Raw genomic sequence first — 144179 nt, 5'->3', positions numbered from 1 at the left:
CCCGCATCGGGTCTCGGCTGTCACTCATTTGTTGCTTTGTATTTCATGGCCCATTACACGCTGCGATCGTTCAGGGTCTAAGCTGTTGGGCTTGCTAAACCAACTCGTTTGTTTACCTGCTGCTCAGCAGTCCCTGTCCATGTTTCTGTCCACTTTCTCGTTTACAGATTTCGCCAGGGCTTTAGCACAAACTTTGTCCGGCAGGGCACTGATTTTGTTTTTCTTCTAAAATATGAGCTCGAATTGTGCACACACAGGCACACAAAGCCAATCAGTTTGCCAAGCACACATACACGCTCGGGGCAGTGAGGGAGCTATGGGAGGCCCGAGTAGCTGAAGGTCTGATGTGTGTGTGTGTGTGTGTGTGTGTGCACAAATTTGTGCAAAGTTTTATATTTTCTTGCTGGCAAATTTTTGGACAGCGTAAGAAGCAAGAGAAAAAAAAGCATGTAAATTGTAAAACCCACAAGCAGCACAATGTGTGTACGTGTGCGTATGTGTTTAGGATAAAAGAGTGTGTGTGCCACCCACACACGCCCACACACATGCACACACAGTTACAGTAGCATCGCACATATGTCTCGGGACTTGCTCTTTCGGGCGTGACACTGAAGGTGTATTTGTCAAATGTGCACTCATTTTGTTGAAAAATTGAAGTCTATGCATGACTGCTCCACTGCTCTGTCTATGTGTGAGTAAGTGCGTGTGTATGTGTGTGAGTGTAGGCGTTTGGCTAAGCTATGCCAAAGCGAGAATCCTTTTAGTGTCTGTGCAGATTTTCCAAGATTTCCGGTCACTTCACTAATAAGTTTTACAATGTTTAGCATAGAAAAATGTGTTGACACAACGCCTGCAATCCGAGTATGTATGTGCGTGTGTGTATGTGTGTGTGTGTATGTGTTTGTGTGTGTGTACAAGCATGCTTAATTTAATTTCCATTGTCATATGTACACAACAAATTGCCATAGAGCCCAGCTCATGTTTGTCTTTAGCTTTGTGCCCCAGTTCCAGTTCCAGTTAAAGTTCCCATTCCCGTTCCCGTTCCCGTTCCGTGCTCCCTTTATCATTCGTGCGTCTCTTTTTTGCCGTAAAGCCATTATTCTCAACGCCATCAGGCTTAGCAGCTCACAAATTGTCATAAATGTTTGTATGCGTTAGCTAAAGAGCGTTTCCGTTTTACCATGAACTAAGGCTGAGCTACTGACAACATTGCATCATTTTGGCCAAGTTATTAAATGAAACTTTTGAATTATTGCAATGCCTTGAAATTCCCAACAAGTTTAAGCAAGGATTGGAAATATGTAAATTCTAAATCTGAATTAAGTCTGAATCTGAATTTCATTGAGTATTGAGATACTTATATTTATAGAAATATATATAGAATTATATTTACAGAAATATAGATTAGAAATTTATAATAGTATAATCCATATGTATATAGATTTAACCCATTTCATTTCTGTGAAATTCCAATCTATTGCTATGTCGCCTGATATATCATAGTATATAATCTTACTACCTTTATGAATATAGACTTAAAATATATCATATCTGCAAAATTCTCGCCTGATAATGTATAATCTTATACATATATACCCCATCTATCTATATGTATGTAGACTTCACCCTTTTCATTTCCGCTGTACTCCTCCAGCTATCCATTGCTGTTTTGCCTCTCGTTTCTTTGTCCTCTGCAGCCTGGGCGTGACAATTACATCAAGTGCGAGAAGTGCACAACTTGGTTAATTGACTAACACCTGGCAGGTGTGTGATCAAAGGTGAGCACTGGAAATGTGCACTGCCAATGTCAGCCCGAAATTGCAACTTGTGCAGAGAAGCTGTGCTGAAAAAAGTGAATGGCAGGACGGCAGGACGGCAGGACGACAGGATGGCAGTGTGTGGTAGATGTAGAAGCTATGCAATTTAAATTCCATCACATATCCTCAATATCTGTCTACAACATATTTGCATAAAAAAATTGAAGGGAAACCTAACAATTATCACAAATAATTTTAAATAGATTCAAATTTATTGCATGACTCTTAGTGGAAGGCTTTTAATATTCGTTCACCTCTCGCTGTTCTGCATTTGTTTTGCTTTTCTGCCAGCCGACATTGTTAGCTTAGGTTGCAGCCAGTGCATAAATTTCAGCATCCCAAATACTAAATAAAAAAAAAAAGGCGTTGCATAAATCTTTGCTGCAGCAGCCACATTTAATTACAAAAGTTTTTCACAATTTCGGACGATACTCCTCTCTCTCTCTCTCTCTCTCTCTCTCTCTCTCTTTGCTCTCTCCTTATAGTTTGGCAACAGCCTTAAATCAGCGGTATTTTGTGCCCAAAAATTATGACCCACACACATGCACACACACACACACACATACACACACCACACCCTCACACCCGCTGGAAACGCTTTGGGCGCATTCACAGTTTACAGCGTCCTGGACTTTTATTGGCTGCCAAATGGGCGACACTTGGCTACTTGTCCACTTGGCCAGTTGCTCAAGCCTCGTCCCGTCTGTCGTGCTGTCCGGTGGGGCCAGCTTGGCCGGTTTGGCCTGACAGTTCCTGGCGCAGCCATAAAGGGTACTTTTGTGCTTTTTTTCTTGCTTTTTTTTTTTTTTTTTTTTTTTTTTGTTGTTAACCGCTTGAAGCGTTGCCCCGAAATCAGTTAACAGGCAATTTCAACTATTTTACAGGCTGTGTTCGGCATGCCAAATGACCGAAGCCAAATGTCAATACCATCAACATGCTGAACGGACCGAGAGTCATGAAATAACCAACAGCCATGTGCCATGCCATGGCATACCATGGGCGGGTCAGCCATCGAACAGCATCGATAACAGCAAATTCACTTTAAGTTGACTCTTTTCCTGCACAGTTTTTCTTGTTCTTTTCTTTTACCAATTTAAGCGTTTGGGTTTGCCAAATGATTTGGTATTTTTTAAATACCAGCAAAGCAAACGGTATATTATAATGCATAGGCTAAATATCTGTATATTTTTTGAATATTTTCATTCAAGTATAATATAAGCAGCATTAAAAGTAATATTAGGTTTACGCCTAATTTCTTTAGCCTGTGCAATATTTCAAACGCAATGGCTTTCATCCATTAGTTCAATTCTCCCATAATATCTCGACCTGACGACTACTGAGACTACTTCTACATGTTGTTTTCTTTTAAATGGATCGTCACATATTTTCTTGGAAAGCAAACAAATAGTGATTACCCGGAACTATAATGCAAATTATTGAATTATTTGAAGTGTTGACTATTTGTCTTTCTGTTTAACATTGTTTTCATATTTTCTGAAGCTCCCACAGCTCGACAAACAAATTTACTTAATTTGCTGCTGCAAGAAATGTGGCCCACTCACTGATAAGAACGTCGACGCTTGGCTATAAAAAGAGCTCGACCGATCGAGCTCTACATTCACTTTAAAATCTAAACACATTACACTGAAATGCATACAATGAGAGTTTGTGAGTTGGCAGTCGTCTCCTCTCTGCCAGCCCGGCATTTCCTTAACAAGCGATCCTTTCCTTATCCTTGCAGATAACATGAAATTGTTCATGGTTGTGATTGCATTGTTTGCGCTGGCTGGTTCCAGTGAGGGACAAGCACCGCCGTGCGATGGGTCGGAGACAACACAGCCACCTTGTACTACAACTGATACACCCTGTACGACAACACAGCCACCCTGTACGACAACAGAGCTACCCTGTACAATAACAGAGCCACCCTGTACAACAACGCCCCCTTGTACAACACCACCCTGTACTACAACACCACTCTGTACAACAACGCCACCCTGTACTACAACGCCACCCTGTACAACAATGTCAACCTGTACAACACCACCTTGTACAACCACTGAGCCGCCCTGTACAACAAAGCCTCCTTGTACAACAACGCCACCCTGTACTACAACACCACCCTGTACAACAACGCCCCCTTGTACAACGTCAGCCTGTACTACAACGCCACCCTGTACAACACCACCTTGTACAACCACTGAGCCGCCCTGTACAACAAAGCCTCCTTGTACAACAACGCCACCCTGTACTACAACACCACCCTGTACAACAACGCCACCTTGTACTACAACCCCACCCTGTACAACAACGCCACCCTGTACAACAACGCCACTCTGTACGACAACAGAGCTACCCTGTATAATAACAGAGCCACCCTGTACAACAACGCCCCCTTGTACAACAACGCCACCCCTGTACAACAACGCCACCCTGTACAACAACGCCACCCTGTACAACAACGCCACTCTGTACAACAACGCCACCCTGTACTACAACGCCACCCTGTACTACAACGCCACCCTGTACAACAACGCCACCCTGTACTACAACGCCCCCTTGTACAACGTCAGCCTGTACAACAACGCCACCCTGTACAACAACGCCACCCTGTACAACAACGCCTCCATGTACAACAACTCCACCCTGTACAACAACGCCCCCTTGTACAACAACGCCACCCTGTACAACAACGTCCCCTTGTACAACGTCAGCCTGTACTACAACGCCACCCTGTACAACAACGTCACCCTGTACAGCTACGCCACCCTGTACAACAACGTCACCCTGTACAACAACACCTTGTACAACCACTGAGCCGCCCTGTACAACAACAGAGTGCACAGATACAATTGTAACAATTAGTCTTGCCAAGCCCCGCTGTAAATGCCCCTCTGGCCTAGGCGATTGCGACTGCGCCGCGTTAGAAGACGCCGCAACCCTGGTATCGGCATTCGACTGCCGTGGAATGAGGGATGGCACGATCCTAACGGATCCCAGGCACTGCCGCAGATATTACGTGTGTCGCAATAACCGGGCCAGACGCCAGACCTGTGCCGCTGGCCAGTGGTTCGACCGCAGGGCCAAGATCTGCCTCAATCGCGCGCTGGTGACAAACTGTTTGCTGAGCCGCAACTGAGAGCTGGACACACCTTGTGCTCGTATACATTAATACAAACATTTTTTTTCCCTTTATTGAATAAAGTATATAAATGCAGCAATAATTCGCTTCTTTAAAAAAAATAGCAACTTCGAGCTGAGCTTCGTAGCTAGACGCTGATAAATAGTTTCTCGTTCCGTCGTCTATTAATGTCGTTTTGTTAATAGAAATCCTGGTCTAAGCTGACGATTAAGCTGTCTCGACTGCCAGAAGCGTCTTCGCCAAGGCCCAACGGACGGTTTTTCACGCTCGGCCCGTCACGAGCTGCCATCAATTTTCGGCCCTTAACTGAGCAAAAAACGTTGAAGCTGTGAAGAACTTTCAATCAGGCAACAACAACAAATGGCTAAGGCAACGGCAAAGGCAAAACAAGGCAATAAATTTGTCAACACTTTAGGCCAATAACCGCGAGCACAATCTGAATGTAACTATAACTTTGTCTGTCACCCCTGACCCTCTGGGGGCAAAAGGGGCATGGGTAGTGCGAAGTGGGTAGTGGGTAGTGGGAATCGAAATTTGAGTCGAAGCTGGAGCTGGAGCTGGAATCGGAATAAGAATCACTTGGGATTCGTGTAACATGCGCTGCAAAGTTTGCACCAGCTCTGTGGGATTTGGTATTTATAGAGAAAAAAGCATCAGCTTTTGGGGCGCCACAGAGCGGCATTTGTGAATTGTTGCATCTGGCGTTATAATATTGTGCTTTTCTTTACCATACCCTGTAATCATAGAATTGAGAAAGGGTATATATACAGGCAAAGGGTGTTTGTTTCATGAACTTATTATTATTATTATTCATTAAAGCCTTTTCACTTTTTGCCTCATGTTTAGACGAAATATCATATATTTATATTTATATCCTTATATACTTAAGCCCGATTTCATATAGAAGACCTTTAACAGTTCATATAAGGGGTCTCATTAATTAACTGCTCTAGTTTACTAGCAAGAACTGAAATGTTTACTATGTCCTTATCTCTCTCTCCCTGTCGATCGCTCGTCTGTCTCTCTCTCTCTCTCTCTCTCTCTCTCTCTCTCTCCTCTCTCGCTGTCTCTGTCTCTCTCCCTCCGACTCTTTTTCTGTCACAATCGGTCTGTCTATTTTTATCGCTTTATCTCTCTCTCTCTCACTTAACATTTCGTTCTTATAATAATATTGTCTCGACCTCTTCCTCCCTCTCTCTCTCCCTTCTTCTCTCTCCCTCCCTCTCTCTCTCTCCCTCTCTCTCTCTCGTTATCCCCCATGCACACTGGGTATATCCTAGTCGGGCATTCTCTTTCTATTTAACATGCACAGACACGCACACTTGCACACATTTACTCGAGAGAATAAGAGCTTTAGTGAGACATCTAGCGTGATTTGTGCATTTTGGTATCAATTTGGAAATACGGTAAGTTCCCTAACTCCCTCTCACTCTGTCTCCATTTACTCTGTCTCTCTCTCTCTATCACTCTCTCTCCCTTGCTCACACACATGCTGTAAAACGACTTCAAAATGCAGCAGGCATTATCGTATTTCCGCTTGTGCATTATTATTTTTGCGTCTGCCTGTCGATTTTTGCTTTTGTTACGCTTTCGCTTCGCTTGTTTGCGGCATTTTGCATTTTTGTGGGTCACAAACACAAATCAAAAGCACTGCACCACCCTGCACCACACGCCGCGCACTTCACACACCGTGCCGAGTTGTATCATATTTCACAAGGGCATTCGACGCTCCTACTTTTGCCGCCTCTACTGCTGCTGCTGCTGCTACTGTTGCTGTTGCTCTGGCATTGCCCATGTTTCCTTCCAGTCCCGGCCATTGGCAGCGCAGTCTTTTTCCTGTCCTTTTCCATTACCGAAAAAAAAGCAACAACAACCGCAGCTTCAGCCAGAGACGATGCAGCCCAGCCACACGGCTCTCCGGCTCCACTCGATTCTGGTTGAGGACATTGCAAAAAAAAAAAAATGGAAAAAATGGAATAAAAATGCATAAAATTCCGCGAATACTAGCTTTAAATACAACAACAACTACAACAATTTTAACTGGTATTAAGCTTGTTTGCCACATAAAATATTCGACGTCCTACTTCCAAGCGTCAAGGCTGGCTACATAAAACCCTAAATAGACATAAACGGATTCAGTGAGCAAACAAAGTTAAGTCCTTGCAAATGTAAATGTCGCTAGCGCGTATCAGCTCTGATATATGAGAAGAAACACTTGCTCTCAAATTATGGCTAATTGAATTTAGCAACTCAAATTGAAATACATAATACAAACAATCTGAATAATATCTACGATTTCTATGTAATATCAGTAATTCTTTGTATTGATAAACAATACAAAATGTTCCAGGGGTAATAAAATTCGCAATCGATAGCTTTTGAATTAAGTAATTAATTATTAATTTATTAAATAATAATAAGTTAACAAAAAAAAAAATAATAATAATAATAACTCTAGGAATCAATTTATTTTGAATTACATTTTATTCACATATTAAAACATAATAATATATATCAATGAAAACTGGGTTTATAACATTTAAACATATTTTTAAACATATAATTTGCAATCGATAGCTGTTGAATTTACTTATTAATTATTAAGTTATTAACTAAAAATACGATTTAATTTGAATTACAATTTATTCACATATTCAAAAAATAATAATAATAATAGAAATAATGATATATTAAAAAAAATAAAATAAAAAAAAAAATAAAAAAAATAAACATAAGAAGGTTTTATAATATTTACACATATCATTTATTTCAATTGTATTTCTACTGTGATTCAATAAATGCCAGAAATAGAAAAAAATTACTATGATATCGATATTTATTGATATAAATTTAATCTTCATTCACTAAAATTAAGCTCTTTGAATTTCTTTGTGCTTATTATAAATTTTATTTATTTTGTTGTTTGTTGATATTTTGTTTTGTTCGGTATGTGTTTATATTGTTATTAATAGTATTCTGTTACATGATGTGGGCATGATATTAATCTTGCTGATAATTACAAATGTTGTTTCTAATAAATTCGTTTTTTTTTTCTCTCTCTCTTTTTTGTGTTTATTGTTGCTTTACAACTTGTGTCGATTTTTAACACGCCCGCAAGCGAATCCCTGGGGCTGATACCGTTGTTTTTCTGTTTGACTAATATTCGATTAAATACTCTGTATTTGGCTACTCGAAAGTGAAATGAGTCTATTGTTTTTTTGCAAAGCTCGTCTGGATTTACGTCCTTCTGTCCGTATATATACATACCGAATATATATGTATATATATATATACTATATCAACTTGACTTGAAATTTGAAACACTTGTATGCCCTAGAATTATAAAGAGACAAGAATTTCTCAAACCGACCACTAGGGGCTTGGTCAATTGGAAAATGCATATTCCGATATGTCAGAGAGTTGAAATTTGAAATGAATATACGCCCATTTTTAGTGTGGCAAATCGGCAACAACTGTATTTTCAAATCAAAAATTGACTAAACAAAAAATTGATCTTTCAACCTTTGGTGCCGCGACAGAGCATCCTGCAGTCGATAACACCCGACTAGACTAAAGGGTATCTGCCAGACTGTTAGCCTAGACGAACATAATTTTTTTTTTTTTTTTTTTTTTTGTAGTTGACAATAAATGTTTATTTCGATTGTGGTTAAGTTGAAAAAAAATTATTTGCTTTGTTTTTTTTTTTATACATTGGACGCCTCGTTAGTGTTGGAAAATGTCGAACGAGCAGACAGAACAACAAATAGGCTGCGTGTTGGCGGCAGGCAACAAATGCAGTCGCAGTCGCCCGCAGCCACAGAACAACAATTAAATATAATTGGTACGTGAATTATGACACTTACCTTTAATCAGTGCACTTAACAAGTGGCGTTAATCATACGCCATGTTGCCCCGAAGGCTGTCGCCTGTATTTGGCTCGCTTTTTCAGTTGTGTCTTTTGTATCAATTATATATACACACACACATATAAATATATTATTATTATTTTTTTAAAATTTATTTATTATATTTGCATTTAATTTAATTTCTGCAGCTGTTTGTGATTACTTCAACTCACTTTCAATCAATTGTTGATCTCTGTATTCATTTATCTGCATATATAAATATGTGTATATGTTTTTTAATGTGTCCACAGCAACAACAGCAGAAGAAGCGAATGTTTCGCATTTTTAATTAACCACTTTAATGTAATTACACCAGCAGAAAAAAAATAAAAATTATATTAAAAAAAATATTTAAAAAATGAAAATTAAAAATAAATCAAGAGAATATGCAAGATATTCAACGTGTGAATTTGAAGCATTCGCGGCTAATTGTGTTCAATTAATTTATGCGCATTAAAATGTCTTTATCAGCAGCATATCGTGAGTGAACGGGCTCATAAATCCATGTTTACAAACAGATGTCAGTATAAATATCATATAGACATATACACATACTTCATATTTTGATTGAGTGCACGATTGTGTTATGGTAACATTAAAATGCTCATGAAATTTATATGAACAATTTTATTGAAATGTTTTTCGTAAGCTTTTTTGTGCCTTGAAATTGGATTTATTATTGTTAATATACAATTTTATTAATAAATATTGTTTGTGAATACATATGAAATATCTATATATGTAAAGAAACAGTATGTCTACACTAGATATACCCCATATATATATATATATATATATATATATATATATATATATATATATATATATATATATATATATATATATACATATATGTTTATTTATTTTAATATAACCCATTGTGAATGCGTTCACGAACAGCGTGAGCGAGCATGGCAGAGAAACCTAATAAGCGAACAAATGCCAGCCGAGTTTATAATGGTTCCCCGCGGTTCAAATATTTTTGGCAGATTGTGCGCTGAATTTTTAATTACAAATGAAAATTTCTAGACTGTAACTAACTTGAAATGAAGCACTTGCATTTACACACAGCCCACACCACCCAACCACCCAACCAACCACCCACCCACACTCACATACACACAGCAAAGGGTTGTAAAGGACATGGCGCGCTTTAATGGGTTTCCAGTGCACTCTAACGATCTGGCAACTCTGCCAATGTCAGGCAGCCAGGCAGGCAAACAGCGGCACAGTTATTTTCCATTATTAATTAATGCGACGCACTGCTCAGCCAGATAGCAGACAACATTTTCACATACGCTCTCACACACACACACACACACACATTCACAGTCGGCGAGTAAAAGTTTTGCGCCATTTGCAAGTGAAAGTTGCACGTAAGTAAAATAGTTTTGTGTAGCAATTGAAAAACGCTCAGCGAACTTTCCACAGCAACAGTTCATTTTCGATCCACAGCGGTGTCGCCGCCGCCTCAAAAAAAAAAAAAAAAAAAAAAAAAAAAGAGGGCAACTTCTGCCATTTCGCTCGATTTGTAAATAGTTTTTTAATTTCATTTTTCTTTTCACGCTTTTCCCCTACTTTTTTTATAGTAGTTCCAAAATATGCTTGGTCTCGCAAACAGCTGAATTCAATTAGAAAAAACTAGCTGCGCACTGGTGAACTAGTTCCGAATAGTGAAATTTCGGTGAACTATGACAGCTCGCAGTGCTAAAATATATATATATGTCTTTATATGTATGTATCTATATTATGATGTTAATATGCCATTCAATATTATCTATATTTATACACATTTAATTCTTTAAAATAAATTTCAAATTATTGTATTAAATTCAAATTCTTAGAAGCCAAAATATAATTTATGCTGTTTTTAATTTCTTAAATTTAATTCTATAATATTTTGTTGATCAGCTTTAATAATAATTAAAGTACTTCTATAAATATTTTTTAGAATTAGTGTGATTTAAATTTTTAAGTACTTTAAAACAATTTGCTTTCGGATTTTCAGATTTTTCATTTTATTTTATTTTAATTTATTATTATTTTTTTTTTTTTTTTAATTTTAAGAATATATTACTCATTGTTTTTTTATGTGCAGATATTTTTCATTCTTAAATTAATTTAATACCCTAGATTAAAAGAGCTTGTGATTAGAGATATATAATGATTGGAAAATCAGCTCTACCTAAACCTACGGATATCTCATAGTCGCGCAGTCCCGACTGCATAAAAATATTTGTATTTTTGTTTAGAGCAGCTCAGCTTATTATATCTTCTAATCAATCTCTAACCAGACCTGGATTAAGGTTAAATCAGAATGTATTTTGAACGCTACATACATATTGCCTATTATCTCGTAATATGCTATATCTATATATGTATGTCCTTAGTTTTGGAATTACATTCATTACTAATTAAGTTCTCATTTAGATGTCGACTTAAGTCTGGGCTTGAAGCTACTTTTGTGATTTATCATGTTTCTAGTTTGTGTCTTTATGCCCAAAGATCTTGAGCTACTACTTCAACTCAATGGATTTCTTTTTAAGTCTTTATGTATGCTTAGAACTAAAGCTACTTCTCCAACTTTTAAGATCTGAGCACAATGGCAAAAAATTTACATTTCAGCTGATGATTCAGCTTCTCAAGTTTCTAGATCCTTGAAGTTGTGTCAAGTATATAAACACTTGTCGCATAAATTAGCACGCACTGTGTGTCTAACCTTGAAATGTTATGCGTGTGTATGTGTGTGTGTGTGTGTGAGTGTATAGAAGTTTGCCTTTAGTCTTCTCGCTTAGGAAATCGCCAGTTCCATTTTGATGATGTTAAAGCTGATGCTAAGCATTCGGCGAACGATGTCATCGTTGAAATTGAAAGGCGCTGAGATCTTAAGTGGTTTATTCAAGAGGCGGCCAAGAATAGAGGCGTGGCCGGGGGGCTGGCGGGACAGACTGTCAGCACAAGCAGCTGACATAAAGGGCAAACGAAAAGTGAAAGTGAACAAAAACGAAAAAAGAAAAAAAAAAATGAATAAAATAAATAAAAATAAGAAGCAGTAGAAGAAGAACGAAAATGTTGCTTTACACCTTCGCACGAGCCAAGCGGCAAAACTAAGCAACAGAAACTAAGCACAACGTCGAGAAGAAGCGTAATAAATACAAATCATATAAAAGCAGCAACAACAAGCGAGCATAAACAACAAATTACAGCCGCTGTTGTTGTTGTTGCCAAACATACAAGTACATATAAATTCTTTGGCAATTTATTATTAGACAGAAGAAAAAAAAAAAAAAAAAAAACAGGCGCCGAGGCCGTGCGACAGCATGAGACAGAGACAGAGCGAGAGATAGAGAGCGAGAGAATGAGAGAGGGCAACATACAGGTTAACATGCCTGGCTGAATACCCTAGGCAAGCAGAATTTTATAAACATGTCACAAATTTTTCTGAATATGGCCATAGCTTCTTAGCCATGACTTTATATACATATTGAAATATATATATTTATATTTATATTATATATATTTCCATTAAAGAGCATCCAAAGAGGCTGCAATTGCTGCTGGCAAGGGTATTTGATCTTCGATAGAGACACGAGACACATAAATTGCTCTTGTCAACCCATCTGCAAGGCGCACGGCACACACGGCGAACAGCTTACTGAGAGAGAGAGAGTGAGTGACAGAGAGAGGGAGAGAGAGAGAGAATGATATAGAGTGAGAGGAAAAGTAAAATATTTGCCATGTTATTATTATTATTATTATTTTAGAGAAACAATATGATATAGTATACGTTTATATAGTGAACAGAATGGCGCTTGTATCAAACAGACACACACACACATACACACAACGTCGCACACACACACACAAACACTCGCTGCAGACACGCGCGCCATATGCTGAAAGTTCGAGCGTCGCAGCGTCTCTTGCGGCGATTGGCGTTTGCCTAGTCAATATTTCATTTGGCACTTGAACCAAATACTTTTAGTTCGCTGTCGCAGCGCAGACGAAGGTTGCTGCAGATGTTGTCGCTGAAGCTGACGCCGAAGCCAACGTCGACGTCGACGTCGACGCCGATGCTGTCGCTAATGTCGACGTCAAGACGCGAGCAGAGGACAGGCGACAGCGCAAAACTTTTAGTCATGAGCAACTACAAGATTCATATCTGCTTATGTATATCACAAATACACACACACACACACACACACACACACACAGTAATTGATTTGTGTTTATATTTGGCTAATTTAGCCGCTGACTCGCCTGCAGCAGCTAATTTTGAGGTCGCAACACAGCATGGCGTATGCGTAATTTTTTTTTTTTTTTTTTTTTTCCTATTCCGGAACTTGAGCGCAAAAGTCAAGCGGAAAATTGTTGAAAACAATGTTTGTTTACATAGGCCTATGAGGACTACATTCAAGCAGTTTCTTTAGCAAGCAAAAAATTGTCATTGGGATGCAAAAGCAAAGTTAAATATTTTGAACAGTTTCTAATGATTATAATTAATTGAGATTGTCGAGTAATCAAAAATATTTTACAATTTATCGATATCATAAAATGCCGTATAAGGAAAGTAAAATATATGGAGAATAAAATAAATTCATATATTAATAAAAATAATTTCTAACAGCACAGCAAGCTAGATTTATTACATAACGCTCTTCTATGCAATTCTCATATTGATAATTTATCTTTAAAGTATTTCATTAGTAGTACTTTATTTCGAAAGAAGAGTGGAGGAGTGAATTATTAAAAAATAAATAAATAAAATAAAATATTACTAAATATAGCTCTTCCATGCGATTCTCATAGTAACAAACTATTATGGCATTAGCATAATTCTAGCTACATAGCATTTAATTTATTGACAGTTTTAATAAAGATCAACTTCCTACGCGATTTTCTTTCTAAAGAATTATTTTTAAAGCATTTTGGCGTGTTTCCATTCGAAAACTGGCAGATAAATAATAATAGGAATAGGCCATCGATAATTTCTTAGCTATACAGCAAGCAGTTTGAAATATCGCTCTTCAATGCGATTTTCACAGAAATTTAAAAGTACTTTTATGTATTCCATTCCGAGAAGTGGCACATAAATTGTATATTTGCTAAGCCCTAGCATACGAAAGCTTGGCTGACACATTTTAGCCAAAAAGCAAACGAACTGAATTAAATTCCGTTCCATGAAAACCTAGAGTGTTTGATTTATTTATAATATGCAAAAAGGGAATCAAGACTACAAAGCTCTATATGAACTACAATGAATGTGCCATATACATATGTATATAAGAAATCTAAAATATAAATTTAAATGTTTTATCTCTCAAAGACTTTCACCAATTTCATGTATTAGCAAATGGCATAGAATAACCCAATTGTTGCATGCTTATTTGATTAAGGCACGCAGAACATCGACAGAGAGAGAGAGAGAGAGAGAGAGAGAGAGAGAGAGAGAGAGAGAGAGAGAGAGGAGAGAGGAGAGAGAGAGAGAAATGCTATAGAAAAATATTTGATAACGAACATGCGCTTGTATACGCATAATTGAGTTAACAACACATTTGGCCCGCTTAACACATTTGCTTCATTTCGTTCTTTATTTTCTCATTCAATGCCTGAATGAGAATATAAAAAGGAAAATATACAACAAAAACGACAACAACAACAACACGCAGTGGGAAGGAAAAGAGAGATGGCAATAGCAATTGGGCATCGCTCTGGCCAACACAAATGGAATCCTCATTGCGAATGGATATGATAAATTGGGTATAAAATATAATATATGCACACTTCTGTTTCTGCCCTCCATATTGATTGCTTTTATTTGCCCTTTTTGTTGGTTTCTGCCTTTTTTTTTTGTCTTTTTTTCTTTGTATGTCTGTAAAATACAATTGCTCTGTTAAATACACAAATTTAAGCTTGCGTAAACTCTATTTAAATGTTACACGTGTCGCAATATTTTCTACTTTGTTTCATTGCATTTCGATTTTTGAACATTTCACATTTTTCACGTTTTATTAAATTTACACCAAATTCGAGTGATTCCAATTCACATTATGAAAGCAAATTTATATTTTAATTGAATTAAAATGAATTTTCTAATTATATATGTTTATTTGTTTTCTTTGTGTTGTTGTGTATATTTTTTTTTTTCTGGGAATATGTGGGCAAGCTTTTCATGCATTGCAGAGCTCTTCGTAAGAATTACTTGCCAGGAACTTTCAAAGAAACTCAATTTAATTAGCTTAAACAAAGACTTAAAGTGCTCCAATGTGGGGTATGCTCGACGAGCAGATATTTTAGATGAAACTCTCAAGTTTCATATTGACTTATATCGATTTTAAAATATATTCATATCGACCTATATCTAATCAAGCTCAAGCACACTCAGTTTTCTGTCTGTTACATACATTATGATAAATCCAATATATCCTGTACAGCTTTTTTAGTAAGCCGCAAAACTTATAGAAATTTATATGTACATATAATTGAATGAAGTAATTTCAATTTATTTGCAGTAAATGTCAAATAAATAAACATATTCAATTAAAATTAATTGTACAATGAAATTCCTTTATTGCACGTAATGGAAAATACAAATAAAAATAAATAAAAATTATATTTATTAAGGATAAGCTTTCATTGAAATTGTTAATGCTTGTATTACCGCTAATTCATTTGAATATTTTATAAAATGGCCAAATGCATTCCCAATAAGTTTCTATGAAATGCCTATGAAATTCTCTTAGCTAATGGCAAAATGGAAATTGCATTTTGGCTTTTATACTGAAATATTCAACAGGTTTTTTTTATTTTTTTATTTATTCATTTTTCTTTTTTTTTTTTTTTGCCGAGAAATTTTCAACTAATTGCGGTTAGGCCAGACAATTGCGAGGGTGGTGTTTGGCGGGGCGAGGGAGAGTGAAGCGGAGCTAGTGCAGCGTTAAATGCGAACACAAAAAGGATTTCAATAAATGTCATAAATTTGCCAGACGACTTAACAAACTGCGAGCTGAATGTGAATGAAGAGAGTCTCTCGCCGTGTAGAATGGGAATGGGAATGGGAATCGAAATGGGAGTGGAAATGGAAATGGAAATGGAGCAGCCAAAATAGCAACTCAACGGCTGAGATGGGGAAATGGTAATGGAGCTGCTTAGTTGCGGTTCACAATGAAATGATTTCCTTTGTGGCCAAGACAACAGAAGCCGCCGCCGCACCTTGCCTTCCTCTCACTCTCCCTCTCTCTCTCTCACACTCTCTCTCTATCGCTCACGCCGTCTGGACTTTCAATGATTATCATTTGAGCTCTTGTAAACGATGCCATAACAAAAACAGAGAAAGCCACAAAATGTGCGATAGCAAAACTTAACAGAAATTAAAATTTTTCGCAAGTTTCGCTGCTGCGATGCATGAAAATGGGAAACCAAAATTAAATTTCCATAAGTAAAACAGGGAAAATAATACAAAAACATACAGACAAACATATATATATATATGTATGTGTATATATGTACCGAGAGATGAGCGCAGACGAGATGAGCTGAGTGGCCAAGAGGTACGTCTGGTTATGGGTGAGAGGGTGATGGGCAGCAGCGGCAGCCGGGGGTGGGTGGGTAGAGGGTGCGGGTCGAGCTGCGGCTGGGCAGAAATTCAAAAGCTTTCACTTTTTTAGCCAACGAGCATTTTTTTGTTCTGCGTCTTCTGGTTTTTCTTTAGGTTCTATTCATATTATTTTTTATCTTTTGCGTAATAATGAAATTAAATTGCCGCCTTACACACTAACACACACACACACACACACACACACACACAAACACAAACACAGAGACAGATATTCCTACATATATATTTATGTATGTATGTATATCTGTTGGTGTGCAGTGTGTTTCTATATCTGCTAGATACGAAATGTATGTGCGTATTTTTATCTTTGCAGTGTTCTTCTTCTTGCTACTTGCTCATGTCTGTGGCAACTGCAGAATTGGGGCATAACCAGCTAAAGAAGCGCCCGACGACAGAGTTATTTGGGAAATAGATTAAAAGACGATAACGTTATGCAATCGATAAATCGATTTAGTAGCAAGTGGCATAAGATATTTAAAATATTTGTATATATTAATAAAAATATATATTCCTAATCAGATTATACTTGCTAAAATGTGATCTGAGTTGCAAAATATGTACAAATTTAAAAATAAATATTTTACTCTATTTATTTTAGGAGCAATATATAATATAATACTGATATATTTTTAAAGTTTTATTTATTTATTTATTTATTTTTTTTTTTTTTTTTTTTTTTTTTTGTATTTATTAATAATTGATAGTTAGTGAGTTCATCAATGTTTTTTTTTTTTTTCATATTTTTACTAATTTAATCGATCAACAGTTAACTTTAATTTATAAAATACTAACCAAATTTGTTGTATTTAAATTAAAATAAATTAAAATTTAATCAAAGGCAATGCAAAGCAAATGGATTAAAAACAACCATAATCGATAAAAATCGATCAAATGAAACGAAATACAAATTCGCCGTGATTTCAGTCTAAAAGACCAAAAACTTTTGTTAGTGACGAAAAAAAAAAAAGCAAAACATTTTATAGTTTTCCCCCATTGTGATTTGCTTGATAAACTTGTTGCCAAGTTAAAATTTATTAGTTGAAGTTTTGTTGGTTTTGTTGAGACATTTGCATTGTATTACAAGTATCTGCATGTCATCCCAGTTTTATTATCTTATATTATTACACTTGGTCACTTTGCTCGTGTAGTTGAGGGCAATGTAGGTCAAGAATTTACATAAATAGCTGCAAATGTTTTCTGGCCAATTTTCGGGCCAACTTGCTTGGCGTTGAGCGAAATTACCAACGTAATCCGCAGAAAACGAAAAAAATAAAATAAAATAACATAAAATGAAATAAAAAATGAAAACAATTTTGTGAACCGTGAAAAGTTCCGGTTGGTATGAAAATACAAAATGGCGATTGCAAACCACAGACAAATATATACAAGTATCTATCTACATACAACGTTTCGGATAGTTCAGTCCACTCTTAACAAGCATAAGCTACAGCGAACCCATTATTCACGCCTTGGATATTTATCTTTCATGTTATTTATTTTGCATTTAAATTGCTTCTTTTCTGTCACCGATCGCAAGTGGTTTTTATTTTTTTATATTTTTCAAATTTATTTTTAGATCAAATGTATTTGAAATCTATAAAAATGTCTGGATTTCGGGCTGTGACACAGTTCCAATTGGAAAACAGAAAGCTGATTGGAAATGTTTGGGAAGTTATTCATGCAGAAATTTCCCTATTGCAACGATCGCTGAGCAGAAAATAATGGTATATTTAATGTTGTGCTAGTTGGGCATACCATATGCTATCCTCTTTGGTAGCTGTTGCGAACTACTGGGAGGGGGACAATGGGCAAAACGACATGAGACACAACAACAAATACGACGACGACGGAACACAGTGCGTGTTAGCCTTGAGCTACATTCGGCAGACAAGACAACAGCACGCAAAATTCTACACGTTCATAATGCAAACTTTGCGGCAAAAATAAAATGCGGCAGACAATGCCAGCAAATATGGGGAACAGAAAGTAGAAGAAGAAGAATGGGTTATGGGACCTTCGTCAATGTTGCCTTTATCAATATGTTCTTGCGCCTCTTGTTGTTGCTGTTGCTGTTGCTGTTGCTAGTTGGTATTGGCTTGAGCAGCATGCGAACATTATAACACATATGCACATACACACACCAGCACACATACATCATACATACATATGTAAAAATTGTGTGAGAGCAGCTGTGCTGCGCTCTTGTTGTTGTTTAATGCAGAGGGAAGTCAACAGGAAAAGCAAAAGAAGAATCAAGAATGTGTGTCTATGTGTGTGTGTGTATGTGTGTGCGTATATAGTTAAGCATGTACATGTGTATGTAAGGGGAGCGATGGACCGCACTCGAAGAGTGAGCGAGCGAGAGAGAGAGAGAGCTGATGGCATCTGTTTAATTTTTGCTGTTGTTTTTATTAATGAATTTTTATGCTCAGTGGGCAGTGTTGCCAGGTTTTGAGACATAAAAATAGCAAAATCGTCTCTAAAAAATAGCTGAAAATAGCTAAACAAATTTTAAAATAGCTTACAAAATAGCTGAAACCTTTATGCATTATGCATTTACTTTAAATTTTATTTTTAAATGTTATTTAATAATGTTACAATTTGGTCCACATCCAAATCATCATCAGAATTATATTTTTGATTAACTGGAATCATTTTTAAATATTTGGAAGGCACGGTATAATCATGGCAGCATTTGCCATTGCTGCGCAAGAAGAATTAGCGATGGTATAAATTCACAACTAGTGATGGTATAAGTACAACAAAGTCGTGGTGGTAGTATCGCGCAGATCATTACGTACAATTTGGGACTTAATCGAAAAATGTTTTTTTTTTTTTTTTTGCTTTAAATACTAAAATCAAATTCAAAATATTCGTTTGTAAAATAGCTAAATTTATAGCTAATAGCATTTTCAAAATTTTCATAGCATTTAGGGTTCAAAAATAGCTAAAAATGCTATTAAATAGCTAATCTGGCAACACTGTCAGTGGGCGGCAGCGCTGCGTCTGCTGCTTCCATTTCTTCATATTCTCTGTCCTCTATGCCCAGCTGTTTGTGTTGTTCTTGTTGTTGTTTCTGTTGTTGTGGTCGCCTTTTGGCTGCGTTTGCTTTTTACTTTTGGGCTATGGCTAAAAATATGTCTGTCTGCCAATTCGCTAAGTGGCTCAACTTATTCACATACACACGTACATTTATGAGCATCTATGTGTGAGTGTATGAGTGTGTGTGCATTGGTGTATGCAGGCATATACAGTGGAGCTTTCTTATGGTGTTGATTCATGTGTGAATGTGTGTGAGTGTGTATGAGTCGTGTGCATGTGTGCAGTGTGTGTGCATGCATGTGTGTGGTTTACAGCTGAGTGCAATGACAATGCAGCAAAGAACTTCAAACATATTTTCATATATAAATAATGAATGATAAATAACAGCAAACAAATTTATATGAATACAAAACTTCACTAGATTTAAAAAAAAAACAATATATATATATATATATATATATATATATATATATATATATATATATATATATATATATATATATATATACTTTCATTATTATTACTATTTATTTTTAGCATCTTTAATTCATAAAAAATATATGAATTCATTAAATAGATTTGCGACCTACATTTACTTGAATATATGCACGCATGCACTTGCACTACTTAGCGACGTTTCACTGTTGTCAAATCGCTGTTGTCTCTGCTGTTTGTCCTCTTTGGCCGATTTCTAACTGTAATTGCAATTGCCCTGCTGCTGCTGCTTGTGTTGTTGCTGTAATTAGCCGTTGCTGTTGTTGTTTCTCTTCGTTTTGTTTTTCTCTTTCTTATCGAAATGCGATTTGCACTTTTTTCTTTTCTTTTTTGGCGCGCAATACCGTTGCATTCAGTTGCCGGCTAACGGCATTGGGCCGCCGACAATGACCCACAATTGCGTATTTCGCTCACACAAACGCGCACAAACGAAAAAAAATATATTTAAAAAAATAAAATAATACATGTATTTGTAATTAATAATATTTAGTTGCTTGGCTGTATTTATTTGTTGGTATTTGTGTATTTATTTGCATTCAATTGCCGCACTTTTGTTTTCGTACTGCACTCGCGATATTCTCGAAAGGAAACACACACAAATATCCGACACGCTGCGCTATGGGCGCTTCAACATGTCCGTGCACGTGGCGAACTCGACGCTGACTGTGGCTGTGCTCGCAGCTACTCCACGACGGAGCGAAATGTGCCGCATGTGGCGTCCGCATCGGTTGCCTGCGTTGACACAATGACTCAGTGGCGGACATAGCCCAGAGCCCCGTCGTCGCCTGGCAAGTCACGAGCGCAGCATCGTCGAGCCGAGCCACGAGCACGACGCACGAACTCAATAGCCGAACACTGCACGCGATGCCTTTTGAGCTATATTCATGCTGTTATATTTTTGGCTAAGCGTCGCGCTGTTGCTCACGCTCTCACTCACACAAAGCATAATTTCCCCATATTTCCCACTACCGAGTCAGAGCCAGCGGCCAAGAGAGCAGCCACCGCATTTGAGTGAGCGAGCGAGCAAGTGCAGTTGAGAGTGCGAGTGGATTAGTTTTTTTGAGTGCATTCAATTCATTTGGCGCTCATGTTTGCCAGACTTTTGGCTCATTTCCGGTTGTCGTGCGTACGACTTCCGCTGTCGTATGGCCAAGCAACTTGTGCGAACCACCACGAACTTGATTACGAGCCGGAGCCCGAATATGTATGTCGGCTACGGCCTTTGTGAGCTGCCCATTCAAACAGTCGTTCAGGATCGCACAGCATTTAACTCAATGGCGAACTGCGTATATGAAGAGTCTCAATTGAATGCTTGCCGGCCAAGCCAAGTCTCAAATGAAGCCTTTTTGGGAAGTCTATGATGAGAGAATTATTCAACTCCAGATACCCTATAAAAAATACATAATTATTAAAACGTTATTTATCCTTTGACTCCCCAAGCATGAACGATATTAAGCCTTATATTTTTAATTTCGTTAACACTTTTAATTGATGGACTAAAAGGGAAAAGTTTACGATAAAAAAAAAATAAAATAAAAATAAATTAAATAATAAAAAAAAATTATAATAAAAAAAAAGTCTTTAATCGGACACGGATCGACTTAGCTCGTTCTCCTTCTCAAGAATTTACAGTGTATGTATAAATTAAATGGGGCTAGCCATAACTCCTTTTTTCGGGTTTTTGTTCTTCTCTACCAAGCCAATATACCCTATATCACAACAGTACAGCGTATAAGGAGCATTACACCAATTGAACTTAGAAAGCAGTGCAGTTGCTCTGCCAGCAGCGCCTGCTGCCTTTCCGGCTCGACCCATTGCCGGGACGGCTGGCCCACGACTCGCCGAGTCGCCAAGCAGCGAAACTGCTGCTGCAGCAGCTTTGAATGCGGCCAAAAGCCAGCATTGTGCAGTAGAACAAGATACAAAAAAAAAAAAAAAAATAATGAACGAAAGAAAGATAGAAGAAGAACGGCAAAAACAAATAGAGATTGGCAAAGGGAAAATGGAATTCTTTTTGGCAGCAGCAGCCGCTGCGGTGGCTCAATTGTATTTTCGACAAGAGCCAAAGCAGCAGCAACTCAAAGGTTGTCAGAAGCAACAGCAACAGCAGCAGCAACAGAAACCGCAGCAGCAACAAATGCAACAACAGCAATAGCAACTACAGCAGCAGCAGCAACAGCAGCAGTAGCAACAACAGCAGCAGCAGCAACAACAGTAGCAGCAGCAGCAGCAGCAACTGTTGCAGCAGCAGCATCAACAGCTGCAACATCAGCAGTAGCAGCAACAGCAGCAACAGCAGCAACAGCAATAACAACAGTAGCAGCAATCGAAATAGTACTAGGAGAAACAACAGCCACAGCCACATCAACAAAGACAAGAACAGCAGCAACAGCAATAGCAGCAGCAGCAACAGCAGCAGCAGAAACAGCAGCAACAGCAACAGCAGCAGCAACAGCAGCAGTAGCAACAGCAGCAGTAGCAACAACAGCAGCAGCAGCAACAGCAGCAACAACAGTAGCAGCAGCAGCAACAGCAGCAATAGCAACAGTAGCAGCAATCGAAATAGTAATAGGAGAAACAGCAGCCACAGCCACATCAACAAAGACAAGAACAGCAGCAACAGCAATAGCAGCAGCAGCAACAGCAGCAGCAGAAACAGCAGCAACAGCAACAGCAGCAGCAACAGCAGCAGCACCAGCAGCAGCATCAACAGCTGCAACATCAGCAGTTGCAACAACAGCAGCAACAGCAGCAGCAACAGCAGCAGAAGCAACAACAGCAGCAGCAGCAACAACAGTAGCAGCAGCAGCAACATCAGCAATAGCAACAGTAGCAGCAATCGAAATAGTAATAGGAGAAACAGCAGCCACAGCATCAACAAAGACAAGAACAGCTGCAACAGCAACAGCAGCAACTGCAGCAGCAGCAGCAACTGCAGCAACTATAACAACAGCAGCAGCAGCAACAACAGTAGCAGCAACAACACCAGCAGCAGCAGCAGCAACTGTTGCTGCAACAGCTACAACATCAGCAGCAACAGTAACAACAGCAGCAACTGTTGCTCAATTAATTGAAATGGAGAATTCTCATTGTTGACTTTCAAGACAAATTGTCGCCAGTTGCAGTTGCATTAAGTATTTGTGTGTGTTTTCCCATCTAATATGTATGTGTACAATGCCTTTGAGTGTGATTAACAACACAATAGGAGCAACAGCAACAACGCCAACAACAACAGCAGCAACAACAGCAACAACAACAGCAGCAATAATAATGACCAGCGGCCAAAAGCAACGATGCATATTAAGTAGCAGCTTCATTAAACAGTAGTTAGGCAGCTAAGAGTACACACTCACACACACACACACACTCACACAGACACACATACACTCTCCTCTGCTTGGATGTAACTTAATAAACGCCTGTGTGCCAAACTATTCTCTAAAATTATTAATTAATCCACAAGATACTTTGATAACGTACATTGCAGCCAAGCCGGAGACAGTGGCTCCACTGCACACACACACACACACGGACACACACACACACATAGACATGAGGCACACTTAGCCATACAAACAATTCGATTGAATTTGAGTCCAAGTACTCTTGCATACCTTTGTGCTGCTTATGAGTCGAGCAAGCAATTATCCTTAGATACCCTGTGTCTGCCTTGAGATGGGGAAGCCCGACTGTCAGCCCAGACCGCAGTCACTCTAAAGCTCTACCCGCAATGCAGAATATCAGCTAGTTGGGCACCAAAGCACATCACTGAACAGTGCTTAGATTACAGCTACTAAAGAAAACTAGAGCTAGAACTAAGGGAATCGCCTTTCAGCTAACAGCCTCCAGCTGGGCTCTTAAATTAGGGAAACTTTTGGCAGCCCCTTTGAGCTTTCAATTTGAAGCTCTCATTACTACTATTTGATTTCATTTAAATCATGCACAGTGCACGACTAGCGAGGATGTTCTATGTCCATGGTGAATATACGGATAGTTACAAGGCTAGCCGGACAGATAGCTAGACGGATAGACCACCGGACGGGCAGACGGATGGATAGACGGGTAGACAAACGGATAGACTGATGGATAAACAGACGGATAGACTGCCGGATAGGTAGATGGATAAGCAGACGGATATATAGACGGATAGACAAACGAATAGGCAGACGGATGGATAGGCAGATAGACTACCGGATAGGCAGACGGAAAAGCAGCCGGATAGATAGACGGATAGACTACCGGATAGACAGACGGATGGATAGACGGATAGGTAGCCGGAGAAGCAGACGGATAGGCAGATGCAGAAGACTAACGCATAGACAGCCGGAGAAGCAGACGGAAGACAAACGAATAGATAGACGGGTAGACAAACGGATAGGCAGACAGATAGACTAATGGATAACATAATGGATCTTGGATAACGGATAAACATAGAGGCGAACGAGCGTTCAGAGGAACAGACAAGCGTACGGTCGGGAGAACTAACGCACGGGCAGACAGGCGAACTAGCAGAAGGACTGACGGAAGAATGACTTACGATATGGATAAACAATCGATAATCTAGAAAAAACAAAACGCATACACAAATGGATAAACGGACGGAGAAGCGAGCGGAGAGATACACGGACGGACGAATGAACAAATGAAAAGACAGACGGGCGAACAGACGCGCAAATAGGCGGATAGAAGACGAACAGATAGAAGGAGGGACAGACAGTCGAGCGAATGGACGAACGGGCGAATAGTCTATGAATGGATGGAGGAATGGACGAGAGGGAATAAAAAGTAAATAATAAAATAAATAATGGAAAATAAATAGACAAATAAATGTATGAACAAATAGATGAAAACTGGGCGTAATTATAAATCTATATCTGAAACGCCCCATCTTATACTTATTCACCAAGTATTCTACCCAATTTCCTATAATATACCCCTCAATGGAACCATTCTGCCCCATGAGTAGAGCTATGCCGTAAAGTGCCGCGATCGCAATTAGTTAATGCCCCAACTATGACAATAACACTTTCGCACTGATTTGAGCACATAACTCAAATCAGATTTGCAAATCAAAAGCCGCGGACAGTAATGCGATGCCGGCGGGGTAGAGGCGTGGTAGAGGCAGGGGCTCTCAATTTAGCCGTAAAATATAATTCGATTGTTGTGCACTTTCGATGCTATCCAAATTGAATGGATATTACGGAATTTTGATAATTTTCCAATTGAGTTGGCGAACAAAAAGCATTTGAAACGAAATGGGTAAATATTTGGCATTCATGATTAACTCGGCACAGGTGGCGGTGCAGCGGGCCGGTGTTGTGGTAGAGCTCTGTGGCTTACGGCTATTAAAACAACAACTGTGACAGCGGTGCGCAGCTAAAATAATCAAAAACGCATTGCGGCTGCTTGCGCTGTGCGCTGTGTGTTGTTTATTCAACAGCCACGCCCACTGCCCCTGCACGGCCCCGGCCCCTGCTGCTGTGCTGCGGCGTGTTTGAAACTATTAAACGATGCACATCGAATTTCTGTGGATGTGTTATGGCATGCACTTGAAATATTTAACAGGAAGCTGCAAATGAAGCGCAGCCAGCGAATGGCCTCATGCAACCAGTTGCACGAGTCGGGGAATCCGAGTCGGGCTAATGCGAAAAAGAGGCCAACAGCCACAGCAACAATGCGGGCAACACAGCCCTGAAATACCTCTGGCCGCATCATCTGGTGTCCCAGCTGACAAAAGGCTCACTGAACGCCAAACGGGCTTTGTCAGGCGGCAGCACTTGCACATGCACGAGGCCCGAGCAGGAGGCGGCAAATGGCAAAAAACTGTAATGCCTAAAGTTGCGAGGGGGGCGTGGCATTTGTGGCCTTGTACACGTCGGTATATGTATATGAATTTGTATTCATTAGCAGCAAAGGTGTTCTGCCCTTCTCGGGGCAAGCCTTTGGACCTGAGCCTCCCCGGGCGGTCCCCGAAACCAGAGCTCAGTGAAAACGAAGTTTTTCATTGTTAGGCGTCAAGGTATGACAACATTTCAGTAATGAAACACAAAAAAAAAAAAAAAAAAAAAAAAGAAGCCCATTCAGCAAAAAGATTTCTCACTTAAGCTAATGAGAATTGCAGAGAACGGCACGAGAATCAAATCTCATCAGCTGCAATTGAAAGTTATTTTAAATTTGACTTACGCTTGTGGGCAGAGCAATGATTTAAGTTGATGAGAATCGCAGAGAAGAGCGATTGAACTGCTGGAAATATAATTTAATTTTAATTAACATGATTAATCGTGTTAGCGTAAGCTTATGAGAAGCGCAAGGAAAAGCGCGTGCGCTATTTAAAATAATTTTTGATACAAAATCAAAATATATATAAAAATCCCAAGAGCAATGGAACTAGCTTACATCAAATTAATCACAGAGAGAGCAATGGAACTAGTTTACATCAAATCATTCACAGATTCCCTTACTTTATGAATTAAAATACAATTGCATAGAAATGCGTTTAGACTTATGCAAAAAAAAAAAAATAGAAATGTCATTTCAAAAGGTAATGCAAAATTGAAGCTTATGAGAAGCGCAAAGAAGAGCAGTTGAACTAAATTGAAACAGATAAACTTATAATTCACACGATTCTTGAGAATTTCAGAGAAGAGCGATTAAACTAATGCGAACACTTATGAGAATCGCCAATAAAACCAATTGAACCAGTTCTTCGTCTTTTGATCTCAACTAAATCTAACTCAGTTTAAAAATGTCTCAAATTTCAGAAAATTGCAAAGAATTGCCTTAAAGCTAATGGAAATTGAATTCAATGTTTGCATTTGCGCAATGCCTCAAGCCAACACTCGATGAGAGCAATTGAACTAGTTCAACATGAAATCAAATTTGAGCTGCAAGTGGAGCGATTGAACTAAAGCGCATAATATTGAATTAGCGCGCGCACACACACACTCACACACAGGCACACGTACAGAGCACATCTCTTACGCTTATGAGAATCGCACAGAACAGCGCGTGGGCTATTTGAAAGCAACTTAACAATTAGAGCTCCCAGCTTGGGTAAATAAACATACAGCGGGCACTGTGTAGCTCGGTTATGTTATGTAACTGTGGCTGCAACGGCCAACCACACATGGAATCTAAAATATGTTCTACTAACAGGCCGAGCGCAACCGAGGCAATCGAGACAGACAACCGACGGCAGCAGCAACAACAACAACAGCAACAGCAACAACAATTGTTATAACAACAGCAACATTAGGAACAATCACAACATCAGCGACAACAGTGAACAAACACGAGGCACAAACTGTTTGTCAACACTGTGCCTGACGAACTGTCGCAAACCACAAATTGTTGTTGTCTCTTGTCATCGGTTGTTGTTGTTGTCGGTTGTCTGTTGCTGTTGCACAATCATTGTCGGACGACAATGCCTGGAGTGAACTAGCCAGCAACCTGAAAACTGTTCACAGCCTGAACCTATACAACAACAGCAACAAAGAGAGGAAAAATACCACAAAAAAAAGAATGTAAGAAATAAATATAAAAAACATGTAAGAAGACTCTAGTCGAGACTGCTCGACTAGGAGATACCCTGAACCCTCCAATCTGATATTCTAATCACTGTGCACTTCTTTTCGGCACACATACATACACAAGCACGTATTAGAACGCGCTCTGCTAACTGTGCAATAAGCAACGACTGCGTTTGGCCTGCGCTACAGTGTGGGCAACATTATAAGAATTTATTTGTTGAATAATTTAATTTCTAGACGTACAATCTTAATGAAACTCTCAGAACATAATCAAAATGTTCAAATGTATGTACATTCCAAAGCACAAGTCTCTAGTATTTGAAATACGCTTTTTACAAAGGTGAGGGTGAGGGGGTGGAAATAGGAGTGGGGAGTAAATTTTAACGAAAATCGAAATTGTATAAAATATATATAAGTCTACATTTAGAGTTCTAGCTCTAAAGGTGTAGGAGATATAATTAAACAACTAGCTTTCGATAAGGTTTTTAATCGATAATAAAATATCGAGAGTATTTATCGATATTTAGAGAAAAACTTGATATGCGCGTGATATACACGGACCTAGGAAAAAAATTTCAAGTCTACAGCTCTTATATCTTCTGAGATCGACGCGTTCATACATACGGACGGACGGACGGACAGACAGACAGGGCCAAATCAACTCAACTGATCAAGAATATATATACTTTGTGGGGTCTGCCACGCCTCCTTCTACCTGTTACATACATTTCAACAAAACCATTATACCCTGATTTCCCATTCAAAATGGGTTCAGGGTATAAAAAACGAAAGGAACCAAAGCAGAGTCCTGGTGTCGACAATTTGTGAGAGTTTTGCAAAAATACGCACGTACATTTTATTGTTATTATTTATGCAACAAAACTGTGGCCATGGCCATAAGAAAAGGACACAAATGAGGGAATAGGCAAGAGAGGGAGATAGAGAGAGAGAGAGAAAATAGAGACTGACCAAGCAAAGGCAAGAAAGAGACGAAGGCAAGCGGGATAAAAGGCCACGGCTCGGCCATATTAAAGGCAACAACAAGAATTTTGCCACAATTTACCAACTCTTTTTAGCCCGGTTAAACAAATCAAGCCTTTTGGCCGTCTTTCATCTGCTTATGAAATTCATTTTCATTCAGATAGCATTATTGAATCGAAGATGCTTACCTTGCTTCCGGGAATCGTGGAGTTTCCGAATTCCAATACACATTGTTTGATATATACCCCATTTTTGTTGTTCCCTCATATTAATATGAATATGAAAATGGGAAAAGGAATCCCTCAATAAATATTTATGTCGTAGATTGTTTTGAAATTCAGAACTGCTCTGCATGAGTGAGGCCACTCGGCTGAAACAGTTACTATGCCAGCAATGCTGAGGCTCAGCGAGAATTTTCGGAGTATCACCAGAGGAATCAATTAAAAATTTTTGATACACTTCGGAGTAAAGTTATGGGTGCTAATTGACGACATAATTCGGAAACTTATTCAATACAATGTAAAGTCTGTGGAAAGTAGTGTATATTTTTATTCGGAGTTAAGTTCGTTTAGATATATCATTCTTTGGGAATATATTAGTGGTATAATGCGGAGTCGAGTATGTACACATATGTCTATGACAGCATTCGGAGGTAGGTCTATGGCCACTAATCTCCGACACAATTTCTTGAAAATCTCTAAATAACATAATTCGGAGTCAAGTCTGTCCATGAAATAATTCGGAATAAATTCTTTGGCAAATAATCGCCAACATAATTCGGAGTAATGACACAAGTGAGTCAACACATTTCACAGTGTAGTCCGAAAACTAGCCGACGTCTTCATTCGGAGTAAAGTTCATATAATAGATATGATAAAACGACAAATTCTGAGCACATTGATATACATAGATCGAACTAAAGTCCGAGAAATAATAACTAGTCAAATATGTTTGTTTAATAATACTTAAATAAAGATTAAAGCAACTTTCGGAGCAAAGTTAGCGAAGCTATGTCAACGATATAAATAGCAATTGCGATGCAGACTTCATACCTTCTTTAGATATATAATTTGGCGTATACAAAAAAAAAAAAAAAAATCAATAACAGATCTAAAATATATTTTTCTTGGATATTCGAGATGATGAGAGTCCGAAAGATCCACTTTAAGCAACTTCTCACAACTTGATTCGGATAACTTGCTGCCAAAAGGAAAACCTTTTCCAGCACACAGCAACAATTTGTTGCTCCAATATGAATATATATATATACATATGACTTACTTTTCCCGAATAACTGTCAGTTGACTCTTGGATTCTCGGAAAGAGAAAAATAATAAAAATAATTCGGAAATAGCTGGCGGCGTGCTGCGCTATAGCTATAAATAAAATAAATGAAAGAAGACAAAAAACAAAAAGTTGATGTGCCAATCGTTTACAAGGTTTGCAATAACTCTTAACATGCAGATACATGTGTGTGTCTGTCTCTGTGAGTGTGTGTTGGTGTGGGTGTGTGAGGAGAGATGCATTCATATTGAATCGTCACTTAATCATGCCACATCATGCACACGAACGCCTGCGGTTTGCTGACACACACATACATATACATTTATACATATGTACATATATACACACATATACATATATACACATTACAAATTTACAATACCCTTCACCTATCACAGCCCATATCGTGCAAGGGCCTTTGGGCGGGGCTTTCAATTTGCGGCTGCTCGAGTGGCTTTTGGCAGGCCGTGAAATTGTATGCAAAAATATTTTAATTGAATTGTCACCACGATTTTTACGCTGCCAGCTACCCATTAAAATGCAACTAACTGGCCAATGGGCATAGTCGAACAATGGGTGGCTATGTAACCAAGCGACTATGAATAATCCGGAAAGGGGCTGAGGGAAGCTTTTAGTAGCTAGAGCTACAGAGATTTGAATATTTATATATTAAATATATTGAAGTAGAATCAATCCTTTAAATTAAAAATAAAATTTAAATTTAATCAAATTAACAAGTAAGAGCATTGCAGTCGGGCAGTTCTGACTGCAGAATACTCACTCGCAGCTGAGACATAAATTTTTGAAAATAAATTGAATTTTTTTTTTTTTTAACAAAATGATTTTAGATGGATATAAAATCATTTTGCCGTTAAACTTAATTTATAAATTAAATTTAATAAAATTAACAAGTAAGAGCATTGCAATCGGGCAGTTCTGACTGCATAATACTCACTCGCAGCTGAGGAATAAAATTAATTTACAATTTAATAAATTAATTTATAAATTAATTAATTTATGAATTAAATTTAATAAAATTAACAAGTAAGAGCGTTGCAGTCGAGCAGTCCTGTCTTTAGAATACTCATTTGCAGCCGATGAAAGCATTTTTGAAAGGAAATTTTAAATATGTTTTACTTAAACTGAATGATTTTAGATAGATAAAAAACCTTTTGTAGTTGGGCAGTTCGGACTGCAGAATTATCATTCGCAGCCGATGAAAAAATGTTTAAATACAAATTTAAAATATTTCGATATTTTATTGTTTATGATTTTAGATATATAGAAAAACTTTTTGCCTTTAAACTCAATTTTTATTCAATAATTATTGTAAATATCATAATCATAAAAAGAATTTTTAATGCTAAATTAATTGAAATATTCAGCTGTGTCACAGGTGATGAAGAGGTGAGCTGAGACACCCTCGACTGCTTCAGTTGCTTAAATGATTTTCACTTTTTTTTCTGTGCTTTGTTTTTTACCATGGCCAAACAAATTTTTGCTCATTTCATTATTTGTTGAGCTTTTAACTTTAATTTAATTTTTAAATACCTCTTTGTTTTATTTGATGTTTAACGCTGGCATTGTTGTTGGCCATATTATGGCCGCGCTGCCATCATCATCATCATCATCATCATCATCATCATGAATTGTAACTGCTGAGAGCCTCTCCTTGTTGTTGTTGTCACCATGAGAGTTGATGAAATATGCACGAGATGGGGCTGCGCTATCAGGTAACGACGGCAAGTGGGCAGCGAACAAAGGCTTGCCGGCTACAATACAATGCCGGTCATGATAATGACAATGACACCGACAATGGCCAATTATGTTGGCCAGAATGCTGCCATACAGCAGATACCTCGTTCTGGATCACTAATTAGAATAACCGCTCAAACGTTACCAGGCAGAAGCCACAATGGCAACAGCAACAGCAACAGAAAGAAAAGTCGCAGAAAACATAACACAAGCCAAAGGCAGCTTCAGCTGTTTGCAAACGTTGCTCATACGCCTCGTGGTGCGATTCAATTAAATGCCACAGCAGGCAGCATATTAGATTTTCTATGAAAATTCCACTCGATACGCTTGACGGCTACACATTTCCAAAGATCAGGTTACATCAAACGATTCAATTATATAATTTATGCCTTGACAATCAATTGGCTAAAAAGATGGAACATAGAGCTTAACCCCATGATGTCCTTTCATTTTAGACTATAAATACTTTTTTCTTTAAATTCAATTTTGCTTAAGCACTTCAGCTTTCATTACGATATCCAAGGCGATAGAAGGAGATCGTGAGAGGGAGAGAGAGAGATACAAGAAGATAGAGAGAGGTACTAAAAGAGAGAAAGAGAGAGGGAGATAAGGCGAGATAGAGAGGATAGATAAAGAGGGAGAGATAGATAAAAAATAGAGAGGATAGACAAAGAGGCAGAGAGAGAGAGAGAGAGAGAGAGAGAGAGAGAGCAAGAGAGAGAGAGTGAGGAAAAGAGAGAGAGAGAGTGAGAGAGAGAAAGAAAGAGCCATGGATAGAGAGGGAGGTAGCACTAGATATATTGAGAGAGAGAGAGAGAGAAGGAGAGAGAGTTATAGGGAGACAAATAGATATATATGGATAGAATCACGAGGGAGAACGAAAAAAAAAAGAGGGGGCTGGGGGCCGAAGCACGAGAGGTAGAGTATTATATAGATACATATATTGAGAGAGAGAGAGAGAAAGAGAGAGAGAGAGAGAGAGAGAGAGAGAGAGAGAGAGAGAACAGAGAAGTGAGAGAGCTATAGGGAGATAAATAGATACATGTATTGTATATATATAGCCATAGAGACAAGGGAGCACGAAGAAAAGAGAAAGCTAGGAAGAGAGAGATAGATAGTAAATTTTTGCCATTTCCTAGTCGTCCTTAACAAGATATAGTATAAGGATGCTTGGCTTATAACAGACAAATACTTTAATCTAAATGCCTCAGAAATGGGAAGAGGTAATGAGAGAAAGAGAAAGTGACAGAGAATGAGTAACGCAGAGATAATTTAGTTAGTATTCATTATCGTCATTTCAATTGCAACAATTGTCATTTAATCGCTACAAGCCGAGACTCTCTATTTTTACTTTATTTTTGGCATGGCGACAAAATTTAATTACTTGGCCTGGCAGCCGCCGCAAATAGACGTAAGTCTGAGGTCCCTAAACCCCGATATATACAGCCAGGACAGGCCCCACTCGGCGCCCCTGTCCTGCTCTGAGCTCTGAGCTGGGGCTTAACACGCCACTCCGAGGCATGACAATGCGTGTTACTATTGTTGTTGTTGTTGTTGTTGCTGCTGTTGCTGTTTGCCGGTGTGATTACGTAATTACGCATGTAGTGAGTGCGCACACTTGTTGTTGCTCTAAATGTTGCTTTTATTTGCACGCCATGATGCTGCAGATGCCTCTCGTTGTCATTGCTCATCCTCAACCACATCGCACACGCAGGCCCCAACCCCCAACCCCCAACCCTCAGCCACCAGCCACCAACCCACCAGCCTCCAACCCCATTGCCTACAGCACAAATTAAAGAAATGCCAAACGGGCTTAACATCTTAAGGCACCCACTCTCTGAGTGTGTGTGTGTGCGTGCGTGTGCGTGTGTGCGTGTGTGTGTGCGTTAAGCCTGAGAAAATTATGACAATGGCTGAAACTGCGGCTTTTTGGGCTCTTGCCACCTGCGTCTGACTGTTGATTGTCTGCAGCTGAACGTTGTTGCCTTTGTAATTGTTTATTTGCATATTTGGCTGTGGCTGCTACAGATTAGCGAAAAGATTTCATTAAATAACATTTCAAGAGACAAAAAGGAGACAAAAAAAAAATAAAAATAAAATAAATAAATAAATAAATGTTGCGAAACCGAAAAAAAATATATATATAAATTTGTATATCTAAATGCATATGCATGCACGACTAGAAGATACCCGGAACAAGTTTATGCGAAGCCTGGAAGTTAACATTCATTATATCTGCTATACAATGATGATTACAATTAAAGTAATTTAGTTAGTTCATGTGGCAAATCAAGCCTCTTAAATCTCGTTAACTCCTGCTCTCTATACATGCAATTTATTGGAGCTCTTTATGCTCCTCTACACTTGCTTCCCAATCAATATACCCTTTGGTGCACTGTCAATTGAGCGCAGGGTATATACAGAATATATGAAACTTTCGAAACTCTGTGCAATTACGTGTATGAGCAAAGCGCTTTACAGTGTTTGCTAAAAGTTTAAATACTCGCTCAAACTTCAGTAACTTATTCAGATAAGAAAAATATTATGTGTATGCATGAGCATATATATCTTGATTTGACTATATATATACCCTATGCAGCTATAGCTAACGGGTGTATTTTATATACCTCTTAGCCACTGTGCAGAAAGGGTATGCACATGCCATAAACACTGAGGCTACGACTGCCTCTCGGCGAGCGCTGCGATATCCAATTCGGTAATCGAAATACGCCGCATGACAACTGGGGAACCAGAAAGACGCACACATATGCAGCTCGAAATGTAAATGGCCAGTGCCCGGGCCAGAGCCCGGTTAAGGCCAGACGAGCAGACGAGGCCAAGCGACATTCATTTGCATGGCAAAGCGGCGGTTTTGATTTAGCTTTTCTATTTCATTTTGTGCTTGGTTTCGTGCCAAATTATGCAACAACTTAAGACTGGTGCCCAGATCTAAATTCATAAATATGCCACAGCTGTGTCTGCATACTAAGCCGACAGACTGTACAAAGTGCGGAGTGTGAAGCAAAGTTCGATAGAAAACCCCATTTTTAAAGGCGCAATGGATGTGCTGCGATACCCATTGAATGGGAAACTGCTCGAATATGATATGCTATACATATTTAAATTTACCTAAACTCACGTTTGCTCACCCTCTAACGCCCACTCTCGTGCTCAGACTTAATTAGTTTCCCTCCTGCTCACCTTGCACATGTATAGTTCGGCCCGAGAGCTTCTATATAACAGAACAAAGGTTAGGAATGGAAATTCATTAGAGTGATTATTCAACCTTGCCCACCCGGAGAGCATCCCGGAACAGTCCAAAGTGCAGAGCCAAAAACAAAAGGAAAATAATTTTGCTGCGCTTGGTAGCCTTTGTCAAAAGCTCCTCTGCATCCACTGATGGAACGGGCAAAACAAATTATTTGTATACCCTGAATCCATTGAAAGTGGGCCACGAGGGTATATAGGTGCTTCCTGAAGCATATAGCAAAAGGAGGCGTGGCTGACAGCATTATGTATATGTATATATATATTCGTATATACATATATAAATTTGTACCAAACGAGAGTGGTCTATGTCTGCAGTTCCGTTCGTCTGCATTGAATTTTTTATATTTACAACTCTAAAATTAAAAAAAAAAAAAAAAATTATATAGTAATATTTCCATTTAGTTAATATTCCTAAATCAGCTACTGCTTCAGGCGTAAGAACTGGAATTTTTTTGCAAGAAAGTTTCAAATTTTACAAACAAGCTGAAGTTCATTTGCAAATATAGCCCATATCGGACAGAGTTTTTATTGTTTTCTAAATGGAAATATATTTCATTGCATATTTAGATTATATGCTGAAAATTGCATTGCAATCTGTTAAGTGGAGTAGATGTTATTAAAAGAGAGCAATGAGTTTGAATTCAGATTTAGTAGAAAATTCTTAAAGCTATTTACTTTTGTCTTTACTAATCGAAACACTACAAAGTCAGGGTAGCTCCAAGTCGTTCAGTCTACTTGGGGTTTGCTTCCTTCCTTTATTTTTTGCAACGTTTTGCTGATTCTTCTTTGTAAGAAATTGCTAGGAAGTGCTGCGAATACTCTACTCATTTGATTAAATGAAGCCCCATTGAAATTTCTTCCAAATTTTTCAGAATTTACATTCAGGATTTTATTTTTTGTTCCTAGACAACAAAGTTTGCACGCATTAAGGGGAGAGGGCTGGCAGTACTTGTCATATGTCTGTCATATCAGTCTGATGTAGACATTGAATCACAACTCGGGCATGTTTGTCGCCAATGTTACTTAGAAATCATCAAAATTTAAATATTGATTCGTGAGTGAATTGAATTTGTGTTGCTGTTGCTATTTGCTGCTTGCTGCTTGCTGCTTGCTGTTGCTTGTTATGGCCTTCACGCGGCGATGCGCAGTCAATGGCTGGATAACATGGCCAACACGTGTAATCTATGGTATATCTCAACCTGAGCATAACTCTCTGTCTCGCTGTTGTCTCTCAATCTGCCTGTGTGTGTGTGTGTGCGTGTGTGTGTGTGCTGCAGTGCGTGAGTCTGAAGTATGTGCAAACAGCTGTCGCGTGTCACCGGCTGGTTACTCGTTCGCATGAAGCGGAAACGGAAATTACGTGCACGATGGCTGCGTCGCTGCGACGCCAGCGTCGACAATTCATCGATGACTGTTGCTTGCTCTGAATGTTGAAAAATCCGTTGAGCAACATTCGCCAGGCACTGGCACTGGCACTGGCAATGGCAATGGCAATCAGACGCGCTGCCCCTACACACGCCCCCTCGCCCGCCTCTGGCTACGCTCTAGCTGCGCTTTAATTAAATCGCAAAAGACGCGCCGCACATAATGAAACTCATTTATTATATATATGTCAGTGAGAGAGTGCGTGCGTGTGTGTGTGTGAGTGTGTCCCACTCCATCACACTCTCGCTGTCGCTTTCCCTCTCCCTCTCTCTCCCTCTCTCTCCCACTCTATTAGCTTGAATACACTCTCAGCGGGCTGGCCAGTATTCTGCTGTATGCTTAACACCTACAAATCGCCAAGGGTTCGGCTCGGTTCGACTCAAAAGATTTTCAACATCCCCCAAAAAATTTATGCAGCATACTTTTTGGGGCCGCGTCCTGCTCTACGTGGCTTATTAAAATTATAGCTGGCTGTTGTTGTTGTTGCTGTTGCTGTAGTCGTTGTGGCAAATGTAAAAAGTATCAAAGTGACTCAAGCAGTGGACAAACTTTCACATTTTCTCGCCTGCATTTTAAAAACCAACCCGAAAATTGTAAATTTTTAATATATGCCATCAAGATTTTTCCCTTTTGCCCCAAATATAATTATATATATATATATACTTTATATATTTATGTGTATATATATTAACGTGTTGAAATTGTAAGGAAAGCGTTTTCTGAAGCGTTGGCATATGTAAATCGCGCCGCAGTGAAGAGCTCCACTGCGGCGCCGTTAAAGAGTAAATATTGTAATTTCCATTATTCGAGTAATTTACGAGTGCGCGCTTCCGCTGTGCGCTGGCCAGGTAGCCCACCCGCTCACCTGCCCACCTGCCCACCCGTCACACCTTCCCATCCGTTCCGCAACTGCAAATGACACAAATGGCGGGCATAAAGCATTCTTACGATTAAGCGACGGCTAAACCCTTTCGCAACGAATTCATTTCATATTCGAGCGCCAGCGACCCCCAAGCGCTACGCCCCAAACTATAACCAGCAGCTGGGAGCTGGTAGCTGGTAGCTGGTAGCCCCGGCCAACGGGACGTATGAGTAATTTGACAGTGCGCGCAATTAATTTGGCGCTTCGTTTCGTTATGCCCTACCCCCCACCCCACCCATTATGTTCCATTCCTTGGCCTTTCGCTCGCCGGCCATTTAATTGTATTATAAAGCACCGAATGCCATGCCAAGCCAGAGCAGCGTGAGAGCAAAGCAGCGCATCAATGCGGATTAGCAATCAGCAAAACAAACACGAGACGCAAACAAACAAGAAAACGTGCTGCGCAAGGACATAACTGACAAGCCGATACCCTAAGCAGAGAGTGGGGATCAAGTTCAGATATGATGTGAGAGATTGTGAAAATCTATGGGCTGAATAAGCCTACACATATAATGAAAGAACTCTCTATCAAGGTTGATATGCAAGAAATCATTATATCAGGAGTGTTTAATTGATTTTCGATATGCTTAGAAAATAAACTAAGCAGAGACTGGGGATAAAGCTTAGATATGATGTGAGAGAATGTACAAATCTATGGGCTAAATATGCCTACACATATAATGAAAGAACTCTCTATCAAGATATATATGCATATCGATTAATGATCTATATAAGAAATCAATATATGTGCAGAGTTTAATTAAATTTTGATATGCTGTCAATATCGATAAATATCGATTGGTGATCTATACAAGAAATCAATATATATGGAATGATCAATTGAATTTTTACGTGCTTGAAAAATAATCTAGGCAGAGAGTGGGAAACAAGTTTAGATATGATGCGAGACAATCTGAAAATATACGAGTTATACAAGCTGTAAATATATACATTGAAAGAGCTTTCTGTCAAGAGCGATATATATCGATTAGTTATCTATTTTAAAAGAATATATGTATATATATAGTTAGGGGGTACTCAGAAGTACATGGGCCATGAGCATAAAATACTTATTTGATCAAATTATGGTGACTTGTTTTAAATGACTTATGGAAACAAATAGAAAACTATTTCTAGATCGATAGGCATATCGATTAGTTATAAATAAAATCGATAGCAATATAAATTGATATGCATTTGATCTATTCCGCTTTTAAAAGGTCATTGATGTTATGTTCTACGCATATTTATTGTGTTATTAAGTTCTCTCACTTTGTTAAATAACTATAAATTTCCAAATACTTCTGTTCAGCTCAAGAATGAGAATCTGTCATGCAGATAATTATAGAAAAAAAGTATTATTATCAGTGCAATATTTTGCTTTCTTATAGCTATCTCTCTCAACTCTCGTAACAAATATGAAGCTGCATCTCGTTACTTCTTCCAGCATGCAGAAATAGGAGGACTTTTGTCTACCACTGTTCATATGTAGGGTACGCAAACTTTATTTGCCGACTGTATGCCACTTAACTTGCCATAATAATTTATAGACTCTGTCAAGCTGAGGAGAATAAGAACTTCTCGTTTGACTCAGCTTGTGTATTCAGGTGTTCAGCTTAATAAGTTCTCAAATCCGTAAACAACGCCCGCAGATTATGTACACTCGACCACATTCTAGACGCTCAAATGCAAATGAAACAACAATTGAGTGCTATTGCAATCGACTGTAAGCGACTTGAGAATGCTCGTTCACGGTTGGACAAATAATTGAATTGAAGGGCTTAAAATTTTAATTGATTCCACTGGTCTGATCTGGATTTAACAGAGAGAACAACAAGTTAGCTCTAGGTGGCTCTGTTGAAGATACGATTATCATCGATTTATCAGAGCTCAAAAGGTTCCCATTTTCAAGTTCCTTGGCTCTCAGCTCAAATAGCAAAATTATAGTACAGTCGAGTCTCGATAATTCAAAATGGCAAGGGGATCAGACATTTTGCGATTTACACAGAAATTCAAACTATCGAAAATGATCGAGAACGATTTTTTTTTTCGATTTATCGCGGTTTTCGATTTAGCGAGGTGCGAATTATCGAGACTCTACTGTAATTACATATCTATATAGACTCTTCCGCTGCTGCCTGCTCCTGTATTAATATCGAATACAATTAATTTCACAATTTATGTCGCTCGTTTGAATTGACAATTGGCATCGATGTGGCTGTATCAGCTAAATATGCGCACATCAGCAACAATGCAACAACATTGATGCACACACACACACGCACACATACACTCGCACACAATTGATTTGATAGCATTCATAAGTAATTTGAAAACTCACTTCGATTCAATATGCAGTCCAATTGCATTAAAATGCAAATTTCATTTAAATTATTGTCAACTTGCATTAAATATTAATGAATGCGCTCAAATCGAATAGAATCGAGTTGACTTTTAAGCAAATTGCAAAATCAACCAAAAAAAAAAAAACAAGTTCATTTGAATTATGAAATTATTATCAATAGGTGAGAGTAAAAGACAGCATGATAAAGAATGGGAGAGAAAGAGAGATATCTAGTTGGCAGTCGCACTCTAGAAAATACTCTGAAGCCTGTGATCTGCTGCTGTTAGATAAATTTGGGTAGATTTATCTTATGTAAGGCCAATATAAAAAATAAAAAAAAAAAAATATATGAAAAAAAAACACGAAAAAATATATCAGCTTAAATATTAAATTTATATATGTATTATCTAACTAATTCTCCAAATTTTATATATAAGCTGGCATTCAAAAAAAATAAAATTAAATAAAAAATAAAATAAAATAAAAGAATTAATAAAATTACATAAATATTAAATATTAAATGAAGACAGTTCGAGTAAAAATAAACATAAATCAATTATCATTATTTATTAAGAATTTCTGTATCTATGCAAACAAAAAGTATCAAAGATAAATAATAATAATAAAAAAATAAATTTTAAATCAAATATTTTATGGCATCGCATACAAAGCTTTTCATAAAAGCAACATTCCCCAAATGCACATGGAGCTAGAGTATAAACTCATTGAGCTTACTGTAATTTAAATTTAAACTTGAAAACTTAATCATAATAATTGTAATGCAAGCTTTTATTAAAAAAAAAAAAATATATATATATATATAGATGAAAATATAAAATGATGTAATATCGAATAACGCATCGAACTGTAAAATCCTCAATTCAAGCTTTAATTCTCAGTTTACCACTTAGTAAATTGTTTACTAATCTTCGCCTCGCCTCAGTGGATATGTAAAGAAAATGCCGTATTATAATAAATAATTAATTGCAATAAATAAATGAATTTGATTGCAAACCCAATTATTTGATTGAACAAACATATTGAGCCCAAGGCCCTGACAACCAGACTTGACCTGCCTGACCCGTTCGCTGGTGAAGCACGAAAAAGGCTCGCGCTCGGCACCGAGAGCCTTGAGACATTTATGGGAAAAAGTACGGCGTGGGCGTGGTCAAGTTGAAGGATCGAACTTTGTTGCCCATTGCAATGGCAACGAAACGAGCCTATTCTACTGCCATGTTCTATTGCTTGTAATTTATGTTAAACTTTGTGGTTGCCCTCGACAACAGAAGGCCAAACAGAGGCTGTGACTGGACCCTGACCAGCTGTCTGTCTGTCTAGCTGGCTGGCCGTCTGTCCGTCTATCCGTCTGGCTGTTTGTTTGTCAGCTTAACTGCTCTGTTGTTGTTGTTGTTGTTTATATGTATCGTAGTTTTCTCTGGCTAGCCATGACTGCAACATTGAGTTTGCTGCTGCGCGCACTAATTAACTGACTTGAAAAGTAATTAAGTCATTTGTCTGATTCCCAGACGGATTTGCCTTCGACTCAGCCTCGACTGCGAAAGTGTTTCGACTTGTTTTTGTTTCGTTCTCTTCTCTGCTGCTCTCTCTGTGTGCGTTGCGGTTGCTGCTGCTGCTGCTGTCGCCTTGGCTCGTTTGGTAATTGCTGACCTGAAGCCGTAGATAATCAAAAGTGGAAATCCTTGTCTCCACGCGCCAAACTTGTTGTCCTATCCCCATACGACTGTGTATCTCTGACCCCTTGCCTGACACTCTACTAGTTATAACTTTTGCCAGACTTACAGCCAGCCCAAGTCCCAGTCCCATTCCTGTCTCAGTTCTCCATGCGTATTTTTGGTAGAGTTTGTTCTCACTTTGACATCAAACTTTTCCGTTCAGGCTATCAATTTACTTGCGTTGCTAATCCGACCGTTGAGATCAATTAGTGTGCAGACACACACACACACACACACACACACACACACACACACACGCAGCCTAGAGTTAACTTCACCTACAATTCATTCATAGCCCTCCAATTGCATGCAGCTTGCCACCTCCCTCCCCCCTTCCAGCCTCACCTGACACGTGACACTTGTCTTTGAAGTTTCGTACAGGTAAGAACGCCCTCATGCCCCTCCCCCCACACCCATATCAGCTCAGGTAAGCTGGCGCGGTAATCATTGCCATTGACATGCTGTCAAAGTTGATAAGTTTTGTCAACAGCCAAACCCAGGCCAAAACAACGCACAGCGAGGCAACGCATTATAAGCCCACACCTAGCCCCGCAGCCAGATCCAATTACCGTCCCCCCAACCCCCCTCCCCCTCACGAAAACCAAAGAGAGACAGAGCCCAGCAGCTGACTTTATCCACAGTCAGCCGGCTCTTAACCTGAAGCTACTGTAAATAGATAGACTAACTATGTGTAGCTTAAAAACGAGAACATGATAATTCCCATGAATATGAAGCAAAGTTCAACACAAAAAGCCGCCTAATCCGTCTAAGCTGAGCAAGTAGTTAGCATGAGCTCAATAAGAGCCGCAATTAACTGACTGAGTGGGTAAAAATTTACCAAAATTTGTTGCTCTTTTTATCTATGCTAAACTAGAGCGGATATGAAATGTAGATATTCGAGAGAATTTCCATAACCTGGCGTAGTGAACTATGTATAAGTCGGGTCTGAGTAAGAAATGGTGATACCACTAAATATTCGACTAGAGAATATAATTTATAATAAATTTGTTATTGTTTTTTTTTTTTTTTTTTTTTTTTTTTTTAATATTATTATATTGTTTTTTTTTTTTTTTGTCTTTTTTTTTTTTGTATTACAATTATTGTTATGAATTAAATTTTTATGTGTAATTAGAGAGTAAGCAATATTGCTAATTCTAATAGATATTCGATTAGAGAATATTATTGTTAATAATATTATTATTAATATTATTATTATTATTTTTTTTTTAATTGTTTTTTTTTTTATTTATTTATTATTATTCTTAAGTGAATAAATTTTCAAAAATTATTTTTACTACGAAATCTTGTCTTGCCTTGTCTTGTTTTTCTTTTTTTTTTTTTTTTCACATATAAATATTTAAAAATAAAAAAGAAAAGAAAACATATTTATGAACTGTTATATAAGCCAGATCGCATACAAAAATACTAGCAATAATAATAATAATAATAGCAAATATGTATAATAGTTAGATTGGCCCTCCCATATCCTATATGAACGCCTACCGGGGGCGTGGCATGGGCATCTTCAGCAGCTTAATAGTTGTAGTTCACTCTAAACCTCTGTCTATCCCAAAAATATTTCAATATTTCAAATAAAAAAGCGAAAACAAAAACTGACAAACAAAAGCTAAACTCAAAGTATGCAAGTGTTGTATAAGGGCTTAAAGGTTTAAATTTCGCAATTGGCTTAGTGAATATTGACAATGGCAAAGCGCTTTTGGCCAGTTGAGCGGGGCAACGCTTTCGGTTGGTGGTGGAGGGGGGCACGGCTTCGCTTGGAGCGCATCGTATTTAATTTTTAGCATGGCAAATGGCAATTAATATTTACCAAAATTATGCGGCATGAAAATTGGCATGTGCCTACCAAGTGGCATGTGGCAAATGGCAAGTGGCATGTGGCATGTGGCATGTGGCATGTGGCATGTGGCAAGTGGCATGAGCTCTCCCGTTACAATGCAAAGCGCATTAAAATGGCCACAGCATGGCAGACAAAGTGCTCAGCTTTAGCAGGAGCTGCAGCCGGAGTAGGAGCTAGCAGCTGCCCCATGGGCCAGCAGCTGGAGGATTCGTTTAGTTGCGCCATTGTTCGCAGCGGCTTGGCTGGCTGGGCAAACAGAGAGTTGCAAAGTGCCAACGCCGAGCGATCATCATGACAATGCTGATGATGATAATGATGATGATGATGATGAGAATGTAGCAGAGGCAGCTGCATGAGCGCTTGTTGACTTTGGTCTCCATAGGCGCAAATTAACCGCAAAAGGACCAGGCGAGCCATGCAACGGTCTCGAGTGTGGAGCTGACCACCAACACGCACACACACACATTATGTGCAGCGCGTGTTTGTGTGTGTGTGTGTATGCCACAAATGTTGTTCATTACTTGAACTTAAACAATCGAATTAGCTCCAAAAACAAACAGCAACAGGAGCCGAGGCGTCAGCATCAAAGCCAATGCAGCTTGACTTTGCTGTTCGATAGGTGAAACGCATGTTATTGCAATGGCCACGCCCCCACGTCCCACGCCGACACGCACCACTGGTGCGGCACCCAGGCTGTGACCTCAGCTGACCCCAAAACTGACAATCGACAATTGACCAACTGATTGCTGCTCTTTGGCTCCCAGCCTAAGTATCTGGCCGGCCTTTGACCAGCGAAATATGCGATGTGCATCAACTTGATTAGCATTACTTTAGCCAGGCTACGCCACGCCATGACCAGGCCAGGCCAGAGCCAGCCCAGACGCAGCCTAGACCCAGCCTAGACCCAGACTCGACTTTTAAGCGATTCACTTTGTTCATTAAACTGAGCACACACAGACACACGCACAGCCAGTCAGCCGATGCTTAGAACAATAGTTTTTCATCTCTCTCTCTCTCTCTCTCTCTCTCTTTCTCTTTTGCTCTCTCCTTCTCTAGTCAGAGCAGCCGCAGGCCACTCAAGCTCTGGGAAAGCAACAATAGTTTGTTTCATTCGATGGGGATTCACTCAATTAAGTCATTCGAGTCAATTATTATAGAGTTTTTATAATCCATTCATGCATCAGCATGGCAGCGAAGCTTGATGTTTATGCGAGCGAGGATAGAGAAAGGACGAATAGAGTAGAATACAAAGAGGAGGATAGATCTGAGGGAGGGGAGTAGGCCAAGAGCTGAAGTGAGAATGAACAAAGGAGAAAAGATTATGAAGGAGGTAGCAGAGAAGAAATAAAATAGAGGGGGAAGTGAGACGAATGAAAAGAGAAGGGGGGAGAAACAAGAAACGGGAGAGCAGTAAGAAAGGAAAAGCAAACGGGAGAAAAAATAATGGAGAATGGAGAATGAAGAATTGTCAATGGTGAATGGGGAATATAGAATGGAAAAAAGTACGGAAGGAGTATAGTAAGGAGAGTGAGAAATGAGAAGAGGAAGTGATGAGGCAAACAAGAGAAGTAAAAATTTGGACGAGAGAAGAGAAACATAAAAGGAAAAACGAGAGAAGAGTGAAATAAACGAAGGGAAAAGAGAAAAGGGAAGTAAGAAGAGGGACAATAGTAAGAAATGAGAATAAGAGATAGAAGAAAGCTAGGAGACGAGAGAAGTGGGAAAACAGAACGGAGTAGAGATAAGAGCGAATAGAGAAGTGCTAGAAGAGAGAACTAGAGAGAAGAGAAGAGAAATAGATAGACAGGTTAGAAAGAAAGGAGAAATGAGAAGAGACTAGAGAGAATGCAGAAGTGAGAAGACACAGCGGAATAGAGAAGTGATAAGCGACAAGGGAGCAGAGAGCAATGGGAATGGTGAAAAGAGAGTAGAGAAGTGAAGAGGCTCAAGGCAAAACACAGTAGACAGAAAGAGGATTAGAAAAATGAATAGTAAGAGAGAAGAGCATCGAATAAATTTGCAATTCCAAATAATCAAACAAAGTAAATTTATAGTTTTTATCGACAGATTAAATATACAGCTGGAGCTGACTATCGAGTGGCAGTTGAAATGTCGCAATATGCTAAGCAGCTCATTTAGAGGGCGCTTGGTGAGCAGCTGGACGAGAGGAGTGATGGGCGGAGGGCGTATCAGGTACGTGACCTGTCGAGCAGCTGACATATTGACTCATCAACTTGAGACTAAGAACGGCGACAAGTCAAAATGGTAATGATAATGACAATTGCCGAGAGCCACCCAAACCATCAACGACTATTTCCATTTGCCGCCCTCAGTGGGACAATGGCTGCTATCGCTGTCTCTGTCTCTGTCGCTGTCACCGGCCCAGCCACAACCACAGGCACTGCCTCAGCCAGTGCCTCACTGCCAATGTCAATAGCCTGTCGGGCCGTGGCAAACAGCGCAAAAGCGCAATTTTTATGTTAATGAACATCATTTTTCTCTGTTTGCTTTCACTTGCGTTAAGTGTCGCAAATAAATTCATTAAAGTGGCATTTTTCAATTTTAATGATGACGACTCCCGCTTCACCCTAACCCACCCACACACCCAACCCAACCTCCCCATCCACGAGCTCGACTGCGACCCATCTCAACCCCGTCGATCTCATCGTGTATTAATGAATACTTTTCGTGGCCTGGGTAAACAAATACAAATAGTTAATGCCATGCCAACTCACCGCATCGCCGCACCGCCGCACCACCGCACCACCCACGAGCAGCTTAAGTGCAGCATTTACAAATGAATTTCGCATTATTTATCGCTTACTACTTATGGCCATTATTATCATTATTATTGGCAGCACGGCGCAAACTTTATGCTTTATGGTAATAAACATTCATATCAGCCCGTCAACTGCAAATTGTTTGTGTGTAATGCGAGCCGAGATTTAATCACTTGGCCATTCATTTAATGAGGCCATGACGAGTGCATGAAACCATTGCGAATGCCAAATAAACATATTCGATTATGGCTTTTAAACCCTTTTCGAAGGAAATTCCGGAATATTAGTGAGTAAATTATTCGTTTAGTTGTAAAATATTTATAAATACAATATGAATATGATAGTTGGCTGCTATCAACTCATACTCGTTTGGAGATAAATTTACTTAAATATGCATGAATTTACAGTAGAGTCTGGTTATAACGATGCTTAAGAGCTCGACGACTTATACCCGTCGTTATACCCGAAAGACTCTATAACCAAGTCAAGGCCCTCTCATATAACTTTATGGGAACCATTGAAATTTGGTCGCAATAACGAACGTTAAAGGCGGTGTCGCTATAACCGGATGCTACTGTATATGTATTGATATGTGCATCGGTATATGATATAATCTAAAATTAATAACAAAGACCGTTAGCTGTGTTATTCCTCCTTTATGCCTTATGTTTATATATATTACTAATTTTGATTAATTAAAAGTGATTATTATACTCTTGCAATAATATTGGAGCTCTCTCCAGTCTCTACTGATGGCTTGTATTATCCGAGTGACTCTCGCAGAGTTTCTTGTTTTAGTCATACGCCGCGCTATTCTGTATTCCGCAATTCTCAAGGCGTGAGTGAAAGCGAGTGGAATATTTATGCCCCTGGCATAGAGTCGCTATGAATTCGATAAAAAATGGGAATGCAACCAGAAATAGGGGGTCTGAAAAACGACTTCTCTGACGGTTAGTGAGCATAGAGGATGCCAAAGAAGTTTCTGCAAGAGAGATCAATTTTCAGAGGAATTCGCGATTGGAAACAGTTGAAAGAAAATAAATTAAAAAGAAAAGTGATCAATGATCTAACACTACATACATTTAAAGATGCAATCAAATATGATCAGATGTGATCAGATATGATCAGATGTGGTCAGATATGATCAGATGTGATCAAATGTTCTCTAGAGTACAGATTATAATGAGCCAGAGCGATCTACACAAAGCAGTGCTGTATGAGTAACTACAGCTTATGGGGAACTGCTTCACATTCCTCAGAGCGACATCTTATAAAATTCGTATACACTGCCAAAAAAGGGCGCTAATATACTCATTTCACTGCTTTAACAAGCAAACAAATAAATTGCACATTCTACTGCTTGCGGCTAGGACTGAGATCGTATAAAATAAATATCTCTCATTAATGTACAGTTAAAAAATTTCCATTTAACTCTCAATCGTAAAATAGGTCGAGTCATCTTTGCTGAGTTCTCTTGAGCCATTTGAGCATACATTAAAAAATATGCAGACAGCTGTGCACTTATTTCATTTATGCTGGGCTAAGTGAAAGAGTTGGTTTTTAATGTTCAATGCTTAAAATAGCAGAGAATCCTTCAGACTCGCCTTCGCTCTTCTGTGAATGAGCTCTTATATACAAATGCCTGACAACGTCGTTTGTAATTTTATTTATAGTTAATTTCGCAAGAAAAAGTCGACAACTTAGAGTCCTTGCCATCATCGTCTAAGATGCAAAGATTGTGGCCAATGACGACTGCTTTCAAGCAAGCCCACGAAAAATAAAACCTTGAGTCCGGGCGATGCTTCAATGCTCAAACGAAAACTTTTTCGACTCGTCGAAAGAAATTAACTGAGAAAAAGAGGGTATGACGGTTTTGATGCAAATTTATGTGACAGGTAGAAGAAGGCGTGACACTCATGCCAAATATACTTGATGAGGGCGTCATAATGGGTCCATCTGGTTTTGCATAACCCTCCGTATGACCACGTTGATTACATAAACTACAAAAAATAATTCAAGAATTTGACATATTACCATTATCATTTATTTTGCGATATCATCTGAGCTCCTTTAATATCGATAAATATCGATATGCCGATATGCGTTTTGAACACCATTAAAGCAAGCGATTCAAGATATTTCCAGATAGTTGTATGCAATATGAGTAGATATTTTGTTTAATATATCATCTGACTTATTTGAAAATCGATAAATATCGATAAAGCATTGAACTATAGAAGATATTAGGAAAATTCATTTCGGACGCCTTTCCCCAAAGTGAAATTTTACCTTTGGCATATATAATCACCCAAATGTCATATTAAGATGCTAATAGAAATAGATGTAATAGAAAAAAACCGAAGATATTGAATTAATTTTCTAGGCACAACCCTATTAGAACCCATGGAAATGAAAAGCGCAGTCGCTACATTAACGAATCAAGCTGACTTCCAGGTATTTGCTAGCTAGCTAATCCACTTTTGATATCATTCTGATTGAATAGGGTAATTAGGAGTCAAATAAGATGTGGTTTCTTTAAAGACAGTAATCTCGAACAGAAGGTATTTAGGAAGAAGCGAACTCTTCGTCTATGTGATCATCATCATCCGCATCCAGGCATTGCCTAGCTGAGTTCTGATTTTATAGGGTATTTGCTAGTCAAACCATATTGTGAACTCAACTTACTGGTTTCTATTAAGTCGGTACGCTCAATAAAGCTGTTATAAAACATTAAGGAAATAAATTTATAAATTCATGAATTGCAAACAGAGCTCGACAGAAGCGAAACGTAATGGATGTGATCTGTTAAGGACTTATAAATTATACTCAAACAACTGAATGAAATTGTGTACAACAAGCAAGTGATAATTACAAAATGATGAGTTGAATTTGTTGTAGTTGTTGTTGTTGTTGTTGCTGGTGCTGTTGCTGGCAACTTTGTTGGCTTATCTTGGTGTGCAGTCAGAGGGAAATGTGACGCTGAGACAACTTCAGAGGCATCCGCTGAGCTGAGTAGAAGTATCCCGTAAGCCGTAAGAACTGCGAACTGTGAACTGCGAACTGTGAACTGTGAACTGTGAACGGTAACCTCAGAGGCCATATAGCCCCGGCCGAGCTGCGTAGGACTCTTATCGAGCCACCTAGCTGTGCCCCATTCTAGTGAGCTTACCCAATTATGAAACATTAAAAATACGCGCATATAAATCGCTTCATTTTTATGCGCAATTATAGCACGGCTCCGACTACGGCCGTAGACGCGTTGCCTGGCTGCCTCGCCTTGCCGTCTCTCAATTAACTTAATTCCCTTTTGCATAAACTGGATGGATGACTGGCTGTTGAATGCGGGGCTGCTGGGGGGGGAGGCAGGGCTGCTCGGCTGCTGTTCTGTTCTGCTCATTTGGCCCAACGCATTGCTCATGTATTTTATCTGTATATAATTTTTTCTTATATATGTGTGTGTGTGTGTGTTTGTTTGCTCTACGGACTTTACAGCTCAGTCGCGAAAACTACTCAACCGTGTGCACTTTGGCCAAAGTGTCAAATGTAAAGTGGAAGCGGAAAAGTGCGCAGCAAGCAGACCTACAAAAAAAATTATTAGCTGCCGGAAATACAAGCCGCATAAATAAAGAAAGAAAAAAAGAAAAAATAAAAACGAATGCAAAACAAAAACAAAACAAAAATCAGAAAACAGAAAACAGCTAGAAAATTGTAAGAAATATTATATTAAACGCTGTCACTATGGAAAATGCGTTCGTTTGGCTAATGCGATTTTAGACAACGGCCGACATTTAAGCAGGCTCGACTCCAACTTCCAGTTAACGAGCCGTTGGCTGTGCCGCCGTGTAGCGCTCTAATGGGATTACGATGCTGTCAGCGACAACACCAAGCAAAGAGAACAAGTAGAAGTCGAGCGAAAAGAATAAGTAGAAGAAGAAGCACCAGCAGCAACAACAACAGCAACAGCAACAGCAACACCAACCAGCAACACCAACCAGCAACAGCAGCAGGAACAGCAAAAGTCCGAGCCAAGTCTCGACTTTGTAGCTGATTATCTGGCCACGTTGACAGCTAAAATTCAAGAACAACAACGGCAACAACAACAACAACACCAACAACAGCAACAACAAGTGTAAGAAGCAGAAGAAGAAGAGCATCGGTAACGGAAAACACGAACAATACCAAGAATATCTGACGGCGAACGGAATGTGTTCGAGCAGCGAGCGCTCTGGCCCAGTCCCCGGACAACAAGACGTTAATATTATTATACGCTTTGTAAACAAATTATGAATTATGTTGGATAAATAGAAAAACTTAATAATAACTTGATTGCGGCATTTGCTTGGCGGGGCTCCTGCTCATCTTCTGCTTAGCTTCTGTTCAGCTCCTGCGCAGCTCCTGCTCAGCTCCTACTCAGATTCTGCTGCCACTACCAGTTGGCCTTAACATTCAGTCAAAAAAAAAAAAAAAAATTTTTTTAAATTAAAATAAAAATAAAAAATAGGCAACCGCAGCTTAAATACACTGCAATAAATCATATAGATTATATACGTAGTAAATACATATAGTCGTAAATGTGAGAATAAATTAAATGTATTCTATGTGAATACAATAATAATAAATAATATATAAAATATTTAAAAAGCTACAATTGAGAAAAAAATATTTTTATTAAATAAATAAAAATAATTTTTTTTAACAACAACAAAAAATGTAAGAATAAAGAAAAATATTGAAAAAAAAAACTGAATAAAAAAATTATGTAAATAATAATTAAAGCGAACAAATAAAACTTTAAAAAAATCCCAAAGGTATTTACAAAGTTTAATTATATAATAAAAATATTATATCATACAATAAATTAAATACAAATATATTTAAATAAAAAATCAAAATACAAATAAATTAAATTATTAAAATAATAAATTCCATTGAAAGCTAAAAATAAAAACTAAAAATAAATAAAAATAAAATAATGAAAACATTTTAAAGAAATTTCAAATATTAAAAACTATAATTTGAGTAGATTTTTTATTTGAATTATATTTTGTCGATTATTTTATACTTTATTTTAATTTTATATTTTGTAGATATGATTTAAATATTAATAAACGATAGCTTAATTTTGGCCTCAGATGCTTTGACTCTCTTTACCTAATCTGCAATATTAAATTCTCCAACTGCTTATAGCAGAGAAGAAATAAAATCGGCTGATGATAGTTTTTATTTTTTAAATACAGAAACATTTGCGTTTGAATCTTGTCAGCCTGTTTAAAATAAATCTATTAAAATTTTCTATAAAACAGTTTATATATTTTAACAAAAAATATTTACAGAAATTTTCTTTTTTTTTTATAAAATAAGAAACTGCTATTATTAGAAAAAATTTTTAATCAATTGATTGATGCTGCACCTTAGGCACTCAAGATTTGTGTTTTATGATGGATAGCTTTAGAGTTTTGTATCTATCTTGATGCATATTTTTGGCACAGTGCCATCGCTGCCATCTTTATAGATTACTTTTGGATAGATAGTGTAGTCGAGAGAATAGGAGTGTCCTTGGACCCGGCTGCTCTCTCTTTCTCTCTCTGTCTCTCTCTCTTTATAAGGATATGATGGCATCTGTGGCGGCCGTGGGCCACGGGCTTCGGCGGCACGTTAATTATGGCACAAAAATGGCCCAAATTGTGTGCTGGCAAAATACAAAATGCTTAGCGGGCGACGCAGCGGTATCTGGCATCGGATGGAGGCGTGGCCCGGACGCGCTCATTGCAGGTTGTTGCCGGCGACGACGACGATGACGACGAATGAAAGAAAATGTAAAAACAAATTGAAAACTTTTCCACGATATAAATTTGCATTTATTTTGAGCGCTCTATGCTACGCTGCTCCCTTTTGTTCAACCGTCCTTTCTTGTTGTTGTTGTTGTTGTTTTTCATACCCATTCACGAGAATTAAATGGGCATATTGGTTCACAATGTAGACGATGTCCATCTGGCTGTCTGTCCGTCCGTAGGGGACTTGGTATAAACCGTCAGATTATAGAGGGTAAATATTTCGCCCTGTAGGGGCCTGGCCAATCGGAAAATGCATTTTCCAATAACTCAGAAGCCGTGCTCGTTGGGCCGTGAATGAGTATTCTGCAGTCGGCAATGCCCAGCAGCAGCTGAACTTGGACTGAGCCGCTTTCAGAGAATAGCTCCCGCTCTCCCTCTCTCTCTCTCTCTCTCCCTCTCTCTCACTCTCACTTGACTCTAGTATTGGTGGACAGTGTTAGCATACCGGCACTCTATATACCTAAAATATATACAAATTGCTTAAATCGAAAAAGTTTTACTTCTTGTATATATAGATATATATAAATATATATAAACATGTGTGTGAGTGTTTGTGCGAAATCAATAACTGAACGAAACTGTGCTAAGCTAAACTGTCCACCGAATGGAGAAATTTTGAGCCTCGCAAGCGAAGCTACTCCACAATGCTCTGAATAGCAGCAACTGCCAAATATGGAAGGAGCTTCTGCAACATCAGCAGCAGCCGCAGCAGCAGCTGTTGTTGTCGCATTGTTGTTGTTGTTGTTGCTGCCAGTGTTAGCTACCTTTTTGAATATTTATGAAAAATTGAAACGTTTTAGCGCGCGGCCTGGTGGCCCTTTGCCGGATTTGTTTCCCTTTTATATGTACTCTATGCCCAAGCGAATGCAGCGAGTATGCTAAGCGATAAGGTTCGAACAGACTTCTTAAGCCTAACGATGAAAATATAAAAATTAATTAGTGTTGAAAATACTTTAAAATTGATAAAAAATTATAATAATATAATATTATATATGACTTTTTTTTTAACATTATTAACTTAATATTAAACATTATAAATTAGTAAAATAAAAAAATTTTAATTAAAAAAAATAATAATTTGTAAATATTAAAAAAGTGTTAATTTTAATTTCGTAAAAAAATAGTTAAAATGAATTAAAATGAAATTTTCTATATTTTTTCATAATTTGTATTCCTCACTTTCTTCATTATATTCTGTAAAATATTTTAAAGTTTTATGAAAAAAATTAAATAAATCATAAATAAATAAAAATAAAAATATAATAATAATGAAAATGAAATAAAATAGTTTAAATTAAATTAAATAAAACATTAGATAGTTTAAGTAAAACTTGATATTTGTTTAAAAAATATATTTAAATTTGAATATATTCAGTTAAGGAACTTGATTTTATTTTGAAAATTTTGATTTCAATTTAAATGAGTTTTTTAGTTCTTGATATATTTTTAATTATTTTTAATTTTTTCTTTATTTTTTTCCATTTTTGTATTTAAATGCATATCTATTTGTTTGTTTATATTGTGTCCCATTTGTTTGTTTATATACATAGTCCCATAATACACGCATGGCATTCGTTTACAGGGTATTCAGCTGTATGTATGATGCAAGGCATTCGCTGGCTGATCATTTAACAATTCAGACCTCTGTCCTTGTGTGAATTTTTTTGTGCTTTGCTTTTATGTGATGTCTGTTGGTTCCATTCCCACTTGTTAGTTAACTAATTGTATTTTTTTAAGTCCCTTTTTGCTGTTGTTGTTGCTATTGTTGTTGTGGATGCTTTTGTCGCGTTTCGTGTTAGTGGAAACCGCCCACGCACAAAAATGATTTAAGTGCGCCTTCATTAATTACGTTTTGCCACCGCAGTTACAGCAGCAGGAGCAGCAGCAGTAGCAGGAGCAGTAACAACAGCAGCAGCAGGAGCAGTCGCAATCGCAGTAGGTGATTGCGGTGGTACGAGGCGGTTCGCAGGGACTCCAGCGGCATAAGTGGCTGAGGATGCCAACCAGCCGCGACTGTTGAAACTTTAATAGACCGTATTTCAGCATAATTAACACGGCGAGCGTATGAATGATGCATGACAAATCGCTGCGGGTAAACGTGCCAGTCTCTGTATAAACCGACAATCAGCGTCATTTTCCCCACTCACACACACACACACACACACACACACACACACACACACACACACACACACACACACACACACACACACACACACACACACACACACACCTACACAGATGTAGAGACTCACTCTAATAATTGCAAACGGTTAAATGTAAATTGAGATAAAGTTAAGCCACGCCCACCACACACTACCAAATTACGTATACGTCGTCAAACCGCATCATTCTCTTTTTTATGGGTCAGCAATGGCAAATGGGAAATGCGAAAGTAGAAAATGCTCTCTGGACAAATGGGCAGCTCTTTCCATTTGCCAACTTGGTTTGTGACTCAGGGCCAAAGACAAATGCAATTAGGCAAGTGAAAGGCAGCATAATAAATGATAATAAAACAAACAAACAAAATTTTAAAAAGAAATATGAGAATATATTATAAATTTTAAAAATTTAAAAAAAATTAAATTAATTAATAAATAAATATGTACATAAATTAAATATGCTTAAAAATATATAAATAAAATAAATAAAGAATAAAAATATAAATATAAATAATATTTATATAAGAATAAAAATAATATTTTTATGATTATAAAATAATAATATTTATATAAAAAAAAATATATATATATATTTATATATTATATATAAAAAACACATTCCTAGACTGTTCAGATAGACACACCATATACATATATGTATAGAACTCAACAGCTGGGACATCATCTCCAGCAGTTGAATCCGAATGCCAAAGTTCAATCAGAGAATGAGCTAAGCACTCCACTACGGTCTTTGGCAGAAACTCTCAGTGTCTAAAACTATGCAACATAATTCGAGCAGCGACTGTGCAGCAGTGCCGCAAAGTAGACTTAATTAGCTGATTGAGTGCCACACCTGAACAGGTGGGCGGTAGGGCGGGGTGGGTGTGTATGTGAATGAAGAACCGGTCGGTTAGCTGACCTAATTAGTCAACGCTCAATGCTCGACGCCTGAGAATGTTTATCGCAGGCAAATACAATGCGCAGCCTCTGCCTGCAGCAAAAACCCGTCGCATAATTTCTCAGCGCTTCAATTTGCCAAACTTTGCGGCTGAGATATGTCAACTCAGCCGCAGACGTCATCGATGTGTGAGCTTGTGTGTGTGACTCGAGCAAAGCTGATTTCAATGCGAATGTTAATTAAACTCACATCACACATGTCACCTGGCAACGGACCAATAGAAATTTATGCATTCCCCGAGCTGATTTGTTGCAGCTTGCAAAGCTCCAGCTCCAGCTCGCTGATGGTTTCATATAAAAGTGTTGCAACTGATTGTTGGCTAGCGCATTTAACGCTGACCGCAGCACTGGACTAGCGCCCTCACTCCACTCTTCTTACCGCTCTCCCGCCCACATCCTAATCCCAGCATGATGATGACCGGGCAGCCGCAGTTGCTGCTGCTGCTGTGCATCAGCTTTGGCTGCATTGCAGTCACATTTGGTCAGGGTTTGGCTGTGCCCACGCGCCAGCTGCTGGCGCCCAGCCTGCGCTTTGCCGAGAGCTTCGAGATCTTTGACGGCAACGAGGCGGACGAGGACGAGGTGGTGGGCACAGGCGAGCAACTGCGGCAGCTGCTGGGGCAGGAGCTGACCAGCGCTGTGGCACCACTGACAGCTGCACCACTCGCCGTGCTGAGCCGCCGCCGGCCGGGCATTATGGCGCCCAGATCAGCCACGGCGGCTCTACAGCTCTTCGCTGACTCTGCCGAGTCCGATGAATCTGACGACGGCGAGGACAGCGATGAGGCAGACAACGATGGGGATACGAATACCAATACGGATGCAGATACGGATACGGATACGGATACGGACACGGATACGGATACGGATACGGGCCCCGCCCAGCAGCCAGTGCCCCAGCCCGAACAGGTGCCTCAAGAGGTGCCTCAGCAGCTGCCGCAGGAGCCGCCGCAGCAGGAATACAATCCATATCGCGACAACTTCAACGACCGCAACGAGGATGGCAGCTACGTTTTCGGGTGAGTCAGCAGCCGACGCACCACCGTCACCGCAACCACTATAAACCACTGCTCAACCCACATCCAACAGCTATTCGCTGCCGAACGGCGTGCGCCGCTGGGAGCGTGGCTTCTTCTCCGAGCACCAGCACCACGGTCTAGTGGTCGAGGGCTTCTACGCCCAGCCACGGCACTACGGGCACAGCATCCAATACGAGCTGCGCTGCTATCGCGCCGATGCCCATGGCTATCAGCCGCTGGCAGGTATACCAGAAATATATACTATGTATATCTTTGAGATATATATAATTACCTGTCTTTATTATTTATAATCTGAATAATAAATATTCTTTCTTGCAGTCGAGTATCTGCAGCAGCCGCCTCGAGTGCGCCGCTTTGAGTTGCCCAATGTGAGCTGTTTGAGCTTTAATCGATAGCTAGACTATCGATCACTATCATATCGAACAGAATAACCTTAGGCTATGAATATCTCGTACCTAATTTTTTTTTTTTGTGCACGTAATAAAATGAAATACCTGTAATGGTTATCTATTGGGCAGTTTTTTATTATCTTTGTTTATACCCTGAAATCTTTAATTATGGAAAGGTAGGGTATACTGATTTTTTTTAAATATTTTAATTGTACAATGTACATTTATATAATGATTTTTCGGATGAACGCAGTGATCGCTCGAGAGACTCATACCAGAGATTATCGGTTATCGATTCAAATCGATCATTTCATCAAATCAGCTGGCTGTAAATTCATTAATTTAGAGATGATATATGTATAATGTAGATTTCATTAACAAGCTGTAAAATGATCATCGTCTTAATGAAGTTTTCTTTCATGAAGTTTCTTTTAGTGCTATCGATTATAATCGATCATTTAATCAAATCAGCTGGCTGTAAATTGACTAATTTAGAGATGATAAACATGCAATGTAGATTTCATTATCAAACTGTGCAAATGATAATCATCTTAATGAAGTTTCTTTTAATAAAAAGAATATTCATAATTTTCAACGAATTTCCCCTATGGGTATGTGTGAGTGTGTGTACATGTATTGTCTACTATGCATACATATCATGATAGTAAGCTTAGTTCTTTGCAGACGACAGGCTAGTCTCTAGTCAAGAGTTCAGTCTTCTCCGATTCATTTAAAATTTTAGCTAATCCATTAAAATTTCCAGTTCCTGATTATTCCTAATGCTTCCGCTAGGACTAACTGTCTAACAATTAGATAACATGCGAAAGTTCGCCGACTGAGCGAGAGAGCTTATATATACGCCGTTTAGCTTGAAAGCATATTTATCAGGCAGTCAAATTAGGAAATTACATTTATTTATCATATTTATTTGGATAAGCCTTCGTTTTACTCATGCAGGGAAATGCAATTTGAAAACTCTAGACTTTGCTTGCTAGATCCATCGAGCTGCTGCCAGTTTAATTCAAATGGCATTTGAGAATACTTTTTATTTGTTTTTATTGTCTTCTGGTGACTGTAGATTGTATGTTCTTTAATTTTATTTTTTTGGGCTTGTTTCTTATTTTTTGTTTTTTTTATTTTATTTTATTTTATTTTATTTTATTTTTTTTTTTGGTTTCTTTTTTTTTTTTTTTTTTTTTTTTATTGTGTTTTGTTTTGAGAGCCCGAGATTGCTATCTGACTTTGTGTGGGTGCGCCGCCGTGTTTGCTGTCTCACTCACTCTCACTCTCGCTCTCACTCTCGCTCTCGCTCTCTCTTTCTCCGTGTTGGACCGGCGTTTGGCGTCGTGTGTATTCCCACAGTTTTCAATTTTTGGCGATTTGTTGCGGCACTTAACGGTTTGTTAGCTGTCATTGTTGCTGGTTGCGTTGATGAGGCGCCTTTTGTTGGGCCCGCAACGGAATCCGCTGTCGACTCCAAAAATTTTAAGCAATTGTCTTTCGGCGCAAGGGGGTAGTCACATCCGCTATTCTTTTGTCAATATTGTTGTTGCTCTTGTTGTTGCTGTTGCTGTTCTTGGTTGTTATTGTTGTTGTTTAAATATAAATTTGCCTAAATCAACAGACGAGCGTCAAGTTTTGTGGCGAGTATCGCCGCAAGTTTTGTTTATTTCACAAGTAACATCAGCCCATTGTCGTCTGTTTGCATATATCGCGCGTGGGGCTGTCCCACAGATAAACAGCCACAAACACACACAAAACAATAAAAGAAAACTGGTTCACTTGGCGCACGTTTTCCGGGTGTATATACATACATACATATATATAGAGCGAGAGAGATATACTTATATACAGAGATATCCTCCAACCACATAACGGTTACAAAGTGTATGTGGAGCAAGTTGGTTAACAAATACTTAGGTGGCTAAGAGGACGGTCAAGAAGATCTCATCAAAATGTCTAGAGAGTAAATAACAAACGAAAAGAAAAACAGCTAGAGATAAAGTCAGAGAGAGAGAGTGAAAGAGGGAGAGAGAGATATACAAATAGATGAGAGAAGTAAAATGAGTGTGAATGAAAATGAGAAAGATCAGGATGGAAAGAGAAAATGAAAAAGAAATTGAAAGTGAAGAAGAAGGTGAGGCAGAGATAGACAGGCATACACATATATAAACAGGTAAAATGAAATAGTGAAATACCATGATTGAAGGAAGCGAGGATAAGGAAAAAGATACCGAAAATAGTAGACAGATGGAAAGGGCAGAAGAAAGAAAGAGAATTTGAAATAGAAAAAGAGAGAAAAAGAAAGAAAGTTCGAGGTGAGATGGAACGAGAAGCGGAGAGAAGGAAAGAGAAAGGGCGGCAGAAATGGGGGACAGAGAGAGAGAGAGGGAGATGGTGAGTAAGAGAAGGAGAAAGCGCGAGAGATAGGGGTCGAGAGAGGGGGAAGAAAAAAGCGACTTAGAGGTACAAATAGGAAGAGAGACAGAAATAGAGTGAGGGGGGAATTTAGAGAGAGAGAGAGAGAGGGACAAAAGGAGAGAGAGAAAGAGAATGAAAGGGGACGATCAAAGATATATATGCAGGGAAAGTCAATGCAAATGGCAATACGAAACATAGAAATAAAAAAAAAAAAAAAAAAAAAAAGAATAAGGCAGAAAGAAACAGAAATAAGGATGGAAGGAAAGAAAAGAGTGAGTGGCGAATAGTGAGATCAAAAGGAAGAGTAGAAAGGAGAAGGAGCTCGAAATCAACCCAGAAATAAAGCAACAACTAGAGAGAGAGGTAGAGAGAGAAAGAGAGAGAGAGAGAGACATTTATAAAAGTCTACACATAATTAGCACTTTATCATGTTTCCCCATATAAAGTTCAACTGCATGACATATGATTGACTTTTCCATTAGTGAGCTGCATAAGGATAAATGTTTTCGCTCTAGTGCCCCAATTCTAGTGTACACTGGCCAACAAATATCAATGTTAGCTGAGGCCAGCATCATGCTCATGTCTCTCGTATAACATGCACTTACACAATTGAGAAATGGAGACTCCGTGCAGAGCCAATCCGTGTGAAGGGAGTAGACAACTGTATTGATGCCCGCCTGATACATCCTGAATGGCAAAAGGAACGAAGCTGCTAAGCGATGCAACGTGTTGATTTCAGTTGTTTCCAATGGCCCAAATTGAAATGCATTGACTGAAGTTGAGCAAGTGCAATCTCTCTATATCGCCTTGTCTCTCTTTTGCGCTCTCATTCTCCACCTTTCTCCAGTTGCAGCTGTCCGGTCCTAAAACATGCCCATGTCCTTCCCGGTCCCTGGCTTCGTCTACAGCGACTAACTAAGCGCCAACATGCGAAACATTTATACTCGCCCGACTGCAAATAGAGTGGAACGTATCAAATGTCATTGTCTTTTCTATTTGTTTGGTTCTATTTTTATTTTGTTTTTTTTTTTTTTTTTTTTTACTTAAAAGTGTTTGACGGATGCGCAAATTTTTACGCAAACAAGTAAATAACTCAAGTTGTCAGGGAACTTTGCAGTGGAAATCATGCAGTAATCAAGTTGATGCGAATTTTGCAACAAACTTTGAGGCATACAAACAGACAAGCAGACAGACAAACAGACAGCTAGACAGATGGACAGACAGTTGGACAGACAGTTAGACAGAGTGAAGCAAACGCGCGAATGCGTCGTTTTGGCCTATAATTGAGCAATTTACACCAAGACATGGCCGCACGAGGCAGCGCCAAGCAGAAGGAGGCAACAGCAGGAGGCAGGAGGCAAGCAGGCAGGCAGGCAGGCAGAAGCAGCAGCAGGACTCGACGGCAGCAGCATATATTGTATACATACATGTATATACATAGACCCATGCAGTAGCATGACGCTTCATATGTTTAGTCGGACTGCTGACCCGAGTCGACAACTTTTGGACTTTGTTGTGGCTCTGCAGGATCAAACAGTGTGTCGACATGGCATGGAATGCGATAAAAATGCTGAGATTATCTAACCGAAATACTTTCAAATCGAAATCGACCAATATAAATTCATGGCCCAGACACTTGCACATGCCAACGTGGGGCTGCTGGCCAGCGACTGGTGTCGAGGGGTTGGATTCGAGGTTTTTTCTCTTGTCTTTTTTCTTTCTTCTCTCTTTTTTTTTTAGTTTTAGTTTTGGTTTAGGTTTAGGTTTAGGTCTCTCTGCTCTGCTGCTTGGCTGCTGGGGAACGCTGCACGGAAATGCTGGCAAATGAAATATTGTGCAAAATGGCAGCGCACAAACAAGCTGAGTTTCCATTTCGCTGTGCCCAAAGAGAGGGAAAGGGGGAGCGAGAGAGAGAGAGTGTGTCTGTGTGTATATGGGTGCTAGGCAGCTGTCCCAGCTATGGATCTCTCTTCTGTATACGGCCGCACACCAAACTTGAAACAATATTTTATGCTTATATGGGTAAAAATATTTATTAGTTTGTTGTTTTGCGTAGAAGTATGTGTGAAGAGTGTCTGCCTGTGTGTATGTGTGTGTGTGTGTGTTTGTATGTGTGTCGACAACGGATTTGCAGCTGCAGTTGGCGGCCACATCGCCATTTCAATTCATTTTTTATGGTGCTGCATTTACATTCTCGCGAATCTTGTAATTCTCGCTCTCTGAACTGAAGCGAGTATATGAGTTTTGTGCAAAGTCTGTGTGTGAAAGGCCAGAGATTTGAAATTGCTAATATGTCATCTAAATCTGCTCAACTGCTGTGCCCTGGAGCTGCAAAGTTATTGACAGTGGCTCCACGCGGGTGTCACTCCCATCGGTGGCCCCTTTGATGAATTCATCAGCTCTTATGCATATGCAAAAGTTCTTTCCATCAAAATTATGAAAAACGAGACAGAAGTTTCATTTACTATAAATAAACATGCGCAAAGTTGAAAAGCTCGATAAATCACTGAGATCGTTTTAAAGCCAATATTATTTTGTTTTCATATCTTTTCATTGCGACAAACTATATTTTCTTTAATATTAACTCACTTGAGAACAATATACGTATACGTAATATTATTTATCTTCAATAAATTTGTTTAAATATAAAAAATAATTTTTTTATTGAGTTAAATATCAGCTAAGTTAGACGATTTGGAAACATATTAAAAAAAAAAAAAAAAAAAAAAAAAAACTTATAATTTTGGCAATCGATACTATCGATCGTGGCATCGATAAATCTTAACAGCTCTACAGAGCGCCTTAATCTTAGATCATTATAGCCCATTATCATATATCATAATAGATTATAATAAATCCACATAGACTTCTCAGATCATCAGAGAGCATCATAAATGTTGATCTATGATAGGTCATAGGTCAACATAATCATAGATCATATATATCTATCCCCTTTTAGGCACGTCCAATATATATAGATCCAATACCCTTTCCTCTATAGAGCTAAGCTCATCAATTTCCACATTGCAATCTGCGATGATTGATTTTTCTATTATATCGCCCTTATCAAAAAATATCCCTAAGCGAGTATTATGCAGTCGCATGCTCCCTTTTTTTGATGGTTATTATTGCTGTGACTGCTCCTCTCTGTTCTGGTCAAGTGAGCCGCATTAAAAGCCCTAACTGAGTGTGCTTCATCTTGGCGACCTAACGGGACAGCCAGCTGTCAAAATGCTGGGAAATAAACGCTTAAATTTATTAATTGTGCTTTTAGTTTGACAAGCGGACTTAAATCTGGCCAAGGGTCTGGCGCGTCTGCCTGTTAACTGCTAATTGCAGTCGCTTAATGGCCAGCGACTTGCCCAGCGAGCTGTGCCACTTGACACCCACGCAACAGAGAGAGACAGAGAGTGAGAGAGAGAGAGAGAGAGAGAGAGATCGAGGAAGGGGGAAGCGGGAGCGAGTGGAAGGCTGCTCCGTCAGGTGTAATGCTTGAGCAGCACGCACTTGCTCCACTCAACATTTACAACATTTAAGCTGTGCATAGTTGAAAATTCCTTTGGCCTAATTATGCCAATCAATTATTTATGACGAAAGCCACTTAGTGGAAACAATTAGAGCCTAACTCAATCAATTTCATTCAGATTTCAATTGCAAAATTAGAGACTTTTGAGAGTGATTAGAGCGCCAGTTGTTATTCAATCAGCTTAACAGTTAGACAATGCATTCATATTCAACTCACATTAATTTCTTTATGATTTCTAAATTTGTAAATCATATTCAAATATTAAGTATTTATTATATGTATATAAGCATGTGTATAACGGAGAATGGAATTATTTTGATGCAGCCAAACTCCAGTCTATTCTCTTCTATTTAATTATACTCAGAAGGCAAAGTTAGTTAGTATGGCTTTTCTTTTCATACTCAGACTAAATACTCTAATCTCTCGAATCAAGTCTCCCTATTGGTGCTTCATCTTGAGCTTGATCGAACAATAATTATGGAAAAGTAGAAGCAACTCTCTCGAGCTTAAGCCTCGCTGCTTATGAGTACAGTGAGTATCATTAATATTTGGTTTTTTTATTTGTCAACATTTTTTCCTAATCTTTGTTAGTTATGTTGAAAATACGTAGTATATTGATATATACCTCATCGGAAAGATTTTTTTTTTATTTCAATTAATATTATATGTTTTATATAAATTCATATAAATTAATATTATTGTTACGCACTGTATATCACACGACTAGAAAATTATCATACGCCTCGTTCTCCTTGGTTTGCTCTCTTGATGCAATGCTCGATATCATAATTAAAGGTACAACATGTTTATTATGATCATCATCATAATGATGTGCACATATATATAAACATACATATGTATGCACATTCCAACTAAAGCTTTCAAGACTTTAGCTTCAATTGCGGCAAACGAACGAACGGACGGACATTGCACAGAATCCATATATTGTTTAACTTCCTGAATGTGTACAAGAAGGCGAAGAGAATGCTTTGTTAGCTACTCAAGTCCACTAACAAACTTGCAATTAAAAATGAAATACTTGTATACAAAGGAATGCTGGCATCAATTAGGAATGGAGGAATACAGGTCAATCGAAAAATGTCGCCAAGTCTATTGACGTACTGCACAAAGGCCACCTATCTTACCTGAGTGGTTACGGCTCAAAACTCCGGGCAAAAAAACTCAAGAGAATATATGTACCATTTACTGTACGGCTACATTTTCATCTTGTTTTTGTCTCGATATTGAAGTAGGCTCCGTAGGCTCTTGTATGAAAACTTATTTAGTACTCTTGTTGAAGTTGCTAGGAATTCAAATTATAAATACAAATTACTTCTAAATGTATAAAAAAAAATCATACATAAAAAAATAAAAATATTACATTATTCTCTTTTATAAATATAAAAAAATGTTTATAAACAAAATTTATACAAAACTAAAAAAAAAAGTTACTCACTTCTATATTTAAATATTCTAATCATTCCAAAGTTCACGTCATAAATAAAAACAAGCTTGAATATAATTTCTTATTAAACACGAGACATCACAAAACCAAAAAATAAATAAATAAAAAATAATAAATAAATAAAAATAATAATAATAACAATAATTATAATTAAAGTTAATATAACATTAAAAACATAAATAAAATAGACTAGCTTATTTAATTTGTATTAATTTAATTTATCACGAATTCAAATAAAAACGTTTATGAAAATTAAAATTTACACAGCAAGAAGATTTATATCTTTCTTCAATCGTTCCAAAAAACACTTTAAAGATATAAAAAAAAAATATGTTATAAAAATTAGTTACATAGATTACATTACATTGTTATATATCGAGCAAAAATAAGCATATATATAGGGGACCCCTAAATATGAATACTTTTGTGACTGACTGTAGGTCTCGTTATGCAATCAAGACAAGCATCACTATAATTTCTAATATACGACAAATGCAAATTATTTTTATAAAAATATATATTTCAATAAATGCTATATAGCTCTAATTGTCCTTACCCAATCATAGCAAAACTCACTTGAAATATATATATCCATATAATTTCTAATTTTATACATATCACAATCACAATCATTTAGTTATTTTTGTCGGCACTTCAGATGGCAAGCCAAAACAAAGCAAGAATACATATGTATAAAAATACATATATGTATGTATATGTATATGAAAAATAAAAAAGAAATTCAGTTACTTGCAAACGCCTTTTTCAGTTCAGTCAACGATTAAATACAATGGCCATCGATAACACGAGCAATGAAGATGATTGAGGCAGCATTAAGTGCGGCAGTCGCCAGACATTTATCAAGCAGCCGTCGAGGAGCTGCCGCGCCGCTGTGCTCATTGTCAAGGACATGGCCAAGTGTTAAGCACAACATTCGGAAAACGAAAAGGAAAAGGAGAAAAGAAGAGAAGAGACATGAAAAGAAAAGATGTCGAAGCAGAAGGAGTGACTGCTGAAAGAAATGGACGCCCACATATTTTGGACTCAGACTCAATGGACAGCGGCAGCTGTTGGAATGATGCGAGCCGCTGATGCAGGGGTCTGGTCAATGAACCGTGACTCTGCCTCTACTTCTCTCTCTCTCTCTCTCTCTCTGTCCTGGTCAAGCTGTGCCTGTGCCTGACACATATTACAGCCGCTGGCGGCACAAAAAGCACACAGCTCGGACTTGGATTCGGATTCGGATTCAGATTCGAATTTGAAGCTGAAGCTGAAGATGAAATCAAAAACACAAAGTCCCAGGCGCGCTGTCAATGTCAGGAGCTGGGCGTGGGTGTCGGAGGATTTCGGGGATTAAAGTTGTGGGGACGAGTGTCAGCCAAATCGTTGCCACTGACATGCGAGTTTATTATGTTTTCTCCTTCTCTCTCTCTCTCCATCGTCTTCTTCTTGTTCTCATCGCTCTTTGGCCAAACAAAAAAAGGCTTCGCTCTCGAGTGGTATATAAGGCCGACAGTCGTCTGGCCCAGTAATCAATTATTAAGTCCGTAGCTAAGCGAGAATGTTGCGTACCCCAAAGCGAATCGAAATGTGCCTGCAGCAGCAGCTGTTGCTGTTGCTATCGCTGCTGCTGCTGCTGCTGCTGGAAGTCAGTTTGTGCGCCGGCGAGACGCGCTGGACAGCTCCACCCAGACGCGGCAGCACCACAGCTATGCCAGCAGTTGACCGACATCAGCATGTGCACCACTGGCCACCGCTGCTTGCCCCACAGCGGGAACCCAAGCCGCAGCCCGCGACAGCCATCGACGGCCCGATTGAGAGCTTCGATCAACGCGCTCTGAGTGGCGAGCACGAGTACAGGTTATTGAGTTCGCCCCTGTCTCGGTCCATTTAATTGATATACTCCATATACTCCCGCCAGATATCGGCTGAGCAACGGCGACACGCGCTACGAGCGCACCTATTGGCTGCACCTGGGCTCGGGCCGCACGGTGCTGGCGCGTCGGGGCTACTACTCGGTGCCGCTGCCCAATGCCCAATACTCGACCGTCTTTTACAGCGCAGACGATCGGGGCTACCATGTGGATATGCGTAAGTAATGCGAATTACTGTGACCCTCCCCCTGACTGTGTGGGGGAGGGAGAGGGTCCTCGTGTGCAACCGAGTGTAAAATTTGATACCCAAAACGCAGACACATTATCCGGCGAGCAGCCGCTGCTGCCGCGCAGCCTTGACGTGCCCCATGATGTGGCAGGCATGCAGTCAACGCCAGCAGCTAAGCGAAATTCAATAAGCGTGCCAGAGCGTAACGATGAGCAGCTCGAGCAGCATCCAGATGCTCCAGCCATGGCCAGCAGCAGCAGCAGCAACAGCAGCAGCAGCAGTGGCACAGCCAAAGGTCAAACAGTGGCTAATGTCCGTCTGCCGGCAGTGGTAAGTGGCTGCCACGGTGGTTCAAGCACTGTGTCGCTTCCTTGGCTGTGAGCAAAAAATGAAAATGCTACAATTGCAGAGCCAAAGTCAGAGTCGGAGCCAAAACCGAACGAAGCCATCAACTATGGCCACACTGGAGGACATTTTTGCAGCTAAAGTTGGCACAGCATCAGCTGATGATGATGATGATGATAACGACGATGATGATGAAGGCCATAAGGATGATGGTGTCGCAGCCAGTAACATCAATGCAAACTGAATGCTAGCTGAAAACGAGGGCGTAAATGTGAGCGCAAAGAGGATGAGCTCGAGCCGGAGGAGCATAAGGCGAAGGAAACGGATGAGGATGAGTATAAGAATGGAAGAATGGTGAGTTTGTCGTCAGCATGGCATGGCATGGCATGGCATGGCATGGTAAAGTGACATCAAATAGCTGCACGTGTGCAGCTGGATCTGCTCCAGTGGCACAGTTGCCGCAGTTGCCACAGAGTCATGGACTTAAGGGGCTTTTCGCTATGCAGCGCTCAAGCGCCAGGCTTCGGTTGCGCCAAATCAAATTGTAACAATTGCCATTGAATGCTGCTCTCCCTGCTAGAGCCGCAGCTGACCTGGCTCCCGTTTCACAATCATTTTTGGCTGTGCTGTGCTCCGTAACACAATTTACCAGACCAAAACAGATCAAAAGACATCGAGACAGCAACTCAGGCTCCAAATACAACAGCAACAAATATAAGACACCAACTCAACAACGATTCACATCATCAATTGCTCACATTACGCCCGCATCAGCATCACCATCAGCATCAGCATCAGCATCAGAATTAGTATTGGCATCAGCTTCGACTCAGACTTCAAATTCGATTTGAGCAAGCAAATATAATAAAAATTATTTCAAATATTTCCATAAAAACGCCTACATGTTACCCATGCACTTTCAATGTGTGTTTTGTATCCTTTTCCTTTCTTTGTTCTCTCTCATTTTTTTTTGGCAACTTTTCAATTCAATTAATCAAAAAACCATAAATTGCTTTTGCCAGCACCCCACAAAATTTCTAATGTGATATTATGGAAGAGGCCTAAATTTGTAGCAGACAGAAACTACTCCTTGTGGTGGTTAGGGAGGGAGATTAGAGGAGGAAAGTAGAGAGGAAGCTAGAGAGAGACTAGCGAGAGGCTAGACAAGAAGGAGCAGGCTTAAAGAAAAATGAGATAGACACTATAGAGACTAGAAAGAGACGGACCTGAAAAGAAGCTAAAGGAAAGCTACAGATTGACTGGAAAAAACTAGAGAGAAAATAGAAATGCTCTATAGAGAGACTGGAGAGAGACTACAAGGACTAGAGACACTTGACAAACTAGAGAAACTGTGGAAAGATCAAAGAAAGAGAGAGTAGCAAATGACTAATAAGATTAGGGGAGGACTAAAAACATTTTAAGAGACAGACACGAGAAACACCAGAGAGAGACCAGAGACACAAGGGAAAGACCAGAGAAAGACTAAACAGAGGCCAGGGAGAGAGACCAGAGAAAGACCACAGAAATATCACAGACCCCAAGCAAAGACCAGAGGAATACCAAGGAAAGACTAAAAAGTGACCAGAGAGAGAGAGAGAGAGAGAGAGAGAGAGAGAGAGAAAGAGAGAGACCAGATAGAAAGACCAGAGAGGGAAATTGGAGAAAATTTGGAAGGTGAATAAAGACAAATTACAGAAAGACTATGGAGAAGAGACTACGGAGAGATTAGAAAAGGACTAAAAAGAGAGAGTCTGGAGAGATACCAGAGAAGTATTACAGAAAGACTAAAGCGAGACTAGTGATAGACCAAAGAGAGACTAGAGCAAACCTAAAACCTGATAGACTACAGGGACTATAGAGACTAGTGATGCGGAGAGGCTCTAAGGATGTTCGAGAGCTTGCAAAGCCTAGAGAGATTAGAGAGGGACAATAATGTCTAGGCATTAAACAGAAGTCTGGGGACTTGAGACTAAAGGCTAAAGTGAGTAGATAGTGTCTGCTGTCTATGATTCCATCATTGAGGTATCTGAGCCAGATGCCTTCAGGCGAAAATTCCAGACAAGCTGTTAAATGAATGTAAATAGTTGAATAGCTTCAAATGAATTTCGTTGAGTTGCCTGACAGGCCTAAGACAGGTGGCTGTCAAGTTGGCATCAAGCTCATTGACTTTTACCCTTTTATAATAATATTATTACAGCGAATTGAATGCATGGTTCCGTTATGTAAACAGTATAATCAAATAATAATAACAGCACAAATTAGATGAGCAGTCATTTCGGTAGGAAAACAAATTCATTTCACATAAATTGGGTCATTCGTGTTGACAAAATATGCCATTGCATTGCATGACTAAATATTATATATATATGTATGCATGTATATATCTTTTAGTGGTATTCATATTTCAAAATCTAAAGCTGATTTGTCGTTGCACTTGCTGCATTCTGTGGCTGCAGATGTTTAGAGATGCATATAATTAGCATTGGGCATGAGGCATGAGGCAGTTGCAAAGAAAGAGACACACAGAGAGAGAGAGAGAGAGAGAGAGAGAGAGAGAGATGGCATTTGAATCTGACTGTTCCAGAGTCAAAGCCAAGCTGAAATTTGTCAGCCACACTATTCAATTAGGAAATGCCTTGAGAATATCATTTGCTGGCCTAAACACGACATTATGAAACCCGGCAGACAAAAGTCCATCTGCTCCATACTTGCTTGCGAGCCATTCAGCACGGCAGCTCTGTGCGAATAGCTCGCTGGTCTCTACGGCCGGCTTTGTTGGGAGACAACGCCAGCGGACAGATTGTCAGCAGCAAATCGGTGAGCATTCATAAAACTGACTGAGAAGCTAACAGCCAAGAGCAGCAGCAGCAGGAGCAGTAGCAGGAGCTGCAGGAGTTTCAGGAGCTGTAGCTGTGGCAGCCAGAGCTCAACGCCCACCTTTGTCATAGTTTTTATGTCGAGCTGCCTTTTGGAGATTGGGGCTGCTCGTAAAATGCACACGAAGCGAAAGCAGCACAGGCTGTGGCCAAAAACCTGTAAGCAAAAGCTGAGACCGAGACCGAGAATACTACTGAGGCTGAGGCTGAAGCTAAAGCTGAGATTGGGGCTGGGACTGGGGCAGAGGTTGCTGCAGCTGCAGCTGCAGCTATTCATTTCAGCTACTAATCCGATGCGGCATACAGTTTTATTTACGAGTCGGCCTCCATGGCTATCTAATGAATGAGCACAGCCTGAAACTGAAACCGGCGCTGGCGACACAACGAGTGTGAATGACTGACTGACTGACTGACTGACTGACTGACTGAAGGAATGAATGAATGACTATGTGAATGCATGTGGCCCAAGGCGTCTTTGGCTTTTATGCAACTGCCTTCTTTTTTTTTTTTTTTTGGCTGACATAAAAAGCGCAGTTTGTTCTTTATACGGTTTGAATTCTAATTGCACAAACGAAGCTGCTGTCGCTGCCGCAGTCGCTGCCGCAGTCGCAGTCGCTGTCGCTGCCTTCATAGTTGTCAGGCAGCTGGCGGGAATTCAAGGTGCGGGCTCAGCCCAAACACACGCCACCCACATGCATATCCAAATACATGCACATATGTATGTCTGTATGTGCATATGTATTTACAGCACTGTGAATGTCGGCACTCAAGCTGTTTGCCTCACAAAGCGCTACAAATTACGAACGGATGCAGAATGTGGTAAAATTATGAGAATTGCTTGCTAAACTCAAACGATTTGCGACAATGGCGTTGATGTGAAATGTCTTTATGTCCTTATTGCAGCCATGTCGATCTGTTGCAACTAGCCAACATGGGCCGCATTGAAACCCTCTTGCAACGGGCTATGCTGCACTGAAACAATGAGTTAATATTTGGAGGGATTTTTGTGCTATGAAATATAGTTTCTAGAAATTTTATAATAGAAACGATATTAATTTATTGTAGATATAAAATTATATATACAAATATCTTATTAAGAAAGAGCACTTTGAATATTTTAAATAAACTTAAAGCTGACAGAGTTTATATGGGATTTATACGTATATACTATATACAACATATATGTATATAAATATATATATACAGGCTCTCTCTCTCTCTCTCTCTCTCTCTCTCTCTTCTCTCACTCCTTCTCTCTTTTCATAGTCCTCTCACATTCTCCCTTCACTTATAACTAAAATGTTCATACTCTTCTCCTTTCATTCCTCCTATTCTCCTCTCACTTCTCCCTTCACATATAAGCTCAACTTAAATTTACATAGTATTTGCTAGTCGAGCACTTATAAACAACTTTTTATGTTCGACATTTGGCTTGTCAATGTGTGTGTATGTGTGTGGCTAAAAAGTTTCTAAGTGCAGAAAAGTAGTCACATGCTGGTTCTGGCAGATGGCGACAATACGAACTATATGCGCCCTTATAACGATGCTGATAATTAAGATGATAATGATGCTGTGCATGCCCATTGTAGTCCCTTGCCGCTCACACACATACACATGCATATATACGTATGCCCTGCGAGACTGACTCACCCACACACACACACAGGCACACACGCACCCAGCTCGGAGTGTGAAATTCCCTTTAAAAGCTGGAAAACTATTTAAAGCAAGTTTGATAGAGCGTGCCTCTCACATAGAGGCAAATAACATTTTCGTATTGGGTTCAGCAGCTAGTGAAGTGTGTTTAAAGTATGTGAAAAATTAAAAGTTCTACAAAAGTTATATCGCACAAATAAGAACATGTATATGTATGTATAGTAGTGTTCATGATGGTAGAGGTATTCTGTTGGTGATTTGTGATAAAAACAATAAAAAAAAAAAAAAAAAAAAAAGTATAATTAGTTTAATTTTTATTTTTAATAATATATATTTATTTTTCATTATTAAATAAGTGAATATCATAATGAGCTGATTCTATAAATTATGATTTTTTTTTCTAATAGGTAAAATATTAATATCAAGTTACTCTAAAATGTTTTATTAACTCGTAAATTAATTAATTAAGAGAATTCTATAATATTCACATAAATATTTATGTATATAATAATATGAACTCTATCAATGAATAACCGAAGCGTAATTAGCTGAATTCTAACAGCAAATCGACATATGAAAACCTGTTTTTGTTGTATAAGAAAACAAAAACACTCTCAACGATAGATGGGAACCCATTTGGGGTTCAATAAACCCACCAGACGAGTCAACAAAACATTTGTATATGATTTAAATACGTGGCGAGGGGCGAGCACTTGTTGCTATTTATAAATGTGATAGGGTCGCAAAGGATTGGACCAAGTCAAGTCGCACTGTGATTTGGGTAAGCTACAGCCAGGGGACTCGGGCGATTAATAAGAATGAGTGTGTATGTGTGTGCGTGCTGTGGGTCAGTAAGAAGCATATGCATAAGCACATGCTGAAATCTATTTCCAGTTGAATGCTTAGCCCCATCATTAATCTATCTTCATGGTAGCTCAACGAGGCTCAAAATATAATGCAGGCAGCATTCACAATGGATTCAATTTTTTACTTTTTTTTTTTTTTTTTGCCCCTACCGCCCCTGTTGTAAATGTCCGTGCGGACTCAATTCCCTAGCGACACATTGCCTGTGCCCAAAATATGAAGCGAGCGGGCCGAGGGCCAATCGCATTGGAAAGGTCCATAAATAAATAAATCGCCCACAAATAAATAATAAATTGAGTAATAGCTTTAATTGACGTGTCTAAATCAAATGATGGGCAGCTGCTCTATACCCCGTCCAGAGCTGTGCTGCTAGGATAATATCAGATTTTGAGATTCAAGCATCCTCAGCCTCAGCGTACGTGGGACATTAGCGAGGCAATGCCTAAGGAATAAAATGCCTGACTTGAATATACCCGGCGAGATATGTCTTTAAGACAGAGATGATTTATTTTACATTTTTAAAATATATTTTAAATATATATCTACAGCACAAAGTAGATTTATTTCATATATTTTTATGATACAGACATTTTTTCTTTTTTGAATATATTCAATTTATATGTTTGGTATATATTATATATAGTTCTGATTATTTTTGTTTTAATTTTATTATTATTATTATTATTTTTTTTTTTTTTTTTTTTTTTTTTTTTGATGGAATTTATATATCATATAATTAATTTATTTGATAATTTTACATACTATGTTTTTTATCTACTTGTTAGATTTTTAAGATATTTTTGTTATATCTTATACGTGGCTATAATATCTTGGCATTTTTAATATTTTATATACATTTGATGAATCTATAATAAATTTTTTGTTATATTTGATATAACGTTTTGATTTTACATACGTGATATATCTGAATAATATTTTTGTCTCATGACATGTCTTGAAATGTCCATTATATTTGGATTATATCTGATATATCTTTACAAAATGATTAATTGATAATTAATATTTTTGACTATTAAATATATGATATGGTTAATAATTTTATGTATTCTGATGTATGTATATCTGATTATGATACTTTTAATAGATTTTATAAAGATTTCTACATTTTATACCGATTTTATTTTCGTTCCAAGACTAAATGATAACCCATAAAAAGAATTAGCTGACTTCTTAAGTCCTCAACTAAAACTGGTACAAATTTCATATTCTACCTTCAGACTCTACCAAATATATATACCCTTATACAATTTTTCAATGGGTATGCGATACGAAAAATTGATTCATTTACCCGATCAGCGTCAACTCCAGTGCGAATGACTCGACTGTTAAATATGTGCCTAACTTTTGAGCCTAATCCAAATTTATATTTGTTCAACAAGTCGCAGAACACAAAAGAAAATAAAATCATCTATGGAATGGCAGCGGCTGCAACTGGGGCGTGAGTGTTACACTCTCCAACAGAGCGAGACTTCATAAATTTCAATTTGAGTTTCAGTCTCTATTTGACTAGAATGTAGAAAGCTTATTTAGAATAAATGCGATTATCTTTTAATCAGCTCTGAGCCAAGCGGAACTTGAAAGAAATTAAGAAAACGAAAACAAAAACAAAAACTAAAGCAAGCAACATTTGAGGCACGCTAAATAAATTCTCGGTCTCTATCTCTGGCTCTGTCTCTGGCTCTGGCTCTGGTTGGGGTTAAAGCTTTAAGCAGATGGGCAACAGACACGTCCTAGATAGCCAGAGAACTACTACTACAAGTGAATCATAAACATTTCTGCCGCTTATCGGAAGCGCACTCAATCTAATCTTGAGATTAATAATGTGGCTTTTTGTAAATTTCAATTGCTGGCATTCAAATGGCTGGCGTACCGCCACACACCGCATGGCTGGCAATCAAGGTGTTTTTGGTTTTGGCCACACGCCCTCCTACGCCTCCATCCAAAAAGCAGCCACAAAATGTACATTTAATGAATGTAAAACCGGAGCCTCAGCTGCAATTGGCCATGGCCAAAGCCCTTTCGCAACGAGTCTAAAAACCAGCTCGGACCGTGCCCGGCAGCAAAAGGCTTTTATAGTTAGAAATTTTATTGACTTGGATTAGTTGGCAATGCTCTAAGTGGGCTGTGTGGCTGCTTGTGGCTGTACAAGTATCTGAGTGCTGTGCGTGTGTGTGTGTGTGTCTGTGTGTTAGAGTAGAGACCTAATGAAGTGCGATGCCCGGCCAGCCATGTACAAACACTTGTGTCTCAAAGATGCCTCGGACTACATTGACTGTTGTGGCCATGTTGGACCAAATTGACCACATTTTGATAATTGCCAATTGGCAATTGTGTTTCGGTCTAACTGGTCGGCTACTTAATAAATCAATGCATACACAAACACGCACCACGCACACACACATATACATATATGTTAGATTATAGCCATTCGGCTTTTGCTGCAGCACCTTTAGCCAGCTGTAACTGTTTAGCAAGAAATTTTTTGTGCTTACAGAGCTTGCGGCATTTATAATTTATGCCCGACACCAGCAACAAAACGAAACGAAACGAAACGAAACGAAACGAGTCGAAACGAGACGAGACGAGACGAGTCGAAACTCTGCCGTAAGTCTTGCAAATTGTTTTGAGATGCTCGGCATATCATAAAAAATGAAGCTCTCGCACATAAATGGACTGCGGCTGTTGAGGGCGGCCAGAAATCTGAATCAGTTTTGAAGAGTTCCGCAAGAGCGACGTGATTTGATGGGAATTATTTTCCGTGCCCAGGCCCAAGAGCCCCAAAACCCAAAAACCAACGATGGCAACAGGCAGCTGGCAAAAGCCACAAAAAGTCGGCAACAGCGTCAGCCGCAGTCGGTGGTGGCGGTGGTGGTGTTGGCAGTGGTGGCAGTGGTATTGGTGGCGGCGGTGCTGCTTGGTTATTCGCAGACGTTGGAGCCAACTTTGGCTGGAGCAAACAACAAGTTAAATCTCGAGACGTCATGTCACGTAGCTGCGCTACATGGACCATTCATACAAATTTTGTTTTATAAGCTACTTTTATGCATTATTTGTGTGTAACTTTGCCCATCCGTCTGTCTGTCTGCCTGCCTGTCTGTCCGTCCGTGTTCCGTGTGTTTGTATCGCTGCTGTTTGCGAATCTCTATCTGCATCTGTCTTGCTGCCTTTGCTTGTATCTGTGAGTTAACTTTTTTACGCGTTCTTATACCCTGTACTTATTAAGTTAGCTGCCACGGGCGGGTTACACTCCACGAGGCAAGATGCAATGAGTCAAATTTTGAGTTGGTATGGTCGCTTTAATAGATATAGCTGGCAACTCGACAAAAGTTTATAAAAACTCTTAATGTGGATATAGGATATAGAGGGTATCTTTTAGCATAGTTTATCTGCCCTTCTTGAGACAGCCGCACATTGAAACGCAATATGTTTCAAACTTAACTCTTTAACAACATGATGTATGAGATTTTATAAGCAAATTTGCAGATGATTCGGATTCTAATTATGGATACGGATGAGGAATTAAAATTCATGATATTACTGATATGAATATCATGTTCATAATTATGATATATTCACATCAGTTATTTCATTAATTCTTCTAAGTCTCGATTTTCATATTATCTATCAATATATCTGTCTACCCCACTAACTCATTTAACTGATTATCATATCACATACATATGTATATATTCCAATTCACATTAAGTTATATTCTACTCTACTCGAAAATCAGTCACATACAAAGAATTTGTTTTATTGAATTATGCTATGTAAATTTTTTATGCAATATATTTTTATAAAGGAGCATTTATTTTTGCTCTACTCTCATTCTTGGGTCTTACAATAACAAGCTCTTTTTATTTGGTCGTACGTAAGCTTAAGCTTCTAACCTACCTCCAGGTTTTAGCTTAATCTTTATTGATTATTAATTCGATTTATATATTTCATAAACTTTTTAAATTCTATGCATTTTTTTTTAACATCCTGTAGTCATGTATATCTCTTTGAGCAAGCCAGATTCAAGCAGATGCAGCATTTTTAAAAAGCAGTTGAAGCAACAAAAAAAAAAAAAAAATTATTATTATTATTATATTTTTAAATTATTTTAAAGCCAAATTTTCCAAATGTTTAAGTTAAGACTCAGCCCAAAAGGCAAGTTGCCGCTATGTTTGCCGCTCTTGCACCACTGTGCAGCGTGTGTGCAGTGCTTGGGTGGGTCACGTAACGCGTTTAGTGCAAACGCTGCTGATGCCGTTGACAAGGACAAGGACAACACCTACAAAAGCATTGTGGCTGCGGCTACTGGGCTAAACACGCGGCCAACACACAGCTAACTCGAGAACAGCAACATGCAGCAGCAGCAGCAACACGCAGCAGCAGCAGCAGCAACAATAGCAACAACAGCAATGCAGCCAGCCCAAAAATAAACGCCGCCTGCAGGTAATGACAAACTGCGGCCCAACAACAATCGACACAGTACCAAGAAACACTTCCTGTCACGCCGCCAACAGTGCGACATCAGCAACATCTGCCCTGTCGCCTGCTGCTCGCGTTTTTTTGTTGCTGCTGCTGCTGCTGCTGCTGCTGCTGCTGCTGCTGTTGGAGAGTGGGCGCATTGTGATTTGTTGGTCGTTGTCTTTGTCATCGACATACGAAGCAAATGACCTTGCCAGGCGCTGTTGTCAGCAATGTGGTTGCTGCTGCTGCTGCTGCTGATATTGCTGCTGCTGTCGACGCAACAAGTTTGGCAAACATTTTGCGCTTTGTATTTTAATTTGTGCTGACTTTTTAGCTCTTTGGGAATTTGGCTTTGTTCAAATGCAAAGCGAAATCTTTTGCCAGAGTCAGCGATAAATTGCGTTTATAAATAAATCAGTTTTGATCTTTTTGTTGCTTTACTCAAGCATGTCATTGCCTTGGCCAGGATGTCGACGCCAGTTACCACTTTCGACTCTCACCCACAGCTCACAGTTGTGATTCGCTGACGCGCTGACTCGCTGACTTGCTGACTGACTAACTGAGTGAGTGAGTGAGTGAGTGAGTGAGTGACTGCATGCTGCGTGTTTGTTGTGTGTTTGTTGTCACTGTCATTGTCACTGTTGCTGTCACTGGCGCTGTCACTGTCACTGCCACTGTCACGACTTGCTGTCAGCGAATTGGTGAACTGTGACTCGGTAACTCTGTAACACTAACTGTGAACCTGCAACGCTATAAATTTCATGCCACTGACAATGCCAACAATTGCATTGCCATTTTTTATATGCCCAGCAATAGCACCACACAGCCACCACACAAGCAGCACAGAGCCCCATGCTGTGACCTTAAGTGCATGTGTATGTGTGCAAATTAATTCATCGCCGATAAGACCCTGTTAATGTATCGTCTAAGCGATGGGCGGAGTGCAGGGCCGGTTCTGGCCAGCCCCTCATTAACTTTGGCCGAGTGACCAAGTGGAGATGCATCCTGCTGCTGATAGCTGGCTGTGTCGGCTAAATCGCTGCACATTAAATGCAATTAAGAAATGATTGAAATCATAAATTAGCCCTAATTGGCCATAGGAGGCGAAGATGAACCCAAGCCTAAAGCGTCTGCCGCAGCCGCTGCCACTGCTGCTGCCGCTGCTGCGCCGCTCTCCTGCTGTGTGCCACAGACGACGCGTCGGCACGTACTCGAACAGGTTGCACAAATTGTAGGGTGTACTGTAGGCTGTATTTTTAGCTACCGTCACGGCAACAGTGGAACTCATTATCAATTTATTCTCCCATTTAATGCGTATAGTGCTCTGAGTTGGTTTTCTTAATAAATTCCATGGATGGCTTCATCAAAAACGATTCTAGAAATTGTTGTGACAGAATATTTAATTAATTATATTATTGAAACGAAATTAAGTACTTAACACTGAAACGTTGAACAGGGCTTTTAGCTTCTTTAATTTAATATACACAGTACAATATTCAAATAATAATGGCATAGTATTATTATTATTATTATTATTTTTTTTTTTTTTCAAATAAAAAATTTAATATATACAAAATATTTCGATTTTTTTTTATTCCAAAAATAAAAGCCTATAATTTTAAATTTGTTAGTTACGTAAATTTTTTTTATGAGAGTTAATTTAATTTTTATATAATTCTACAGAAATAAAAAAATTTTTAAATGTATAGACACACATATTTTTTTTTTTTATAAAAAAGATAATTAAAAATAATAAAAAAAAAAATTACTGTAAAATAAAAGTATATGTTTATACTGATATTCACGAAGCCGAAAAGTTATTCAACTTTTTACATTCATTCTAAAAATAAAAAAATATAAGTTCTAAAAAAAAAAAAAAAAAAAAAAAAAAATATAACAAATAAATAAAAAAAACTGAATAAAAAATATTTAATAAAAAACTATAACTAAATATTTATTTATTTAAAACCTATACAAAATTACAAAATATATGTATAGCTTAAAATAAATTATTAGTATATAATGAGTGTTTATAAAATTTTCAATAATATTTTAGAATTATATTTTTGAGGAAATATCTATATAGTATTATCTATTTCTAAAATTTTCTTTTAATTGGAAGCATTATTATCTAAATTGTGTCACACTTTATATTTAATAAATTATTAAATAGTATATGTTAGAGACAGTTACATTACATGAAAGATCATAAAATGCGTTCTACCTTTTACATTTAAGTTGTTCCTGCATAGTGTTTGCTGTAGATGCATGCATGACAGATCATAAACTATATAGATTAAAGATCTCGCATTGACATTATTTGGCTTAAGCTGCCAGTGTGCGTAGTTGGATGAATTTTGACGGCGATTTGTCAGCGGCGCGAACGGATTGCAAAGCAAACATGGCAAAAGAGAGGCGCAGCCTAATTGCCCAGTTAGCAACCTGCTGATGCCCCGCCGCTTCGCCCCCCGCCCCGCCCTTGGCCACAATGTGGACAGCAACAACACACACATACACACACACTCACCTGTAGAGAGTCACGTGTGTGTGTAAGTAGATGAAATTAAGATTTTTTTTTAAATTTTTTTTTTTTTTTTTTTTTTTTGATTAAGCGTTGAGAATTTTTGACGTTGCCGTCGCTGCCGCAGTCGCAGTCGCCGGCTCTGCTTTGATTCGACGCCAACGGCAACAACAACAGCAACGGCAGCGGCAGCTGACGCTATCATCCCAATTGGGCCGCAGTCGCGTCCCTGCTGGTTAAATTGTTGCCGCGGTCACCGACGCAGGCTGGCTGAAAGGCAGGCAGGCAGGCAGGCAGGCAGCAGCAACAGCAGACGTCGCAGCCGCAGAAGCTGGCATCGTCGTAGCGGCTATAAAAAGGCAATGTTACGCAGTTTCCGAATTAAACAGTTAACACAACAACGCGACAGCGGACCACGTACACCACCAACCACATAACCATCTACCATCCCGAGCACCGGCTACACACACACACACACACACACACACACACACCTTCTCCTCTCCCACACACGATGGTCCAAGACTCCAAATATCAAATGCTGCTGCTCGCGCTGCTCATCTTGCTCGTGCAACGGAGCACAGCCGCACCAGCTCTAAGGGAATACCAAGAGCCGCAGGCTAGAACCGTCCGTCTGCTAGATCGCTTCAATCATCGATATCCGGACGGCAGCTACGAGTTCCGCTTCGAGCTTGACGATGGCACGGCACGCTACGAGCGCGGCTACTTCGCCATCATCAACGAGGTGAAGACGCTGATGGTCGTCGGCTACTACTCTTACCGCATGCCCGACAACCGTTATATTACCGTCTTCTACAATGCAGATCAGTTTGGCTATCGACAGAATCAATGTAAGTAATCAAGACTTGACTTGTCTGACATATTGTCGTCAAGTGCTCTCCCTAACAGCTAACTGAATAGTAGATCCGTAGTTAGTTGAGCTAACTATCAGCTACTATAAGCTATATAGTTTATCAGATATGTGCCATAGCTAGATTCGCATTAGCTTTGAGAATCTCAAGTCAATATAATACATAAAATCAAGTCCTAACATTATAGCCACAAGTAGAGTTCAGTACGAAAGAAATGTTTAATTTATTTATTTTTTTTAAATATTTTTTATTTTTTTTTTTTAATATATAGAATTGTTTTTATAAATAATTGAAAATAATTTTTTTTAAGAGTCAGAAATAAAAGGAATTACATTATTTATTTATTTTATTTCTTCATTTTATTTTTCATTTTTTTTTTTTTTTTTATTTAATTTATTATTTATTTTATTTTATTTACTTTTTTTTTTTTTTGAGAAATAATTTAATTGGTTTTAATCTCATAAAAGCTTAAAAAGTTTTGCAGTATGGGAAATAAACACATTTTTTTCTGAGTAATCAATGATTATTTCATACAATTTTTTGTACTCATAAAAAATGTAAGAAGCTTTTTTTTTATTATTAAAATTTTACTGCTGTAGATATAAAATTTATTTTTTTTTTAATCTCAGTTTGTATCAACAACTTTAAGTGCCAGTATTTTGGCAGAACAATATTTAAACTCGAGCTCGTTAGAGAAGACTTAAACGAAATAAAACGAATTTGCCTAAATGTTAAAGACTTGTGCTCCCTCTCTCTCTCTCTCTCTTATTCCATCGCACTCTCTCCATCTCTGTCTCATATAATTGGCAATTGAACACAGCCATCACACCTGAGGTCTATCCCAATTTGCCGCGCTCCATTGAGGTGCCCATGCTCAAGGAGTCAAACGAGCTGCGACAGCAGACAACAGCGCAGCCACAATACAGCCACAGACAGGCGAGCTCCACCTCCAGCACCTCCAGCACCACCAGCAGCTCCAGTAGCACCTCCAACAGTGTCAACTACGTCAGCTCCTTGCCCAAAGCGACGTCGCTGCCCACTCGCAGGGGCCGCTACTGAGATATCTGGTTGGTGCGTAATTACAGGCTCTCAGTTTTTGTGACTACTTATATTGTATTATTATGCTTTAAAAGGTGATTTTCAATTCTTACTTTTTTATTTATTTTTATTTTATTTTTGTCATATTTTTATGCACTTTTTTTTTTTGTAAAGGAATTAAAAAATAATAAAAATTGATTAAGGCAAAAGCGAAAATTATGAATTTATTATTGACGACGTTGTGATCTGTTTTTTAGTTCTTTTTTTTCGGGTTTTTTTTTTATGGCCACTAGGCCAATGGGTCCAGCAGGCAAGGCGGGTCCAAAGCTCTGCCCGTCCGAGCAGCGATTATTCGCGATATTTCGAAAGCCGCCGACAATTTGGCAATAAATTCACCGCAAAGCGGCTCTGGCAATAAAACATACTCGTACAAGTGCAAAAATCTCTGACTGTTCTCTGTGTGTGAGTGGCAAAATCGATGGCTTATATGTACATATATACATATATATTCAGAGATATATACGATATACGATATATTTATATGCATATGCAACGCGAATTGCTAGTACAATTAAGCGGCAGCAAATACAGTTTCGGTTTCAGTTTCAGTTGCTGTTGCTGTTGCTGTTGCTGTTGCAGTTGCAGTTACTGTGGCAGACCCTGGTCGAAGTGTGGGCATGAAGGTCTGTCATAAATTTGCAAGTGCAGACGGCTGCCAATTGGTTAGCCTCGACCCTGCCTGCCACAACGTTGTGGCATGCAGCGCTCTTGCCTTATCCCAAAAACAGATCTCGGCTCCATCGATATCAAGTCGTAAAGTAAAATTATGAGCATTTTAATGCCAAGCGATTCATATTCCGATTGCCTGTTTAATTGCAATCAGAAATATTTGCACTCATACCATAAACGAGCACTTGAGCAATCGTTAAGTCCGACGACTATCAAATCGGATTACAAACTCCCTAATTGATGTCCGTGTGCGAACATTTACACGAAAACGTGATATCGCCAGCGATATGAATCAAAGTCAACGAATGATGCTACCGCTGTAAATTATTCAGAGAATTCACTTAAATTGCTTTTTTCGCTTCTTATCGAAACATTTCTCATCGCAAATGACTAATGGCACATATACTGTAGATGTGATTTGATCGTAACCAATTGTAATCATTTAAGAATTATAGCAATGCATTAGGGAATAGTAATGAAATGAGTGGTGGAAAAAAACTAAACTAACTAAAGAAAAAAATATTTAAATATGATTTATTAATACATAATACGAATCAGTTGGGAATCGTATTACTGGTAATATCTTAGAACTTTTCTGCACGAACTTTGAGAGAAGTAATTGGATAAGATTATAGAAAGTCTTCTAGGAGATTTTCTATTAAGAATGAATTCAGAAACAAAAGAGCCATAAAATAAATAATATATGTTCTTGATTGATAAGCCATTTCAATGATCTTGAATTATTATATCATATCATTTCTAACATACATAAAGTAGTCTGTAGCTAACAGATTTTCTTTTTCTATTTTATGTGCATTGAATAGATGAAATGCCTAGCCAGGTGTGTATATGCTAAAGTTCGTCATACGCATCAAAAAGAACTCTTCATTCATGAGGGTAAAATCTATTCTGTCTATGTCCGCAATGTCTCTAGAACTACTCCAGAATCTTTACGCTTCACAGATACCGTTTAGATGGGCTACCTATAAAGAAATATTTAATACCTTCTCTCTATTACTTGTATTACCATCTATTCAATAGATTTTCTCGATAAAACAAAATAAATGCTGTCTTTAAAACCCTATCCACACTTATCTATTAAAAAAAATTAATTTTTTATAAAAAGTTTACTCTAAGAGATAAACTATATAAAGAAATACTCTAAACATACACTTCCCAATACACCCTCTGTAATGTGAGACGACTCATACTATTTATAAGCTTTTCTTTAATACTCCGAACCAATATCTTCGCTAAACACGTATCGTGCATGAGCTACCCTCTATAATGAAGGTATACAAGTGCATTCCATATAAAGAAACATATCCAGCAAGTACTTTCCGTAAATTCTGAATATTATTTACCCTCGACAAAAAAAAAAAATACTTACAATGAGATGCCCTCCTCTGCAGAGAAATGTTGCTTATACCTTCTATTAAAAGTTACGCTCCATTAAAAAATATCATCTTCCAAAAATTGTTTAAGGAAAACCCCCCTTAAGAAGCCACCTCTCATAAAGAAAATTACCACGTAATGGAAAAAAAAACTCTCTACAATGAAATTCTCTATACAAATACAATCTTTAATGAACTACCCCCTGCGAATAGCCACCCGAAAAATTAACTCTTATAAGACTTTTCCGCAGACTATTGCACTTTATTTGCAATTCATAAATCTTCGAGCTGCCGCGCTCAAACTGTGAGCGAATTCATTCATGGAGTCAACAAAGGTCTGGCTACGTATTTATCTTTGGGATAAAATGTAATTCAGAATTAAATGTGGCATGCACTCTCTTCACAAGGCCAATTAAAATTACAGCTGCGAGTGGATGGGACTTTATTTAAATTAAGAATTAAGTGAATAAATTGTGGAAATTTAGTTTGGAGCTCGTATGCTCCATTAAAAATCGCTTTGTCGAGGCTCGTAAAGGGCTGCGCATGTAAATGCCACAATAAAATTAAGAAATGAAGTGGTCCGTCCATAAAAGTGCAGATATGCTCTCTCTCTCTCTCTCCCCCCCCCTCTCTCTGTCTGCCCCGTAGCTCCACGACAGGAATTTTCGCGGGGATCTTTGGTTGGCTGGGTTTGACTGCGTTGCAGCTTGTTTGCGCGTGCGATATCAAGCCAAAAACTTTTTGCACACAAAACGAACAGAAATTGTCGCCGTCTGCAGCGAAGAGACAAAACTGTGAAAATAACCAGAAAAAAAAAGAATAGCACACAAAATAAGAGTGGAAAAGTAATCATAAAACAACGGCATAAAATGTAGCTAATCAAAAAAATTAAATTAAAAAAGTACCAGAAGCACAACCAGAAGAAGAAGAAGAAGAATAAGCTGAAGCTGAAGCAGAAGAAAAAGTAAACTTCGTGCTGCCATAAAAGCAACACTTGAAGCAGGAAACTGGTTGGGCAGCGGAAGGAGACGGAATATTGGTTTGCCGGATAGTCAAAGCCAAGACTTTGCCCAATGCCTGGCTCCAGTTCTAATGAAAAACTAATCAAAGTTGCCACACATGATGAGCACTGAGATACCCTAGGAATAGTTGTGGAGGCAGCAGAACTACTTTGGTAGTTCAAGGCTCAGAGCTTAGGAAGAACTAGAATGCCGATAGTCCCTGCATAGCTCTCGGCCTCTGCCAGGGTATTTAAAGAAAAGCCATGCTCAAATAGCAACTTGGCAAAGTGCTAAAAGCGTCTTTTGAGCTTAGCGCCAGCCGAGGCACGCTGGACAGCCGGACAGCCGGATGGCTACATGGAGTAGTTAAAATTATCAATGAAAGTTTACAATCACGGCACGGGGCACAAAAAGAATTGAAACTCCGAGTGCGAACCAAAACTAAGTGGCAAGTGACGACGGAAGAGGAGAGAAGAGAGCGAGAGGGAGAGAGAGAGAGAGAGAGAGAGAGAGGGAGAGAGAGTGACTGCTCAAATGATTCAGCGCCAATGAGCTGAACAAAGTTAACAAAGTTGCAAAGATGCAGTTGCTGTAGTAGTTGTAGTTTGTTAACTTTGCCCCCCATTAAAGCCAGCGCCAAGCTCAAGCTAAATACACACTCACACACACACACACACATGCATTAAGACTTTGGCGTAGAATGACATGAACTAACGAGCAGCTGAACGAACTTGAACTTTGGGCACACAATTAAGAACTTGGACCCGGCCTTTAGTAAATATGCCTGATCCGGTGCCATGGGCCTGCCTGGCCACTATTCTCATTAAATGTCCATCAGCTGGCATCGGGCAGGTGTAGAAGGCACACGGTTAAAAATATCTTTTAAAAAAATAAACTACAACAAGAAGAAACAAAAAACAATCTTGAATATTTTAAATTTTGCTTTTCGCTTGTATAATCAAAACGCAATAAATATTGCAAATGCGACAAAGTAGCCAAAAGTTGACCCCCAACTCGAACGTGGCCAAAGCCCATGAAAGTGAAACAGGACCCCGAAACCAAATCCACCAAAAAAAAAAAAAAATTAAAATGAACGCCAGGAAATGGCTGCAAAATGTTTGCATGCTGCGGTAACACGACAGCTAAAAAAGCAAAACAAAAAAAAAAAAAAATAAAGAAGAAAAAAATGTGTAGAAACCAGTGCCAAAGGATAAAGAATAAACAAGGAGCGCAAAAATGCGAGGCGCGTGGCACTGGGCGCTGGGTGGGTGGCTGGGCGGGTGTTAGGTGTTTGACAGTGGGTGCGAATACACACATACATACAGCTAGACATACACACACACACACACACACACACACATACATCTATATATATATAGAAAAAAAATTAAATATAAAATGCAAAAATGGCTTTTAAGCAGCGAAAGCCGCGTTTACTGCTGTCTGCCCATAGCTCGACATTTTTTTATTTTTATTTTTTTTATTTTTATTTTATTTTATTTATTTTTTTTTTTTTTTTTTGGGCAACTGGAGAGGGCTGTCTCTGGTCTCCTGTGTTTGGGGGCGTGCCCCCGCAAACGCGACAGAATGTGCTAAAAGGACATCGCTGTTGCCACTGTGACGGCATGCCTGAACCACTTTGGTTGACTCTGTGTGTGTGTGTTGGTGTGTGCTTGTGTGTGTGCTTCTGTGTGTTTGTGTATACACTTCATCAGCGACCGCAGCAAAAGGCAACGGCTATAAAATAAAATACCGAACGCAAAAGTATGAAAGCAAACTGAGCAGTAACCATCAAAAAATAGCAGGGCTGCGAGCATAGAGGAAAGACTTGTCAGCTCAGGCATCATATATTCTATAAATTTCCAAATGGTTTGACTTGCCAAGTAGAGACATGTAATGTAAATATATATGGCTATATAAAACTATAAAAATATATGACAAGTATATAACAATGATACTGGGGTTGAATAATAGTATATTTTAATTTGATATAAAATAAACATGAAATACATAAATTAAAATTCAAACATTTAAGTTACAACTATTTCGAATATGGAAATAATAAATAATAAACAATAAATAATAAATAATAAATAATAAATAATAAATAATAAATAATAAATAATAAATAATAAATAATAAATAATAAATAATAAATAATAAATAATAAATAATATATAATAAATAATAAATAATAAATAATAAATAATAAATAATAAATAATAAATAATAAATAATAAATAATAAATAATAAATAATAAATAATAAATAATAAATAATAAATAATAAATAATAAATAATAAATAATAAATAATAAATAATAAATAATAAATAATAAATAATAAATAATAAATAATAAATAATAAATAATAAATAATAAATAATAAATAATAAATAATAAATAATAAATAATAAATAATAAATAATAAATAATAAATAATAAATAATAAATAATAAATAATAAATAATAAATAATAAATAATAAATAATAAATAAAAAATAATATCAGATTTAAAAAAAAAAAATGGGAAGAGTATAAAACTAATCATCTCTTATATATTAATCGGATTATTTTTCCAAATGAAAAATACATTTTAGTGCCTAAAATTAGTTAAGTATGTGTATGATATATATGTAAGTATGTATTATATGCTTAAAAAGACTCGAGTGACTCGATGCCTTGGTTAACTTTTGTATTCCGCTTTAGGTCTTATTTATTCACACTCTCACTCTCTCTGTTTACCGAAGGCAGTGACATATGAGACATAGAGTCCATGCGAACTCCCACACTCTCAAAATGTTTTATGCCCCTCACTCACTCACTCAGTCGCAATTCGAGTGGACTCTAGTATGTTCATATATAATAAGATCAAACTCAAACTTCTTTGATTTTCTAATTGAGTCTTTGCTCCTGCTGCCGATTAGCCAATTTTTTCTTTTCTACGAAATGTAAACAATAATTAAAATAATTGGGATTACCTTTGTAAGCCACTTCCACTCAGAGCAGTCTCTGCTCCCAGCTCACAGCCAGCTCGCGAATTTCTGTGTTGATATTGCGCCAGCCCTGGAAAAATCAGTGTACGCTCCGCGCGAAAGCAAGGCGCGACTAACACGTGCCTCTACAATAAGAGTTGCCCGGCCGAGAGTTCCGTCAAGCCGCAGCCGCATAGGAAACGGGCCCGGCTGAGCCACAAGCTGTGCTGGCATTGCGTTGGCCCCGTTGCCCCGTCGCCCCGCCCTATTGCCCTTTTGGCCCATGCAACTGACAACTTGTAATGAAATTTGCAATCCAAAGTTGCCCTAAGTCGCAGCTAAGCTGCGCTTCCCAAAAGCGGCTCGCTGCCACAGAAACCAGCCTCTCCCCCCTGCCTGCCCTGGCGAGCTGCTTGACAGTTGGCAGTCCAAAGCTGAAAGCATCGGAGCTGGCGACATCTACTCCAAAAACTAAAGAGGCCAACTCCGGACTAACTCCGGCTAACCAACAGAGTAACTCACTTTGTTTACGGAAGCGGAAATTAATTATTTTACGTGAGCTGCGCAAATTATGCATTGCATTTCCAACATTGCTGCACATATAAAGAGAGTGTGAGCGAGAGAGAGAGCGTGGGGGGAGGTGGGAACTGCTTGGCACGCTCTAACAATTTAGCTAATAAATTGATAATGAACCCAATGAATAGCCAGCTTTATATAGACTCTTTAGAGTTTATTTAATTCAGCTTTTGCGTCAACTTCAACTTTCCGCTTTAAGAGCCATCAAAAATCATAATTTTAATTTGTAATTGAATCGAAATGACTGCATATAAATATTTTGGCACTTTAGTGAATTTCGGAGCCTGCTGGCAAATATCTTTATTTAACTAGCAGCAGCACAGCGCTTGATTTTTATTATTCATAAGGCAATTTCTTGTTTCGAGCGCTCGCCGCTTAAATAATATATAAATACATACTTGATAAGCTCCAAAAAATTCAAAGCTCACCTGCACACACACACACCTGCTTTGATAGGTAAATGTCCATGGCTTACAGCAGCTAATTGAATCTCTGTTGCCAGTGTTCGTTAGCCATAAATGATTCTAACGCAGAGCCACTAAATCGCTTAAACCAAAACAAAAACAAACAAAAATTTAATATAGTTTATGGAGCAAATTAAATTTCGACTTTAAGCTGACTTTACATATTGATGGGAGCAGGCTGCCCGTGGAGCTTTATTTGTTTAGAGTCCCGTAAAAAACTAGTATATGCTCGACTTCAGTTTGTCATTCATGTATTTGGCACAGCGGGTAAATAATAAATCAAAATTGCGCGAGTTTTTGGCTTTGCCTCTCTCTTTGTCAAATATTTCCCATTTGGAGTTTTGGAGTTTTAGCCATGTCTAACTTATTGTCTGTTTGATGCACTTTGACGCGCTTTTTGGTCGGCAACTAATAAATGTCAAAAAAGCTCGAGTTGAAAGTGACAGACTAGCAGATACTCTAAATGCTATTGAAGCGAGGAAGGGAGTAGGAATCTTAAGCTGCAAGTACTTGTATATATTGCCGTATATATACAATATGTATATATGGTTTATAAAACCTGTCAGATATGTTATAAGACTCTAACTTAATATCCATCAGCTGCGCTTGCCTTATCAGTTCCAGATCTCAGAAGAAAAAACATATGATTTCTTACCATTAACATTTCTGCTATTGCTACACAATCCCCGCAACTTATGGCCTTATTCACGCCTCCAACTCACTGTTACATACATTCCAACAAACCCTATATACCCTGAATGCGTTTCACGTAGCTTTGATGTTTACCAAAAGGACATCTACGTACAACTTCACCGCCTGCTGACTTCAATTGAAATATAAAACCTTGATTGATATTTTTATTAATATTTATTCATTTTCTTATTTTGCAATATTCATATTGCTTTACAGTTTGACTTCACAGTCAATCAATATTCAACTTAAAAAAAAAAAAATAATAAAAAAAACTGTAGCAAAAACTAAATTCATTTCTGGCTGAAAAGTAGAAAAACACTGAGATGGTGCTCATATGAAATCCATAAGATTTTTGGCCTTAATATATGCGAAATATTAATTTGTGGGTGAAGCATATATTCCTAGTTTGAAGGTAAATAAAAACGGTACTAATAAAACAGAATTTCTTGCCAAAAGCAACAACAACTCTTGAAGGACTTTGCACTAGCAAAATCGAATGCTGATTAAGGATTTGCTGAGTAAAAACGAGGTGAAATAAGAGTGGAGTAGAATGCAAAGAGTGAATGGCCCAAAGAGGATGATGAAAATATCGACAAAATAATTTTAGATGAGTGCAAAGTGAAATAGCTGAGACTAAAGATATCAAAATATAAAGATATTGCGCTGGCTATATTGTGCTTGCATTTTCGGAGTATGTGAAGTAAATACAGGAATGAAATTATATTCTGAACAAAGATTTCGGCTATTGCTAATAAATGATAAATAGGCCGAGGTTCAACTCTTATTAATTTGGAGGTTAGAAATATTATGAAAATCAAATATATTGTGCTTTAAGCATCATAGGAATAACAAATGAGGCTAAGAGGTACATACATAGTTAAAAAAAATAAAAAAATTTTCTCTTCAGCTTCAATAATTCCAAACTAGATTTAAAATATGGAGATTTACTTATTTTTAGAGATTTTAGGTTTTACCCGAGAGAACGGATTTTGCGCCTAGAGTGCAGTTATTGAATCATGCCCAAGTAGATGACTTCATCATGTCATACCACAATCAAAATGATCATCTGAGCAGTCAGGTCTATGGCATCAACTGGACAAGGAAAAATGCAGGAAATTGCCTACGAGCTTTTTAGGCCAACTGTGTTACCGCGAGAGTCTTAGCGCCTTGCCTATAACAAAACTATATCAATGTATATGTACGTACATCCATATATGCCAGCTATACAACATCGTCGTCATCTCGTATTTTCAGTAGTGCCCTTTTTTATGGCCCTGGTAATTATCACTTTAATGAACTTTGCTATTTTAATGGCGCCCAACAAGGCCCACAATGGCAGCGGGATGGGACGAGACGAGACGAGACGAGGCGTAGAGAGAAGAGGCGTAGCGAGACACTGGCAGCCCGTTCGATCCGAGCAGTCCGGTGTGTTGTCCCTGCGGATGCGAATCCTGTGGCACCCCCGCCCCCTATCGCTCCCCCTTTCCCACTGCAACTACCCCACCCCCGCTGAGCTGCTACGTGCGCCAACTATTACTTCGTCGTTGCTGCTGACGGTGCCTGGGTTTTTATTAAGGAATAAAATTAGTGAGCACGTGCCGAGCACACCAAGTGGCAGGTTGCACGTTGCAAGTTGCAGCTCGAAGGCAGCAACCTGCAACTCCCTGCACCACCCTGCACCACCATGCACCACCAAGACAGCAAGTAATGTGATACGAATGTGCACAAAACTAGCGGAAGATAAACGCGCAAATTTTCAACAACACAAAGCAAAAAAAACGACAGCTAAATAGCTCAAGAGCATCTGAATTTGGTTGCCGGAAGGAGAGAAATACAAATGAGAATCTTGTCATGGGGCGTTACCGACTGCATAATACCTATTCCGGTTAAATAAAACACAACTAAATTTCATTAAATATATTAAGAGAACAGAACTCTTTCTGACGCTCAAAAAATATGAATAAGTCTAATATCTATAAATAATTTTATAGAGAGGTAAAATAGCTCACTTAGTAATATTTATATCTAAAATATGGATTATATATATTGGGTATTTGTTAGGGAATACTTATAAATTACCAATTTCAAAACCAATATACCTCACACACTCACTCACTCACTCACTTTTCTGGTCCGAATATAAAAACAACAAACATTACTTTACCATGAAAGTAGAGAAAGGAGCAGTAAAGTGTTTCATCGTTAAGTCGAACAAAAAAGCGTTTAGAAGCCCAAATCTATTATGTTTCATCGCCCACATAATTAGCTGGCCACATTAAGTAGTTAACGAACATCTAAAGTAATAAGATGGCAAACCAAAAATAATTTCGATAATTCTATAAAATATGAATTTATTTTTTTAAGACTTCAAATAGTAACTATAAATGATATATCAATCTACTTGCATATGTTTTCTAGGGGCTACAATTAATCAACAGTTTTAGCCAAGGCCAAGACCAAGACTGGCTGAGAGTCAGATTGTTTGATTGATTGACCGAGTCACTGGTTTACGCATAGACCGGCTAACTCTGTCTGATAGAATGATTGACTGACAATAATTTTTGAGCAGACTGAGTAATCAGTCAGACTTTTGCTTGACTAAATGGCTGACTCTGACAGGATCGTTTGACTCATTGACAAACTAACTGACTGGCTGACTGGCTTGTTTGATTGACGCTGACTGACGGACAGACTCACTGATTGATTTACTAGCTGACCGAATGATTGACTGACAAACTGACAAAGAGATTGACCGGCGGTTTGGCAGTTTATGTATCATGTATTGAGTGACTGACAATAATTAACTAACTGACTCTGACTGACGGATTCACATGATTGACTGACACTAACTGATTGACTTATTCACTGACTGATTGATTGACACAAACAGAATTATTGACTCATTGATTAACTGACTGACTGACGGTTTGACTAGCTCAGTATTATTCCAACTGATTGACTGACTCACTCTCTGACAGATAGATTGATAGATTGTCTGAGCGCTTGAATGAATTTGATGGTCTAACTCACTAGCCGATGGGTAGGTAAAACTGCCTGAGTGGCTAGCCGAATAGTAGATTGATTGACTATGATTGACTGACGAGCTGATCAGCTGAATAAAGAATTCTGAGTGACTGACTTATTGAGTGACTCACTGAATGATAGATCGACTGGCTGCCAGATTGACTGATTGATTGACGTTGAGTGTATGACTGAGTATTCAAGTGATTGCCAGTTGAGCTGATTGACCGACTCGTTAACTAACTGACAGATTGTCTGACTGATTGGCTTTCTAACTGTCTGACAAACTATATATTTACTCACTTATTGAAAATAGTTACTGCAGTTAAGCTGGCTATCGGATTTATATAGACAGCTTTTTATTGAATGATTGACCAACTAAGTTGCTAATAAATAGCAGAATATATTCACGCCACATAGTACATACACATAGACATACATAACATTATTCAATTTGCATTTTATGCTCTGACACAACTCTCCGATAAGCATTTCGCTCACCATTTTCCCCGTAGGAGCTTTTGTGATATTTTTGTGTTTGTTTTTTGGAGCTGACAGTTTGAATATCCCATAAAGTAAATGAGTCAAGCCTGATTATTTAACCTACCCCGAATGACAGTCATTCGAAATGCTCTCCAAATGAAATTTACCGGCATATTGACAAAACAAAAGCAAAAGCAAACTAGTGCCATCGGCATTTTATTCATTTCTCTTCCTTTTTTTTTTTTAAATTTTTTTGCGCCACGGGTCGATTAATCATAAAAACAGATTTTAACAATGGCCCCTCCCCCGAAAGGGGGCGGCTACAACATGCATGTGCTCATACATGTGCGTGCATGTGTGTGCATGCATGTTGCCTGTTGTCTCTGTACACCTCGGTGCGACATTGTTCAATTTGGTTCGATTCGCCTGGGCCACGGCACATAAAATATGCAAAATATCTTGTAATGTGTTTATCACTGCGCATATGTATTTAGCATACTCAAACAAACAGCCAGTGCACACAGTTGGCCACCGCGAAACATTGGCTCGTAATGTTCAATGTGGCTTACAGACACATGTATGCATGCATGTATGTATGTGCATATGTATGACTGTCAAAACGGAGCCAACTGCAAGCGGTGTCCATGTGTGTGTGTGTGTGTGGTTGTGTGGGTGTGTGATTGTGTGTGTGGGGCTGGCTGTGGCTGCCGCGCTGAAATGAAATTCATTGCCCCAGCTTTATGTCGATTTTATAAAAATTTGCCTGACGCTTTGCGGATTTCATTACATGTGCCAGTACCAATGCACCACGCCTACCCACACCGCCACCGCCCCCACTGTTTGACTTAACCAGGCTGGCAAACAAACGGACATCGGCAAAGTTCGCTCCAAAATGGGCCAATGGCTGCTAAAGCTCTTAGTGGATTTACGTTAAAAATTTATAGAGAGACCCCCACAAGCACGCACACAGATAGACAGACACACACACACACACGCACGCACACTGATGTAAATTACATTTTTGCCAACATTACTTATGCTCTTATCTATATATTATATAAAAATATATATATGTATGTATATATTGGTATTCACATATATCAACTATTTTTATGAACTGATCGTTGCGGCATTTTGCGCACGGATTAATAAATAATAAATGTACAATACATACATAATATTAAGAGTTTAAGTGTTTTCTCACTCAATGATTCCTGAATGAATATATTTCAATAAAGTGTAAAATTTTCTATGCAAGCTAATGGCAGAGATATAAGAGCTAGAGATTTCAATTTTTTTTTTGTTTTAATAATCGATAACTCATTTTGTTCTTTTTTTATCGATAAAAAACGTTATCGAAAACCAATTATAAAAATATATCTCCTACACCTTTATTGCTAGAGCCTCAAAATTTTTTATGTATACTAATATGTATTTTATACAATTTCGGTTTTTGTCAAAATTTACTCCCCACCTCTAATTCACTCCCACATCCTCACATTTGTAAAAGGCGTATTTCAAATACTAGAGACTTGTGCTTTGGCAAATACATGCATATCTATATATGTTATATTGATAATCTGAAAGTTTCAGGAAGATTGTCCATCCATAAAAAAAGTTATATTACACTGCAGCCAATGCGTGTTTAGGCGTGGGTGTGTGCGTGTGTTTTATGTAAGCAGAAAGACACGAAAAATGGTTGAAATAGCTATTGCTCGAAGGGTTCAGGGGATCTCGTAGTCGAGCAGTCTCGACTAGAGCTTTCTTACTTGCTATGTACTGCATAGCTAAACCAGAGTCTTTTCTTTGCTAGTTACATTTCAGCAGCTGTTGAATTATTTAATATAAATATTTAATCCAATTTGCAATTTTATAATAAATCGTGAATGAAAGCCCAGGACAGTATTTTAGAACAAATAGTTGAGCAAAATGGGAGTAGCACAAAGCCCATATACTCATTTCACTGCAATAATGAGTATAATTATATCAAATACATATGTATACAGGGTCATTTAGGATGCATATGATTTCATAGAAATCTTGACTTATTTCAGGCACTGCAGAGTTTTACTAATTTATGTCAAACAAGAATAATTTATGATACCTATAAAAAATATATGAAAAATCTTTATAGCTATAAGTACATATATATTTAATCATATTTTTTAAGGTTACTTAATTCGAGATCTATATTAAAAGTTGATTTAAATTAATTCAATGTGTAAAAATCTTTCTCTGTAAAAAATCTTACTCAACTTTCACATTGCCAAGCAATATACTAGCATTGTTTGACAATGGATTAGATAATAGATTAGATACATATCATTTCGAGTTGATGTCGTAAAGCTTGAGGGTAATGCGCGTATGCTAATCGCATCAAAAAGCACTTTAACAGGGCCAATAGAAATATTATCTATACAATATCTGGCAAACGAAATGCCTTAAATAATCATAATACCAGGACGAAACTTTCGATTGGTGCCAGCTGCCACAGGCTGACGAGCAAGCAAAACTTTCCAACTCTGGCACGAGCAACAACGGACCAGAGGACCCTAAGATTTACTCCCAGCATAGGAGCTGACGAGGGAGAGGTTGGTGGTGCAGGGTAGGTCAGAAGCCATAAACTACAATCGAAGTGGAATCCTAAAAAAAAAAAAAAAAAAAACAGGAAATAGAGAATAGAAAATGGCAAACACAGAAACAGAAACAGAAACAAAATATAAATAAATAAATGTGTACAATACATTCATACATATGCAAAAATGGCGAAAGGATTGGCCAAAAGTGAAACACTTTGATATGCATCTAAATGGCATCATCAGCATTGACTGGGGGCGCCAAATGCGGCGACAGGGAACATCAGGAAGCCGATGAAGAAGAAGCTGGACTACAACAACAGCCACAACAACAACAGCAGCAGCAGAGACAACAACAAGGATCCGAAACTAGGAAAGCAATCAAGAAGCGTGCGATTGAGAGACAAGCAAAGGCGCAAGCCGGAATCGTCGTAGTCCGTACTTCGTAGTCACAAGCGTAGCTGGCAAACAACAAATAAAATAAAGTCAAAATACAAAAAAAAAAAAAAAATGAAAATCAACAAAGAAAAAACTTAAACAAAAACAACACACTGAAAGAAAAAACACCACAAAAAGTGCAAATCATTTTGCGGGCGTTACATTTTATTTGGCATCCAGGCCAAACGTTGAAGCCGGAAGTCCAAAATGGTTGCCACGCGTCGCACAGTGGCTAACGGTTGTTGATCAGAGCATAGAGTCGGAAAATAGCAAAGCAAATTATAAAGCTTATAAGAAAACACTCTACTGGGTATATAACATTTTATAAGTATAAAACATTTTATTTACCAGCCGATTAGTAATTATTTGTTTAATTATTATAGATTAGAATTGACTCAAAACAAACTTAAGCACTAGCTCTTATATCTTCAGAGATCGACGCGTTCAAACAGGATAGCCAAACACATAAGAATATTATTTACATATTTAAATTCGTGAATGAAATTTTATTTATAATTTTTTTATGAAGACATTTTCTACAATCTATTAATTTAGAAATGTTGTTTGCAATTATGCTGATAATAGAAATAGAAATATGTAGTTTGCTCTTTTTAAGTGATCCTAATTTTAATTGACTTAAAAACTCTACTCTACTTGTACGAAATTCTACTCTTAAAGCTTTATACATGTATTGAGCATTACAATTCATTGTTGACCGTCTCTCGATACCTGAAAATATGTATAGTACATAAGTCTATTTTACTAACACTACGAGAGCATCTGTCTTCCGACGAGTTCGTTCCTCATTGGCTAGAAACCGTTTTCTTGTTGCTTTGCTTATGCTCTAGTTGTTACCCGATCGTTTGGTTGAGTCAAATGAAGCAACAAACTGTTTGTATTGGTATGTATATGAGTGCTCTGTTTGCTACGTACATCAGTGTGTGTGCATTGACTTGCATTCAGTTATTTGCATACTTACTGAGTCTAATTGTGCGAACGCTCTCTCCCTAAAGAACGTTCGTTAAGAGAGCGTCCACGAATAGTTCAACCGAAATCCAAGACGAAGCGTACCAAAAGCTCTTGCTCAGAGCGAGAGCGATTTAATATTATGTTTCGGTTCGTTGGCTTCGCGAACTAAGGGCAACTTAATATGGAAGGGAAGAAGTCGCGACTTAAACTACAAGTAATTGGTTTGCTTGAACACTTTTCATATTGAAAAAATTATTGTTATATATTTTTTCAAATTTTGGGTAGACTTTTATTTGTGATATGCATGGAAAATGGATAAAGGATGATTCGAAGGCACGATATGTAATACTTCTTTGCTTGATATAACGATTACTTTAAAAATCTTGTACTTAAAGATTAAATTTTATGAAAATAATATTTCAATTAAAATTTAAAATTTTATGCGTGGTTTTGGCAACATGCAATTCAATTTTTTCTTTTTATTCTCTCTAATTAGTGGTAAGAACGAAATAAATATTGAGTTCAATCCATTGTTTTATTGGTGAGCAGCTGAATAGTCAAAAATAAATATATTGTAAAAGAAAAAAAAATAATAATAATAAAAAAAAAAAATAATATTAAATATTGTTAAACAAAAAATAATAATAAGTAATACATAAATTTTTTCAAATATATTGTGATAGAATACCTTTAAATGCTTTAAATATATTTTTAATAAAATAATTTTTTTTTTTTTTTTGTAAAGATCATATTTTTTTAATTTTTTTTTTATTTATAAATTTATTTTTAAAAAATTGTTTAATTTACAATCATATTTTTTTAATTTAAAAATTTTTTAAATCATTTAAATAGTTTAATATCTCTATGAGTAAAAAAAAAATTGTACTTAAAAAATAAAATTGTTTAGCAGCTGCGTCCCACTGTGCAACGCAATGATATCTGCACACTCTCACATATTTGGCTTAGGCTTCAGTGTTTTCATGGCCATCTGACGCACCGTCGATTGGGGGCCTTGTTCAACTGTTAGGGCGAAGATATTGACCATGATAATGATTATGATGATGATGATGATGATGAGGATAAGGATAATGACGATTTAAGTAGCAAACTAAAAACTCGACTCACTTTTGTAGATGTTGTAGCCGCGCTCATCGGCAATGTAGTAAATCGTCTGGATCTGCGGCTTCTGCCCAGCGACTGGAGTCGAGTGATAGCCCTCCTGCACATTGATCAGACGGTCGCCAACGGTTTTCCTATAGAGCTTGATGTAGTTGGCCAGCCCATTGCTGAGCACCAATCTATGAATGCGAAAATTGAGAATTAAGATGGGCACATGGTAAGGGGGGATACGACTGAGGGCTTGGCCCTGACCGGTCTTACTTGTGCTCCTCGGTGCCATTGGCGTGTTTGATGCGATAGTTTTCCAACACATAAACTTGCTGCGGCGGGTCGGGTCTTGGGGTGGACTTTGCCGTTGTTGTGGATGAGGATGGAGATGGGGATGTGGATGTAGTTGGGGATGTGGCTGTAGATGTGGATGCAGCTCCTGGCTGCTGCTCATCAAAGAAATAATCAAAATTTTCCTCATCAAATTCCATTTGCGGAAATACGACCAATTGATCCTCATATAAAGGCAACATTGTAGGTGTTGATGCTGTTGTTGTTTTTGTTCCCATTGTGGTGCTTCCTGGTGCTGCCTCTGCGGTTGTTGTTGTTGTGCTTTTCGTTGTTGCTGCTGTTGTTCCCATTGTTGTTGTGGCAATGTCATCAACAGCCCCAACATCAGCTGGCCAAACAACCACTTGTAATTCATAAAGGGGCTGACTGCCCGGCATTGAGTGTCGCAGGACATTCGCCGACTCCGGTTCGCCGTCCTGCGCCTGTTCGTGGTCCTCCTCGTGGTCGCTGCCCGCATCCGCTGGCTTATTAGTGCTGCTGCTGCCTGTTGGCTGCAGCACGTTGCAGTCATTGTGCTGCTGCTGCTCTAACGAGTCCATTGTCGCATCGAAAGTCAATTTGCAGTCAATGCGATGCGACGACTGCTGCTGCTGGGCCTCAAGTGCCGTTTCAATGCTGGCGGTCGGCTCCGCTATTCCAGCAGCTACTGCTGCTCCTGCTGCTCCTGCTGCAGCTTCTGCTCCTGCTGGTTCTCCTGGCAGTGGCGTTGCCCGTGCACAAATCACGACCAGCAGGAGGATTAGCGACAGCGGCCCAGTGCCACATCGCCACATACTATACGTTGTCATTTCGGGCTGAAATTGCGTTGGGGACAGGCTGCCTGGCTTCGACTGGCACAAGGAATTGGGCACAGTTCGATTCACGCTCTGTTGTTGTTCCTCGGCCCGTGCGGCTTCTTATATTTATACTCAGAACTTCGATTCGCTGCTATTGACAATGGCAGCGACGGCCCTCACGACGCCGACGCCGACGTCGACGTCAGCATCGACTTAATCAACGGCCAAACACTCTTTACCGTTATGCGTTAAAAGCAACAACAACAACAACAACCAGCAATCAGTTAAATGAAAATATGATAAAGCTGGCAGAGAAAAGGCGCCGCAGCCAGCCATAAATGCAAAGCTGGCAAAAGGGCGACGCCAACAAAGGCCAAAGCTGAAGATGCTAAAGAATGCGACAGGCAGCAGGAGACGAGCCGAACCAACGCAATTTTGTTTAACCCAATTGAAGTCAATTGAATGAGAAGCCAAAGAGACTCAGCCCAAAGGGGGAATCGAACTCAAAGTGATTGCACTTAAAGATGTCAAATATTTTATTTAAATTTGATAAAGAATAATTATAATAAATAAAGTTACATATACCATATGATATACATATATGTATGTAGTATGATTCAAGTCTGAATTGGCTATTTTAAATTTTAATATATTCATGTTTTAGATATATTAATTTACATTGTATATATTATTATTCTTATTCCATATTTAATATAATTTTTAAATTTTTTTTTTTTATTATTTAACTTTGCAGAGACCTTTATTATTTTTATATTATTGAAATAAAATCTTGTACACTCTTGCCATTTTGTCTAACAACTCGTTTAAAAAACGAACTCATAAAAGCATTCAAAAATAATCCACAATTTAAGACAGCTTACAAGTGTCTGAGACTTGAGAGTTTTAAAGATACTTTAAAAATAAATGCTATAAAAAATGTAAAAAAAAAAACAACTTTGAAAAATTAATATAAACAATATTAATATTAATAATATATATATGTATATATTATTATATATGTGTAGCTTAAATATTTTATATCGGATTTATTTACCAACCCTTGTCTCTTTTATATATTGTATATAACTGTTTATAACGGAGACAAAAGCTGCCAAAACACAGACACAAACAAGAATTGCTCTAAGCCTTAGTAAAATATTTGTTAAGCCACTTTAATGGCTTGTAAGTCATTAATTATGCCAGGTAAACCATATTGGACTTTACACAAGAGATATACATATATACTTATATACTGAGATACTCTCTTATATAACTAGCAAGTCATGCTGCGGCAACCCCAGCACTGGCCAAGGCTAAGGCTTGGCTTTGGGGCTATGCAGCGCCAGTTGGTTTAGCTGTCATTCATTTGAGTGATCTCAATATTAAAATATAGCTCTTTCTCTCACACTCACTCCCCCACTTTCTCCCTCTCAGTCTCTCCCAGTCTTTCACTCTCTCTTGCTCTCTCTCTTTCGTCATATTTCTGTTGGCTTGCACTTGTCATTCTTGAACATTCTTTGGGTCATTTGGACAACATCATTTATAATAAGATTTTCATGCCGGACGGCCAGCTCAAAAACAGCGCTGGCAATGGCAACGGCAACGGCGACGCCAACTGCGACAGCGACTGCGGCAGTGGGAAGTGGCGTCGACCGCTTAACGAAGCGCTGCTGTCGTCGACAATGCTGGCTGCGTCGCTTAGCTTTTGTTATTGTTATTGCATTTCTTTTTGCACTTTTTTAATGAGGCTCCTGCTGCCGCCGACAATAGACCGTGGGACCAAGGCATCGAAAGCTCGAATGCAATGAATGATGTTCAAAGAAATTGCAATCGATTAAAAAAATGTATTCAAGTTTGAATTAAAAACATAACTAAATTTGAATTAATTACGAATTAAAATTAAATATGTACATAAAAAAAATTAAATAAATAAAGAACAACTCTAAATAATAAAATTAGCATTATTAAAATATGTGCATTTAATTGAACTGACTTTATTTGTAATTGAAATTAAAAATCTTATTATAAATGAAATTAAAAATAATTTTATTTAATGTAGTGGTCAATAAAAACATTATTTAAAATAATTTGCCCTAAAATTAAAATTAATTAATTAATATTAAAATTAATTTATTTTTTTATTGTAAAATATATTTTGTTCATTTTTATATATTTTATAATTTATCTTAAAAACTACAAAAAAAATAAAATAAAATAAATAAATAAATAGAAAAACTTATCATAAATAAATAATTAATAATAATAATAATAAAATACGTTAGATACAGTTAACTAAACAGCGCCATACTTTTAGCAATTTTCAAATTAAAAAAAAAAAAATTAACAAAAAGTTTTCTACTTGTATTATTCCTTTTACGTTTGTATACTTATTGTTTTTATTTTATTTTATTTTTTTATTATGATTATTATCATTTATTTATTTTTTATTTTTATTATTTTTTTTTTTTTTTTTGCCTAATACAATTAATTTCCATTATCAAACAATTTCAATTTGTACTTCAACTTATTGCCAACCCAGCTCATTGCAAGCAGAACAGTGTTTTGGTACCACTGTGCAACGTCGCTACCAGCAAACCGCGTCGCTAAGCATCTTTTTTTTATTGTTATTGCATTTCTCAGTATATATTGTGGTTGTTGCTGTTGTTGTTGATGTTGTTGCTGCAGTATTGCCTCCGTTGTTGTCATATGCCATAAAATATATCTTATGTAGAAAATTATTTTTAAACTCAAGTTTTGTGCCAATTTAGGTAGGTGCACACATTTCATATATGCGCCTGCATTTGTGTGTGTGTGTGTGTGTGAATAACGTTCTTAACTTTCCATTCATATATGCACACATATACATATACACATACATACATATAAATAATTGTATCTGCTTCGATTCACATAGTACACATTGAATTGGAGCCAATGTTAGGGCAGCATCTGTTACACATAATATTTGTGCATACAAATTCAATTTTCAGCACAAACAACAAAACACACAAAATGCGCCTTTAATGTGCAATTTGTCAAAACTTATTTGATTTATGAGCCGAACAACAACAGCAACAGCAACAACAACAGTCGCCAAAACTGTCAAACAAACCAGGAACAACAACAGGAACATGTTTAACAAACTTGCGCCCAGTCCAAATTCATCGTGCCGTGGCAGGTTCCCCGTGGTGCAGCCGCTACCCGAATCATGGCCACGCCCACTGGTGCTCACAGTGCTCCCCTGCTAATCGTTCAAAGCGAACTTTAAAGCACAACAAATTGAAACCTCACCCACAAAAATTGCTCATGTTTACAGCCACAACGATGGGATTTTCGATTTTTCACGATTTTTCGTCGTTTTTTTTTGCCTTCTTTTATTTTTTGAGGGGAACTCAAAACCGCTGACAATTTTCTCGCCGTGGCCATTTGGCTCTTTAGACTGTGTGTGCTTGTTTTTCTTTTTCTTTTCTATTTTTTTTGTTTTTGGTGCTGGGCAGTCACACGATTTTTGCTTAATCTAATTTGAAGCTCTGCAGCCGGGCACTCTCATCGTGCGACCACTGAAGACGTGTCACAGCTGCCGAACGACCCAAACATGAAAATCATTGAACACTTAATTCCATTTACATATTTCCATTTAATTGAAATTAAATTCAATTAAATTTCAGCTAAAGTCTCGGCACTCGTTACAGTCTCATGGAAATGCTATTCAATATAGGAGATCTAGCGAATAGACATATAAAGATGTTGAGCTACTAATAAATCAGGTGTTTAGCTGCTTAAAAGGCTGATGCAGGATGTTAAATGGAAAACTAATTTAAATGTATATATATCAGCTGTTGTGTATTTAAGTGTTGAAATAATTGTTAAATCTTGCCATTTAGCTTAGATTTAACAAATCAGATAAAGTATTTAGACATGAGATGGTATAAGCTGTAGTCTATGAAAGTCTGGGAAAATAATAGAGGCAGCCCAGTTAAGTGTAAGGCTGATTTAATCATATTTAAATGTTAAAATCTTTTACGAATTATGTCATTTGGCTGACTTGCGCTATATAATATGAGCAGCTAAGAAATCAGAAATGCAGCTCTTTTATTATACATCATGATACATTAGGTGTGTCACCCTTTTAAATAACAAAATTTTAGTAGCTGTTTAAGATACAAATCATATTGGACTGCTTAAATAACGATGAAGAGAGTTTGCCTTTTATTTTACGTTTAAAGTATATATAAACGTTATCACGATGCTGGCTCAATTGTCATTAAGGAACTCGAGTTCCGTCAGTCGGAAGTCGTTTATAATGGCTTTATGACAGGGGTGAGTAGGAGTAAGCTCTCTACATTATAGCAGATTCTCTTGTAGGAGTGATGTTGTTGTTAATAATAAAATAAATAATTAAATAAAATAATAAAATAATTAAATAAAATAGGAAAGAAATAATTAAATAAATAATTCAGACAGAGACTGTTAGGAAAAGGCTAAAATTAAGACAATAACATTCCAAAGCTTAATGCCCAAATCATGCAGGACTTCTTCTTAAGAATTATTAACCATCATTTTGCTCCCTCATAAAGGGCCAGAATATAGTTTTAAAATAATCTCTTAAATGGTATAATGTCGCAATACTCTTCTGTTACATTAAAATAATCTTTATTTGCCCAGCCAGTGCAACATAAAATCCAGATCAGATCCGATAAATATATATATATTATATATATTTTTATATTATATATTATTATGCCAAAAAACAACCCAAAAGCTTACCTGTTCGATTTGACACACTTTGCGCTCCATAAAAATATTATGGCAACTGGTTCCAGGCCCATAAAATGCTGAAAATAAGAATGCTTAAGACCTGGACAGGGCCAGATACAGTTAACTGAGCATATAAAAGACCTGGCCAATCGGGCAACCAGACAGAACAGAACCGAACTGTACGAGCATCAAACATGAGAAGCTATCTGGGTTTCATACTGCTAATCAGCGCCGCGGCTGCTGCAGAAGTCACCGATAAGACGATGACAACAACAACAACAACAACAGCAGCAGCAACTCCAACAGCAACTCCAACAACATCTCCAACAACAACTAAACCAGATCAAAGGAACAAACGTCAGTTGGTAAGCACCGAAACGAAGCGAATTCAAGATTACCCAACTTGACCCTCCTATACAACTACTTGAAACAGAGCATACCCGTTTATTACGACAACTTCAATGTGAATCCCACAGTGGAGCCTTCGAAGCCGTTGCCGCCGCTGCAGCCACTGCAGCCACTGCAACCACTGCAGCCGGTTGGAGTCGTCACGCCCGTTGTGGGCGATCCAGGGGGTCTGCAGACGCAGAATTGGCCCATTATGGGCGCGCTGTTGCCACTGCAAAATCTGCTAGCCGGCCTCAATCTGGGCAACTTTGGTAGCTTCGGCCAGCTGGGCAATCTGCCAGGATTTGGGCCAACTGGCAAGCCACCAGCAGGTGGTGCGCCCGCACAGACCTGCTCGATCGGCCAGAAGCTCAGCTGTCGCTGTGAGCCGCTGGTCTCGCTGCCGCTTCGACAGCCGGAAGCCCAGAGTCCCGTGCAGATCCTCAGGCAGAATGCCCGCCACAACGAGGACGGCAGCCAGGAGCTGCGTCTGGTGCTGAGCAACGGGCAGGTGATCTACCAGCGCACCGACAAGGACTCCAGCAGCCAGCAAGGCTACTATGCGGTGCCCTTCCAGGCGGGACACTATCTGAACATTCGCTACAGCATCAACGAAGCCAACTATACGATCAAGGCCGAGGTGGACAGCCTGGCACCCAACACAGACTTTGAGCTGTAGGAGGAGTACCTAGAGGAATCTAGGGTATCCATATGCCTACATATTCATATATGTATAACAATACCTAGAGGAATCTAGGCTGCCCTTACACCAATTCATATATATGAACAACAATTTTGTAGGAGGAATACCTAGAGGAAACTGGTGTACCCATTCATATATATAAACAACTTTTTTTTCATAATTTTAAATATTTGGAAATAAACTCACAAATATATACATATATACACACTCCACCAAATTGAAGATATTTCCAGCTGTCTCAGAGTTGGGAAACTCTGATAGAATTCCATACTCGAGCTAACTTGAATTTCGAGCAAGTTTTGCCGCACTGATTAGAAGTCGCTGTTGAAATCTAATTGGAAATTCTTATTGCTGCCGCGCAGCAAGGCTGACTGCAATTTAATTTCAATAATTGAACTTCCTAATTTGCTGTTTTCTCCGCAGGAAGAAGCACAAATTTTCGGATTGTGCAACAAGTTGGCAGCTGTGGCTGCGGCGGCTGTGGAGGCGGCGGCATGCCAAAAGTGCCACAGGAAAAACATTTTCCCAATGCGCTCAATGTGCGGATGGCAAATGGAAATCAAGCTGCAATTGCAATTGCCAACTTCGCTTCGACTCAAGCGGAAGCAACGAGGCGCCGACGAGCACGACAAGGATGACAGCTTTCGCAGCAAACAATTTGACAGGATGCCTCTCGGAATGCAAATTGCCAACCGTTGCGCAACAGTTGACTAAATGACGATTCGCTCTCGGGGCCACATTCACAATCCCGCTTTAAAGTGCTCCGTCAAAAGAGAGAGAAAGTGAGAAAGAGAGAGACAGAGAGAGAGAGAGATCAGAACAGATGTAAAAAAAACATAAGTGGCTAATCTCTTACCTCTATGATGCTCTGGCTCATATTGATTGAGCTACTAGCAGATACTCTTTTCTATATAGTTTGGACAGTTGGCAGATACTCTTTAGCATGACGCTAAACGGATACTCTTCCTATATAGTTCAGACTGTTGAGAAAATTCTTTCCCATTCGACTCTTGGTTATATATGTATGTATATATGTAGCTGACATTCATATGAGGTGCTGTAGAGTTCATACTCTATATGGCTCACACTCTTGGCATATGCTCTACCCTATCTAATTCGAGCTCTTAACTAATACTAGTTTCTCTTGGCATATAGATTTTCCAATAAAAGTCGGACGCTTTGCTAATAGTCGTTTATTTACTTTTAGACTTGCCTCTTGTTAGATACTCTTTCCTATATGAGCTTTTGGCTGACACCCTTTAATATGTAGTTCAGACTCTAAGGTAATAATTTTTTGCTTATGAGTCAGACTCTTTGCAGGCACTTTCCCCATGTAAGTAATACGGATAGCTGATCTTCTTCCTTATACTCTTTCTTCTTAGCATTGGCAAGCCACTTAGCTTCCCATACTCCCAGCTGAAACTGTTTTATATATGGCTTACGCTTTGAACTAATACTCTTTCGGACATTTTCCAGACTCACACTCGACAGATGCTCTCTCCTATATAGTACAGACTCTTTCTCTCTCTCTCTCTCTCTTTCTCTCTCTTGATTTTTCTTATATAGATAAATGCCTTTGCCAAAACTCTTTAATATAAGCTCACACTCTAAAAAGATACTCTTTGTGTCAATCATTAATAATCCCATAACGCTCCACCCCTAGTTTTTGCTCTTCCCTATATAGTAGAGCTTGACTCTTACATTTATACTCTTACCGCATATACTCTTCCCTTCAAACTCATAGCAGTCACTTATGATTCTGAGCTTATACTGCTTCATATTCTCGTTCCTCTTAACATATTCCCTTCACCATGTGAATCAAACTCAAAGCTGATACTCATCCTATATACCTATATAGCTCATACTCTTACCAGAGGCCCTTAGCTAATGCTCGCACCTCTTGTCTCATTCACTTCGCAGTGTGGGTCAAGTTCTCAGCTATATCGCTCACACACTTGCAGCTACTCTCTCCTATATTGTTCAGGTCCTTATCCGATACTCTGCCCACTATGGCTCAGGCTCTTAGCTGCTAGTATAACCTACACAACCTGCACACTCACCAGCAACCACTCTACTCAATGTAGTCTATGTAGCTTATACTCTTAGCTACTACTGTTTCACATGCAGGTGAGTTGATAACCTCTTGACATATGGGTCAAACTCTAAGCTGATGCTCTTTCCTATATGTAAACTCTAATAAAATGGTATAATATATCAAAGCCTCAATTAGCGTATATACATATTATATACGTATATACATATATACATATTATATTTAGTTATATATATATATACTCTTTAATAAAGTGAGAACGATTGAAAGGTTGTTAAGGGCTAAAGAACTTAAACTCTTTCTATTTATGATACAGAAAATATACTTTCGATGGAAACTTTGACTCTTTCTATATATGCATATACAAATACATATATTTAACAAATAGTACAAAGTTGTACATAAAACACAGGTGTCAATGAATGTAATTGTGTCGCATTAGAGAAGATGCCATCGAATGCCAGCTGACAGCTGTTGACGTGAGTGGCGCTCATCTGGCTGACGGATGGCTGAGCTGCATTATTCGTAAGTCGACGTAAGACGCTTAAACCAATTAGCCTGGCTATGGGAATGAGCTAGCTGAAGCCGCTTAACAATATCATTGAAAGTGCTCACATACCAGCGATGCACTTGCCGTTTGCCGTTTGCCAGGTTGCCAAGCAATGGCATGGAATGCCCGTGCTTGCAACAAATTGTGGCAGCGACAACAATTGAACTCGCATTAAAGAGAATAGCCAAGGCAGCCGAGGCAGCACTTGGCAGTCGTGGCGGCTGGGGGCGCACTGCACACGACCATGAGGCATAATTACGCTGCAAGCGCTGACTGGCACTTAATAGGGAGCCACCCATGCCACCCAATCAGATTTTAAAGCTGTCCAGCAGCGGCGTCTTTAAGTGCTGCCGATTCGCTGAACGCGTCATTAATTCGTTCGAATGCTCTTGGCTGGCTGACTGGCTGCCCGACTGCCCGACTGCCCCCCGACTGCCCGACTGCCCCCGACTGCCTCTGCATTTGTTTGTAGTACAGCTGGAGAAGGAGCTGCAATGCATCCATTAGCAGCTATGCCATACGGCTGGGCCAACCACAGAGCAATGTGACTGACCCCGTAAATGGCAGTGTTGCTAGATTGACTGCTCGCTAGTCCTTGCCAACTGGAAAAACAATAGTCACTTACCACGCCGCCCTCACAGCCAGCAGCCCACTCACCAACACACACACACACACACACACACATACATATACATCTATAGAGAGCTGACCATGCCACAGGCACCGCCAAAACTGCCGCATTGTGTGGCCAAAGGGTAACCGCGGCTCGCCCCAAACAGTCAACGGATGTGAATTGGGAGCGGAAAGCTTCACAGGTAGACCAGCTACACACACACACACACACACACAGACACACCTCTCTCTCTCTCTCTCCTCTCTCTCAGTCTGTGTGACAGTAGAAAAATTTCTAAAATAAAAAACTAAATAACTGAACTCTAAGCTCAGCTAAGAAAACTTGGATTTACTCAACAGTATTTTTCTTCTTTTCTCATCTGCTATGTGGATATGCAATACCGTTATGCACTCTCACCTGCATCTGCTGGCCACAGTGCACACCACATGCAGATGCACAACATGTGCTCCACTGTATTGGATAGCCACCCCTGACCCAGGGGAAGCCCAAGTTGGCCCCAAATAGTTGTAAATTGTCGAAATCGCAAACAAAAACTGCGATTGTTAAAAGCACAAATAAATAAAACAAAATAAAAAACAAATAAAGTGAATAGGAAAGACCTGAAAAAAAAGGAAAATAATAAATTGAATTACTTGACTGGGTTATACCCTGTATACATATATATACTATGTGTATTTTTATGTATATATATGAACAAATAAAATATATATATATACATATATATATTTAAGAAAAAAAAAAAAATATATATATATATATATATATATGTATATATATATATAATAAATACATTTAAATAAAAAAAATATAATTGATTATATGAGCATAAATTAAAAAATTGCTCATGTATAAAAAAAAAAAATATATATATATATATATATATATATATATATATATATATATATATATATATATATATATATATATATATATATATATATTACTTTTATTTTATTTTATTATTTAACGCAAATACTATATTGCATAAAAATAAATTTCAAAAAAAAAATTAATTTAAAAATAAAAAAAAGCTATATTCTCCTAGTTTATACATTGATAAAAAAAAAAAAAGATTTTAATTATTTTTAATGCAAATAATTTTTGGAAAAAAATCAGATCTTTGTATTTTATACAAAAAAAAAAAAAAAAAAATTAAATAATAAGTATAACTTTTACTTTAATTTAACACATCTAACATATCTAAATATATATAAATAAAGTTAATGTTTTTAAAAGGCAGTAAAGCATTATGAGTCTCTGCATATCATCTTCACTAATGCCTATAAAGTAAGCTCAGCTACGTATCACACATAAAAAACGAAACTCTTTTCGTTTTCGATGCGTACAGGGTATCGAAAATCAATGGACTGCCAGCGCAGTCAACGCATACGCAGCGACCACTAAATAAATGGAGCACGAGCACAGAGGATACAAGAATAAGCCCCTTGGCCGAAGAGCTGCAAACAAATAAAGGATCAACATAGCTCCAAGTGTAGCCCATTCCAAATTTTAAATTGCCAAAAAAAATATCAGGGCATATCAGACTATGTAACAGGAATGCAATATATAGTCAAAAATAAAAAATGATTCGAACTGACTTTTTATATATTAAATATATTGAAAAATATTTAAAATATTCTGGAAAATATGAAATATTACTTGCTAATAAGTAATATATAAGACATTTTTTTTTTAAATTGTGAATTGTATGAGCCCATTGAAAATCAGGTTATAGTGAATTTTTTTTTTTTTTTTTAATAAATTATATTTAATATAATTTATTATATATAATATATATTTTATTGCCTTTAAAATAATCCCTATCTTATAATCCATATATTATAAATAAGAGCTAGCTTATAAATTAATATATGAATTATGCCACACAAAAATTCTGCACCAATTTTATCTTAAAACCGAAAATTAGATATATTTTTTTAGCAAAGTTAAATTTTTTGCCATATTAAAGGGTAATAGCAAGTCGCATTCACTTGCAGGAAAAAGTTCACAATTTCTGCAAACTGTGACGTAAGCAGAAAAAAGAACCTACAGCTTCCGCATCTAATTTTCTAAATCATTTCACTGCAATGAAGCGAGCTTCGCTTCCTCTCTATCAGTCCCACTCTCCCCCTCTGTACCACTCTCTCCAAAGATATATTGTATATTTTTATAGCAGTTTGCACTCAATTATGACATAGCCATAATACGCTTCGCCATGAAATGCTTTGCCAAGCTGGAGCCGTGCAGGAGATTCGAGTGTCTGCAAAGCCGCATCACAACATTTCCCTAGCCGCTGCAATGCGCTTAGCGTGCTTAGGCGACTTAAGCCCACTTTTCGCGTTAGGCAAAATAAACAGGAGCTTACTTTATATATTTTTTAAACGGATTGCAAAGAGCTTCAGCAGGCACTAGACCGAACTGGAGCTGATGGAGCTGGAGAAGGAGCTGCACTCGGCCTCGGAGCTGCTCGCGTCGGCCTTATCTCTGCAGTATTCCGTGATAAGAGCGCGCCCAAGTTACGGCAATTGCCTTGGCTGACTGTTCTTGGTTAGTCTTGGTTGTACGACGACAGAGCTTGCACAAAATGTCGGGTGAGTGAGTGGAAAGAGCATTAATATCCAGGGACGTCATCAGATATCAAACTGAACAGAGATGGCTTCACTACAGCCAGGTCAGCGTGTCGCCAAATGCCGTTCTGGCTGGCCATAATCTCTATGGCCGGTCATGGCTTTCATGCGGGCAACCTGACCATGGACAAGGTGCTTGCTCGCTTGCACGGCTGCCTCTCGGCTCTATGCTTCGGAGGAAGTAAGAATATCTTCTCTTAGGAGGGGTTCTCGCAGCCGAGGGCAATGCTGTCGGCGGTTACGACTCCAACGGTGATGTAATCTATTTGGTAAGAGTCTTTGGCATCGCCTATACGGCCGAGCACGAGGTGACCTCCGCTCCCAATGTGAAACGCTCTATGGCAGAGCCAACTACTTTGAGAGTTTGACTGTCATCCGTGCATGGCTACATCGATATACCCCTTGGCGATGGGGCAGTCAGGCTGGAGCACTACGTGGCTCTAGTAAAAATCTCCTTGAGATATTTAAATACATATGTACATATGTGCATATGTATATTATCGTCGTCTAGACACATTGCGTGACATGCATATAACCTCGGTGTGAAATAGAATTTCGTTTATTGTCTCCTATTTATCTGGAGTTCCACGGAAAGTATTAGCTGACTGCAGTTAATTGCCAATATTGATAAGATCTATTGGCTGTCTGGTTTTATGAGCGTGTTCGCAATTGGGTAACGATCTGGCAGAAAAGCTAAGCACTGCTCTGATAATTTGAGCTCACTGACTCATGCACGACAATATAATATCGATGTGCATGTATGATGCTCATAAATTGATTTTTTAAACACAAAAAATCAGAAAAGAAATTTGTTCGTAATAATAGTAGCACATAAATTCCTTTTGAATTTAACAGCGACATCTGCTGGCAGAATTTAGAACTGGCAATGTAGCGCCATCTATGTTATTAATGTTGCAGGGTCGCCACCATGTGGTAGTGGCAACGCTGTGCTTCCACTTTATTCGATAGTTTTCGTGCTCACAGCTGATTTCATATTTTTAGCGCGCAAGCCTTTTAGGGCCGCGAATTCAAAATAAACTGCTTATACAAAACACAGCAACTATTGGCCAAGCATATTAGCAACATATAAATAAAAAATAGTTGTAAATTGCTGAGCCATAGAGCAAAGTAAAGAGCAAAGTGCTGCCACCTGACGTAGCAAAAATCAGCTGTTGGTGCTAACAAGTAGTCGATAGTTGATCGACTGCCGCCAGACATTTGGCATGCTATCGATAGAGTGCGTATTTATTCAGTAGATTTTTTGCGGCTCCAAAAGTCGGACGTGTTCGTGGTTATTTATTTTATTTTTTTTTTAGAAATGCAAACACTTGCCAACATTAAATACGTGTACTGCATTTGTTTATAAGTGAGCGTGTAGTGAATGCGAATGCAACAATGTTCGCTGTAACCAAGTGTGATTGACTACCAATTGTAGGGACCTATAGTAACAACTACAAATGATCAAGCACACAAACAACAAACACAATAATAATAAAAGCTGAAATAGAAACAACAGCAACAACCACAACAACAAACAACGCTACTGCGTTAGCGCAACTGATTGAACGCCTCTCTCCTCTCGCCGCCTGTGACACGACAACACAGCGCAAACCAAAACACAGCAGCGCAACGGCCTGCTCAAGAAAAGAAGATCTTCATAGCGAACGTACAATCAAAACCATCTCAAATGATTGAGAATCCCGCACGAGTAAATATTAATTTGATATCAATTTGTAGCATTTAGACAATGTTCTATTCCGCTTATATGTAGTCCATTGGCAATAACATTAATAACAAGCGCGGCAGATGTCGCAGCGCTCTCAGCATTACCATAAATATTAACATGCAAATGAAATTTAGCTTAAAGTCTCCCAACATACGCCAATATTTCTAAACATCTCCAACGCTCTCTCTCTTTCTCTCTCCGCTCTCTCTTTCTCTTTGGCTCTGTCACATGCAGAGCTGGACATACCACATAGACCCATAGACCGAGCAACAACCACTATTCGCGGCGTCAACGGCAACGGCGGCGTCGGCGGCTATTCGCAAGGCAACGTCAGCGCAAACGAATTCTAATCAAGAAGTTCTCTTTACCGCTGCCGCTGCCGCTGTTGCTGTTGTTGTTGCTGTTGTTGTTGCTGTTGTTGTTTCTGTTGCTGTTGTTATTGATGTCGTCTTCAGCTGCGGCTTTTTATACTCTTCGCCCATTAGCCATGTGTGAAGTGGGTATATTGATTATATGCACATGCCTGTAACAGTCAGAAATGCCATTTCATTGACCCCATCTGTGTATGCGAGGGTGGTTCAATATGTTATTCATATATCGTTTAACTGCAAGTTTCGACTATAAAAAATATGAAATATGAATCGATTTGATTTAAATTTATCGATATATGTATACTACTTTCATACAAATCGATAAAAAATTATGATTGATTTATTTAGCTATAAGCACTAGGAATACACTAGAAATATCAAATTGGACATTACATTGACATACTCCTACATACTGTAAATCCCTATAAATCAATCAAAATAGAAGCTACAATATTTATTTATGTATTTAATTAGGGTATTTACAGGTCAAGCACTCCCCATAAGTTCAGTTTTACTCATTTTTTTCATGCACAACCTGCAATGTGTGTATGTGTGACAATTTAAAGAGTTTACTGGCGCTCCATTTGTTCCTATGCCTCCACCTCCGCCTCCGCCTCGCTCACCCTCTCCCCTCCCTCCGTACCGGCCGTAGCCCGCGGTAATAGTTTCGCCTTATTTTGTCAAAGTTTATTGCACTTTTAGCTGGCGCGCAATATACATACATACATAGCCAGATGGGTCGCATCAGAGCGGCTACTGCTGTTACTCAGGCGACGCAGCCTGTCAACGTCAGTGAGCTCCAGCGGAGCTCTTCAATAGCGAGATAGCTGCCTCGGCAGCTGCCACACAGCTCTAGCCTGTCAGCGTGCAGCAACAATTAGTCGCACCGAAAACAGACAAAAGCTTTCCTTGTTGCACAGCCAGCTCTATGCGACGTGAACTTCAAGCTTTAGCGCCAACTCGCAAGTGAATTTGCCACAACATCTACATGCGGCGCCTTCATGTCCGACCGCCTGCGCCCCAGTGTTTCGTTGCGTGTGCCACTCTGTTGGCAAGCGGAGCCAAACGGGTATATCAGTCCATTACATTGCTTTTATCATACGGCTCAAATTCTATTCTGCCCCACCCAGAAATCTTTTCCCCATACAGTTGAAGGTTCACTGCTGCCCTTCGATTACAGTTTGAGAGTCATAACAGAGTATTTCGACGGTCGGCAGAATGGAGGCAAAGCTGTTTTATTTATGTACATAATTCACTCGGCACTTGTTATATTTATACTCGGTAGCATGTGGCATGTGGCATGCGGCATGTGGCACGCGGCATATGCAACGTCACTTCATCTTCAACTTTGAATAGCCGAACGAACGAACATTCGCCATTTCCCAAATGAAATTAGACTGCAGCTCTCAGTTGACAGCTGAGAGTTGCTTCGCACTGAATAACTGAATAACTCAATAAGTTAGCTCATTGCCATGCAAATTGAATGTCCAACTGCACGACACAGTGTTACAACCACATACAGTGTGCACTGGCCCATAGTGGACACTCGACAAATCACTGTGTACTATTCTCTTAGATATTGCTCAATTAGGATCATTAAAAAAACTCTCTGAATGCATCAATAATAGAGTAGATTCCCATGCCATAAACTGGTTTAGTTGCCCATAATAGGCCGCTCGCAATTCCCTTAGATTTTCATGGCATGCAAGCAGTACTGTAGAAAGGGCAATCAGCATGTGGAGGCTTCACTGTTCAGCCTTGCGTGCTATGCAGCAACTGTTTAGAAATGGATTTTCATTTAAGTATGCGCTTAAATCGTAATCGTAATTACTTTTCTTTCGACTCGAGAATACGAATATTGTGAAAAACACGTTCTAAACGCCACATCGTCGAGAAATTTTCACAGGTATTACGTATAGATTATGACTCAACTTTCTGCAGGTGTATAGGTATTAATCAGCACTTTCTATGACCTCACTCCACCTCTACAACAAATTTATTTTATAGAAAGTAACTAAATGTTGCAATCAGCTGAAGGCGTGACGGATGCCATAATGACCGTATTATAGTTATAGTATACGATCGACAGCCGGACCGAACTAATGCGTCTAATCAGTAAGCCTCGACAAGGTCACAGATCCACTTTGGTTTTTCACTCATCAATATACGAAAAGCTGATATCGACCTTCCGATCAAATAGATCCGGTGGAATACATGCAGATTATTTTTATTTATACATATATCATTTCCGTTTATATGCACATCCATTGAGAATACTATATCCTTCATAATATATGTATATGATTAATTAATAAAATCTGATTGCCTTGGCCTCTCTAATCCTTTTCAAAGGTATATCCCTTATCTGCTAATTCTACCTATTAAATTTATAATTATTCTAAATATAATCATGCCTTTTTGGTCTGGCTAAATTCGTAAACTTTTGCAGCAAATAGTTTATCAATTTTTATTCCGAAACTTTGCTCTTTTAGAAGTTTAATTAAAAATGTGCATCCATCCTGGGTGATACAATGTATTTTCTATCGCATCGATTCAAAGTCAAATTCGCTTCGCTGAGCATTTAAAATAGTATTTGCTGCATTTTACCCTTTCTTGAATAGAAAAAGGAACATTTAGGAGGAAAGGATAACAAAGCATTTCAAATATTTACGCTTTGGCAAATGGAAAATTTAAATTAGCAATTAACAAAGTCGCGACGAGAGCTAACAGGAAATTTCATTCTTTCTTTCCTTTCATTAAAACAAACGCAAGGCTAAGATTAATCAAATTGGGATTGCTTAACTGATTGCTAAACCAATTAAAAATGTCAAAGACTTAATGGAGTCTACCCAGCATACATATAAAGCTGACTTGACAAAGCTCTTGAATTGCATTTTTTTTTTCTTTTTCTTTTTATTGTGTAACTTTTTTATTCAAGTAAGGCATATGCATGACACTTAATAAAAAAAATATATACATTAAAAAAAATATATATATTAAGTTTACATACAAAAAATATGTCATGTTGTAGGTCAGAGAGTCAAATGCATTTTTAAATTTGCTGACACAAAAAAAAAAAAAAAAAAAAAAAAAAAAAAAAATTAAGGCAATGGACAAAAAAAAAAAACAAAAACAAAAAAAACATTAATAATTGGAATATTGCCAGCACTTTCATTATATTGTTGCCAGATATATACAACAAAAAAAACAAAGTAAGAATCGTTGCAATCGAACGTATTGACAGCTTAATACTCGTTCACGCTCTATTGGACTGACCATATAATTTATAGCTCTAGCTGTAGAGTAAATCAGCTTAGAGAGTTTAGCTCTTTAGATATTGACATGTCACGCCCTTAAAACGGGGCTTGGCGCAAAGACTTTATACAGATAGATATAGTTCTTGCCAATTTACCCCACCCACTGGGTTTATTCAAAAACTCATAACCTGTTATCAGATGAGACACCTAATATATGCTAAATGTCAAGTCTCTGGTAATATATCAAAACGAGGTCTGCTCAACAAGTTTTATTATTATGAAAAGTCTTCAACCTAATCCGCATCAGATATCTCACAAATTCTCGAAGCACTTCAGAAAATCTTTTTTATAATCGATATAATCGAATACGATTGAGTAGATAAAGGCGGATGGAAATAAAACTGGCTTCTGTTTCAGTTTTTATTTCCATCCGCCTTTATCTACTCAATCGTAGCATAGCTTCTTCCTTTCATGGGCCTCTTCATGGGGGCAGTTCCAGGGATGCGGCATGTCAAGTGGCCAAATCTGTGATACACTTTGGAATTGGCCGAAATCGAAGGCAAGGCAATGCACGTCCAGGCACAGCAGCTGTCGGACATCATCATAAGTGGAATCAACTGAATAACAACATGAACATTTCAAAATAATCCATTCACGATACTTTTCGAACAGCCCTCTTCTATACACCGATGCACCCTTTTTACTAGGCAAACGTGTGTTCAGTTGAAACTGGGTCAACATACTGACAGCTGGGTAAAGACAGCTACGGAATTGATGGTGTTTTGCATTTCCATTCATCGACACTTGTCAGACATATATTCCAGATATACTCAAATACATATGTGATTATTTTTTTTTTTTTTTATATACATATATAACACACCATCAGCACATTTCCGTCAAGGGTCTTAAGCGTGGTTCTTCCCGCAAAAAAATAATAATTAAGACAACTTTGCAAAAGCCATCGGCCTTAACCGTGCTTATGGCTCAATCGGCCAGCTGTAGCCTAATTTGCTGTTGCCGCTGGCCCGGCTAACTTCAATTGGGCGCCGGACAAATTGCTTCTTAGTGGAAATACGTGATACGCGGCGAGTGTGTCAAAGAACTAGCCAGCAATTTCGTTGGCTACATGAGCAGCAGTGCTGTGCATCGATTTGGCCAAAATTGTTGAAATTCATTTCGACTAGCTGTGAACCTGGCCTGGCTAGCTAGCTGGCTGGCTGGTTGATAACTTTCAGCCGCAGGTTCTGTGCCTGCCCCAAACTTTTAATGGAGCTACCATGGTGACGCGCAATTGCCATTAAAATGGGACACGTAGGCCCTCAGCATGTTGATGCCATTAAAGCTGGCTGTCAGTGTCTCAGAGCAGGCAACGATGGCAATAATAATAGCTGGCGATGGCGACGATGGCGATGATGATTTCAATGGGTTGCTCTATGATAAGGGGGCGCGGGAGCGATTCAAACGGCGCACATACGCGAAAATTCAAATTAAATCAAAATCTAGCACGCTTATCAATTTAAGCCGCTCACTCCCCATTGACCCCTCATCCGTACCCATGCCACACACACACTCTCTCCCTCTCTCTCTCTCTCTATCTCTAGCTCGCTGTCTCCCTTTTTCGCGCTCCCACTCTCGCTATCCATGCCGATGATTGCCAGCGAAAAGTTTGCTCCCAATTTGCATACAATGCAGTTTGCAGATTGGCTTCGGCATTTTGTATAGCGACACTTAAGTGATTGCGAGCATATTGGCTTGCAGGGTCCATAAGCCACTTGCCCCAGAAGAGACATGCATATACTCTTATATACATACACACATATACATACATATATATATATATAGTCTCTTATTCATTTCAAACAAAGCTTTAGACAGGATGGAGCTAATCGTATAAGCATAGTTGAGTAAGCGTGAAGCGTGGCTGAGCCACGTGACAGCTCAAGGTCTTTGCTTAAGATAACGCTAAAGACACGTCACAAAACTATTTCATATACTTATTCGATATGTCAAGCAAATATGGAAAAATGTGTCTGATTATTATTACAGTCAAGTTTCGATCATTTGTACCCCGCTAAATCGCAAATCGCGATAAATCGACAAAAATTCAATCCCCTTGAAAGAAATTCGTTCTCAATAATTATCGATAAATTGAATTGATCCTCTTGCCATTTCGAATTATCGGGATTCTACTGTATTATATATATTTCATTTACAGGGTATCAGCGCGTGCTAGTCCACTCGCCCGCCCATAGAGTTTTGTTATACATTTTGCACTTGCGATCTATATTTACACTTTGTTGCTATCTTTTTCATTTGTTTATTTGGTTTTATTGCACAATTTGAAAGTCATGTTTTTCTGCTGTATTGCATTGTTGCGGCTCCATGCATTTATGTCCAATGAAATGGCTGGCGTTGATGCTGACGCTGACGCTGACGTTGGCGCTGACGTTGGCGTTGGCGTTGGCACTGACATCGACGCCGCCAATCGTTTTGATCGATACACATCCAACAGTTGTGCCATCCCGGCGGTTCTTTGTTTCTCTTGTTACTGTTGCTGTTGTTGTTGCTGTTGCTGTTGTGTTGTTGTTGTTATAATGCCAGTCGCCGGGGTTCATTGACTTTGGACATTTGTTTTTTCATGTTATTGCCAACGCTTTGGTGCTGCCACCGTCGCTGGTGTCTCTGGCAGTTGCTACAGGCTGTGCCCGCTGCCAGAACCAGAGTGTTAATTACTTTTTGTTTTAATTGTCAATTTATCGATGAATCGCAAACACAAACAAAAACCAACAGCAACAACAATTACAATAACTTTCTGGGCATAATATAATATCAACTTTTAGCCGTTGGCTGTGCAAATTTTATTTGCCTTTTTAAGGCCCATCGAATCCTTTCGGTGAACGCATTAAAAACTGCAAATATGTTGCATTTCTTTGTTTAATCGGTTTGTAAGCAACGGTACTTTCTGAATGCTGCACTGCTGCCTACCTCTCTGAGCGGGTATATTAGTTAAGCTTGATGAGTAGACCAACTTAATAGAAAAGACCAATTCGACTTATAGACTCTCTCTGTGTCTCTCTATCTATCTTTCTCGCTCTCTGTCTCAATATACCACTTCCTTTCTTCACATATCTGTATCCCTCACTTTCGCTGTACATTAGGGTATCTAGCTGTCTTTCTCTATAGCTCCACATTTGAGTCCTCTCTCTCCTTCTCTGTGTCTTTTTTCATCCATATTTGTATTCTTTCGCCATCTCTTTTTCTCTTCAGTCACATTCTCTCCGGCTCGCTTTTATATTTATCTCTATCACTCAGTCTATTTCTTCAAATATATCTCTATCTCTATATCTTTTATTTTGTTGATCTCTCTTTCGACCTAACTCTCTAACTCAATCTCTTTCTCTCACTATATTTATATATATCTCTCTCTCTATTTATCTATATTAATTTGCATCTCTATCGACCTATCTCTATCTTCGTATCGATCTCTATATATCTCTCTTTTCTACTTCCTTTACAACTCCATATCTATTTATTTTAACCTCCTCTCTCTCTCTGTCTGTCTCTTTTTCTTACACTGTCTTTCACTCTCCCTCAAAGCCGCTCCCTCTCCATACCTTTCTGCCTTACTGAAGTCCTGTTCTCTTTTTCCCTTTTTCTAAATCTTATATATTGCTCTACATTTTCAACTGTTTCTCCCCTGCCCCTATCACTCCCCCCCTCTATCTCTATCCCATTCACAACTGTCTCTCTCTCTCTCTTACCTGATCGAGTTCAATGCACTGTCTAATTTTATAGCTTAATCAATATGGAGCGTCGAACCCACGATGAATGAAGCCTTAATTTTAACCATGGTTGACATAACCAATTGAATTGGAGTCTAGCATTTTACTGGCAAGCTGGTATTGGTCGTGCTCTCATGTTCTTGTTGAATGCGCTGAAACGTTCAGTTTTAATTAACACATTGCTGCCTCGAACTTTCGACTCAATTACTTGAAAAACACGGCACGCTTCACTGTGCAAGCGGAGCCGTAGCTGAAGCTGGAGTTGGAGCTGGTGCTGCTGCTGGTGCTGGAGCTGGGGGCAGAGTGCGCTCTGCAGATTCATAGCAATGTGAGCTGGGAGCACTCTCTGCGCTCCACTGCGTATCGATGGGCGACTCCCCAGTGGCCTGGCCACACCAGATAGCACTCGGAGTCAGGCAGCAGCTGCTGCACGTCGTGCATACTGTCCAAGTAATTTATAATATGAGCGACGTGCTGATAAATGAGCTGTCGTTGCGCCAGTTGCTAAATATTAACCAGCCAGTCAGTCGCGTTTAGTTACAGTCTCCTAACCGGCAAAACAAACAATTCGGGCTTTGGTGGGTGGTGCCCAACAACAAGATACCCTGTAGCTGTCGCCATGCGTCATAGATCTCATAAAAATGGGCGAGAGAAAGGGAGATATTGAGAAAAAAAAAAAAAAAAAAAAAAAAAATGAGAACAAAATTTGCCTAACTGACTTATGATGTACGGCCGTGTATTTGTCAAATTTGAAGTTTTAGCGGAGTGTGGGGCAGAGTGCGAACGGAGGGGAGCCCCATGACGACCCAGATCGTCGTCCCGATTCGCTTCGCTGCGTCGCTGGAAGCCTTCAAAGCGCTCTAACTGCAATTTAGAACAAGGTCTTTAGACTGCCATTAAGGCACTTTACGTTCCGGCTCAGCATTCCGTATTCGCCATCAAATCATCAACACTTCCCGGCTGCAGCAGCCCCCAAGCGTAGCGCAACATTATTTATGCAGATTTTTTTTGTGAGTTTTTTTTGTTGCTTTTTTGTTTTTTGAAACAAAAGCTTCCAACTTAAACTGTCGCAAACGTCCCCGTCAACGCACCGAGCGCAACAAGCGTGAGAACTAGCGCCAGCCATTGATGCCACAGTGGTGCAAGGGACGCTAGAAAAGCCATTAAAGCAATCTCAACGAAATCTCTAAAGCAAATCTCGACCATTAACAGCCAAAAATCAAGAGCATAAATTTGCTTAGTTGGAGCTACATTGAAAGAATATTTTTTAGCTGGAATTCAACTCGGGAACAGCTGCGAACACTCTGAAGACAACAATTGTATATCTCTCAAAAAATATTTTGCCATATATTTTTATATCTTCTATTTAACTATATCTCTCTCTATACTTATATATCTCTCAATATCTTTATCTTCCTCTTTTTTCTCCTCTCTTTTCTATCTCTCTCACTCTATCCATCTCTCTAGTTATCTATATAACTCTCCATATCTATCCTTCCCTCTCTCATTGCTTATTCCTCTCTTTTTCTCTCTCTATGTCACTTCATCCCGATCTCTAGAGAGATACTCTACCGCTCTTTCCATCTATCTCTGTACCTCTAGCTCTCTCCCTCTCTCTTTCTATCTCAATCTCGATTTGTGCATCTCTCCATCCTTTTCTCTTAGTACCTTCAGCATATATATTTCTCTGCATATCTCTCTCTATCTCTGCCTCTTTCAATTGCAATTTTGTAGCTCTATCTAAAGCTCTGCTAACGTCTAGTATTATATACTCTTAAGAACTTATTATTTTTTACTGCGTGCGCATTTGTGGACACTGTTCAAAGAGCCAAACAAAATGCGATGCCATTAAGCTTAAGTTGGGAAAAAATAAAATATAAAAAAAAAATGAGAAAAGAAAACTGCTAGACGAAAAACCATCAAATAAAGCAAAAGTCTTCACATGCACAAAACTTAATGTCTGGCTGTATATATATATGTGTGTGTGTGTGTGTGTGAATGTACTATGCCGTTTGGTGGCCCATATGTGGCAGTGTGTGAGTGAGACTGGACTGCTATTTGGCAATACAATAAAATTTACACGCTTATTAATTTTTACAAGACTTTGTCCGACACTTGAGCAAACCGCCAGCAACATGAGCGATGAACAACAGCAGCTAAAAACAACAGCAACAACAACAACAACAGCAGCACTTGGCGGTGCGTTTTCTAAGGTTCCAGCATGTTTACCATTCACCCACAAACACACACTGAATAGTAGTGGTGCTTGGCGATCATGAGAAGTGGGCGGCGGGGCGGCGGGGCGGTTGGGGTGGGTATGGGGCTGGGCACCTCTTCAAACAAAATTTCCAACTTATATTTTGTTGTTGGTTTATAATTTTTTTTTTTTTTTTTGCTTTTGTTTTTGTTTTTCTTTGCGCTGGCAGCTAGAGCGGACACAAAGGCGAGCGCTGCAATAAGGTGAGGGGCGGGAGGCTCAGTTGGGGCGTCATTTTGCTCTAAAAAGTTTCGGGGCCTTTGGGCGCTGCTCTCAACGGCGGAATGAGCAAAGAGTGAGAAGTAGGCGGAGGTAGAGCAGGAGCCATAGGAGGGCGAACTGTGTGCGAATAGCCTCAGCTCGGTTAGTAAAGCTATTGCAGCATTTTTGGTTTACATGTAAATATATAAGCTCAGTTAGTTTTACTATGCAAAATATGGCAAGAGCAACATTTTTCTCTATTTTCCAACGTATTTCAGGCATAGTCAGGGAAGGCCAGCGAGAAAGTATATAAACAACGGTCCTGCCTGTCATGTGTATGTGTAAGCACACACACACTCATATACGCCCACACAGTTGCTTCATAACATCAAAAAGGCGGTGCACGGCTCGCCGCATACTTGAGGTTTGTCCGGGAGTTCTTATCCGCTTCCAGTTGGCATCCTGACCGGCCGAGAGCTGCTTAGGAACTGTCCAACAAGTAGACGGAACTCGTAGCCAGTGCACATGTATGCGGAGTCGAATTTATTGGGCGGGGAAGTAGTAGAAGAGAAGCAAAAGGGGCAAAAAAACGATAAGGTGAATAGAATAAAAGAAGGTGGCAGAAGAAAACTAAGCAATTTGCTTGCTTTTCAAATACGTTTAGTTTGAAAAACAGTTTTCCCAGAAAAAAACCGAAAGAGACAGAGAGAGAGAGAGAGAGGGAAAAAGGAAGACTAAAGGAAACTAAAAGTGATTCGTCGACCGCAGGTGGAAGTTGTCGAAAGTGTTTATAAGATGAAAATTACGAAAGTTGCTCAGCCAAACATCCAGTGAAACACTCGAGCACTTAAATACTAATTAAAAGATAATACGGACAAGCTGACTAAGCCTGCGGTCGCAAGATAAAAACTGCATGCCCTAAATTAAAGGCAGATGCCCAGTCAAAGCATTAGAAAAACAACAAATTATATAATAATCAAGTAGTTAAATATAAATAATAAAAAAAAAAACATACAATTTAAAATGAATTACACAGAAAATGAATTAATATCTAACAGTAGTAAAGAGAAAAAGTATTTTATAAAATATATAAAAATACAATTAAGAACGTTGCAGTCGGGCGTTACCGACTGCGGAATACTCATTCACATCCCATTAACAATTTAGTAGTTAAGTTTCGCTCTAATACTGTAGAATATACAGGTTTTTCCGATTTGCCACGCCCCAACTGGGCGTAGACACCTCATTTTTGGTCAGTTTTTAGAAAGAGATAACGGTACCCTAACTGCAAAGTTTGAATGCTTACCCTCAAAAAATGTGAAAATTACAGGGTATTTTTCGATATGCCACGCCCCTAAAGAGGCGTAAAAATTATTTTTGGGGAATCGATAGAGGAGGCTACCAGTAACTCAACTATCCAAATTTGAAGCTTCTAGCTATTACACTTTAGGAGATATAAACTTTTGCGGTTTGCCACGCCCCCTGTGGGCGGACATATATCCGACAAAACTTTTTGGTCTTGGGTGATCAGTCCGAGTATATATACAAAATTTGAGGTCTCTGCCATCAATAGTGTCCAAAATATAGGAGAATTTAAAATATCACTATATCTTCAGGCCCGATTTGCCACGCCCCCAATGGGCGTAGACTTATAATTTATCTTCAGACTTTATAGAATCATACCATTAGCTGACGTGCAAAATTTCAGCATTCTAGGTTTACAACTTTAGGAGATACAGTTTTATCCGATTTGCCACGCCCCCAATAGGCGTAGATATATCCGCCATAGCTCGTGATCTTGGGTGGTCAACGCGGACCTACATACCAAATTTCAGCTTTCTAGCTCTTCAACAAACATGATTTCTGGTATATTGGAAAATGCATTTTCCGATTTGCTACGCCCCTAGTGGGCGGATCGTGAAAATTTTAACACTTTATAAATCGGAGATATACACGAGTATGTGTTCCAAATTTCAAGTCTCTAGCTTCAATAGCGCCGAAATAGATTGCGTTCATACGGACAGACGGACAGACGGACGGACGGACAGACGGACAGACGGACGGACAGCAAGACGGACATTGCACAAAACCAATATACTGATTCACTTTCGTGAATGAGTATAAAAACTAGCTCTTATATCTTCGGAAATCGACGCGTTCAAACATACGGACAGACGGACAGACAGACAGACGGACAGGGCCAAATCGACTCAGCTCGTCGCCCTGATCAAGAATATATATACTTTGTGGGGTCTGCCACGCCTCCTTCTGCCTGTTACATACATTTCAACAAAACCATTATACCCTGACTTCCCATTTTCAATGGGTTCAGGGTATAATAATAATAATAAATAAATTAAATAATAAATAATAATAATAATAAAATAAATATATGTTGAGCATAATAAATATAAACTGGGGAAATAAATATATATTACAAAAATAATATATTTCTAAAATTAATTAAAAATATTTAAAAGTAATAAAAATATAGAAAACATAAATTGAAAAATAATAAAAAGGAAATTAAATAAAACTATTAAAAAGTTGTAAAAAGTTAGAAAAGGATACATATAGAGAGAATTTATTTAGTTCCCAACTCACATCATAAATCATAAAGTTGTGACTCTATTTGTATGGCTCTTAACGTTCCAGCGGGAAATCAATCAAAAAATTTGTCAGAATCAATTTAGAACTCATTTACGGTTCGCATTTTGCGAAAATTGATAAGATATGGATTTAAGTGCTCTTCACTCTCTAATTCGAACTTGTTAAATAAGAGCTACTTAGGCGGTCTATAGCAGCTGAGCTGAGCTGTGCGACTTTTGCAGCTGTGAAGCCGCAGGCAATGCCAAGTGCGACTGGGTCTGGGTCTGGGTCTGGGTTTGGTTAGCTTGAAGTGCCAGCCATTGCCCTGGCGAATGTCGCCGGACGGGCGAGTAGATGCTGTGACGGATGTCAAGCTGGCATCATGTACTCAACTAAGTATATGACCACTATAAGGTCGACACTTGAGCACTAGAATTGCAAGCAACTGCTCGACTGCTCGACTGCTCGACTGCTCGACTGCTCAGCTGATATCAGTTGGCAGCGCGCTAGCTGTGGGGATTGGAATGGGAATTGGAAGTGGATGTGGATGTGGATGTGGAATCGGGATTGGTATCGAGGGTTGGCCGTTGTGGCAGTAAGCGGCTTAGGTGCTCCACTGCATGCATGTCACAAGTCACGCTCATGTCTGCTATATGACATATTGCATTGTATATGCATATGTATGTACGTATGTATGTATGTGGCAGGGAATTTATAAATGTTTCTAATCAAATATACCCAGCAGATAGATAGACACAACATATATACATTTATATGCATGCATGCATGCGTTGCTGTTATTTACACACGTTGCTGTCTTTACTTACGGATAGTTCTATATATGCATGTGAATATCCACACGCATGTATATAAATATGTTATACAATATATCATTGTTGTTTGGCTTTGTTTGCAGTCCCATCGAACTGTTTGTCTGAGCCGTTTGGCTGCTTTGTCGTTGTGTATCTTGTGTGGCTGTCGTCGAAGTATCTTTTCTATTTAGTTTATTTGTATTTTGACAATTGTTTTAATCGAGGCTCGCATACTTTTACCTTTCATTTTCTCTCTATTGACAGCTATGACGGAGGAGATAACCGGCAATTGGAGCTACTATGTGTATATATCACTAACGTTGGTTCCAGTCTATTTGGCATTTCAGCTCATTAAGTTTTTGGGCTGGCAGCTATTTGTGAACAACTGAGCAAATAGCCAACGCACAGCCAACACATCCCAGCCATCAACAACATCAACAATAACAACACCAACAACAACACTTGCCAGACAACACCAAGCAGTGAGCAGCCAACACAGCGGAGTCATAATCACAATTGAAATTGGAATTGCAGTTGAGAGTTTGGAGCTGAAGCCGAAGTTGGAAACTGCTGTTCTAAAAGGTGCGTAGTCACTTGAAGGCAGTCGCCGCTGTCAGTCGAAAGTCGTTGAGTGCGCGTAAAGGACCGAAGTGTAGGACTCTGAGCACTGCAGGCTCAGCCCAATTTTCAGCTCCAGTCAGACAGTCAGTCAGACAGTCAGCCAGGCAGCTAGGCAGTCAGGCCTGGCCTCGTCGTTGCATCCATACACAAAGTCGGTTGCAAATAATTTGAAAACTATTTAAATATGCTTATGACTGAAGTTTTTCACTTGCAGCAACGCTCTCACTGACAAGGACCCATCCGGACGACACGCTGGGAATACAAAAAAAAAAAAAAAAAAAAATAATAATAATAATAAAAAATAAAAATTGAAGCGAGAGGCAAATACAAATAAAAAGAGATAGCGATAGAGATAGGAATAGAGATAGAGATAAAAAGTGTACGAAACGAGAAGCTGAAGAGATCGTTAAGCGCATGTCCTTTGCCCAAGCCGTGCATAACGGAGTATATAAAACATAATTTGCCTAAGTAAATATGTTTAAATTCAATAAAAATAGCGCAGTTAGCGCAGAGAACAGAGTATGAAAGCAACGTAAGCGATATAAATAACAAAATTAACCGGAAAAAGAAGAAAAGAGAAAACGGAAGAGCGCAGACAGAGAGAGAGAGAGAGAGAGAGGAAAAAACCTACGCACACACACAACACAAAGCTCAGGCGGCAGCTGTTAGGAATTTTTGTAGTTGCCTGTAGAATATTGAAATCACATAGTTAGTTGATGCCACTGTTGGTCCACGCTGACCGCACGGAGCTCGTGAGACGCCGAGGACAAGTCAAGGAAATGCAAAGCAATCAACATCATAAACAGAAGCAGCAGCAGCACCAGCACCGGATAAAGGAGCAGAAACAGGAGCTGAAGCAGCAGCAGCAGCAGCAGCAGCTGAAGCAGTTGAAGCAGAAGCAAAGCGAATGCCAAAGACGCAATCATAGCCGTGGTATCTAAAGCCAGCAGCAACAACGCTAAGCACAACAAACGGCAGTAATTTTAACCGGAACAACAACAAGAGCAACAGCAGCTGAAGGCATTCAAGTGCAAATAGAAGCAGCAGCAGCAACTGTTGAAGAAAGCAAACGAAAACTTGTAGGCAACAGCTAAAGAAACCAATTTACATATTTAAGCTTGTAGCGTCCGGCAACCAGAAGCCAACTGCTGACAATCGGGCAGACAGTGAGTCAGTCAGTTAGTGAGTCAGTGAGTCAGCCATTTGAATCAATAAGGCAATACAAATAGACGGCTCAAGTGCAGTCAGTCAGCTGCCCGTTGGATTGGGATTGAAATCAAAAAGCAGTTAGTTTCACACCTCAGTTGGCCGCCGCCAGCAGCTGGAAAGGATGCGTCTGCCATATCGCAATAAGAAAATCACCCTTTGGGTGCTTTTTGGCATAATTGTCGTCACAATGTTCCTATTCAAATTCACCGAGCTGCGCCCCACCTGTCTCTTCAAGCTGGACCCCACAAACGATTTGCCATCACAAATGGTGCGTATACAGGTAAGCATATATATGTATATATTCCACAAATATATATATGTATATATAAAAATATGTATATATAGGCTATATATAGACACACTCACACATACATCGAGCTCAAGTTTATTTACACTTTAGGTTATATAGATAGGGTTAGGTATTAGGGGCGAATGATAAATCAAATTGCGGCCAGCATAGTGAGAGAGCATCGATAGATATAGATGTGGCGCTCGCATCTGGGAGCCCAAAGGACTGTATAACTAATTTCATGTTGACTGCACACGCTGACCCTAACCGCAAGCGATGCAAAGTCATTGGGGGATTTGCTGCTTATCGCTTGGCCGAACACCATTTTGTAAACATTAGTTGACCAAATGGCAACAAGAGCTGCAATTTTCAGCTTCTTCTTCTTTTTCATTTTGTTTGTTGGCCAATCGTGCCCACTGTGGTTGATTCACTGTACACACACACACTTCAGCTGGAAGCCGATCAGGTGGAAAGCAAGCACAGACCCATTCACAACACACGACATACCCATTCACAATATATATTCACTCGATATACTCGAGCAGTGGACTTGTCCACAATGCCGACTGCAGTTTCGACCAATTTTTCAATTTTAAACTTAGATTAGTTGACTGCAGTCGGAGCGCTTTCGAATGCCGAGAGATGTGAGACTTTCCGTTGTTGTTGCTTGTTAATTGAATTTAAGTTGCATCATTATTGAGGCAGTTAAGCCTTTTGACCCAACTTAGTGTGTGTGCGTGTGTGTTTGGCCCCAATTCAATCAAATTGCTCTGATCAATAATTCATTATTGGGGAACATTCTGTTTGCGCTTGTCGCATTCTTATCTCATCAAAGCAGTCAGCCGATAAGGACGGACGGACGAACGAATAACAGCCAGCTAGAATTTCGCCTTATCGGATCGATTAAAAGTGCTGACTAACAGCCACGGAATTGGATGGGCGGTGGGCGGAGGTGGAGTTGGAGTTGGAGTTGAAGAAACCACAGTGTTAACCAATTGCCGAATCTCTCAGCAAACAACAAAATGTGTTGTTATACACTCTCGAAAGGGGAGGACCCTGCATTTCTCATAAATGGTGTAACAGCTGTGATAGAATACACAGAGCCAGAATACCACAGAAAGTAAATGCGATGGTAAAGCTTCCCAGCTCTGAGTTTTATTATTTATGGCGTTGACTTATGTTAGTTGTTTCATTGCTAAGTAGTGTATTCGTGCTATATATAAGCCAAATACTTGGAATCAGTATGCTACCCAGATATTTAAATTGACTTATATGCGATGTATCGGTCAGGCCCTTATCAGATTGCTCTAACTTCCATGCGAAATATTTTTCAAATTAAATTCAATCCGATTTAATTGTCGGATATTTCTCTTAACAGGCCTCATTAAGTTCTCTGGGATATATTTGCCAGATATTTACATTAAGTTATTATCGATACCAATGCGATATATTTCCATCATCACACTTCTATTACTTTTATGCGATATATCCAAAAACTTAATAGTTTTATTAACAGAGCTCCATACCTTCTATACGATAGCTTCGATTTTTCCATGCGACATTACAACCAAATTTTTCCATATTCCATATTAATTTTTCTGCTATATATTAGTGTTAGTATATCTGGCAGTCATCCTTAATTTCTATGTATAAATCAGATATTTCCATTTTCAGCCCACTATAACTTCTATGCGATATATGTATTTGCCATATGCTACTATGTACTCCTAACATATTCCTATAACTTCTATCCGATACTTCAATCGTAAGACTTTCTAATAACTCAAAAATCTCTTTGCCTAGAGTAGTTGGATTTCGAATATTTTCTCAAATATTTTGCCTTCTTCTTAACACAATTTCACGCATATTTTGTTCGCATTGAGTAAGTTGTTAAAGCGGCTCGTATTAGAGGCTTAGATTCTAGAGTAGAACGCCTGGGCCCAAGCATTTTTAGCTGAGCACGAAAATCCTTTAAATTGACATTAATGCGACAGGCACGCCAAAGGTTAACGGGCTGCTGTTACCAATACCCACACACGTAGATAAACTTAGATGTATGTGTGTCTGTGTGTGTGTGTCTATGTATATGTGAGTGTGGGGCCACGCAAATTCAGTTGACAGCTGCCTGGGGCACCTTGGCGACATCGTCGCTATGCTTCAGGCTCGCCGCCAGCAGCTGCTCATTCTCATAATTATCATCATTATCGTCGTGGAGACACACGTAATTTTTGCCTGCAACTTTTCTCTAATTTAATTTTTTTTTCTTTTTCCCCTCCTGCTGCTTTTTTTCTACTTTTTTTTTATTATATTTGCTCGGCTCTCCATCGTTCACCATCTAGAAATACGTCACAGATGACAATCAACGCTCCTATTCATACAACCGTGAGATGCCATTAATATTCATAGGTGGCGTGCCCAGGTCTGGCACGACATTAATGCGCGCCATGTTGGATGCTCATCCCGATGTGCGGTAAGTTTACACCCAAAAACAAGCAACCAACATTGCTCCCTGGCTGCCTACTGACCCCCCCCCTCCCCAACTCCCTAACTCCCCAGCGCCCTGCATCATCAACACATACTTGAAAGCCGGCCCACAATCGGCACTCAGCACTCAGCTCACTTGTGTCCACGCAACCCCATACGAATGGCTGAATGGCTTGCCTGACTCACAATGTGGGGCTAACAAAGGCAACAGGTCAAGCTTTACATGACAGCCACAAGAAACTGTTTTATGTTGCATGTTCATACACTTTTCAAATATGTCCGACTGGCTAAGGCACATTATTATTGGATTCCTCCAACTAGCAGCGATGAGAAATTCAATATTATTCTAAATATAATACAGTTATATATAGTATTTTTTGAACCGAAAAGTTTTGGTTAACGTAGGAAGAAATAATATACTTTACTTATGAAAATTGGAGCAATATTACGATTATAGCGACTACAGTTTGTATTTAGTTAGCCCACCGAGCATAGTCTTGAGGTCTGAGAACAGAAAATAGTTCCTGGGGGACAGGCCGGGAGCAGAAAGTGAATCACAGTCAATTTTATTGAACTTTACCACCATTTTTAACTGATTTATGATACGGTGCATTTGGTAGATTGTGACAATCAGCGGTTGAGTTTCTTAATCCGAATAATGTTCATCAGACCAAGCCTTGGCGACAGTGCCTTAAATTAGTTTAAGTACGAAATTCTCTTTTCATTCGCTTTTCATCAATGCAGCATAGGTTACTATATAAGAACTTCATAATTTCATACTCATATAGATTTAATACTACCAAGGCTATACTTGTGATATGCCGACAACTATTGATAGAGAGTATTCAAGTATTCCTTAGAGTGAACCTGGCTGATTAAGAGACAGTTCTTACCATAGATGGGCAAGGTTCAGAGCAGTTCGAGAGACCAGATAAATGAGCTACAGCAATCTATGCTGTACTTATATTAATGCACAATCATCAATCATTACACAACATCCCAAGCCGAGCTGAGCTGTATGAGTTGGAAAACTACGCCTTTTATTCCAAAATCTATAACCCCGCTTCTGTCTACTGTCAAGTATTTTCTTATGTATATACTCGATAGCTTTTATATGTACCATATGCATGCTTAAATATTTGTCGTCTGATATGCTGCTGGAATCTCCTTTCATGGAAAGCAATTTCATACACTTATGCCCGAAGAACAATTTTATCAAATGACTCAGAGTCACTTGAAGAGTAATTAAAATGATTTACTACTAAGTGCTAGTCAAACACTTAACGTGAAGTTAATCCTCTTAATTGTATTGCTAAATAATTAGCTTGTAGGCAAACAGGAATTATGTAAATGATAATAGCTGCTAAAGCGCTGCACAAAATAACTGTACAGCACGTAATCATCGTAGCAGGTGTTTGTTTATTTTGCAGCTATATCAAAATGTTATCGTTTATATATGTATTACACGATAGATAGCCGGCGACGCGTCGTGGCACCGGGGACTTGTCTGAAATGATGGATGGCTAAAACCTGCTGTCCAGTTGGTGCTTTTGCTTCGCCTTTTTCAATTGAATGAGTGTGGGGGGAGGGGCGGGGAAACCAAAAAGAGCGGGTAACTTTGGATTTATGTCTGTGGCTCTGGCGTCAGAGCATGAATTAGTTTATTAAGTTTATGCTACGCATGAGTAATTAGCCACGAATTTTTGCGCTGCTGACGTCTCCTTTGTGCCGTTAGCCAGTGAAACAGCGAGCCAGGTTAAGGGCGTGCCACAGCACAGAGAGACTGCATTACGGCGATACAAAGGACATCAAAAGGCTATGGGGTCCGTTAGGTGTTGACTTTTGCTTGCTTATTTTATTAACAATTTGCATTTTACGCCACTTCTCCCCTGCCCTCTCTCTCTCTCACTCTGTGCACTGAATTCCGACTGCTGACTCCTCGACTTCTGGGTCTGCTGGAGCTGCTGGGCTGCTGGGCTGCTGGGTTGCCGGCTGCTGACAGCAGTCAGCGCCACTTTTTCTGATGGCTGCACAGCACAATTTCCGCTATTTAAAAACTTACTTCCGCCCCGCAAGAGCCAGGGACGCCTTTAGTTAAATTTGTGCCAGCGCAGATACAGATACGCCTGCACAGCACAGACACAGATACGAGCAGCCATGTGTGCGTGCGTGTGTGTGTGTCTGTAGGGATGAATCCAATGTTTTTGCGCTGGCCTCGTTAGCTTTTGTTCGTCCGATTTGCATATAAGCCACGCGCATGTAATTGCTCCAAGATTATATATATTTGTAGAGCTTTGCCGCCGGCTTTGTCTAACTCGAGTTAGAAAATTGTGGAATTTGCCAGCGACTCGTGGCATCCGAAGCCCAATGCCTGGCCAACAAATGTCCACAGTTGGCAGTTTGCTTGCGCAACACGCTCAAATGGCCCTCAGTGAATAACGAGCAAATGGATTCCGCAGAGCAATAAAGCCATTTGAAATACTAGCAGGAATGCGATAGAGAGAGATAGAGAGTCCCTGGCACGGCATGCAAGTGGCGAAAAGTGAGCATTCAACAAGCAACTTGATATGCATGAGCATGGAGCTATGATATCATAGGGATATCAATGAAGATAGATAGATATTGATTAGACAACAGACAAACGATTTTTCAAACTCGTTCTTTATATGCCCGATCATAAGATGAAATGAGTAATACAGTTCATCATAATTGGAAATATGAAAGCAGGAGTTTTCGGCTGACTTTAAGAACAGCTAATGCAGAGATCACATAGGTGGATATGAAGGAAGACATATAGATTCTGATATAGACAAGAGCCAACAGATTCTCAGATTCTTTCTTTATAAGGTCGATCACAAGATGAAAGGAGTATATTAACTCTATATAATGTAGTTCATCTTAATTAGAATAACAACTTTTGATCTGTTTACTTAAAGCTTGAAATTTGTAAAATGGCAATTAAGATATGTAAACATATAATATATAAATATATAAGCCGAGTATCAAAACGTTGACTGTTTGAAATCTTAAAATTTTTTTAAAATTTGAAAAATATATTTGTATAAATATTTTTGTATGTATATATAAATATTTATAAACTTTATTTCAAATGCCGAATGTTCCTAGCATTCTAAGCAATAAAAATGAAATCTATAAAATTAAAATTTCAATTATTTACACATACATATCTACATTAATTTATTGCCTAAAATATTTCTATGAAAATCTTAAATAAATAATATGATTTTGTTTATTAAATTTCTAGCTTAGATTTCCAGCCAAAATTTGTCACTTTAAATTGGTTTTTCAGGAATTTCACTTGAAATTTGCAATCCCAATTTTTGTCTGTCAACAAAATTTGATTTTTGTATTTCACAAAAAGGAAAAAAACATTTCTTGGGCAAAATAATTTTGTCGTTGCTCTACCTTGTTTGCTTGCACCCAATATTGATTTAAATGGCCTTTCGTCGGTCTCTCAGTAAAGTATGCAACATTTATTAGCCAGTCCGGCTTTTATATTAAATATCGGGCCTAATTGCTTTAACTGAAATTCAGTTCAGTTCACTCTCGCATGCACAGAGAGTTGTGCATGCCGGCACGCCTCTCACCCTTCGCCCCTCGACTCTCGGCTCTCGCCTCTCGCCTCTGGCATTTCGTGCGCCACAAGAATTCATAATTATTGCATTCAGGGAATGTAATTAAAATATTTCAGCATCAACTGACCTGGACGTACGTAGCCTAATTGATTTTGCACAAATTCTGGGGGCTGTGGCTAGACAAAGTCCTTTACAGCTCCGGCACTTGCCTTAAATTGTTGTCCAACGGCATCTGCTCAATTGCCGAGTGGATGCTGTTAATTCGCGAATTACGCAAAGAACTGCCGGCCGGGCCAAGAGTGGGTCGGGGTGGGGCGAGCAAGGGCGAGGAAGGGCGAGGAACGGCGAGCTTGTTGTTTGCTCGAATTTTTTGCAATTTAACGCTTCAATGTTGTGCTTTGTTGAGTGCAACAGAAGCAATTCGAGGCGAGTGGCGAGAGGCGAGAGGCGAGTCAAGTGAGCGCTAACCATTTAGTCGATTGCATTAGCAAAAGCCCAAAGCTGAATTGTTTTGAGGCGTGATGCGGGCATGGAGCACGCTGCGTTTCAAAATCCAGCGATATCAAACATCATTGTTGTTTCGCTGTTTTGCAACATGGTTCCACTACGGCCCACCCCTCACACTCACACTCACACACAAACACATGCCCATATTTTACCTTCCATTTATCCTTCCGGTCTACTGGTGCAGCTGCTCCTGCTGTGCTGCATTGCTGCATTGCCCGGCTTTTGCTTATTCGCTTTTGTATGTCTCATCCATTTAGCTGCGGGCAGGAGACGCGCGTCATTCCGCGCATTCTGCAGCTGCGCTCGCACTGGCTGAAGTCCGAAAAGGAATCGCTGCGCCTGCAGGAGGCGGGCATCACCAAGGAGGTCATGAACAGTGCCATCGCGCAATTCTGCTTGGAAATCATTGCGAAGCATGGTGAACCGGCGCCGCGCTTATGTAACAAGGATCCGCTGACTCTCAAAATGGGCTCCTATGTAATCGAGCTCTTTCCCAATGTAAGCACATGCCACACCCCCTCACATATACACACACACAGAGATAGAGGGAGAGAGAGAACTGTAACTTGATTTAAAAGTATTTGTTTGTATTTCCCTCTAATTAACGTAGGCTAAATTCCTATTCATGGTGCGGGACGGACGTGCAACGGTTCATTCGATTATATCCCGCAAGGTGACAATCACCGGATTCGATTTGAGCAGCTATCGCCAGTGCATGCAGAAATGGAATCACGCCATCGAGCTAATGCACGAACAGTGCCGCGACATTGGCAAGGATCGATGCATGATGGTGAGTAGAGAAAGAGATAAAGAAAGAGGAAGAGAGAGAGCAGTAGTAGTAGTAGCCAGGTGAGGGCGGATGGTTGACAGGCGACAGTTGACAGTGGACAGTTGACAGTTGTCAGCTGGACATGTGGCATACACACACACACACAAAAAGAGAGAGTAAAAGTTACTTAATTTTTAATGGATGCTAAAATATCATGTGTGTGTTCAGTGTAGACATTTTAGCTCATTTTAATTTTATTTAATTTATTTATGATTGAAATTATTTTAAACTGCACGAATTTCAAAGCAGCATATTAAAATAATAATTTAAAAATAAATAAGTATAAATTATATTTTTATTATATCCTTATATTTATATTTTGATAAGCTTCTTTATATGTATTAACTTTAAGACTTAAGCTTAGACTTAGACTTAGTCTTAGCTTACTCTGCTTCATCTGCTTCATCTTCATCTTCATTGCCCTTGAGCTCTACTTAAGTCTCCTTAGCTTAAGCACAGGCTTTAACTAGACAGCGCAAGCAATAGAGAAATAGTTAAACGCAACAACTGCAATTCAGCTGATAATTCTTAACTTCATTCAATATTAATATAATAAACTGACTGAATGACAAAGCTATTTGTCAAATGGCAAATCCTTTCAAATTAATTAAAACTAATTCCATAGGCAATATTAAATCATTTGAATGCATTACATAGTAATAATTAATAGTAAGTGAATTGTAAGAGCTCTCCCTGTGTTTCTCTGTCTATGCTTATGCTATGCCCTCTCTATGTTTCTTTGCCCATGTTTCTCTCCGCATGTTCCTCTATTTCTGTTCGCTGACTACATCTGAGCGAATGCAGAACTAAATCATTGTTAAATTAAAACTCATGACACTCAGACGTTGTTGTGATGTTTATGAATCCTTCCCATCAAAGGAAGAATGGCACAAACCCAAGTATACTTGAATATCAGAAACGGTCACACTTTTTATGAGAAACTCCTCTATATATCCAACAAATCTCTAGTAATTCTCTTTATCCAACTTGAAATTTACTTAATGTGAATTTACTGCCCACAAGTTAATTGTAAATTACAATAATATTTTATTTTGTTTATTTTTAATTTTAATGACATCATTTAATTATAATAATCATTAATCATTAGCACGATAAAAATGTTTGCAGCCCTGATGTTGAGCCGCGTATTGACTTGTTTTTGTAATTGTTGGTTATTAAAGTCATAATTGCAAATCCCATAAAGCAGAGCAATTTGAGTAATTATATTGAAATTTATGGCATTGTGTGTATTATAAAATATATTTAAATGCCATCAAAATTGAAATTTATTGCCATGGTCCATTGTTATCAAGGCAGTCAACAGATTAATGTAAAACATGTTTTTTTTTTTCTTATTAAAATACATTTCAGTGTCAATTAGAAATTGGCGAGGCATTAAATATAATTAAAGTGCTGAACAAAATGAAATAAATTTATTTCAGCTTTAATTACAAAAAAATAATAATAATAATAATAATAATTATTATTAATTGCTAATTAGTAATTTAACTAATTTATTAATTTAGAAAATGTACAAATTATTTTTTATGTAACGCTAAAAACAATAGTAAACATTAAATATAAAATATATATGTAATTTAAATATATATTTAATTTATATTTATTGATTAGTGACTAGTATTTAGTAATTAAATAAAATATATATTCCGATTATTTTGTTTAATAATAAACTTATTATAATAGTAATATTATTAGTATAATTCATTTAACCTTAGCCAATTTAATTAATTTATTATAACTTATTTATTTATTATTATTTATTTATTCAAACACCTTTTCAAAATTATTTCTATGTTTTCTTTCCATTGTATTGCAATTACTAAATGCATTTGATCCCCTTTGCCTTCTCTTAGGTCTACTATGAGCAGCTGGTGCTGCATCCGGAGGAGTGGATGCGGAAGATTTTGAAGTTCTTGGACGTGCCGTGGAACAGTGCGGTGCTGCACCACGAGGAGTTCATCAACAAGCCCAACGGTGTGCCGCTGTCCAAGTGAGTAGCAGCTGCAGCATTTGGTTGCCCCATCAGCTAATTGCGAAACTCTGCGAAATTCTCAAACGTTTTCTCTTACTTTGTTGTTGATGCACCTTTTGTTAGAGTGGAGCGGTCATCGGACCAGGTCATCAAGCCGGTCAATCTTGAGGCGCTGTCCAAGTGGGTGGGCCATATACCCGGCGATGTAGTGCGCGACATGGCCGACATTGCGCCCATGCTCTCCGTGCTGGGCTACGATCCGTATGCGAATCCGCCGGACTACGGTAAGCCAGATGCATGGGTGCAGGACAATACATCTAAGGTATGTGCAACAAACAATCAGACAGGCAGACAGCGTCGCAGCGTCAGTCAGATGTGTTCAGTCAGTCAATCGGTCCGGCATGGAATGGCACACACACACACACACACACACACACACACACACAGACACACCAACCTCTCGACCATTACCCAATTCCATTTCCATTTCCATTCACGCTCTCGCCTGCCACCCCGATCAGCCATGTCCGGATCCGGATATCCCCAAAGCATTCAACATGGCGGCCATCCTTTTTGTTGTCGTTCCAGTTAACATTTTGTGTTGCCATCTTCATTGTCATCCTCACTTACATTTTTTTTCGCTCTGCACGATTCTTTTTTTTTTTTTCACTTTTTGCCGCCACAGTAGTTGTTGCCGTTGTCGTTGTTGTTGTTGCAGTTGTTCGGCTCTTTGTCGCTCCCGTTGGCTTCTGTCATTGCCATATTTTGCACTTTTGCTTTGTGACCACGATTGTTGGCCATATTCGCAGATAACGTGCTGTTGAGCTCTCCTTATTCTTTTGCACAAAAAGCTGGAACACACAGCTAAAGCGGGCTGACTACGATGCAACCAGCTGCTGTGGCTGCTGTTGCCTGTTGGTCTATCAAGTCAACTGGCTTTGTCTCTAGTCCGATTGTACACAAAGAGAAAGAGAGAGAGAGAGAGAGAGGGCAGCGCTTTAAACGGAAACGACTTCAAGTCCTTAAATTGATTAAAACATTTTAAAAACTTGACTAATTTGTCATTTGCATTGAAAACTTTTCAAAAATTTCTCCAAGAATTTCAGACAGCAACTCTTTCATCTACAAATCCTGCGCTTTATAGAGTATCTGTTGAGCTGGTCAACTCGAGCGATTGAGAGAGCCTTTCTAACTTGTTACACACGACTTTATATATATATATTTTTTTTTTTGTTTTGTTTTGTGTTTGTTTGTTTGTTTCTTGCACTCGCCTTTTTTGCACTTGTTCTATTTTTATTTTTATATATATTTCTTTTATTTTTTGTTGTTTCTTCTTTTTTTTTTTTTTTTTTTGTATTTTTATTTATTCCAGGCACTTAAACATGCATTGCTATTGTCGCCATTTTTGTTGTTGCTGTGGTTTTTGAAGCTCTGCTTCCTGAGGGCACACACACACACATGCACACACACACACACACACACACAGAGACACAACACGACACATGCCTGGTGCATATGCATGTTGTGCTGCCATATCGATAGCCCGGATAATAATGACGTTTGGCTACCCATTGTTGAATCAGATACATGACTTTAGGGCACACTTAGGCAATTTATATGCATGTACATACATATATACATACACATATACACTTTTTCATGCATATATATTTCATATAGAGTATGCCCACATATAAATATATTCTGCATTCATTTGTGGGTTTGCATTTTTTATGCCCCGAGCCCATTGTCAATGGGCATTCAGGGTATTATGGCTTTAATAATTAAAGTAGCCCTGTCATGGCATAGCCCCGCAGAGTATATACATATATTCCAGAGCCAGAGCGACCAGTCGATCTAGCCCCGTCTGTCTGTCTCACCTGTCTGTCCGTGTTTTTGCCAAGGCGCTAAATGTATAAATGAAGTGACAAATATTCAATTGAATATGTAGATCATATGCTAAAGAGGCAAGCTAGCCAACCACACACAGGACGGTGCTGGTAGAGGCACATGAGCTGATTGCTCGGCTCTCAGGGTATCTGTCCGCCGGATACTCTCGACTAGAGCCATCAGACTTGTTCATTAATGCAGCTAATGCTGCAAGCACTGACTTTTCCAGATTTGCATAAGCATATATAAATGTATATATACCATAAGCATATACATGTATATATATATGTGAGTGTGTGTGTGTGTGCTTGCATATAAAATATATGAATATAAATTACAATATTTATGGCTCTATACGCGCAGCGCATTAAATAGCTCTTGTTGCAATTTAGTCGTCGAGCCCGGGAAGCCAAACGAATTTTCCATTATGAGGCAAATAATAAATTACATGCAACTGCTACAGTTGCTGTTGCTGCTGCTGCTGCTGCTGCTGCTGCCACTGTGTGGCAACCTAGAGGCATATCCTGTTCAGTTGAGAGTCCTGCGCAGCTGCTTGCCACAGACGCGTTAAATTAGCGGCTAATTAATTAGAGCAGCTTTGTTGAGTCGCTGAGTGCCATCCCCCACGCCCCCCGCCACGCGCCACCCGCCACCCGCCTGCCGCCCACTGCCAGCGAGCTGGCTGGCGATGCACTTGAAGCTTGACAACTGCAACTGGAAAGCTGAAAGCTGAAAACGGTCGACATTTGCTCGAGGACTGCTCATAAATTAAAATTTGCAAGCAACTGACAGACAAGGAGCAGCAGCAGCAGCAGCGGCTGCTGTGGCATGAATTGCCTCTTACGCTTGGCCGCTTGAATTTGCCTGCCAGCTGCAGGTGTTGCACGTGTCGCAGTTGCTGCACCAGCTGCAGCTGCAGTTGCACTTGCAGTTGCTGTTGCGGTTGAAAGCGTTGCATTTGAAATGATTTCGACTGCAGCTTTGATTTTTACACTGCTCCTGTTGCTGCTCCTGCTGTTGCTGCTGCTGCTGCTGCTGCTGCTGCTGTTACTGTTGCTGCAGCTGTCACAACACGAAATTCAGCATTTTCACAGATGAAATGTTCGGCGGTGGTTGAGTGGTTCTGGTGGAGCTGGGATGGCTCGACATAACTGCCAATTTAAGCTGCAGCCAGCTCGATACCTGTGCGGTCGATGCATTTACTAGCAATTGAAATGCCAGCAGCAGCAGCAGCAGCAGCAGCAACAGAGATGCCTGCAATAAATGTTACCAGTTCAATACCCACACACACACATACATATATACATACACATATATATCTATATATATATATATATATATTATTTATTTTATTATATTTTATGTGCGTAATTTATGTTAATTGCAAAATTTGAAAATAAATTGCATTTTTATCGCCCTGCCGCCATGGCTCTGGGCTGTACATTATCAAAATTTTTGTCACAAAAAAAAAAAAAAAAAAAATGAAATGAGTTAATAAATAAATAAAGAGAGAAATTAAATTAAAAATTAATGGAACAAGCGTGTTAAATGACAGCAGCCAACGTGCGACGTGCCAGAGCATGAAAGCATTTGCCATGCTCAATTAATTTTGCCAACTCCAATCAATGTACACTGAAATATATGTATGTATGTATGTGTGTATGTGTGTATGTATGCATGCATAAATCTAGCTGGATTGCATAGAGAGCGTATTGATTTAATAAGTGCAATATGCTTGTGTCTCTGCTCTGATTGACGATTAATTTGCTTGTCAAGACTGAAGCACTTACCTTGGGGCTGCCTGCATAATCCTTTGAGCATAGATGGGGCCAGCTCTAGACTAAACCCCCATTAATGTGCAATGCAGCAACAACAATAACAAAAACAATAACAATAACAACAACAGCAACAGCAGCAGCAGCAGCAACAACAATGCATAAATAACAGACTATAAATAATCCGAGCAGCTGCAGCTCGCTCGACATTCATATGAAGCTGAAATGATGTTTAAATAAAAATATGCACATTTCCGTATATATTTGCATATGTGTGCATATGTGTGCATGGGTGTCTAGTAGCATATATGTATGTAAGTGTGTGGAGGGGGGACTGTGTGTGTCTATAAATCGTATTCATATTCATGTTTAATCTCATATGTCTCATGTTCTTCGTCTTATTCTTTTGCTGTAGCTAAAAGCCAATCGAATGCTCTGGGAAAGTAAAGCGAAACAAGTGCTGCAGATGGACACGGATGATAATAATAACAACAACAACAACAACAACAATAACAACAATAATGAGAATAATAATAATAAAATAATGACAGAGCAACAGCAGGCGGATCAGGAACTGCAACAGGAGCAGGAACAGCAGAGGCCAAAGGATGTCATCACGATAAAGCAGCTGCCGTCAAACTTCAACAGCAACAGCAACAGCCACAACAAAAAGAACAACAACAACAACAACAACAACAACAATAATAACAATGGCAAGCAATATGTCGGCGCACTTGAGGACACATGATATCCGCATATACCCATAAGATTACCACGCGGCAAGCATTGAGCTGACGACAACACACAGTAACAACATCAACAACAACTACAACAGCAACAACAACATCAACATCAACATCAACAACATCAGCAACAGCAACAATGCGCATGGCAACAGACAAGCATCAAATGTTGGCAAACCAATTTCAAATTGTATTACACCAAGTAAACGCATATGCATATGCAGATATATATACATATATATATATATGCTACATCTTTGCCACAGTTGCGCACGAGTGTGCGTGTGTGCGTGTGTAATGCGTTCTAGCGATTTAAAGACACATTTGCCGCATCGAAGACACAATTTTATACATATATACATAATATTGATGTAAACATAATTTAAACATGTTTAGCGAATACCACCAAAAACAAAAATTTGTAGTAATAAATAATAACAAATAAAAATAGAATTCGTTGCAGGGCGCGCTCACTGCTAAAGCTCCTCTTTTAAGTACTATTCCCACAATATTGTTAAAGGAACGCGAGTAACATGTACATTTAAATATATAGTATATACATATATATTTAATTTTTATATGGCCCTTGGCCAATTTTTAAGAGGAATTTTATGAATGTTTTTTGCAAGAACAACAACATTTGATTTTTATTGAATTTTTTTTTTAATTTAATTAATTCTGTACAGTTTTCATGAAAAACTTTTTTTTTTTAGTTTAAATACTTTTTTTCTGAATCTCAAGCTCTCAAACAATATAAAAATATATACATATTTTTTTTGTACACATTTATAATGTTGAACACTTATAATAACAAACAACAACAACAACAAAAAAGCAAGAAAAAAATTTGAAAGAGCTTTTAATAACGATATTTCAAATACATTAACAACAACAAAATCAAGTGTGCATATATTATATATTTATACAAAATTATAGTTAAAAATAAAAAGAAATCAAAGCAAAAGAAATGAAGAAGCTTAAACAGTTTTTAGCATAGCATAATATAATTATATATATAAATACTTTTTTTTTTTTTATAAACTTTTTTTTGTTGCAATAAATTGACTGAATGTTGTAGCATCATATGCATACTGCACATACATATATAAATGTCTAAAGTTAATTAAAGTTAAAGTTACAAGTGTCGTACAGTGTGTGCATGTATATGTGTGACTTTAAAACTAAATAATTAAATAAATGTATTTATAATTAAAATTGAAAAAAAAAAAAAAAAAAAAAAACACAAACAGGACTACAAATGCGCCTAGGCCTTATAACTAAGAGCTGTTGATGTTTATAGGGCTTAATTCTAATTAAAATAAACTCGGGGGAATGTTTTTTTTTTTTCTCTTTTTGTCTTCCTTTTGTATGTTTATTTAGAGCAGCCACTGTGGCACGCACGCACGCACGCACACACAGCCGATGCCCTGCTCTCCGTCCCCACGCTCGTGTGCGTGGTGTATGCGTGTGTCTCTGTGTGTGTGTGTATGTGTGCGAAAGGGATAGCAAGATTGTACTTATCGTTAGCTTAAGTCTATGGCAATTTGTTTAATTTTTAGTCAAAACTATTTTTATTTGCTTAAAAAGAGTTTTTTTAAATAATACAATTGCTGACAATAAATGGAAAAAAAATGGAAAAAATATGAAATAAATAAAACAAAAAATTTAGCACAGCAAAAAACTATAGAGGAAATGAAAAAAAAAAAAAATCTGTCAAATATATTGCTGTCTGCCTCACTCTCGTGGCACACGCGTTTGTGTTTGTATGCGTAAATCAATTGTGAATCTAAATGTAAACTATTTTTGTTAGCTTCTTAAGGGGGAAACTATGTTTTAAATATTTACCCAATATCCAATATGATATATCTAAGCATTGAATAGCTACGACTACGTATGTACATACATATATAAGTGAATGTCATAACAAACAACTACAACAACAAATTGTGGGTGTGAAGGGAAGCAGCGTGCTTGCAGCTGACAGACAATCAAAGCTCAAATACACTTAAAAAGGAAAAAGTTTAAAAAATAAATATTTAAAAAAAAAATATTTAAAAAATGTCTAACTAAATGAATCTTAATGAATGTTTAGCAAATTTCAATTGATGTATTTATCTCAAAATTGTAACTAAGCTGTTCGCGTGCACACGCTGCCAGATCCAAAGGGAATTCATGAAAAATAGTATAAATACAAATGCAATATACCGACAACTGTCATTAAACCAATAAGAAACACATAAGCCACATAGCATATACAGAACACACGCAAAATAATAGATTAAGCTAAGCGAATTGTACAATATTTATTAAAGACAACAACAACAACAAGAACAAGAGCAGCAGGCAAAAGGAGAAGGATGAAAGCGTAAAGAAACCATAAAATAAAATAAAAATATATTAAATATATTCTAAACTGAAAAAAAAAAAAACAACAACAAAATACAAATAATAAATAATAACAGTTAAAAATACTTTTGCGTATTTATTTAGTTTTTGTTTATTCCGGTTATTACGGTTATTATTAGTTGCGTCCTAATAAGCCTCTTTTGTTAGCCAACAATTAAGAAAATAATCCATGCTCAGCTACAGAGAATTCAGTACAGTCAAATTTTTCTATATAAAAGAGTTATTGAGACAACCTTGTCTCACGCATTAAATGTATACGAGTATATGTATTTAGTACCAAAGTCTTAAGAATCTTAAAAATCAAAAATCGAATATAGTCGACTCTCTTTGAAATAATTAAGGTTTGAAATATTACAGAGATTCTGTAGGGGACTTGTGTTAGCTTTTAATTAATGAGAGGTTCGAAAAATCGCAGGTTTGACATAAGAAGAATCGTCTGTACATATGCTGCTTATTCCAATACTAACCTTGCGCAATAATCCATAAAACTAAACTTGATGCATTTCGCTCTTATCTAATCTTCCAGCAATGCTCAAGTATACTCAAGTCTCAAAAGTTAACGCTAAGTACAGCTACAGCATACTCTATATATAGTCAAATATACTGCCGCATATAATATATCAGGCTGAAGCTACTCGCATATGAATCAGAAGAAGGAACTTGAGCTGGCATCTTATTCATGTGCTTTAGGAGTATATCAAAGCAATACCAAGCCATAAACCCACTGACTACTTGCCCACTCAATTGTCGCTGAAGATCATCGAACCACAGCCACAGCCCCATCATTAAATTGGAAAAAAATGGTTCATAGATATGATGGTATAACACTTTAATTTCTTCTTTTTTTTTACTTTTTCTTTTAATTGGTGTTGATGATGTTTTATTTGGAAGAAATGTACATTTCTTGATCAATAAAAAAAAGTGGTGTTTCTCATGTTTTGCTTGTTCTGGAGTAGTGTGAATAAGCTAATAATGAGTATTTAGTTCATTCTTTTACTTTTATTAAAATTGTTGGCATTGGTTTCTTTTCTTCTTTGGTTTTTGTTTAAATGTAGTTTTACGAAAAAATTGTATTTATTTATTTATTCCTCTTCCTCCTCTTCTTCCTCCTCCTCTTCTTCCTCCTCT

General features: G+C 38.5%; 11 protein-coding genes across 33 annotated transcripts in view; 8 read left to right on the top strand and 3 right to left on the bottom strand.

Annotated features, from left to right (window-relative positions):
* The window catches only part of LOC6584515 (dorsal-ventral patterning protein tolloid), a 107372-nt gene extending 86601 nt beyond the window's left edge, over positions 1-20771 (bottom strand). The window contains exons 1-2 of one of the 4 annotated variants that reach the window (XM_032732235.2): positions 20115-20771; positions 8823-9071 (exon numbers count right to left, since the gene is read on the bottom strand). The gene's annotated coding sequence lies outside the window, so the exon portion shown is untranslated. The remainder of the gene's footprint in view (positions 1-8822; positions 9072-20114) is intronic. The other 3 variants (XM_044009070.1, XM_044009074.1, XM_044009072.1) reach the window with 3 other exon arrangements.
* On the top strand, positions 3391-4717 carry LOC116804476 (uncharacterized protein PB18E9.04c). 2 transcript variants are annotated; one of them, XM_044009092.1, is made up of 3 exons: positions 3391-3485; positions 3559-3831; positions 4195-4717. In XM_044009092.1, exons 1-3 carry the CDS (start codon positions 3467-3469, stop codon positions 4632-4634), a joined length of 732 nt encoding a protein of 243 aa, XP_043865027.1. In that variant the 5' UTR covers positions 3391-3466; the 3' UTR covers positions 4635-4717. The 2 variants fall into 2 exon arrangements, with proteins under 2 accessions (XP_043865027.1, XP_043865017.1); XM_044009082.1 differs by having other exon boundaries at positions 3559-4717.
* A 450-nt stretch (positions 20772-21221) lies between the features above and the next one.
* Positions 21222-23287, top strand: LOC116804475 (UPF0746 protein DDB_G0281095-like). The gene is given in 3 exon segments (XM_044008598.1): positions 21222-21305; positions 22655-23024; positions 23226-23287. Coding segments are annotated over 3 exon segments (516 nt in total).
* A 31895-nt stretch (positions 23288-55182) lies between these two features.
* LOC6584512 (chromatin-remodeling ATPase INO80) lies at positions 55183-56403 on the top strand. Its single transcript, XM_032732197.2, has 3 exons — positions 55183-55872; positions 55943-56115; positions 56212-56403. Exons 1-3 carry the CDS (start codon positions 55262-55264, stop codon positions 56286-56288), a joined length of 861 nt encoding a protein of 286 aa, XP_032588088.2. The 5' UTR covers positions 55183-55261; the 3' UTR covers positions 56289-56403.
* An 8827-nt stretch (positions 56404-65230) lies between these two features.
* On the top strand, positions 65231-67055 carry LOC6584511. The gene is made up of 4 exons (XM_044009617.1): positions 65231-65554; positions 65616-65785; positions 65886-66127; positions 66207-67055. Exons 1-4 carry the CDS (start codon positions 65256-65258, stop codon positions 66384-66386), a joined length of 891 nt encoding a protein of 296 aa, XP_043865552.1. The 5' UTR covers positions 65231-65255; the 3' UTR covers positions 66387-67055.
* Positions 67056-78914: 11859 nt separating this feature from the next.
* Positions 78915-80631, top strand: LOC6584510 (larval cuticle protein 16/17). The gene is made up of 2 exons (XM_002010129.3): positions 78915-79389; positions 80231-80631. The coding sequence occupies exons 1-2, from the start codon at positions 79053-79055 to the stop codon at positions 80467-80469; spliced, it is 576 nt and encodes a 191-aa protein (XP_002010165.1). The 5' UTR covers positions 78915-79052; the 3' UTR covers positions 80470-80631.
* Positions 80632-96632: 16001 nt separating this feature from the next.
* Positions 96633-98081, bottom strand: LOC6584508. The gene is made up of 3 exons (XM_032732195.2): positions 97146-98081; positions 96891-97063; positions 96633-96785 (listed from the first exon to the last, which is right to left on the bottom strand). Exons 1-3 carry the CDS (start codon positions 98009-98011, stop codon positions 96715-96717), a joined length of 1110 nt encoding a protein of 369 aa, XP_032588086.2. The 5' UTR covers positions 98012-98081; the 3' UTR covers positions 96633-96714.
* A 4826-nt stretch (positions 98082-102907) lies between these two features.
* On the top strand, positions 102908-104024 carry LOC122757811. Its single transcript, XM_044011329.1, has 2 exons — positions 102908-103122; positions 103191-104024. The coding sequence occupies exons 1-2, from the start codon at positions 102952-102954 to the stop codon at positions 103821-103823; spliced, it is 804 nt and encodes a 267-aa protein (XP_043867264.1). The 5' UTR covers positions 102908-102951; the 3' UTR covers positions 103824-104024.
* Positions 104025-110958: 6934 nt separating this feature from the next.
* Positions 110959-125943, top strand: LOC116804468. 2 transcript variants are annotated; one of them, XM_044006962.1, is made up of 3 exons: positions 110959-111419; positions 124970-125481; positions 125545-125943. In XM_044006962.1, the coding sequence occupies exons 1-2, from the start codon at positions 111399-111401 to the stop codon at positions 125096-125098; spliced, it is 150 nt and encodes a 49-aa protein (XP_043862897.1). In that variant the 5' UTR covers positions 110959-111398; the 3' UTR covers positions 125099-125481; positions 125545-125943. The 2 variants fall into 2 exon arrangements, with proteins under 2 accessions (XP_043862897.1, XP_043862898.1); XM_044006963.1 differs by having other exon boundaries at positions 110960-111419; positions 124974-125481.
* A 97-nt stretch (positions 125944-126040) lies between these two features.
* Positions 126041-141126, top strand: LOC6584505 (protein-tyrosine sulfotransferase). 2 transcript variants are annotated; one of them, XM_032732142.2, is made up of 7 exons: positions 126041-126819; positions 129168-129298; positions 133673-133913; positions 134026-134205; positions 136119-136255; positions 136361-136559; positions 140318-141126. In XM_032732142.2, the coding sequence occupies exons 1-7, from the start codon at positions 126661-126663 to the stop codon at positions 140648-140650; spliced, it is 1380 nt and encodes a 459-aa protein (XP_032588033.1). In that variant the 5' UTR covers positions 126041-126660; the 3' UTR covers positions 140651-141126. The 2 variants fall into 2 exon arrangements, with proteins under 2 accessions (XP_032588033.1, XP_032588034.1); XM_032732143.2 differs by having other exon boundaries at positions 136361-136521; positions 140318-140397.
* A 3007-nt stretch (positions 141127-144133) lies between these two features.
* Positions 144134-144179, bottom strand: part of LOC6584504 (troponin T, skeletal muscle) — a 9991-nt gene continuing 9945 nt past the window's right edge. For all 17 annotated transcript variants that reach the window (XM_032732080.1, XM_015161563.2, XM_032732078.1 and 14 more), the window contains one exon: positions 144134-144179. This exon is cut by the window's right edge and continues 199 nt beyond it. In XM_032732080.1, the coding sequence (XP_032587971.1) occupies positions 144134-144179 (46 nt within the window).

The sequence above is a fragment of the Drosophila mojavensis genome, unplaced genomic scaffold (assembly GCF_018153725.1).
Source record: "Drosophila mojavensis isolate 15081-1352.22 unplaced genomic scaffold, ASM1815372v1 contig_136, whole genome shotgun sequence".
In the NCBI taxonomy this organism is placed as follows: Eukaryota; Metazoa; Arthropoda; class Insecta; order Diptera; family Drosophilidae; genus Drosophila; species Drosophila mojavensis.
The sequence above is the reverse complement of the archived record's forward strand: the minus strand, read 5'-3'. Positions and strand labels throughout refer to the sequence as shown.

Bases quoted from the DNA above. Each gene is read 5' to 3' on its own strand.
- LOC6584512 (XM_032732197.2), top strand. From the start codon at position 55,262: ATGATGATGACCGGGCAGCCGCAGTTGCTGCTGCTGCTGTGCATCAGC. The intron at 55,873-55,942 runs GTGAGTCAGCAG...CACATCCAACAG, and splicing joins GATGGCAGCTACGTTTTCGG to CTATTCGCTGCCGAACGGCG. The intron at 56,116-56,211 runs GTATACCAGAAA...TCTTTCTTGCAG, and splicing joins TGGCTATCAGCCGCTGGCAG to TCGAGTATCTGCAGCAGCCG.
- LOC6584511 (XM_044009617.1), top strand. From the start codon at position 65,256: ATGTTGCGTACCCCAAAGCGAATCGAAATGTGCCTGCAGCAGCAGCTG. The intron at 65,786-65,885 runs GTAAGTAATGCG...CCCAAAACGCAG, and splicing joins GGGCTACCATGTGGATATGC to ACACATTATCCGGCGAGCAG. The intron at 66,128-66,206 runs GTAAGTGGCTGC...CTACAATTGCAG, and splicing joins ATGTCCGTCTGCCGGCAGTG to AGCCAAAGTCAGAGTCGGAG.
- LOC6584510 (XM_002010129.3), top strand. From the start codon at position 79,053: ATGGTCCAAGACTCCAAATATCAAATGCTGCTGCTCGCGCTGCTCATC. The intron at 79,390-80,230 runs GTAAGTAATCAA...AATTGAACACAG, and splicing joins TGGCTATCGACAGAATCAAT to CCATCACACCTGAGGTCTAT.
- LOC6584508 (XM_032732195.2), bottom strand. From the start codon at position 98,011: ATGACAACGTATAGTATGTGGCGATGTGGCACTGGGCCGCTGTCGCTA. The intron at 97,064-97,145 runs GTAAGACCGGTC...TCGCATTCATAG, and splicing joins AATGGCACCGAGGAGCACAA to ATTGGTGCTCAGCAATGGGC. The intron at 96,786-96,890 runs GTGAGTCGAGTT...TCGCCCTAACAG, and splicing joins CGGCTACAACATCTACAAAA to TTGAACAAGGCCCCCAATCG.
- LOC122757811 (XM_044011329.1), top strand. From the start codon at position 102,952: ATGAGAAGCTATCTGGGTTTCATACTGCTAATCAGCGCCGCGGCTGCT. The intron at 103,123-103,190 runs GTAAGCACCGAA...TACTTGAAACAG, and splicing joins AAAGGAACAAACGTCAGTTG to AGCATACCCGTTTATTACGA.
- LOC116804468 (XM_044006962.1), top strand. From the start codon at position 111,399: ATGATTGAGAATCCCGCACGA. The intron at 111,420-124,969 runs GTAAATATTAAT...TTCTCTCTATTG, and splicing joins TGATTGAGAATCCCGCACGA to ACAGCTATGACGGAGGAGAT.
- LOC6584505 (XM_032732142.2), top strand. From the start codon at position 126,661: ATGCGTCTGCCATATCGCAATAAGAAAATCACCCTTTGGGTGCTTTTT. The intron at 134,206-136,118 runs GTGAGTAGAGAA...GCCTTCTCTTAG, and splicing joins GCAAGGATCGATGCATGATG to GTCTACTATGAGCAGCTGGT. The intron at 136,560-140,317 runs GTATGTGCAACA...CTTTTGCTGTAG, and splicing joins TGCAGGACAATACATCTAAG to CTAAAAGCCAATCGAATGCT.